General features: G+C 39.6%; 2 protein-coding genes and 2 pseudogenes across 8 annotated transcripts; 2 read left to right on the top strand and 2 right to left on the bottom strand.

The window, feature by feature from the left end:
* Positions 1 to 4,268: 4,268 nt before the first annotated feature.
* ISY1 (ISY1 splicing factor homolog) lies at positions 4,269 to 43,757 on the bottom strand. Of its 2 annotated transcripts, XM_081078801.1 has the most exons (12): positions 43,411 to 43,541; positions 41,314 to 41,336; positions 40,503 to 40,554; positions 39,704 to 39,769; positions 39,459 to 39,501; positions 30,673 to 30,785; positions 27,940 to 28,057; positions 20,874 to 20,996; positions 19,483 to 19,604; positions 8,748 to 8,834; positions 7,345 to 7,458; positions 4,269 to 5,016 (listed from the first exon to the last, which is right to left on the bottom strand). In XM_081078801.1, exons 1-11 carry the CDS (start codon positions 43,411 to 43,413, stop codon positions 7,351 to 7,353), a joined length of 858 nt encoding a protein of 285 aa, XP_080934927.1. In that variant the 5' UTR covers positions 43,414 to 43,541; the 3' UTR covers positions 4,269 to 5,016; positions 7,345 to 7,350. The 2 variants fall into 2 exon arrangements, with proteins under 2 accessions (XP_080934927.1, XP_080934926.1); XM_081078800.1 differs by having other exon boundaries at positions 4,269 to 7,458; positions 43,411 to 43,757.
* Positions 21,957 to 27,804, top strand: LOC308509739 (40S ribosomal protein S3a-like; annotated as a pseudogene). Its single transcript has 2 exons — positions 21,957 to 22,000; positions 27,188 to 27,804. The product of its transcript is annotated as a 40S ribosomal protein S3a-like (transcript).
* Positions 43,758 to 62,805: 19,048 nt separating the features above from the next.
* CNBP (CCHC-type zinc finger nucleic acid binding protein) lies at positions 62,806 to 72,942 on the bottom strand. Of its 4 annotated transcripts, none has more exons than XM_081078341.1 (5): positions 72,332 to 72,942; positions 65,222 to 65,359; positions 65,031 to 65,123; positions 64,661 to 64,859; positions 62,806 to 63,893 (listed from the first exon to the last, which is right to left on the bottom strand). In XM_081078341.1, exons 2-5 carry the CDS (start codon positions 65,343 to 65,345, stop codon positions 63,776 to 63,778), a joined length of 534 nt encoding a protein of 177 aa, XP_080934467.1. In that variant the 5' UTR covers positions 65,346 to 65,359; positions 72,332 to 72,942; the 3' UTR covers positions 62,806 to 63,775. The 4 variants fall into 4 exon arrangements, with proteins under 4 accessions (XP_080934467.1, XP_080934466.1, XP_080934469.1 ...); XM_081078340.1 differs by having other exon boundaries at positions 64,661 to 64,864; positions 65,033 to 65,123; positions 72,332 to 72,510; XM_081078343.1 differs by having other exon boundaries at positions 65,243 to 65,359; positions 72,332 to 72,510.
* Positions 72,943 to 80,621: 7,679 nt separating this feature from the next.
* Positions 80,622 to 84,627, top strand: LOC308509738 (proliferating cell nuclear antigen-like; annotated as a pseudogene). Its single transcript has 2 exons — positions 80,622 to 80,627; positions 83,892 to 84,627. The product of its transcript is annotated as a proliferating cell nuclear antigen-like (transcript).
* The last annotated feature ends 23,074 nt before the right edge of the window (positions 84,628 to 107,701 follow it).

Here is a 107,701-nt window from a genome sequence, read left to right as displayed (position 1 = left end):
GGTCTTGGAATACATCAGTGAGCAAAGCAGACAAAAACCCATACCATCCCCAGTTGAAAAGGAAGAGGGCCTTCTTGTAATGTAGGGAGACTACAGAGAGCAAGTCCACCAGGACTGTACCCTTGAGGACCCTTCACCAGCTTTACTGGCCAAGTGGGGAAGACATGGACAAGGAGGCAAAGGTAGACCCATGGAGAAGGTGGAAGAGTTATTTGTTCTGGAAGAGTTTGAACTCCCCTGCCATGGGAAATATCCAACAGTACCATAGTGCCATAAAAAAGGAATTCTGGGAGCACAGCTTTGGCATGTTAGATAGGAGCAGACAGGTGGAGCAGCAGGAAACAGCCTGCATTCCAAGGTAGAAGCAGATGGGATGGGATGGGGTTGGCTCTGGGAAGGTGAGGCATGTCAAAGCCCGGAACCCCAGGAAACAATGTCTGCCTCCAGTACAGAGGGGCTACCCACAGCACAAGGTGGAGGGGGGGGAGGAAAAAGTGAGTCCAAGAGCCAGGCTGAACCAAGGCTGTCAGCAATTGGAGGCATTAGGGAAAAAAGGAGTGTTGAGAGTTGTGGGGTGAGGTGGATAAGTGGCTGGATGGCCAAACTGGCTTTTATGTTGACCTTGACTGAAATGAGTTTGGAGGGGGGTGGGGCATATTGATCTGGGCGTGAATATTGCCAAAAAGCCCAGCTACTGCTTGCATTTGTGGCGTGATGGAAATGTTCTAAAACTGGACTGTTTGGGGTGGCCGGTTGGCTCAGTTGGTTTGAGCATGGTGCTGATTAACACCAAAGTTGCCGGTTCGATCCCCACATGAGCGACTGTGAGTTGCACCCTCCTTAAAAAAACAAACAAACAAACAAAAACTAGAGTGTCATGAGGACTGTATGACTAGGGAAATTTATTAAAACCCTTAAATTAATTGTATGTTTATTATATGTAAATGTGATGGTATGCAAATTATGTCTCAATAGACCTATAAAAAATAAAACTTGCATTTCCTTTCTTTTGGTGGTAAATTCCTGAATAACACAATAGTATTTTATCTGAAATTGAATTATGCTTTTTGAAAATAGAGCAATTCAAAAACATTTGTGAAGTTTTACTTGCTGCCCAAAATTTGAAATAATACACATCCCAATTTTTAAAAAATGTATCAAGAATTTAACATTCTTAATGCTAATGGCAGGTGGGCTGAGTGAATTTTAACTGTGTTTGTGCTATTGCCACCCAGTGACACCATCCTAACGGTAACATCTGTAGCATGTGCTGTAACCCCCGTGTTCTATGGATCAGAACTCCTCCAAGTGGTTAGAGATAAGTGCCTTCCTCCTTCTTCCTCCCTCCCTCCTCCTTTCCTTCCCTCTTTTTTTTTTGTCATCCTTTTCTTTTTTCTACAGTCACCATTATTAAAATGTATAGCCTCTAATAATATTATCCACATTTTTTTTATTTGGCAGTGCCCAGAATGGTACTGAAAATGTGCCCCCCAATTAGAAATAAAAGGTGAAAAACGCCATAAAGAAGATTAGACAGCAAACATGATACCCTGAGTTCTTAATATAAAAGTGTTTGATGTAAAATGTTAGAAAATTAGCAAGAAAGCAAACTATGCCACAGCAGTTGTAGACTTAAGTGCCCTGGGCTGGTACTGGCTGAGGTCTGAGAAGTCTCCCTCCCAGGCAGTCCTAAGCTCGCATAGTGGCCAAGGAAACTGCAGCTACTCCACTCTCCCCTCCCAGAACCCCAAAATATCATGAACACAGGACAAATGAGCCCCAGCCCTCCCTATTTCTGTTGATGGTACCCATCTCATACTTGAGGCTCTGACTGGAAATAAAGGGCCATCTGGCTCTCAGCACACCTACTTGAACTTCCACCAACTCCATGGTGCCCTCCTACATCCAACGTTACCCTCAGACCCGCAGCAGTACCCATCCACCCCCTGGCTTCCTCCCCTCTCAGCTTCTAGTTGACTCAGCAATCTCCCTACCCTCCCACCAAATGGGCCTGCTAAGAGTGCTCTTACCTTACTATCCCCCTGCTCAGATTTCAGACCCAGACCCTCCAGAATATCCACACATTCAAGGCCCACCTTACCTCACCAACATCATCTGCTCCCCTGCCATAAAGCCCCTCCCCCTATTCCCTAGCTGCAATGTGGGGGTTCTGCTCCAGCCATAAAGCCCCTCCCCCTATTCCCTAGCTGCAATGTGGGGGTTCAGAACAAGCCACCCTAAGATGTCCCTCTGGTAAACAGATTACTTTGAGCTAAAGACAATTTTAGCTTCAGGATCAAGAGAAACTTGTTCTCTTCCCTTTAACCACCTAGAACTTGAATCGGGCCTTGCCCATAATGAGATTATCAGAGAAAACTTCTTTTGACCTGTCTATAGAGCAGGGCAAACTTCTATTTACTAAATGTCTGTTCTTCTTATCATCCAGCCTTTGAAGACCCCATGGTACCTTACCTCATCCCTAGCTCAGGATTTTATATATACTATACCATGTTCCCTATCTATGTCTGACTCTCTCATGTATGTGGGGTTCCCATACATATGTGTGGATTAAATCTGTATTAAATATGTATTTTCGCTTGCTAATCTGTCTCATGTCTATTTGATTATTAGACCAGCCAGAAGAACCTTGAGGATAGAAGAAAGCTTGTTCCTCCCCCACACCAGTTTTCATAGAATCCTACACGGCCCAGCTAGAGAGACCTGGGAGCAGATCTTCCCACTCCACTCATCTGAGGCAGAAACTCAGACTTGGTGACTTGTAGGAAAGTACCCTGTGCAGAAACTCTGTAGTACTGGGTTAGCCCTACAGGAGACCTTCCCTCCACAGTATTTTGTTGTTGTTGTTTATTTGTTTGTTTGTTTTGTGGGGGTGAAAAAGGAGGGGAGATGTCAAAATGCCTGAAGAGCCAGGGTACTGTTGCTAGTGTCACAGTGGACCTGTCTGCTCATTAGCCAAGCAGTGCCTGCTAGGAGTTGGGGACCTGTCCTGGAGAAGAGGGCATCAGCAGCTCACTGCTTCCTCCTGTACTGTCTTGGGGCTTTGGGAGGCAGCAGTGAGATGCTGATGCTCTCTTCTCCAGGACAGTTGTAGAGGATGGTGTTGGGGTGAGACAGTCTGAGGCAACGAAACCAGCTCTTTGCTTCCCAGTGGGACGCATGTCCCTCTCATTGCAGCCCAGGGTATGGAGGCAGAGGAGAAAGGTTTTAATCTCTTCCTTGTTTATAAATTGCCCAAAGCAGGAGCAGGTGGAGTCAGGGGGCAGAGTGCAGAGGGTGAGGGTACAGGGGAAGGAGGGTAGTCTGAGATTTGGACGGGGCTGGTATGAAGTCCCATCCAGCAAAAGAGGAAAATTGTTTTAGACTTACAGGAGGACCGGTGGGATGAGGGAAGGGAAGGAAAGTCCATGGAAATGTATACATGGAAAGTTGCCATTTTGGAAACTATGAGCAGAGCCAAAACTAATACAAACCATGAAAGAAATTTTGTCAGGCTCCTGAGACTGGTTCTGTTGTAACTGCACATGAAATTCATTTTTTAGCATGCATTCTGCTTTAATCCAAGCTAGCTTTGTTGCCTGATAGAACTATAACTCATTTGCATTCTGTCCCCAGATCCTCCCACCTGTTCATATACTTATTGTATATTCACTCCTTTTAATAATTAAGTTCTTCAGACATCGGGTTCTGGTCAACACCAAATTATTTAAGAATAAAACTTCAGGTCTATCAACCATGACCAAGATATTATAACCAAACCTCAAAAACAGAATAAGGTTTTAGTCAAACAAAGATAACACCTTGGCCTATTATGTTCCCGCTCCAGACTCATGAAGGCAGAACCACCTCATGGACCGCATCCCTTGGACACCTGACTGAACAATGCCATGAATGTCACCAGGAACTGAATCCATGATGAGCTGCTCCCTGCCTTAACATCGACCAATCAGTAGAGCCGACAATCCCAACGCCCATAGTAACCGTGATTAACGATTTTCCCCTTAAATAACCGAGTTACTAGAGTCCATCTGGGAGACAGGTTTGTTGTTTTTTTTTTTGACTGTAACAATTTATTAAGCATCATATGTTCCTGGTCTCTATGACAAGAATTTTCAATATTATATTATTTAATCCATACAACTACACTACAAAGCAAATATTAGCTTCATGTTACAGATGATGAAATTGAACTCAAGTCAAATAACTTGCCCAAGACCACAGAACTAATAAGTGCAGACTTGTGTAGAATTTAAATATGGATCTAATTTTATTTTGAGAATTAGGGGGAAGAAATATGAGCTCTCTGTCTCTCAGTTGAGGAGAACCTAAAAGTACAGACTAGTTATTACCAAAGTCCCTAAACAAAGAATGTACAGGTAAATAATTAGATTGACACAAATAAGTAAATTAACACTCAATTCTCTTCCATCGTAAGTGAACAAATTTTCTATGTTACATATTTTCAGCTATTCAACATAAAAGGAGATGGAGGCTAGTTTGTCAAATTTACTTTGAATATAGCTATCTATAATACATGCTCACAATTGAAGAATTGCTTGAAGACTTGAAACATGATTTTGTGGGATAAACTGTTGTTCATGAAGTATATAACTGTTATTTTTCACTCAAGATGTAAATAACATTCCCAACTATTTTAATTGATTCCTTTCTTTTCTCTGTGGGGAGACAGGTTTTTGAGAGCACTAGCTCACCTGCATCTCTGCGTTTGGCTCCAACTCATTAAATAAACTTTTATTTTCTTTGCTGCAAACTCCTGCTACTGTCTATTTTTAGCTTGGATGTGCCCAGGCAAGCAAATCCTTTGAGGATAAGGTAACATTGTTACCTCTGAACAATGAGCTGGACCAAGGTGCCCACACCCCCACCAGAAGTCGTACCCACCAAGCCAATTCAGACTTCCCTGCTGCTCCTGGTTTGAGGTGGAAGACCTGCAGAGATCTCACTTCTGGGGTCACTGGCAGACAAAAAAGCCAAGACCTGTAAGGCAGGAAAAAAGCCTAGGTCTGGGTCTCATCTCTGTCAGGAATACCAGTAGATGTTGGGCCAGGTGCTTCTCTACTCAGGGCCTCAGTTTCCTCAGATGTGGGACACTAATTCCTATCCTGCCTGTACCTTGGGAAGCCACGATGAGATCCTGGGTGGGGAGGACCTTTGTAAACTAAAGGGATGGAGCAGAGGGCTCCTGTTTCTGTTTCTGTTTCTGTTTCTGTCCCAGGTGGTTTAGAAGCCTGCTGAATTCTGTTCACTGAATGAGGAAAGCCTGAAGCCCTGGACATTTCAGAGGGGCCAAACTCCAGGCGCTTGCCAACAACCCTTTCCAGGGAGAAGAAACGCCTGTGGTCTGAATTGCCTGCTCTCGTCGAATGCAAGACAGACCCAAGCCCACGTGTGCCCCTTGAAAGAAAAACCCGTAACTGGGCCCATCTTAAGGGCACCCCATACCCCTCCCAGAGCCTGCTTCGTGGGCTAGGCTGTACCAACGACCCTCCGTCCACACTAGGGACTGCCCAGACCCCAGGGCAAACTCATGGGTCCAGTCCTGGACTTTAAAGCAGGAAAACTGAGGCCAGGGACCCAGAGGGACTTGTTCAAATCCCCCACTGAGTTCTCTCCTGAAGCCCCGCTACCCAGGCCAGTCCTGGGCTGGGTGCCAGGTCCCAGAGCTGAGTCTGACCCTGCGTGATCTTCAGGGGCTCTGCTTCCAGAGTTCCAACCAAAACCCCTCCCTGCACCCTGCACGCATTTGCCCAGGGGCTCTGCTGGCGGCGAGGGGGACACCAGCACTTCTTTCAGAGAAGCCAGGACACGGTACCTGTGCCTAGTTATGTCCCATCTCCTCATCCTTACAGCTGTGAAGTCCCTCCTCTGTCACCTTCCCCACACGGCCACTCCCCACTCCACCCAGCCTCTGCCCAGCCTCTGCTTGACCTGGCTCCTGCCTCTGGTCTCCACACCTGGCTGCAGATTAGGTCACACACTGACCAGGTCACCCCTTCGCTCAGACCTCTGCACGGCTCCCTGCTGCCCTCAGTCTCCTTCAAAGGGCCCCCAGGACTATCCACGGCCTGGCCGCACTCTCCCCAACACTCGACAGCCACAACCACACATGGCTCTGCCATTTCCAGAATGTGTCGCTTCTAGGCAGGCAGAACATCTCCCACCCACCTGGAGAACCAAACCCCCAGTTGTGTAATGAGCTTCTCCAAGCAAGACTTCCTGTTCGCAAACAGGAACAGGAAGCTGGGGCCCTCACCCAAAGGAAAACTATCTGCTCCTGACACTGACTCCCAGACACTCCCAGGACCCCTCCGAGCTTGGGGTGCCCCCTAAACTGTCCCAGTTGCTGCAGCCTCTGCTGTCGGTTCTCCCCACCAGAAAGAAAAGACCCAGCTTGAATGGCAGGTTTGGATCCAACTCGTGCTTCCTGGGCGTCCACAGTGTGCCTTTATACGGGCCACCACGGGGGCACAGTGAGGATGGCTCTGCCCACCCATCTCAGCTCCCAGACGGAGCTGGGACTGGTCCGAGCCCTTTCACAGTTGGGCTGCGTGTTTTATGATTCTCTCCCCTGCAGTGATTCTGAACCTCTTGTTCTAATGCAACCATCGCCTCAGTACAGGAAGTCCAGGGAACAAGCTGCACACATGAAGGTTTCTCTTTCATACAAAAATCTAATAAAAATAGCTCTCTGCAGAACCATCTAAAACAGGAAGTAGCAAACTCAATTTCCTGTCAACTGAGCAGGAGGGAATGAAGCAGGCTGACTGGGCCATGAAGAACTGTGCCCAGCCCAACAAGGACAACTCTGGCGGGCTGTTGACATGTGGGATGTGGGCTTAAAGTTGACACATCTTGTTTCTCTAGAGGAATTACAACTATAACTTTTTAGGAAAAAAATGCATTTTTTTTTAATGGTAGTAACTAATTGATCATCCTCCTACCAAATGACAGTAGAAGGCTAAATAAAACACTTATAGGCAGCCAGTTAGCAGCCTGTGTTGCACACTGAAGATAAAAATAAGTGGGTTGAAACAGTAGCAAAACATTTGTACAAAGGTGATGGCTAAAGTATTTAGCATGTAGATAGCCTGTCAGGGAGGGATGGGGCAGACTCCTCTTCTGAGATCAGCAGATGAGGTAAGGAAAGGTAAGAGGAGAATAAACAGTAAGAAATAGCGGGAAGCCTCACAACACTAGCCTGCCAGTCTGAAGTCCCAAGACAACAGAGCTCTCTGGGTTAAGACGAGTGTGAGCTGGGGGTGAAGGACTCCCAGGAGATTTCCAGACCCTAAGGATAGTTCTCACTCGGCCCTAATATCCCAGGAGTCTTCTGGCCTCTTCACTCTGGGCCTGCAGGGTCTCACTTGCATACTTCTGGAGGAGTTCCATCTTCTTCCTTCGCACAAGTGCCTCCTCAATCTGTGGACAGCAAAAATAAAGGGCTCATGCTTCACTCCTCAGTAAGGCCCTCCACGCCTACCAGAAATCAGTCAGGAGGGAGTCCTTGTGACGGAGGCCATTGAGGAACCCAATGCCCAGCACGGTCACCAAGGTCCTGCTCTCTCCCCCAGGAAGCATGTGAACAATAGAGTGTGAGTTTCTTCTAAAGCAGATGAAATCCTGTTTTCTCTGGATTCCACTATTTTCCACTATTAGGAGGAGAAAAAATATGGTGAATGTTTAAATTTTAAAAAATTATTACAGTAAAAGACACATTGCCATTAATCCCCTTAAAATATTCCCCCTTGCTTTAAACATAGTAAAGTGGCCATCATTCTGGCCACTTTCTGAAACAGTTCTGGAAGAAGTCTTCTTTTGTGTCTTTAGTTGCGCTGTTGTGGCTGCCTGGATGTCCTGAATCATTCTGACTTTGGGGAAGAGCCAGAAGTCGCACAGTGCCGGATCCGGGGAATAAGGTGGATGAGGACACACCGTCATGTTTTTATTTGACAGTATGTACCATATACCAGAAGCGACATGTGACATGGAGCGTTGTCTTGATGGAGGATGATTTACAGCACACTTTAAAACACACCTTCTGACTGACTGCTCACACCTGACTGACTGCACCAAACAAGCTGAAACTTGTCACACACTGTCACTAAGGTTCAACGAGCCACTTTCCATATTAAAGATCCCTGCTTTTCTATTGGATGGCACTCAGCATCAGCATTAATCATATGTTTTTATCGCAATGGAAAGGCTCCATGTCACACATCACTTCTGGTACATCAATTTCTGTCAAATCAAAACATTACAGTGTGTCCTCATCTACTTTATTCACTGGATCTGGTACCATGTGACTTTTGGCTGCTCCCCAAAGTCAGAATGACCATGAAAGGTAAATGTTTTGAATCGATTCAGGACATCGAGGCAGCTACAACAGCGCAACTAAAGACACTCACGAAAGTGGCAAGAATGATGGGATAAGTGTGTTTGAAGCAAGGAAGTGTATTTTCAAGGGGATTAATGGCAATGTGTCTTTTACCATAATAATAATTTTTTTATTTAAACATTCACCGTATTGTTTGATCACACCTTATATGAGCCCCGTGACCAGTGCCATGTCGTCAGGAGTCAGAGATGCCCAAATGGATTGACAGGATGAAAAAAACCCACTAAATCACTCTGTGGAGTCTCCTCTGGAGGCGAGGCTCCTGGCATTTGGGAAGATCTACCTGCAATGGCAACTCTCAGCCTCTACCTACCTCTTGCTGTGACGGCACAGGAACATGAGCAATGAACTTCTGTTGCCCGTCTTCCCCTCCTTTTTCCTGGCTGCCTTCCTCATCAGACTACAAACAGAAAACAATCACAATTCCATGAGTAGGAGACCATAAAATAAATATTGGTATTGTTAAAAGTGCACTACCACTACTCTGCAGCTGTTTAAAAGGAATGAATAAGTTCTGTACTCATACAAAAACACAGCCAAGACACTGTTAAGTACAAAAAGCAACAGAACATTGTGTATATTATGCTACCTTTTGTGTTAAAAAAAAAAAAAGCTGGTGACAGCAGTGAGAACTAGGTAGATGGAGGGCAGAGCTGTGAGAGAGAATCTTTGTTCACTATCTTTGTATACTATTTGGTCTTTGAACTTTGTGAATTTATTATTATATTTTTTAAAAATTAAAATTATAGTCTAGTCAAGATGGGACAGTAGGTACATGCTGTCCTCGTTTCTTCCAATGATCACATCAAAATTACAACTAAATTATAGAACCATCATTGAGAACCACCTGAAGACTAGCTGAACAGAATTCCTGTAACTAAGGATGTAAAGAAGATGCCATGTGGAGATGGGTATGAGGTTTGCAGATGCAGAACGGGCAGGTCCCACACTAGTGGTGTGGTGACTAAGAATTGGGAAGGGTATCTTGGCTACAGAGCTCCCCCCTAAGGAATGAGGGGTCCCAGCCCCAACCAGGGCCCCCAAGCCTGAGGTACCAATGTCGGGAAGAGGAGTCCCCATTAGATCTGGCTGGGGAAACCAGAAGATACTGCAGTTGAGTGAGACAAAGGGCTGCTAGAGAGTGAGGCACTCCTCTTGAAGGGCCCGCACACAGACTCACTGGCTCACAAACTCACTTGCTCTGGGCTCCAGTAATGGGGCAGCAGCTCAAAAAGTGCCAGGGACATATGGCAATTAAACTGACAAGCTTCAGGACAAGGGATAGAAAGGCAGGGGTTGCGGCATCTCTATCCAGGACAGGAGTGCTGGTAGAAGCCATTATTCCCTTGTTGAGCCTTCCTCACATCCAGGTGACAGGCACAGATGGGCACCAAATTTGAGATCTCCACTAATCTGGCTGACATAGTTCTCTCTGCCCTGGAAATTCCCTGAGACCTTCCCCACCGAACTTGCTCACGGGGACTGAGCTTCTTCCAACATTTGCTCCAGACAAGCAGCCTACCTTAAATCGTACTGCATACTTATCAAAATCTCTCAAAGCAGCACAAACCCCAATCAAGCAACAGGTAGCCTCACTGTACCTTCAACATGTTGGTAAGATGCCCCAAGCCAAACTTATGGACCAACCAGTCTCAACTTGCATTGTAACTTCCATCAGGTGGCTCCAAGACAGATATAACCAGCAACTAGTCAAAACTAAGCTTCAAATAAGTGGCCTAAAGCCTGACACAAGTGGCAAATGGCTTCAGTTCACATCATGAGGCCCACAGAAGGTAACCTGACCCAACACTAGAGGCAGCTCGCTTTTGTCCACAGCATAGCCTTTCTGAAGCACTTTTTTTTTTTTTTTTAAACACAGCACAAGCAGCCACCAACCAAGGATCACTATGTAGCTCTTACCACAAGGCCCCAAACCAGGGAAAAAGCAGCGGCTGAACTGGACTTGCACTGGAATCCCTCCCAAGAGGCTACAAGTAAACACACCCAACAGCCAACTTGAGACCACACCAGAATACCACCCAACCAGCTCCACAAACAACACACCTGAAAGGTGCATTCAGCTGGCACCAGAGCTCTGCTAAAACAGCTCTGCTCTGTGAGGTCAGCCCCCACACAACATCTCATCTGCTGTAGTCACAGGCATCCTCACAGCCAGTAAACCCGATGGCCAGTCCAACCCACTGACATGCCAACAGGAACCAAGACTCAACTACAACAGGAGGAGGGCACACATAAGGGACAAGCTTGGACAACCCAGCTCAGGTAAACAGGGACACGAGGACACCTACTACTTCAGGTCACTCAGCCAAGACTAGGAGATGTAGCAGATTTACCTAATACATAGAAAAAAACACAGAGAGGCAGACAAAGAGAGAAAAAAAAAAAACATGTCCCAAATGAGAGAAAAGGACAAAACTCCAGAAAAAGACCTAAACAAAAGGGAGAGAAGTAACCTAACAGATACAGAGTTCAAAACAATGGTTATAAGGATGCTCAACAATCATAGGGGAAAATAGATGAATTCATGGAGAACTTCAACAAAGAGATAGGAAATACCAAAAAAAAAGATAGAAAACATGAAAAACAGAAAAGAGGAATACAATAACTGAAATAAAGAATACATTAGATGAAATCAACAGCATATGAGACAGTGAATCGAATCTGTGTTCTGGAGATGAAATAGCAGAAAACACCCAGTGGAACAGTGGGGGGAAAAAAAGAAAAAAAAATGAAGATAGTTTAAGGGGCTTCTGGGACAACATCAAGCGTACCAACATTCGCATTACAGGAGTACCAAAAGGACAAGAGAGTGTGCAAGGAATTGAAAAACAATTTGAAGAAATAATAAAATTGCCTTGTTAAAGACAAAAAGAGAATCCTAAAAACAGCAACAAAAAAGCAGTTAGTTATCTACAAGAGAGCTCCCATAAGACTATCAGCTGATTTCTCAACAGAAACTTTGCAAGCCAGAAGAGATTGGAACTTAATATTCAAAGTAATGAAAAGCAAGAACCTACAACCAAGGGTAGTAATGAAAAGCAAGAACCTACAACCCAGCAAGACTATCATTTAAAACCAAAGGTCAGATAAAGAGCTTCCCAGACAAAAAAAGTTAAAGGAGTTCATCACCACCAAACCCGTATAAACAAACGATAAAGAGACTTTTCTAAGATGGAAAAAAAAATTTTTAAAATATGAGTAATAAAATAGTATAAAGTAATTGCAGTTTAAAAGGTCAAAAGTAATCGCAAAAAACGCAATTACGTTTGCACCAACCTAATAAATATGCATCTATCAACAATTGCTTTCAATGTAAGTGGATTATATGCTCCAATCAAAAACATAGGCAGGCTGACTGGATAAAAAAACAAAACCCTTACAAATGCTGCCTACGATAGACTCATTTCACATTAAAAGACACACAGACTTGAAAGTAAAAAGACAGAAAAAGTTATTTCATAAAAATGGAAATGAAAAAAAAAACACAAAAACTCCAGGGTAGCAATACTTACACCAGACAAAATAGATTTTAAAACAATGGCTATAAGATGAGACAAAAAGGGACCCAGTAATCCCACTACCTGGTACTTATCCGAAAAATCCAAAACCCTACTTCAAGGGGACATGTGCATCCATATGTTCACCACAGCATTGTTTACAATGGCCAAGACGTGGAGGTTGCCTGGAGGTACATCAATAAAAGAATAGAGGAAGAGGAGGAGGTACATACATATACAGTGGAATATTGCTCATCCACGGAAGGGAAAGGGTTCTTGCTATCTGCAGCAGCATGGATAGACCTGGAGGGTATTGTGCTGAGGGGAGTGTGTCAGACAGTGAAAGACAGATGCAATGTAATTTTGCTTACATGTGAAATCTAAAGAACAAAATAAACAAACAAATCAGAAACAGACTCATAGATACAGAGAACATTTTGATGGTTGCCAGATGGGAGGCGGGTTGGAGTGGTGGGTGAACAAGGGGAAGTGGTTAACAAGTACAAATACGTAGCTACAAAGTAGTCAGGGGGATGTAGGGTATAACATAAGTATGAGTATGAGTATGAGTATGAGTATGAGTATAAGTTTGAGTATAACATAATAATACTGTAATAACTACATATGATGTCAGATGGGTACTGGATTTATCGGGATGATAGATGGCAGGGAGTTGGGGGGCAGGGTGACAAAGGTGAAAGGATTTAGAAGTACAAATTGGGGGCGGCTGGATGGCGCAGTTGGTTAGAGCGCGAGCTCTTAACAACAGGGTTGCCAGTTCAATTCCCACATGAGTCAGTGAGCTGCGCCCTCCACAACCAGATTGAAGGAAAACAACTTGATTAGGAGCGGATGAGTCCTGGAAAAACACACTGTTCCCCAATTTAAAAAAAAGTACAAATTGGTAGTTACACGATGGTCACGGGGGGTAGGGGGGTATCGTGTAAGTAAAGCACAGGGAATACAGCCAATGACATGGTACTAACTATATATAGTGCCAGGTGGGCACTAGACTAGTCAAGGATCACTTCTTAAATTATAGCAATGTCTAACCATATGATATACACTTGAAATTAATATAAAATATTGAATGTCAACTGTAACTGAAAAATTAAAAGGGGGGCAAACGTGAAGGGCAACAAGTCGTACAAATTTCCAGGTATAAAACAAATAAGTCATGGGGATATAAAGTACAGCACAGGGAATATAGTCAATAATATTTTGATAGGATGGTACTAAATTTATCATGGTTGTTGAATTTATCATGGTGATCACTTCTTCCGGTATATAAATGTTCAGTAACTATTATGTACACCTGAAACTAATATAATATTGTATGCTAACTACATTTGTAATAAAAATCTTAAAAAAGAACAAACAAGGTCCTGGACCAGATGGTTTCACAGGTGAACTTCACCAAACAGTCAAAGAAGGATTAATACCTATCCTTCTCAAACTATTCCAAAAAACTGAAGACAAGAGAAACTCATCTTATGAAGCCAGCATTACCCTGCTACCAAAACCAGACAAAGACACTACAAAAAAAGAAAATTATAGGCCAATATGCCTGATGAACATAGATGCAAACATATTCAACAAAATATTAGCAAACCAAATTCAGCAACACACTGAAAAGAATCATACACCACGATCAAGTGGAATTTATTCCTGGGATTCAAGGTTGGTTCCATACCCACAACTGAATTAATGTAATACATCACATAAACAAAAAGAAGGATAAAAATCATATGATCATTATCAATAGACGCCAAAATAGCATTGGACAAAATCCAGCATCCGTTTCTGATAAATACTCTCAGTAAAGTGCGGATAGAGGGCATATACCTCAGCTTAATAAAGGCTATATATGACCAACCCACAACTAACATCACTCAATGGTGAAAGACCAAAATCAGAAACAAGACAAGAATGTCCACTCTCACCACTTTTATTTGACATAGTACTGCAAGTCCTAGCCACAAAAATCAAAGGAGAAAAGAAAGAAAAGGCATCCAAATCAGAAAGGAAGAAGTAAAACTCATTATTTGCAGATGATACCATACTACATATAGAGAACCCTCAAGAGTCCACCAAAAAACTATTAGAACTGATAAATGAACTCAGTAAAGTAGCAGGATACAAAATTAATATTCAGAAATCGGCTGCATTTGCATACACCAATAACAAACTATCAGAAAGAGAAATCAGGAAAATAACCCCATTTACCATTACACCAAAATGAATAAAATACCTAGGAATAAGTTTAACCAAGAGGTAAAAGACCTATAGTTGGAAAACTATAAGACACTGAAGAAAGAAACTGAAAAAGATACAAATAAGTGGAAAGATATACTGTGCTCATGGATACGAAGAATTAACATCGTTAAAATGTCCATACTACCCAAAGCAATCTACAGATTCAAGGAAAGGTCTATCAAAATACCAATAGCATTTTTCACAGAACTAGAACAAATAATACTAAAATTTATATGGAACCACAAAACCCCCGGAATAGCCAAAGCAATCTTTAGAAAGAGTAACAAAGTTGGAGGTGTCACGCTACCTGATATCAAACAAGTCTACAGTAATCAAAACAGCATTGGTACTGGCATAAAAACACACACATAGATCAATGGAACAGGATACACAGCCCAGAAAGAAACCCACACCTTTATGGTCAATTAAGCTATTCAAAGGAGGCAGGAATATACAATGGGCTACAGACAGTCTCTTCAATAAATGCTGTTGGGAAAACTGGACAGATACATGCCAAAAAAAATGAAACTAGACCACTTTCTTACACCATGTGCAAGAATAAACAGAAAATGGATTAAATACTTAAATGTAAGACCCCCAGACTATAAAACACCTTAGAGGGAAAAAAGGCAGTAAACTCTGTGATAGCACTCTTAGCAATATTTTTTTGGATATGTCTCCTTGGGCAAGGAAAACAAAAGAAAAAATAAACAAATGGGACTACATCAAACTAAAAAGTTTCCGTGCAGCAAAGGAAACCATGAACAAAATGGAAAGACAACCCATTTGAATGGAGAAGACATTCGCAAATGATACAGGTCCAATAAGGGGTTAGTACTCATACAACTTAACTCCCCCCAAAACAAACAATCCTGTTAACAAACAATCCTCTCCCTTAGGGGATCCAAGCACCTGCTTGCCATCTACTTTGGCCCCTTGCTGAGGTCATGTGCCTCTGCCCTTAGCTAGTAGCAGAAAAGAGGAAAACTCCTGTTCTTCACTTTCCACCCACTTCTCCTACTACACTTTTCTGGTGCTGAGTCCTCTTGCTCAATTGTCTTCTCAAAACAGTTTCCACCGCCGTTCTTTCACAAGAGCCGGAGCCCAAACCAAGACCTACTACACATCCATGATATTCACAGGATTTCATGTGTGCTTTTGAACTTGACACATTAGTAGTTTCTGCTAGCTTTTTGAAATAATACTCTCACATTCCGGGCGGTTCAGTTCAGCCTTCCCAAAGTATGAGTAACCACACAAGGACCACCCTAATATTTCTTGTACTTTGATATTATCATACCTGTATTTTTAGAATAAAGAGAAATATGAAAAAAAAAAAATTGGGCAGAGAACCTGAATAGACATTTCTCCAAAGAGGACATACAGATGGCCAACAGACATATGAACAGATACTCAATGTCACTAATCATCAGGCAAACACAAATTAAAACAACAATGAGATACCACCTCACGCCTGTCAGCACAGCTATCATGAACAAATGAAAAAACAACCAGTGTTGACAAGGATGGGGAGAAAAGAGAACCTTCGTGCACTGTTGGTGGAACTGAAAATTGGTGCAGCCACCATGGAAAACATTATGAGGTGCCTCAAAGAATTCAACATAAGACCCACCAAATCCACTTTTGGGTACTTATCTGAAGAAATCCAAAACACTAATTCAAAAAGATAAATGCTCCTCTGTGTTCATTGCAGCATTATTTACAACAGCCAAGATATGGATTCAATCTAAGTGCCCATAGATAGAGGAAAGGATAAAGAAGATGTGGTACATACATACAATGGAACATCATTCAGACATGAGAAAAAGAAAACTTGCTATTTGGAAGAATATGGTTGGACCTCAAGGGTATTATGCTAAGTGACAAGTCAGACTGAGAAAGACCAATACCATATGATCTGACTCGTGTAGTCTAAAAAACAGAATAAACGAACAAATAAACCAGGAACTAATTCAAAGATACAGAGAACAAACTGATGACTGCCAGATGGGAAGGGTGCTTGGGGCGATAGATGAAAAAAGGGATTAAGAAGTAGAATTTGGGTGTTACAAAAACAGTCACAGCAATGTAGAGTACAGCAGAGGGAATATAATCAGTAATAGCGTACTAACTATGTATGGTGCCAGATGGGGTGGTAACTTTGGAAGTCACATAAATGTCTAATCACTATGTTGTACACCTGAAACTAATATAATATTGTATGTCAAGCGTAATTGAAAAATTAAAAACACGTACCACATACCTCCACTCAGAAGCTGCATGTCAGTTAACAGAGATTACTAATATCCTAAGGAAATCACATGGTTTTGGAAATATGGGAAGAGGAGACTCCCAAGACGTTGTGTGAGTCCACTGTTTGCCAGTCTCTGTCCGATGCCCTACGCCATCCTCTCCCCACACCAGCTGTCATGTGAAGCTGGCTGGAAACCCTTTAATGCAAACTCTCAGCTGCCGCAGACAGGTGTGAGAACTGGTCCAAGCACTTTGGGAAACTGTTAGGCTGTATCTCAAGATAAACACGTCTACCCTATGGCAACTGCACTCCTCAGAACATACGCAACAGAAGTGACTGCATGTGAAAAAGAATGATCAGAGTAGCCCTATTTGGTATAGTCCCAAACTGGACACTAAACAAATATCGATGACCACTAGACAGAAAAAAGTATGCACGATTCCACTGATGTATCAGGTTCAAAAGAGGTAAAACTAATGGGTTATTAAAGGTCTGGAGAGTGACATCTAGAGGGGCAGAAGCAGGATTCTGGGGTGCTGGTCTAGTTGTTTCTTCACCTGGTATTTGCTATATGGGAGTGTTCACCTTACGAAAATTCATTGACCTGCACACTTACCACTTGTGTCCTTTTCAGTATATGGACTACTATTTAACAATAAAAAAAATTGAACTCTTGAATTCAACAACTCAGATGAATCTCAAGTGCCTTGTGCTGAGTACAAAGATCATCTCAAAAGGCAACATACAGTACAGAACTGTACGTTGTAGTTTTATAAATTCCATTGATAAAACATTCTTGAAATGACAAAATTATATGGATGGAGAATAGATTAGTTTGCCAAGGGCGAGGGACTAGAGGGAAGGGAGAGTAGGATATGCGATTGTAAAGGGATAGCTCACAGGAGAGAATGGTTCTATACCTTGATCGCAGTGGTGGTTATGGGAATCTACATGTGATAAAAGACATAAAATGCTACACACTCATTATATCAAGTCAATATCCTGGTTTTGGTATTGTACTATAACTCGAGGTCTGACAGTTAAGTTTGAGAACTCAACCTAGAAAAAGTGCTGCATACACTGCTGAACATCACTACAGTCACCTTTGAAATATTCCCCCTGGGAAGCTCTGCACCGACGCCAGCGCCTAGTCCACCCTTCAAAGCAATTTCGGAACTCTTTTCCTGGAATGGCCATCAGAGCTGTCGTTGTATTACCCTTGCTGTCCTGAATGTCATCAAAATGTCTTCCTTTCAATATTTCCTTTATCTTCGGGTAAAGAAAGAAGTCATTGGGGGCCAGATCAGGTGAGTAGGGAGGGTGTTCCAATACAGTTATTTGTTTACTGGCTAAAAGCTCCCTCACAGAGCCATGTGAGCTGGTGCCTTGTCGTGATGCAAGAGCCACGAATTGTTGGTGAAAAGTTCAGGTCATTTTCGTCTAAGTTTCTCACACAGCCTTTTCAGCACTTCCAAATAGTGAATTTGGTTAACTGTTTGTCCATTTGGTACAAATTCATAATGAATAATCCCTCTGATATCAAACAAGGTTAGTAACATTGTTGCAACAAGTTTGCGAACTTGTATCATATGTAAGATGCAACCATGGGAGAAACTCAGTGAAGGATACACAGAACTGATCTGTACTCCCTTTGCAACTTCCTATAAATCTATACTTATATCAAAATAAAAAGGAAAAATACAAATCCTTTGGTGGTTTTCCACCAAAAGATTTTTCTTATGATAAAGGAAAATCCTCTTCACCGTGGAGCCAGGGTTCTTGCTTGTCCCATCTCGCCCCTCCGTCCAGGCTCCTCTCACACCCTGCAGTCTGCACTTTGCTATAGCCACACAGGTCTGGTCTCTGTCCCTCACGTTCCTAGAGGATCTTTCGACACACACTGTTCCCCCTGCCTGCAGCACTCTTTCCTCACCACCTCTTCTTCCAGATCTCAGCTGAAGGGTCACCACCCAGGAAAGCCTTCATGGACTCTCTCCGAGCATGTCACTAACTCAGAGCTTCGGTCACAGCTGCCGTTTTACACCCTCTCTACTTATTGGACTTTCTCCCCACTGGACTTTGAGTTACAAATGAAGGTTGTTCACTGTTGTGCCTCTGGCATGGGCCTGGCTCACAGTAGCCACTAATTAAACAAACATCGGCTGAACAGCAAACGCATATTTGCACCTAGAGAAAAACTTCCTAGGACACACTGCCATCCTGCAACAAATGCTTCACTATCCCCATTGCTTATCAGCTGGACCTGAGCATGAACCTCAGGTCTGCTATATCCTGGGTGATGTTGGCTAAGTCACTAACCTTCTCTGAGCCTGCTTCCTTGCAAGTAATAACACAGCAAGCTCCTCACATAGGACCAGATTCATCATCTATGCATGGATGATTCCCATCCCCTTTCTCAGTTCAGCAAATCGGTTCCATTCTGGACCTATCCAGGGGTCAAGGCCTAAACACACCAGGCCCTATAGAACACCTGGGAGACTTCAGAGGCAGGGATCACAGTTCCATCCCCAACCGCGACCCTCTGAGTAAGTCCCTTCTCTGCTCTAGGCTGGTTTCCATCTTTAAAATGGGAGTGTTTAAGACTACAGAAGATCTACTGCCACTGCCATTTTTAAAAATAATGATGAGGTCACAGGCTAAAACTCGTATGGCTTCAAATATGTTTATAAATCCAATTCCAGTATATTCAGGAGGGCCCATCTCTAAGACATAAGTAATCCTCGATGTAAAGCAGAGTTTACAAAGTGCTCTCATAGCCATTACTTTCTGGAATCCTCACTGTGATCCTAGGAGGTGATCTCTATATTCATCTTCCAGGTAAGGTGAGGAGACTGAGGCCTTGGCTAGAGCTAGGGGCAGAGCTGGGCTTTGACCCCGACTGCTCGTCTATGAGCTCAGCTTCCTTCTTACCACACCACCAATTCTACCGAGGCCCCAGCTTCACCACTCAAAGCAGACGGTAGTGAGGGCCGGGGGGACCCTCACTGCCCACCCAGTACCTCCTCCTCTGTGACAGCATAGATGTTGATCTCTTCCTCCTCTTCCTCCTCCTCTTCCTTTTCTCCTCTTGCCAGCCGGGCATCTCTCTCTGCTTTCCATTTCTCCACTAATTCAGCTCTGACTGAAGACAAGGAAGAGCAGGTATTATTTTGGTCTCTAAATAAGCTTTAAAAACTATGCAGGGCAAAGCGAAGACGTTCTCTCAGGAAAAGGACACCCTTCCTTATTCCCTGGTTGGGTGGGAATCCGATGTGAGTGGCAGTCTGGTTTTACAACAGCTCTGGATTTAAGTCTGTACAACACAGTTTTTTGGGGAACATCCTCAGTTCCTCCCCAGTTCACCAACCTGGGGGGCTTACTGACATGCTCACGTGAAAATAGAGATGCAGTTGTACAGCGTGCTGGCAAAGAGCTCCAACTCCTGACTAACTGCTTCCAAAGCCCTAACTCAAAGAATTACATGGGGAGTAGCACGAACTCATTCTTCACAATGTTGTTACAAGGCTTCAAAAGAATGTCCATAAAAGGCTCAGCATAACGTTCAGCATGAAGTACTCAGAAAGGGAGACCCATCTTGCTCTACACTGATAACCCATTAGCTGTCTAAAGCTAAATCTCCTTAAGTAGGCACCATTTCATGATTTCAAAAAAGACAAGTCTAGGGCCGGCTGGGTGGCTCAGGCGGTTAGAGCTCCATGCTCCTAATGCCAAAGGCTGCTGGTTCGATTCCCACATGGGCCAGTGGGCTCTCAACCACAAGGTTGCCGGTTCGATTCCTCAAGTCCCACAAGGGATGGTGGGCAGCACCCTCTGCAACTAAGATTGAACACGGCACCTTAAGCTGAGCTGCCGCTGAGCTCCCGGATGGCTCGGTTGGTTGGAGCGCGTCCTCTCAACCAGAAGGTTGATGGTTAGACTCCCGCAAGGGATGGTGGGCTATGCCCCCTGCAACTAGCAACGGCAACTGGACCTGGAGCTGAGCTGAGCCCTCCACAACTAATATTGAAAGGACAACAACTTGACTTGGAAAAAGCCCTGGAAATATACACTGTTACCCAATAAAGTCCTGATCTCCTTCCCCAATTAAAAAATCTTTAAAAAAAAAAAAAAAAGACAAGTCTAGGAAAGAATCTAGATGGTGAAACCTGGTGGACAGGGACCAGGTCCGATGCCACCCTGTAGTTTCCCCAACATTCTCCTTCTTAGCCCACGCTAAGTGCCTCATACTAGTTACTAGGGGTTAGGTCATTAGCAGACCATTTCCTCTGAAGACCATCAGCAACCAATAAAACTCCCTTCTGGTATAAAGCACTATTTTAAAACATGTTTTCAAAGGAGAGAACAGAAACTAGACACCATCTACAATGAAACGAAATGCCCATAGACCTACGTTTCTTTTCATATTCCTGTTCCAAAGGCACAATAACACCATCATCTTCGTCTAGGTAACCGTAGTATTCAAAATCGATCGCCTTCATGAGCTCAGCACGAGTCTTTCTTGGAGGAGGAAGAGCTAAAGGAAAGAGCACCAACATAGATGAATTTCCCATCACAATCATACTCAAGACTTCTCCTTCCACAATGTTATACAGGCATACAGTATGTGTGCTCATGAAAATAACATGAAATAGGAACTTCTCTACACTAGTAATAGGATTATATAAGTGGCACTATCCGTTTAAAAATCAGTGTTGAAATCTTTGACCCAATTAGTCCATTTAAAATTAATCTATCCTAATTTAAAAAACAAAACAAAAGCTGGTAAAGTCTTATGGACAGAAATGTGCGTCACAGCACTATTTATAACAGTGAAAACTTGGAATACCCTAGGATTATTAATTGCAGGATATGTGTGGGATGGAGTAGCCTGTAGTATTGACTATACTGTTTCACAGGGTGCTTTAATAACATAGGAAATGCCATAATGTTTAATGGAAAAAACATATGATGGGAAAACATAAGTATATAGATAACACAAAAGAAACTATAAACAAACAAAAAAGATAAACAAGAAAGGCCTGAAGAAAATATTTTCAGACTAAGGATTACTATTCAGAATATTTAAGTAATTCATGAAAATAAAAAGGGAAATGACAACCCAACAAATTGGTCAAAGAATAAAAGCTGATAATTTAAGAAGAAAAAAATTCACATATATGAACATTTCAATTAGTGATTGAACTAAATTATCAATTACATTAGTAATCAGGACAATAAAAGTTATTTATTTTTCATCCATCAGATCAGCAAAAGCATTATAATTATGAAAATCTGGAAATAACCACAAATCTACCAAAGCAGGAATGGTTTTATAAAGTACGGTTAATCCATACCATGATATTCTTGAATTCTTCTCATCCACTAATAAAGTTCTAAGTAAAACTGTGGGAAGATATCAGTGCATGTCCCATGTGAGAGATATGGGAGGTCACTCTGTTTTGGCAGGTCTCCATCTGTCTCCCTGAGGTAGATAATGGCAACTCTGTCCAGCCCTCTACAACTCTCAGTCCGTGTGTTGTGAGTGGTAGTCACCACGTTGGCTGCAACCAGCACAGAGGACAGGCTGAAACCTGGCTGGCTCAGAGCAATGGCACTCGGACACAGAGACTGGTTTAAGGATGGAACTACCATGTTTCCATGAAAATAAGACCGGGTCTTACATTAAGATTTGCTCCAAAAGACGCATTAGGGCTTATGCTCAGGGGATGTCATCCTGAGGAATGGGCTTATTTTCCAGGTAGGTCTTATTTTCGGGGAAAACATGGTCTGATCTAATCAAAACCAACCAGACTTAATTCTAGGAATTTTGCTTGAACTGCTTAGGGGGAAAAAAATCTGGTGCTGAGAGAAAACAAAATGTTAATTTGATGATATACAATTTGTCACTGCAAGCCTTGAGAGAGTTAGAGAAAAAAATCTCACACAATGGAGTCAAAATTACAACATGGAGAAATGTGATCTAGAATCAGCCATTCCTCATGGCAAACTACCCGTGGGCTTTTCAGTTATGAGAGCCAATAAATTTAGGCTTTTCTGCTTAAAGTGAATTGGGGTTGTGTCACCTGCCACTTTTACTGATGAAATTTAGCTGATGGAATAATTATGGAAGGGAACATACCAAACAGGTAATAATGGTTACCAGTTATCTCTAGAAGGGGCACTGAGATTAGGGGAGTTGGGTGGTCAAGAGGATTGTACTAGTATTTAAATTATACTCATTAAGACTAACTTAGGCATTTTTTTTATTAAAACAAAAAAATCTACGCCTGGAGTAAATAAAAATAAGTTTAGAAAAATGTAAATGCAAGAAAAGAAGAGAAACACACAACATAACTTCAATTTAGGAGCCCCAACACCACCACTGCAACCCTTAAAGAAATGGAAGGAAATATGCCCTTACATGTTAACAATCATTACCTACAAGCTGTGAAAACGCGGCTGACTTTTTCCTGATTTTCTGTATTTTACAACTTCTCTATAAAAAAATTATATCACTTTCATAATAAACAGCATGATATTTAAACTCTGAATTATTTTTAAGTGATGTTAATGTCACATACAAAAGCAGTTTTGGCATAATGAATTTTAAAATAAGCAGGGTTTAATAAAGGTAGAATTATATTTTTAAACAAATACAAAAAGCGACTGAAAGGAGAGTAGAATGCCAACAGTGGTGAGAATACCAGTATTACTCTTCTCTGCTTTTCATGCTTTTTCGAGAATACTTTTTTATATTCTAAAAATATTCTAATATTTTTATATTAGAATATTTATAAAATATTTATAAATATTTATATTTTATATTTTGTATTCTAAAAATATTCTAATACTTTTAAAATACTTTCCTAAAAAACAAAATTAAAATACAACCATATCTCATTTCATTGTGTTTTGCTTTATTACGCTTCGTAGATATTGCATTTTTTACAAATTGAGGTTTGTGGCAATCCTGCTTCAAGAAAGTCTATTGGCTCCATTTTTCCAATAGCATTTGCTCACTTTGTGTCTCTGTCACATTTTGGTAATTCTCCCAATATTTCAAATGTTTTCATGATTATTATATTTGTTATGGTGATCTGTGATCAGTCGTCTTTGATGTTACTATTGAAATTGTTTTGGGGAGCCACAAACCACACACATATAAGATGGCAAACTGAATCAATGTTGTGTGTTCTGATTGCTCCACCAACTGGCTGTTCCTCCATCTCTTTCCCTCTCCTTCGGCCTCCCTATTCCCTAAGACACAACAATGTTGAAATTAGGCTAATTAATAACCCTACAATGGCCTTTAAGTATTCAAGTAAAAGGAAGAGTCACATGTCTCTAACTCTAAATCAAAAGCTAGAAATGATTAAGTTTAGTGAGGAAGGCATGTTGAAAGACAAGATAGGGCCTCTTGTGCTAAAACAGTTAGCCAAGTTGTGAATGCCAAGGAAAAGTGCTTGAAGGAAATTAAAAGTGCTACTCCAGTGAACACATGAATGATAAAGAAAAACAGCCTTATTGCTGATGTGGAGAAAGTTTTAGTGGTCTAGACAGAAGATCAAACCAGCCACAACACTCCCTTAAGCCAAAGCCTAATCCAGAGCAAGACCCTAACTCGCTTCAATTCTATGGAGGCTGAGAGAGGTGAGGAAACTGCAAAAGAAAAGTCTGAAGCAAGCAGAGGTTGGTTGATGAAGTTCAAAGAAAGAAGTCATCTCTACAACATAAAAGTGGGAGGTGAAGCAGCCAGTGCTCACATAGAACCTGCAACAAGTTATCCAGATCTAGCTAAGATCATTAATGAAGGTGGCTACACTAAACAACAGGTTTTCAATGTAGAAGAAACAGCTTTAAACTAGAAGAAGATGCCATGTAGGACTTTAATAGCTAGAGAGAAGTCAGTGCCTGTTAGGGGCTAATGCAGCTGGTGACTTTAATTTGAAGCCAATGCTCATTTATAATTCTAAAAATCCTAGGGCCCTTAAGAATTATGCTAAGTCTACTCTGCCCATGCTCTACAAATAGAACGACAAAGTATGGATGACAGTACACTGTTCACAACACGGTTTACTGAATATATTAAGCCCACTGTTTAGACCTACTGCTCAGAACTCAAGATTCCTTTCAAAATTATACTGCTCATTGACAATGCACCTGGTCACCCAAGAGATCTGATGGAGATGTACAATGAATGTTGTTTTCATGCCTGCTAACACAATATCCATTCTGTTATACACGGATCAAGGAGTGATATCAACTTTCAAGTCTTATTATTTAAGAAATACATTTCATAAGGCTATTGCTGCCCTAGAAAGTGATTCCTCTGATGGATCTGGGCAAAGGAAACTGAAAACTTTCTGGAAAGGAATCATCATTTTAGATGCCATTAAGAACATACGTGATTCATGAGAACAGGTCAAAACCGCAACATTAACAGGAGTTTGGAAAAAGTTGATTCCAACCCTCATGGATACTTTGAGGGGGTTAAGACTTTAATGGAGGAAGTAGCTGCAGATGCAGTGGAAATAGCAAGAGAAATAGAATTGCAATTGGAGCCTGAAGATGTGACTGAATTGCTACAATCTCATGATAAAACTTAAACATATGAGGAGTTGCTTCTTATGATCAGCAAAGAAAGTGGTTTCTTGAGATGGAATATACTCCCAGTGAAGATGCTGTGAAGACTGTTGAAATGACAATGAAAGATTTGGAATATTACATAGTTGATAAAGCAGAGACAGGGTGTAAAAGAACTGACTCCAATTTTGAAAGAAGTTCTGTGGGTAAAATGCTATCGAATAGCATCACATGCTACAGAGAAATCATTCCTGTAAAGAGTGAATCCAATAGCCAAGATATGGAAACAACCGAAATGCCCATCGGTCGATGACTGGATTAAGAAGCTGTGGTACATTTATACAATGGAGTATTACGCAGCCATAAAGAAAAAAGAAATCTTATCATTTGCAACAACATGGATGGATCTAGAGAACATTATGTTAAGTGAAATAAGTCAGAAAGAGAAAGACAAGTACCATATGATCTCACTTATATGCGGAATCTAAAGAAAAGAATATGTGTATGAACTAATCAGAAACAGTTTTGGGGACACAAAAAACCGAGAGTTGTTAGATGGGCGGGGGGGAGGGGGTTGGGGATGGGGAGAAGGGTGAAGGGATTGGGGGGAGGCTGGTGACCACAGGATGGCCTCAGGGTTTTTTGAGAATTACTTTGGGGAACTTATTCAATAGTGTTTGGGGATTTTGTTGGGTATCCGATGAACATGTGTCCTGTTTGGGAGACCACCTCAGGGATGCTGTGGATGCCTGGTCATGGCATTGTACACCAGAGGCTGGACATTAATGAATGCCAACTATAATTTTATGTGTATAATGTGATGGCTCGGTGTGAGGTCGGGGTGGTGGTGGATGGGGGGAGGGGGGTTCACGGTGTGAGGGATGTAAAAATAAAATAAAATAAAATAAAACTAAAAAAAAAAAAAGAAGAGTGAATCGATGCAACTGAGTTCATTGTTGGCTTACTGTAAAAAATTGTCACAGCCACTCCATTCTTTAGCACCCACCACTCTGATCAGTCATCAGCCATCAACATCGAGGCAAGGCCCTCCACAGCAAAAAGATTACAACTCACCGAAGGTTCAGATGATGGTTAACATGTTTTAGCAATAAAGTATTTTTTAAATTAAGGTGTGTACATTTTTAGTATAATTCTATTATTGTACATACACTACACTATAGTGTAAACATAACTTTTATTCACATATATGGTGATGGAAGGAGAACTGGCTCTGGGTGGTAAACACACAATGGGATTTATAGATGATGTAATACAGAATTGTACACCTGAAATTATGTAATTTTATTAACAATTGTCACCCCCAATAAATTAAAAAAAAAAAACATAACTTTTATGTAACTGGGAAACCAAAAAATTCATGATTCACTTTGTTGAGATATTCGCTTTATTGCAGTGGTCTGGAACCAAACCTGCAATATCTCCGAAGTACGCCTTTACATAAAAACTCTGGTCCAGTGGTTTCCAATTGAATTTTGGAAGACCACAGTTTAGTTGAAGTTCCCCAGGGCCAAGGAAGGAAAGGACAGGAGAGGGGTGGGTGCCTGGCTTGGACTGACACAGAACAGCTCCACTTTTCCCTGTTTTTTACCTATTGTGGTTTGGCCCAAGGTTTTACTGTCCTTCAGTTGGAATTTTTTCAACTAGCAAGTGAAATATGAACCTAATTCAATGAATTTAAGAGTCTGCCCCAATAATTTTGGGAAATTTCAAATAGGCAAACTGCTCATTCAGACTGAGAGACTGGCAAGTGCAGAGTGTGGAATTTGGCACCAGTCAATTCTAGGTACTTTCCAGGCCCAACTGTGTGTATTGGGCTTGTGACTTCAACTCCTGGTGCTTTCAGTTTCTTATTTCAAATTTTGGGAACAATAATTCTGACACTACAGGGCTTCCGTGCAGCTAAGAAATGATATAGGAAAAGCACCCAGCACATAGCATGTCTACTGTTACGATGATAACGAAAAATTAGAGGCTAGCTTTTTTGGCTCTCTGAGAGCAGCATGGCAGTCAGCAAGAACAAGCACTTTGCAAAAGGCAGCCAAAAGGGAGCCGAGAAGAAAGTGGCTGATCCATTTTCTAAGATTGATATGATGTGAAAGTACCAGCTACATTCCATATAAGAAATATTGGAAAAACATTAGTCACAAGAACCCAAATTGCATCTGATGGTTTCAAGGGATGTGTTTTTGAAGTGAGCATGGCTGATCTGCAGAATGATGAAGCTGCATGTAGAAAATTCAAGCTAATTACTGAGGATGTTCAAGGCAAAAAGTGCCTAATTTTCATGGCATGGGTCTTAACCCAAGACAAAATGTGCTCCATCTTCAAAAAATGGTAGCCCATAATTGAAGCTCATGTTGATGCCAAGACTACCAATGGTTATTCACTTCATCTATTCTGTGTTGGTTTTACTAAACAATGCAGCAATTAGGTTTAGAAGACCCCATGTTCAGCATCAATAAGTCCACCAAATCTGGAAGAGGATGATGGAAATAATGACCCAAGAGGTACAGACAAATGACTTGAAAAGAAGTGGTCAATAAATTGATTCCAGATAGCATTAGAAAAGAGAGAGAAAAGGCTTGCCAATCTATTTATCTGCTCCACATGCCTTTGTTAGAAAAGTAAAAATGTTGAAGCAGCCCAGGTTTGAACTGGGAAAACTCCTGGAGCTTCATTGTGAAGGTAGCAGTTCTGGAAAAGCTACTGGGAATGAGAGAGGTGCTAAAGCTCACTGAGCTGATGGATATGGGCCCCCAGTCTAAGAATCTGCTTAAAATTCAGATCTTTAATGTGACAAATAAAAGCCTATTTGTGAAGTTTAAACAAAAAGAAAATTGAGGCTAAAACACGTCCAAATGTTAATTACTTACGTTCTTTTTCAAAAAGCTCTCTAACACCAGGCAAATCTTTTGCTGCTCCAAAGTATTTATAACCTCGATTTCCTGGGACTTCTTTCCCTTCATGATCCAGCATTTTAGGGCCAACTTTCTTATAGAGAAAGAAAAAGAGAAAATGGATCTGATCCTTAAATCCACTATTTCCATGTTCACAGATATATTTTAAGATAATAATGCTTAACATGGGAAATATTTATATACACAGAAAAATATTTAGATACTTTTTTTATCCCTTAAAAAAGAAAATCAACCTAAATACCTAAAAGAAGGAGAATGATTTAAATAAATGATAACATATTCATGGATGGAATATATTCTATACCTTAAAAATGATGGTTCTTATGAAACTCCTATATTGACTTTGAAAAATCTTACGATATGATGTGACAAAAAGCTTATAAAAAATTGCAAACCACCTAAATGACAAGCAGTAGAAGACAAATGAAATATCCAGAAGATTGAATTCCATTTATTAAAAATGACGAGATCATCAACTACATGCAGTATGTGACCCTAGACTAGGTCCCATACTAGAGGGGGAAATACTATAAAGGACATTATTGGGAAAATTGATGAATCAGCCAAGTAGATTAGATAAAATGGCTGAATCAGAGTTAAATGTCTTAAAACTTGATAAATGTATCATGGTTATATAAGATAACATTCTTATTCTTAGGAAATACACACAGAAGTATTAAGGGGTAAAGGAGCATCATGTATTTAAGCTTCAAATGGTTCAGAAAAATAAATCTCAAGGGACACAGAGAAAATGATAAAGTAAATACAGCAAAATGTTAAAAACTGATAAGTCTGTATAAAGAATATACAGAAACTCGCTGTATATTTTTGCAATTTTCTGTGAGTTCACAAATGCTTTTAAAAATGATTACATATGTGTAAATGATTTATTGACATGAAAATCTGCACCTGATACACTATTACACAAATGAAGCATATAGTTAGAATATGAACCAATTTTTATAAAAATAAACATGAATATGCATAGTCAAAATTCTAGATAATGTTAAATAGCAGTTATTTCTGGGTGGTAGGAAAATATGTGATATATTCTGTATCACATATAGAATATAACATATATAATTTTTTTATACTTTACAATTTTTATATTCTTTTCATTTTATTTTTTGCATAAAAGTATATATTGTTCTTATAATTAAAATTATCGTGTTGAAAAATACAAAACCTAGAACCAAAATTGTACATATAAGGCATATAATCTCAATTAATGGTGTTCATAGCAAAACAATAGAAGGAAATATTCAAGTAGTTGCACTTAGATAATGAGATTATAACTGAATGTTATTCTGCTTCTTTATATATACTCTTCTGAGTTTAATGATACTGTATTACCTTTCTTTTTTTTATTGTGGTAAAAATACACATATCATAAAATTTACTATCTTAACCATTTTTATGTGCACAGTTCAGTGGCATTAAATACATACAAAATGTCATGTAACCATCACTACCATCCATCACCATAACTCTTCTCATCTTATAAAACTGAAATTAAATGTATTACTGTTATACATATAAAATGAAAATATAATTCATAAGCATTAAAAATTCATTACTATTGACTTGGGGTTGTGGAACTTAAGAATATCTAACATTAATTCTGTAATGCTTCTGAGGTCACTTCTCTAGCACAGTTAATAAATTTCTGCATTACTTTAATGCAGTCTAACAGGAAACAAAAGCACCATCACAGAACTGCTGAAGAGGTTGAATGAGTAAGTTCCTAGTGCAGTACCTGGAATAGAACATGTGCTCAAGAAATGCGAGTGCCTTTCCTTCTGCAATGGGAAGAATAAATGCTTCATTTTTATGCTAGGTACTCAAGTGAGAATTATGGTTGTGATGCTAGATCTTCACAAAGGTGAAAAGACCACCATGCAGAAAAACTGCATGTATTTCTAATATAACATATTACAGCCCACTGATTAGATAGTAGTGGTTCAAATGAGGCATGTCTCCTCACAAATGGATGAACCATGCAGGGTCTGGGACAGTATTTTTTAAAGCTGAGACCCAGTACGGGTTGTGAAATCAATTAAGTAAGCCATAATCATAAGTTTTTTAAAAATCAAAATAGACCAGAATAGAAAATACCAAAGTTCATCAACACATACTAAGTATTTTTTTCAACACATTTTTGTCTTTACTCGGTTGTGGTATAAAGTGTGTATGTGGGGGTGTGTGTATATGTTTTACAATGGGTCATGGTCCTAAAAACTTGAAAGCCACTGTTTTAGAATATTGTATTTATAAGAGTCCAAAGAAAGAAAGACTGGAGTGTTCCAAGCCCTCTCAGGTAAAAATCCAATAATGGATGCCCCAATTCCCAAGGAGTTCAGAGAAGGATGTAAGAGGACCATGGTCATTTTAAACAAGAGGCCGAGAGAGATTAAGTGGCTTACTCAGGAACAACTGGTTGGTAAACACAGGTGCCCTGTCTGCTCTGAGACCTGTGCCGTGGAGTCTTTAAGCATTATCTGATCCATGCTTTTCATAGGTTTCCTGTCCACATGCAACAGGCACTTTTTAAGCCTTCTTTATTTCTCGAGTGCCTACTCTCTGGCAGGCATGGACTGGGAGCTGTAGGCTCCTAGACAGGAGCTACCCAGCCTGCCCAAAAGTTCACAAGCTCAATCCCAAGAGCCACTGAGGCTACTGCTTACTTACTCCATAATCAGGACCACCCAGCTCCTTTATCCGGATCTCCCAGTGTCCTTTCTCTCTTAGAAGTTTGTTAATTTCATCATTCAGGTCACGAATTCGGAATTCACCTAAACCAGCTAGAAAACAAAAACATTCATATCATTTCTTCAAAATACCACTCAATGTTATATGCATAAAAATGAAAGTCAACACCTATAAGGGCATACAGTATAAAAATACTCATTTAATTTTATAAGAAAAACCAATAACACTCAAATAAATGAAAGGGCAAGGACTATATATACATAGAGTTCCAACCAGCATAAGGAAAAAAAAAATCCTTGAAAAAAAAAGTTCATCCTTATTAGCAATCAAAGAAATGAACTGAAGCAATCCTGCAGTTCCATTTAGGCAAATATTAAAATCGCAAAATCTTAGAGGTGGGGGGACTTAGCATCCAATTCCAGCAAAGATGCAGTGAGGTTGACATAAGACTCGTGGCTGACAGCATTCTGTATTGATTTAGTCCTTTCAAGAAAGCAATGTGTTGTTAAATGGGAACATCATTTGTATAGCCTGAGAATTAAGCTTAAGGAACTAATTTAAAGAGATGGGCACAAAGGAGTTTTCTGAGGTGTTGTCTATGGCAGCCAAGAGCTGGAGCATCCCACCACAGTGAAAGACAGAAAACAGTTAATGAACCCTGATATGTTGAAATGACATGTCTGTTTCCCCTCCCTTTCTCCACTGAATCACTTTGTACCTTTGTCAAGTCAGTTAATCACATATATGTGGCTATACTTCTGGACTTCTTATTCTGTTCCATTGGTCTATATGTCTATCATTCACCAATACATTATCTTGAATACTGTAGCTTTATCTTAAACCTTGAAATTAGGTGGTATGAATACTCCAATTTTGCTCTTTTTCAAAATTGTTTTGGCTATTCTACTTCTCTTGCTTTTCCATTTAAATTTTAGAATAACTTTATCAACATATAAAAAATATCCTGCTGGGATTTTGATTGTGATAGTATTTGAAAAGAAAAAGAATTGATATCTTTCCTATACTGAGTATTCCCATTAATGGATACTGTATATCTCTCCGTTTATTTGGGTCTTTTTTATTTTCTTCATCAGTATTTCACAGTTTTCAGCATATAGATCACACATATATTTTGTTTGATTTATATTTAAGTATTTTTTGTGTTATACTTTTGTAAATAGCACTTTAAAAAATGTTCTAGTTCCAAATGTTCATTGCTAGTATATAAAAACAAAATTTATTTTTTGTGTATTGACATTTTATTCTGTGACCTCACTAAATTTAGCTATTCATTTTAGAAACGTTTCTGTAGATTCCGTGAGATTTTCTACATAGAAAATTATGTTATCTGAAAATAAGCATTTTATTTTTTCCTTTTCAATCTGTGTGCCTTTTATTTCCTTTCCTTGCTTTACTGCACTAGCTAGGAATTCCTGTATGATACCGAAAGAAGAAAGCACTCAGTCTTTCACCATTAAGTATGTGGCTGGCTACAGGTATTTTTTGTAGAAGTGCTTTATTGAGGTAAAAAGTTCCCTTTCATTCCCAGTTAGCCAGGAGTTTTTATCATGAATGAATATTAAATGTGGTCAAATACTTTTTCTGTATCTACTGAAGATGATCACATGGTTTTTCTTCTTTATAATAGTGATGTAATGAATTATATTAATTTTTGAATGCTGAATCAGCCATGCATTCCCAGAATAAATCCCACTTGGTTGTGATGTAATATCCTCTTTATAAATTCTGTATTTGATATGCTAATATCAAATTAGTTGAGGATTTTTATGTTTATATTCATAGGGAATACTCGTCTGTAGTTGTCATGAGGGATTGTCTCAGCTCCCACTCCCCACACAAGAACGCAGGATATGGTGAAGCAAAAAAGGAACACCCACAGAGCCATAAATAGGGGAGTCATACCACTATATTTTCGCTGGTGACTGGGCAAGACACACAAAGTAGGATCCACTTGATGCACAATCCACTGTCCGCTTTTCTGCCTGCCAACCAGCCACCCACCCAAGGCCGTCACGGCCCCCAGCCAATTGCCAACTGGCTACAGCCAATGGCCAACCACCACCCGAGCCAGCACTCCCCACGCAAGGCCGAGAGCCTGGAAACTGCTCTCTGGGACTCTGTCCCCACACTCCACCCCTCCAGAGTCTCACCTCACAATATACGCAACAAGCGTCTTCCCCGAGGGGCTCTGTGCCATATTAGCCTATAGGCACCTACAGGCGGAAAGAAACAGCAGTCTTAGGAACCAACAATAGCAAATCCCTTCTATTTGGGAGGATACATCCTAGCTTCTTGTCCTGGGGAAGGAGGGTCGCTGCCACTGGCACCTTTCCCAGTTTGTGGTACCAGACCTTTATGGCAGTGCTTGGGGTCCCTTGCATAGTTTCAACATGTAACAGAACAGAGGACCCCATAATAGGCCATAGCGACAGCACATAGGTTCCCCGCAAAATCATCCCGGGGGGTGTCCCTCGATGTCCACCTACTTTCTGGGCAAAGCCAAAGCTCCCAGCGCATCGCCAGTCCTTCTGGGCACAACCAGGGCTCTCAAGGTACCACCAGTCTTTCTGGGCACAGCCAGACTTCCTAGGCACAGCCAGGATTTCTCATAAACAAGACTGTAGTCTGTACCAGTGTCAACTAGGGCCAAACCCTCTGCATATTAGAAGTTGACCAATGTATGGACAGTTCCACAGGGGGCCTCCGGTTCCTGCTTATTCCCTCTGACCAGATACCTTGACCCCTACCCCCATCAAGCTGAAAGGAGTTGGCCTAAAGTGGCCGCATGAAGTCCTGGAGGGACACAGGTCGTGCTTTCCTGGACTTCTCCTTTAGGCTTCGCTGGAATTGCTGTTCTGGACGCAACTATTTCCAAAGTTCTAACAAGAGACCATTGGGTTGTCTGTCTATTTCTTCTTGATCAACCCCTGCTGCCACGAGATCATGCCACATCAGCATGCGTGTTACTCTGAGACATGTGACCTCACTCCCTTACTTTTGATTTGAGTTTCCAGACTTGAACTTCTCAAACCTCCTGTCTTAACTTCCTTTGCCACTGGCTTTCAACATCCCCTAGGGTGGCCATGGAAATGGTAACTTCATGGATCCGCCATCCCACAGAGGGCGTAAGAATGGCAACCGGATCCCAAAGCACTTGCAGGGGCAGTATCCAAAATCAGATCTCTCATGCTAGTTGTAAAATGCTCGTCATCCGGCCTTGAATATTAAGGTTGAACATAGCATGTCTCATATCCATTTCATGGATGATTTGAGTAACTTCAGTATATGATTGCATTATAGGGTACCAAAAGGACAAGAGAGTGTGCAAGGAATTGAAAAACAATTTGAAGAAATAATGAAAATAGCTTCGTTAAAGACAAAAAGAGAATCCTAAAAACAGCAACAAAAAAGCAGTTAGTTATCTACAAGAGAGCTCCCATAAGACTGGCAGCTAATTTCTCAACAGAAACTTTGCAAGCCAGAAGGGGTTGGAACGAAATATTGAAAGTAATGAAAAGCAAGAAACTACAACCAAGGGTACTGTACCCAGCAAGACTATTATTTAAAACCAAAGGACAGAAAAAGAGCTTCCCAGACAAGAAAAAGTTAAAGGAGTTCCTCGCCACCAAACCCGTATTACAAAGAACGATAGAGACTTCTTTAAGATGAAAAAAAAGATAAAACATACGAATAATAAAATGGTAAAAAGTAATTGCAGTTTAAAAGGTCAAAAATAATTGCAAAAAACGCAATTACGTTTGCACCAACCTAATAAATATGTATCTATCAACAATTGCTTATAATGTAAGTGAATTAAATCAAAAACATAGGAGCGCTGAATGGATAAGAAAACAAAACCCTTACAAATGCTGCCTACGATAGACTCATTTCACATTAAAAGACACACACAGACTTGAAAGTAAAAAGACAGGAAAAGTTATTTCATAAAAATGGAAATGAAAAAAAAAAAAACCTCCAGGGTAGCAATACTTATACCAGACAAAATAGACTTTAAAACAATGGCTATAAGATGAGACAAAAAGGGACCCAGTAATCCCACTACCTGGTACTTATCCGAAAAATCCAAAACCCTACTTCAAGGGGACATGTGCATCCATATGTTCACCACAGCATTGTTTACAATGGACAAGACGTGGAGGTTGCCTGGAGGTAGATCAATAAAAGAATAGAGGAAGAGGAGGAGGTACATACATATACAGTGGAATATTGCTCATCCACGGAAGGGAAAGGGTTCTTGCTATCTGTAGCAGCATGGATAGACCTGGAGGGTATTGTGCTGAGGGGAGTGTGTCAGACAGTGAAAGACAGATGCAATGTAATTTTGCTTACATGTGGAATCTAAAGAACAAAATAAACAAACAAATCAGAAACAGACTCATAGATACAGAGAACATTTTGATGGTTGCCAGATGGGAGGCGGGTTGGAGTGGTGGGTGAACAAGGGGAAGTGGTTAACAAGTACAAATACGTAGCTACAAAGTAGTCAGGGGGATGTAGGGTATAACATAAGTATGAGTATGAGTATGAGTATGAGTATGAGTATGAGTATAAGTTTGAGTATAACATAATAATACTGTAATAACTACATATGATGTCAGATGGGTACTGGATTTATCGGGATGATAGATGGCAGGGAGTTGGGGGGCAGGGTGACAAAGGTGAAAGGATTTAGAAGTACAAATTGGGGGCGGCTGGATGGCGCAGTTGGTTAGAGCGCGAGCTCTTAACAACAGGGTTGCCAGTTCAATTCCCACATGAGTCAGTGAGCTGCGCCCTCCACAACCAGATTGAAGGAAAACAACTTGATTAGGAGCGGATGAGTCCTGGAAAAACACACTGTTCCCCAATTTAAAAAAAAGTACAAATTGGTAGTTACACGATGGTCACGGGGGATGGGGGGAAGTCGTGTAAGTAAAGCACAGGGAATATAGCCAATGATATGGTACTAACTATATATAGTGCCAGGTGGGCACTAGACTAGTCAAGGATCACTTCTTAAATTATAGCAATGTCTAACCATATGATATACACTTGAAATTAATATAAAATATTGAATGTCAAATGTAACTGAAAAATTAAAAGGGGGGGCAAACGTGAAGGGCAACAAGTCGTACAAATTTCCAGGTATAAAACAAATAAGTCATGGGGATATAAAGTACAGCACAGGGAATATAGTCAATAATATTTTGATAGGATGGTACTAAATTTATCATGGTTGTTGAATTTATCATGGTGATCACTTCTTCCGGTATATAAATGTTCAGTAACTATTATGTACACCTGAAACTAATATAATATTGTATGCTAACTACATTTGTAATAAAAATCTTAAAAAAGAACAAACAAGGTCCTGGACCAGATGGTTTCACAGGTGAACTTCACCAAACAGTCAAAGAAGGATTAATACCTATCCTTCTCAAACTATTCCAAAAAACTGAAGACAAGAGAAACTCATCTTATGAAGCCAGCATTACCCTGCTACCAAAACCAGACAAAGACACTACAAAAAAAGAAAATTATAGGCCAATATGCCTGATGAACATAGATGCAAACATATTCAACAAAATATTAGCAAACCAAATTCAGCAACACACTGAAAAGAATCATACACCACGATCAAGTGGAATTTATTCCTGGGATTCAAGGTTGGTTCCATACCCACAACTGAATTAATGTAATACATCACATAAACAAAAAGAAGGATAAAAATCATATGATCATTATCAATAGACGCCAAAATAGCATTGGACAAAATCCAGCATCCGTTTCTGATAAATACTCTCAGTAAAGTGCGGATAGAGGGCATATACCTCAGCTTAATAAAGGCTATATATGACCAACCCACAACTAACATCACTCAATGGTGAAAGACCAAAATCAGAAACAAGACAAGAATGTCCACTCTCACCACTTTTATTTGACATAGTACTGCAAGTCCTAGCCACAAAAATCAAAGGAGAAAAGAAAGAAAAGGCATCCAAATCAGAAAGGAAGAAGTAAAACTCATTATTTGCAGATGATACCATACTACATATAGAGAACCCTCAAGAGTCCACCAAAAAACTATTAGAACTGATAAATGAACTCAGTAAAGTAGCAGGATACAAAATTAATATTCAGAAATCGGCTGCATTTGCATACACCAATAACAAACTATCAGAAAGAGAAATCAGGAAAATAACCCCATTTACCACTACACCAAAATGAATAAAATACCTAGGAATAAGTTTAACCAAGAGGTAAAAGACCTATAGTTGGAAAACTATAAGACACTGAAGAAAGAAACTGAAAAAGATACAAATAAGTGGAAAGATATACTGTGCTCATGGATACGAAGAATTAACATCGTTAAAATGTCCATACTACCCAAAGCAATCTACAGATTCAAGGAAAGGTCTATCAAAATACCAATAGCATTTTTCACAGAACTAGAACAAATAATACTAAAATTTATATGGAACCACAAAACCCCCGGAATAGCCAAAGCAATCTTTAGAAAGAGTAACAAAGTTGGAGGTGTCACGCTACCTGATATCAAACAAGTCTACAGTAATCAAAACAGCATTGGTACTGGCATAAAAACACACACATAGATCAATGGAACAGGATACACAGCCCAGAAAGAAACCCACACCTTTATGGTCAATTAAGCTATTCAAAGGAGGCAGGAATATACAATGGGCTACAGACAGTCTCTTCAATAAATGCTGTTGGGAAAACTGGACAGATACATGCCAAAAAAAATGAAACTAAACCACTTTCTTACACCATGTGCAAGAATAAACAGAAAATGGATTAAATACTTAAATGTAAGACCCCCAGACTATAAAACACCTTAGAGGGAAAAAAGGCAGTAAACTCTGTGATAGCACTCTTAGCAATATTTTTTTGGATATGTCTCCTTGGGCAAGGAAAACAAAAGAAAAAATAAACAAATGGGACTACATCAAACTAAAAAGTTTCCGTGCAGCAAAGGAAACCATGAACAAAATGGAAAGACAACCCATTTGAATGGAGAAGACATTCGCAAATGATACAGGTCCAATAAGGGGTTAGTACTCATACAACTTAACTCCCCCCAAAACAAACAATCCTGTTAACAAACATTCCTCTCCCTTAGGGGATCCAAGCACCTGCTTGCCATCTACTTTGGCCCCTTGCTGAGGTCATGTGCCTCTGCCCTTAGCTAGTAGCAGAAAAGAGGAAAACTCCTGTTCTTCACTTTCCACCCACTTCTCCTACTACACTTTTCTGGTGCTGAGTCCTCTTGCTCAATTGTCTTCTCAAAACAGTTTCCGCCGCCGTTCTTTCACAAGAGCCGGAGCCCAAACCAAGACCTACTACACATCCATGATATTCACAGGATTTCATGTGTGCTTTTGAACTTGACACATTAGTAGTTTCTGCTAGCTTTTTGAAATAATACTCTCACATTCCGGGCGGTTCAGTTCAGCCTTCCCAAAGTATGAGTAACCACACAAGGACCACCCTAATATTTCTTGTACTTTGATATTATCATACCTGTATTTTTAGAATAAAGAGAAATATGAAAAAAAAAAAATTGGGCAGAGAACCTGAATAGACATTTCTCCAAAGAGGACATACAGATGGCCAACAGACATATGAACAGATACTCAATGTCACTAATCATCAGGGAAATACAAATTAAAACAACGAGAAATGCGAAGAGGACACTCTCAAGACGTGGTGTGAGTCCACTGTTTGCCAGTCTCTTTGCCCAATGCCCTACACCATCCTCTCCCCACACCAGCTGTCATGTGGAGTTGGCTGGAAACCCTTTAATGCAACCTCTCAGCTGCTGCAGGTAGGTGTGAGAACTGGTCCAAGCACTTTGGGAAACTGTTTGGCTGTATCTACTCAAGATAAACACTTGTACCCCCTGATCTGGTAACTACACTCCTCACAATATATACAATAGAAGTGACTGCATGTGAAGAAGAATGATCAGAGTAGCCCTATTTGTTATAGTTCCAAACTGGACACTAAACAAATATCTATGACCACTGGCCAGAAAAGAGTATGCATGATTCCACTGATATATCACGTTCAAAAGAGTTTTTATGGGTGTTTAGAGGTCAATAATATTGTAATAACTACATATGCTGTCAGGAGAGTAATAGACTTATTGGGTTGATCATTTTGTAATTGTATGTCTAATCATTATGTTATATACCTGAAACTAATATAATATTGTACATCAACTGTAATTGAAATTTTTTTAATTATTTAAAAAATAAAAATAAATAACCTTGCACCACCCCCAAAATATATTTCTAATCTTTTTTGGGTTTCCTCCTTGACAGATGGGTTGTTACAACTATGTCGTTTAATTTCCAAATATTTAGGAATTTTCCAGATATTTTTCTGTTCCTGGTTTTTACATTAATTCTATTATAATTAGAGAACATACTTTGTATGATTTTAATTACTTTAAAATTTGCTAACATTTGTTTTATTGCCCAGAATATATTCTATTTTGGTGAATGTTCTATGTGTTCTTAGAAAAAGAAAACGTATACTTTTATGTTAGGTGAAGTATTCCATAAATGTCAATTAGGTCAAATCATTTATAGTTATTCAGCTCTTCTATGTCCTTACTGATTTTCTACTAGGTCTATTGATTTTGAGAAAGGAGTGTTGAAGTCCCCAAGTCTAATTGTGGATTTGAAAATCAAGCATTTTAAGAAGACAGATCAGCTTACCATTCTGAATTTGAGCCACTTTTTTAGAGATCTCTCCAATGATCTGTGAAAAAAATAAAAAGTAATAAATTTTTATGACTTTAGAATATGTCTAAAAGCACTAGAAAAATATAATTCAAAATTAGTTATTAAACATAGAAAATGAAAACAAAAAACATAGAATTCTGGTATAACAGCCATTTAAACAATAAGAAACAATCAGAGACTTGTTATTTCTACTAATATCAGATTCACCCAAAATTTACCTGTCGTCTCCACTTCTCAGCTTTGGGCAACTCAGTACATTCCGAGGCAAGGAAGGGTCTTCGTTCCTAAGGAGAAGCAAAATATACACATTGCCACCATGCTATATGAAATTACAAGTTTCATGCAAACATTGAACTGATTCAGGCCTGAAGTCTAAAATGTCTAATGGTCTAAAAAAGCCTCAAAACTCACTCAACAATATCTCCTTAGGAAACAACTATATAGGCAAAAACATTCACTGTATTGTATCTAGTACAGTGAACCACTGGAAAAAACTTAGAAGTCCACCAATAGGGAGATGGCTAAGTAAACTAATTATATCCATTTCATGGCATATTTATAGTACTACCTTAAGAAATGATGGCTGTTATTTGGAACAAACATCCATATATATGTGTTTTTATAATTTAAAAAAACAAAAATACCCAAAAATTTGTACATTTTATCTTTAACCTGGCTGAGTCTGCCTGACTCCTGAGTTGAGATCATTTACTGATTTCAACTTAGAGCTGATCCCCACAGCACTTCAATTTCCTCTTGTTCAATATTAGACAGAGATGGGATAATATGGGAACCCAATTATCACGTTACAAAGAATATGGAAGAACAAGCAGCCAGATTATCACACTGCCCCAGCTATAGAAAGATACACCTGGAATTCAAATGTGTAGATGCAAAAGTGTATCAGCAAGTATAGACAAGAAATAGGAAGATGTGGAGTTTGAAGTTTGCTCAGCAAGGAGTTCTAACACATTTGTTCTTGATATTTTACAATTCATGAGGAAGATTTACACCAACCTTCATTTTTCCCTCTTCCAGTTGAGCTTGGCGAAATCTTGCTAAGGCCGTCCTACCAGAAAAAGAGAAGACTTCATTAGATCTTGCTCACAGATTTCTTATCACCCAAGTTCCTGGATGCGGTAAATCTGCTCATGATCATATTTAATGTCATTCCTGTGTGTGTGTGTGTGTGTGTGTGTTTTCATAGAGTAGTTCATAGCTTTCTATGTTCCGAAGAGTAAGGCTTATAAGGCCATTTGTGTTCCTGAAGACCCAATGATCTATTTTACTTACACTACGTGTAAGCACTGTAGGAAACTCAACTAATCAGACCACTGAGGTAAGCAACACAACCAGATGTTAAAAGACTAATATTGGGGGTGGGGGGTGGGTGATGAGGGTAAAGGGGATCAAATATATGGTGATGGAAGAAGAACTGACTCTGGGTGGTGAACACACAATGGGATTTATAGACGATGTAATACAGAATTGTACACCTGAAATCTATGTAAATTTACTAACAATTGTCACCCCAATAAAATTAATTAAAAAAAAAAAAGACTAATATTATGGGGTGACCTAGCTGTCACTCCAACATTCCCTGCACCATCCTCAGGTGAAAAAGTGTTCATCCAGTAAAACTCTGGGAGCTGTCAAAAAACACTAATGGGGAACACAAATGAGAAAATATGGGAATGCTATTTTAACACATGTAGAGAAAGGGACATATATCAAAAGGCTCATATACCAAAAGGACCAAACACAAAAAGAGATCCATGGCAGTACTAAGTTATATAAAATTTACAGACAAAATCGAGTTGATACTTACATGGCCTTTTCTGCATTTCGGGCCTAAAAGGAGACAGATGGGAAGAAAAATGTCCATGTTTAAAATACCTTTTTTTCCATTTACTTTTTAGAGAAAAGTTTCACAAGGACATAGTCACAAGCAGAATGTTTGAACTAGCATATTAACACAGTAACAACAACAACAAAATTAAAAGATGTCCAAGTCCTGTGACTTCACTTATGCTGCTCCCTCAAACTAAAATCTTTACTCCTCCACTGTCCCCACTCTATTGGATCTGGTTAATTCCTATTCATCCTTCAAAATTTACCTGTATCATCCCATCCCAGAAAGTTCTTCTGTGACTCCCTTCTTTCCACGTAGAATGCTACCCTTTGTCTGGGTTTATACCCAACACGGCACTTTCCACCCAGAATCACAATTTGTCTGTTCCCTGGCAATGGAATTTGAGGAAGAAAGGACGGCTTTAACTGAATTTTATGTAAGTACTGTCACACTAGTGTCAAGTCAACTATCCCTGAAACACAGTGTCAGGCAGGTAACGTTTTCTGGTATAAGTAGAAAGAGAACTTGCTGAGCCACAATCTGAATTTTACTCCTGATTCTTCCACTTACCATCCCTGAGAAGTAGGCTCAATTTTCCAAATTTACAATAGAGATCACACCTCTTATCTCATAGAGATGTCATGATGATTTAATAAGAATAAGATAAATACATGAAGACATCAAGTATGTAGTTTATAGATGCTCAGCCAAATTGAGCTCAATTTAAATCTTTCTAACTCTCCTTTTCAATGGACAGAAACAAACTTGGGAAATGTCTGGTGGATAAATTAACACAGTATCTACCAAGGAATAAAACAAAGAGGCTCTCCCAGGGGAAGCCATCACCTTGAAGGCTGAGGCTGTGTCCTAGCTATTTGATTAAAACCTACAGATACTAAATATTTAATTCAGTGTTTCTCCATGCTTAAAATATCTTGCTAGGTGCTAGGAATTCAGCCATGGTTTTTTCCATGGAACTCATAGGAACTTCCCCCAAAACAATGAATCCAGGATAAGTGATCAGTGATAAAGACATGTACCCAGAGTGATGGAAGCGCACAAATATGAATGTGTGATGGTAACAGTTATACAAAATACCCAACAACTTCTATAGCCAGAAATACCCAGGCCCACGGATCCTTCTGTGCTAGAGAATGGAGAGAAGGGATTCCTTATGCTTGAAAGAGTTCAGAAATGAAGAGCCTCAAGGCTGACCAGGGCAGTATGAAACAGTAAATTTGGGGCATATCCTCCTACAGAAAGGGCTGCTTCTAGCCCACCGGTTTCTCTTGTTCTTAGGTAATTGTGCTTGTTGATCTACAATAGCTTCCATTATAACTTTATATTGGAATTATTCTATAACCTTACTACCGCGTAAGTCCTTCTTGTGGGGGCTTCACTTAATGAAAATATTATAGTAACCAACATATATGAGCATCTACTTTGTACCAGCACTATGTGCATTCTCATATATTCCCGTTGTAAGCGCTTCTTGAACAAATTAAGACGCCTACAAACCACGCCAGACCACAGAGATCACACCCTCATGCAATAACACTATGACATTCATTCATTCGTTACTGAACACCTACAACGTCCCAGGTACAATGTTAGACATTAAGGAAGCAATGGCGAAAAGACTCTACCCTCGTGAAATTTATATCTTGTGGGGCAGACCGAGAACAGATATAAGTCAAATAATCCAGAAACATATAGTCACAGCCGTTGTTTATCTCCCGTGTGAGACTTGGGGGCAAACAATCCAACCCACGGCAGGCACCGAGACTCGGAGCCGGTCCTTGTGCCTCTCTGTTCCTTAGTTTCCCCTAAGCGCGAAAGCGCTTCATCGAGGTTTAATCCAGTCGGGAGATGGTAATGCGCGCGGCTCCAGATTCCAGTTTCCTCCTCCAACTTCTGACAGCGAGGCAGAAAGAGAATCCCCAAGTCACAGCCAAGGAGCCTGAAGCCTGCAGTGATGCCCGGCGGAGCCCCTACCACGAGGGCCCCGGATGGGACTGGGGGCCCTCACAGTCCGCCCGCTCGCCTCCTCCCTCAGTCGCCCACCGAACTCACCATGGTGCAAGTGAGGGCGCCGCCCGCGGGCCGCGGAGCTACAGCTCAGGGAGCTTCCCGACCTCAGGGAAGGCAAACCCCGAGGGGAACTGAAGGTTCTAACCGATCGCACCGCCGATTTTTTTTTTCCCGGGGAAGGTAAAATAGGAAGGACCGGAAATGAGGGACCGGAAATGATCCTGAGAATTGGCCAGGGGAGGGGAAGGAAACGCAGGCGCGCTCCTGTAGGCGGTCTTCCTTTGGCGTCTGGACGTCTCACCACAGCGCTCGGCGGAAGGCTGGGGGTGTTGGCAAAATTGCACTTGCGCAGTGGAACTGACAGGCCTGTCTCCGACTCAGCCCTGGGCAGCTGGTTGACTCTCGCGATAACAACTGAGAAATTTCTCGCGTTAGCTACTGGTCCTACTGGAGCAGGCGACGCTGACTGGGGGCGTGGTTGCTGCTCTAAGTACGTAAGCCACTGGCCCCCTTTTGGGTTTTTCTGTGAGCGCAGGCATGCCCTTTCGGAAGTTACTCGTCCTCATCCCTCTGAATGGACTGAATTCTCACAAACACTAGAGCCGCTGGACAGGATCATTACCCCGCCTGCTTGGACGAGGCAGCTTCAGAAGTGAAAGCTGCAGTCTCCAGCTAGCGAGCGCTGAAACGCCTTTTTGGGCAGATCACAGCGAGAGTCTTTGTTCTCCAGGAGTTGGAGCTGGCCGGGCTTCGGGAATTCCTTCACGGTTCCTTGTCATTTTCTTGGGGGCCTGTGTTTTTTCTGAGATTTTCTTTTCCTGGAATCGCGGAGCCTATCAGAGCTGGACCAGTGCTCGAGGTCACCCTCTTGTAAAATAAGAAATTTAAGGTCCAGGAAAGAAAAGACCACTTACTTGGAGGTGAGGAGGACGTTGGTTACAGAGGTGATATGTGAGTCACTGGCCAGAGAGATGCAACCAATCATTGTGTGATGGGAACATTGCTGGGATCAGAAGAGCCTTAGACAAGGACCAGGAAAACGGGTGAGGCCACAGATAGTAGGAATGGTTCTGATGGCTACTCCCACATGGTGTCAGCAATAGCGTGAGCTGTGGTGTGGAATTCAGGTGAGGGCCGGTAGCAAATTCAGTTACAGCAGCTCTCCATTCTCAAACATGGTGCTTCAGCCACGGCGAGTTCCTCTACCAGAGGACCTAACATGGAGGGCATTCTAGCTGCCGCCAAGAGTCACAAGCCAGTGGGGGAGGGAGAGCAGCTGACATGTGGTTCGGATCAGACAATTACTTAGATAGAGACACCAGGATCTCATGCCTGAACCATGACAAGGACAAGTTTTCTCCTTAAAATTTTTATGTGGGCATATGGCCATCCCACTAGCCTCCCGTCTTCTCACCCTCTGGCAGCTAGGTATGCGTTTGTGATTAATGGCTAATGGGATTGAATGAAAGGAATGTGTGCCACTTCTGTGGTGCCATGAAAAGTATGAACATGTCTTACCCTTGCCTTTTTCCCTTCTCTGCTGACTGGGAGGTTACTATGAAGACAGCCACCTTGAATTCAGAAATGGAAGTATTGAGGATGCCAGAGTCTCCTTGGAGCTCTGGAACACCTAGTTCTAAAGTCAAAAATAAATGTAGTCTTGTTTAAGCTGCTGCATCTGGGGGTCTTTTATTAGAGTTGCTTAACCTTTACCTTAAATAATATCTGGTCCCAAACAAGCAGTCATTCCTCACTCAAATGATATTTCTCACACTATTATATTTATCCATTAAATCCCTGACTCTAGGATGCTGATATCACTTACAACAGGATTCAAGAGGCACTACCTATGTTGATTGTCCTTCCAGCATCCAGTCCCCCTATCCACTCACCTGAATTCCATCTGGGAACCTTCTGATTCTGGGAAAAGGAACTGCATGCCCAGCTTTAAGAGTGGATAAAGAGAGCTAGGTTAAGCTGTCCCATCTCCCTACACATATTGATTGGTGGGCTTAAGTCCCAAGCTAACCCAGTCAGAGTGAGTCTAAGGACTTGCTTGCAATGATGGACATAATACATCCTGCTGGATGTCAGAACAGATGTAATTTTAGAAGCTGCTGTCAGACACTTTTGGATTCCAAGGGAAGATGAGACAATCCTTAGTATTTGGTGACATCATTGAATTGCTGAATGACAGGATGAATGTGAACAGAGAAAGAAAGGACATTTAGCCGACTGGCAAGATAAATGGTAAAATCAGGATGTTCTTGGTTTCAAGTACAGTAAGTCTTACTCTTACTAGTTTCAACACTAAAGGGAATTTATTGGTTCATGTAACTGAAGATTGAGTAGTGGGCTTGAGGCAAGGCCTCATTTAGCATACTGCTCTTTTTGCCTACAGTACCCTTTCTCCATCCTACCACCTAACTAATCTTCCTGTTTATGCCTACTTATCATTTGAGACAGTTTAGGTAGCCTGGATTCATAACCAGATTCTACCACTTATTGGTTCTGTGGCCTTAGATGAATGACTTACTCAACCTCTCTTTAATTTTTACTCTGCTGTGAAATTGGCATAATAGTATTTACCTTTCCATTCTTTTTTCCTCATCCAGGAAATTGGGACATTTACCTTAAAAAGCTGTTGTTTTAAAGGAGACACTACATATAAAGTGCTCAAAAAGATCTATATACAGTTCTTAGTAATTATTTTAAAAACAAAAATCCCCACGCTCTACAGTCAGATCTATTATGTGGCCTTATCTAACTCCCATGTACAATCAGCTGGGCCAGGCTCAAGGGATTGCAGCATTTTGTAAAAGCTATAATAGCCTTTAAATCACCAGATTTAAGATTTACAGGCCTTCTTACTGGAATACTACCTTGGTCGTTTTTGTGTTTTTTTAATTTTATTATATATATATATATATATATATATATTTAATTTTATTGTGGAACAATGTATTTCTCCAGGGCCCATCAGCTCCTTCAATCTAGTTGTGGAGGGCGCAGCTCGGCTCCAAGTCCAGTCACCACCTTCAATCCTCAGTTGCAGGGGGCACAGCCCACCATCCCAGACAGGAATTCAACCAGCAATCTTATTAAGAGTTTGCGCTCTAACCAACTGAGCCATCAGGCTGCCCATCAGCTCATTGTCTTCAATCCAGTTGTGGAGGATGCAGCTCATTGGGCCATGTGGGAATTGAACTGGGAACCCTGCTGTTCAGAGCTTGCGCTCCAACCAACTGAGCCATCCGGCCACCCCCAAATACTGCTTTGGTTTTTATCTCCACCTCCACACCCACCCGACATAGATCTGGCATATAAGATTTGATGGCTGAATGAGTAAAGGAGCAGAGACAGTAGCCCTGCATTGCCTTCTTTTTGTGCTATCAGCCTCAACTTATATTGTTTCCTAGCCACCTGTAAGTTTGAACAGCATTTTTATAGTATTAAGACTCTCTGGGGCCGTCCCAGTGGCTCAGGTGGTTGGAGCTCCTAACACCTAGGTTGCCTGTTCGATTCCCACATGGGCCAGTGAGCTGCACCCTCTACAGCTAAGATTGTGAACAACAGCTCTCCCTGGACCTGGGCTGCTGTGAGCAGCCAGAGGTTGGTGTGGGCTGCCGTGGGCTACTGTGTGCTGCCAGGAGCTGCCAGTGGCCAGCGTGAGTGGCCGGCAGCCAGCAAGAGCTGCCGTGAGCACTGGCGACCGACTGCCTCAGCCTGGGGGGAGTGCAAGGCTCATAATACCAGCATGAGCCAGGGAGCTGTGTCCTACACAAGTAGACTGAGAAACAACAGTTTGAACCCAAGTGGGGGGCAGGAGCGGGGAGGCAGAAAAAGGGGAAAGAAAAAAAGACTCTGTACTCATATCCCAATATCAATCACATATCTTATCTAAACACAATACCTTATCTATCCACAATTCTGATCTGTCATTAGATCACATCATTAATCCATAAGAGAGCAGTTGTAAACTTCTGGTCGTGAGGTTTGAATTTGGCCTACAGGGCTGCTTTGACATACATCATGTCTAAAAAGCAAAACAAAACAAACAAACAGAAAACTCCAGAAAATCTCACGTAAAAATCTTACATCCTAATATGGGGAACACTGAACCCACACACCTGCACAGTAACTGTCAACACAGGTGAAAAATACTAGTGTTAGATCAGTTCATGTTATAAGCAGAGTAGAATAATGTAATACACTTAATTGGGTGGAAAACAACTAATATTAAAAAGATATTTTCCAGCTCTGTCTGCCCCAATAAGCAGAGGCAGTACTTTTGCCTAACAACACTCATATATATGTCCCCTACCACCCATCTAAGGGCCTCAAATACTGTTCACTAAATGAACAAGGATTCATTGGAGGGCAGGTTTGGCAGACAAAATGGGCCCCCAAAGATGTCCACATCCCAAATCCTGAAACCTGTGAATACGTGACCTTACATGGCAAAAGGGATTTTGCAGGTGTAATTCAAGATACTGTGATGGGAAGGTTATCATGGACTACGTGATGGCCCCAATGTAATCACAAGGATCCTTATAAGAAGGATGTCAAGAGTCAGAGTCAGAGAAGATGTGACTAGGGAAGCAGAGGTTGGAGTGATGCAGCCATGAGCCAAGGAATGTGGACAGCTCTAGAAGCTGGAAAAGGCAAAGAAAGGATTTTCCCCTAAAGCTTCAAGAAGGAAAGAAGCCCTGTTTTTGTTTTTGTTTTCATTTTAGACACATAAGACCCATTTCAAACTTCTGACCTCCAGAACTTTAATAAATTTGTATTAAGTCACTAAGTTTGTGGTAATTTGTTACAGCAGCAATATGAAACTAATACAGATTTTTGGTACCTGGGAGTGGAGTGCTGCTGTGAAAATACGTAAAAATGTAGAAGTCGTTTTGGAATTGGGCAATGGACAGAGGCTAGAATAACTGTGAGTATGATGATAGGAAAAAACCTAGAATACTTTGTACAGATTAGCAGAAATATAGATGTTAACAACTCAGCTGAGGGGTTCAGAAAGAAGAGCATGATAGAGAAAATCTATACTCTCAGAACATACATAATTATAAATAGACTGTTAATAGAAATATGGACACTAAAAGCACTGCTGGTGAGGGCTCAGAAGGAATTGAGAAATGTTTTTGGAATTTGAAGAATGGGAATCCTTATATAGTAGAAACTAAGCTGAATTGTGTTCTAGTTATGTGGAAAGCAAAACTTACATATAACAAACTGGGATATTTAGCTGACAGTATTTTCTTGTTTCTTTTTGATTCTTCTAATAAAATGCAAAAAGAGATAAATCTAGGGAAGAATTGTTAAAAAGGAACCTGGACTTGGTAATTTATACAATTCTCAGCCTATCCACACTGCAAAAGATACTGAAATTAGGAGATTCACTCAAGGGAAGTGTGCTCTAGAGAAAAAGCATGTGGGGGTAGAGCAATCTTTTTCTAGTGCCTCAGACAAATTAAAAGATCAAAATATTAATCCACACAAGATCAGAATATTCATCCACACAGATGGTTTTTCGAAGAGATGAGGTGTGTGACTATGGATCCCCATCAACCAACTCAGCAGAAGCCAGGAATGAAGATGGCATTACCCAGGAAAGATCTGTAGAGGAACCTCTTGTCTAATGGTATGAAATCCCGTGACATACACAGGAGACCCACAAGGTTGAGAATTTTACACCAGCATAAACACTGCAAAGCAACAAAGGACAAAATAAAAGGCTGTTGAACTCCCAAAATTCTACATGCAGGATATAGGCTGATAAAACTACTCAACTATGAACAAGTGCTACTCTTCATGAAAAAGAATGGAGAACTCCTAAGGAGGCAGCCCAAGCCCAGAGATACTCTCAGGCCTTAAAACCTAATACTGTTTGCCCAGCTGGATTTTTAAGTTGGTTGAGACCAGTGACCCGTTTTTCCCTTCCATTTTCTCCCATTTTGAAGGGCAGTGTGTCCTATGCCCATCCTACCATTGAATTTTGGGAACAGATAACAGAAAAACAAGTCATAAAACTACAGATTGAGAGGAACTTTTTCCCAATGTCATACTTAGATCTTAGCCATACCTGATTTAGACAATGAGATTTTGGGTTTTGGAGCTGATGAGATTTTACTTTGATGGGTGGTAATGGGTTGACACTTTTGAAGTTGGGTGAGGTGAATGTATTTTACACATGAGATGGCTGTGAATCTTTTGGGTCCAGAGGCCAGACGAGGTAGAAAAAAATGATACCCTCCCAAAGATGTATATGTGCTAATCCCTCAAACCTATGAATGTTACCTTACATGGCAAAAGGACTTTGTAGATTCAATCAAATTACAGCATCAGTAGGAAACTAGTACGGGTGTCTTGGGGCAAGAAACAAAATCAGAATGGTGATCTTGGAGCACTCTGTTCTTAGCAGAAAATAAGGATGTGACAATATGAGCATAAAATAATAAAAAGTAATTTGTAAAAGACTATATGAGTTCATAATTTTGCTAAATTAAAAGTGTAAACAAATAGTTGTAAAGGTATGAATATGAAGGAGTTCTTCTGTCCAACACTTCTAATTATATAGATGTGTGCCTGTTTTACCTCTGAAGTGAAACAAACAAACAAACAACAAAAAAAACCACATCCAAATCAGCCAAACAATCCAGAATATTTATAAACCATACAAAGATCAAAGATGCCTGATCAACACCTGTGGCCTGATATCAAAGTTTAAATTGTAAACAAATTTGGAATCAAATCTAAACGTCCAAGAAAAAATGATTTTCAAAATGTTGCTCAAGTATGCATTAAACAAAGTTTAAAATAGACTGCTCCCTCCCATGCACCAAAGTGTTAGAGAATCTCTCCTGAATTAAGTGGCACCAAGTAGTTGTTGTAGTCCCTGGAGGGACATGGGCTCTTCTTCAATTCCATACAGTACCACCTCCTCCATTTTCCAGTTGATCAGTTTTGCTCATATCACCGTCTGCTGTCTTCCAAAGGCTCTGGAGTTAGAGGCCACACATAAAAGTTTTTCCTGAACTGGTTCAACCAGGCCTATTTCAGACTTGCCAAATATACAGAGATATTCCTTCCAGGTGGCACACAAACAATCTGGTGGCACTGTAAGAAGTTTGAATAAAAATAGCTACCATTTAATATTCTACTAAGTTCTAGGCCATTTATCAACAATGTTTCATGTAATCCATAATGATCCTACAAGATAAAGTGTTTTGATTGTTTTTTTTTTTCATTTAACAGGTGAGAACACTGGAGCTTAAAGCTATTTGCTCAGTTCCAATTCTAAGCCAATAACTTGGTTTGGAGCTGAGATTCCAATGAGGTCTTACACCACAGCCCATATTGTTTGCATGATGCTACAGAGCCTTAAAGCTGAGCAAGGCCCTGATGCTAAAACCAGAAGGGTTTTTGAGGTTCCAGTACAATATCAATAGACCTTGGGGGAAAAAACGAAAAATTACTTTCAGAAGTTACACAACGTAATTCTAGGCATCTTCTACCCTGGGCTTGCCTTTTTAAGGATTTAGGGTCCTTTCACTAATTGTTCTCTGTGACCGAAATATATTTGTGTAGATCTAGATATTTATCATCCACAGCTGCTAAAACCATTTGGTGCAAGTTTGATGGGGGACTTTATAATGCATGGAAAAGTATGAAATCACTTAAACCTACTGATCAAGCTTAGTATCACCAAAAGTAAGGCAGTCTGACATTATGTACATCCTGATATGCAACAGGAAAGTATACAGCACCCCATATAAGGTATCTTGCTTTAAAAAAAGAAAAAAAGGATGAAAATACAATCAAGCTTTTAGATCTACCACTTTACAGAAACTGGGGGATAAAATCATGTGAAACAATACTACAACGATGCAGTCAGCCAAATATAGGTAGTTGGGAATTCAGTATTTTTTTCCAATAAAGAAAGGGAACTGTTACAGATTTAAGAGACATTATCAAATGCAATGTATACAGAGCATTTGGATTCTGAGTGAAGTAAACCGATTAAAATATTCTTGCATCAATTGAAGAAAACTAAACACAAGGCTGAGTTTTTCATGCTACTACATAATTATTAATCTTGTCAAACATTAATATTGTGGTTGTTCTAAAAACATTTTTGGGTAACATTATATGATGGCTAAGATTTGCTTTAAAATACGAAAAAGAATGGTATGGGAGATCACAAAATTGATGGTTATTTAAGTTGGGTAATAGATACAATGAAATTCATTGTACCATTATTGCCTGTATTTCTATAAGATTTTCCATAATAAAAAAATGTTTTAAAAGTTAAAATGACGTCAAATGGAAAAATCATGTTTCCTCCATACATCATCACTGATCATTTTGCAAATATTCCAATTCCAAGGCATTTTTTGGTTGACCATCTGATTCAGAAACCTTGTTAATGAAGCAATTTTGTAAAAACGTCAGTAGCAACTTGGCAACTAGGATAATTGTGATATAATTCTGAAAACTGGCATGAAAACCACTAGAGTGAGTAGTCTCTTCCAACCACAACAGAGAATCAGCAAAAGTTTCAAAGTTAGTGCCAAGTTCTAGCTTCTGCTCTCAGGTGTACTATTTAATAGATTGGTGCGTTTTTTGTAATTATTAACCTTTTAAACCGCAATTACTTTTGCACCAACCTAATACAAACGAGAAAAACAAAAATCTTGCCTCTGAATTTATGTCTTCAAAAAAAGGGTCTGTGACAACAAGCTCTGACCTCTGCCATATCTGTTCAGGTTCGCTATGTGAAAACTATCACCCAAAATATTGGTGGACAAACAAATGGTCACAGCTTGGAGATAAGTGTCACGTCATCTGTCAGACCCTATCATTTACACAAATATAGTTTCTGACTTTTCCAAATTAGAAATACCACCTGGATTAAATGCCCATCCCTCTAAGAGGGTTTATGCCTAACTCAGCCAGAAATCTTTTCCTGACCTCAAACCATTCACCCAGGTCTAATCAATGCTTGATTAAAGGTTCCTAAAGGCTCCAGCGATCATTTAAGGCTGTCAGCCAAGCATCAAGTACTCAGAAACATCCTTAGTTATTGTGCCTAATGCATGAATCTCTTGTGGCTTGATCCACAAAGTATAAATGTAGACAGAATGGAGTCCCTCATTCTCCATTTGGGTAACGGCCTCCTGTTCTACCCTACATGCATCCACTTTAAATGGAGGCCTCTTAAAGGGAAAGTTAACTGCAACTAAGAATATTAAACCAAAACTAAGGGAAGAGGATTGTTACCCTGTGAAGTCAAGCCATGATGTGGGACTATTAGAAGGGCAGGTAGCCATGCATGCTTCCATCTCAAAGGAGTGGAAGAATTCTTCCTGAGAAGTCACTGAATTAATTACCTCTTTATCATGCGGGGTCTCTGCTCCCACTCCCTGCACAAAGCCAAAAAGGAACACCCACGGAGCCATAGATAGGGGAGTCATACCACTATAGTCTCTGTGGTGGCTGGGTTGGAGACACAGAAAGCAGAACCCACACGGTCCGCAATCTGCCATCCACTTCTCTGCCAACCAACCATGGGGACAGTTCTCTACCAACCAACCGTGGGGACAGAGCCCCAGAGAGCAGTTTCCAGGCTCTCAGCCTTACATAGAAAGGTGCTGGCTCAGGTAGTAGATGGTCATCAGGTGTGACTAGTTGGCCATCGGCTGTTACCGGTTAGCCATTAGCCACTGATATAACTGCCGTGGCTAAGCTAGCAAGGTGGTGTAGTGGTGTGGCATAGTGGAGTGTGAATTATGGATTGCAGAGAGGCAGATTGCAGCTAGCAAGTGAGGTTGGTTGGCAGAGACAAGTGGATGGCGGGTTGCGGATCATGTGGCTCCTGCTTCCTGTGTCTCCAACCCAGCTGCCACAGAGACTATAGTGGTATGACTCCCTTATCTATGGCTCCGTGGGTGTTCCTTTTTGACCTCACCATGTCCTGCGTTCTTACGTGGAAAGTGGGACCAGAGGCCCCGCATGACACCCTGTATGACACCTGCGTTCTTATGTGGGGAGCGGGACTAGAGACCCTACCTGACACCCCGCATGACACTAACCAACCAACATAGCCACAGCACTTATATCAGTAGCAAATGGCTAACTGGTAACAGCTGATGGCCAACTAGTCACAGCTGATGGCCATCTACTACCCAAGCCAGCACCTTTCCATGTGAGGCTGAGAGCCTGGAAACTGCTCTCTGGGACTCTGTCCCCACACTCTTTGTCTGCCACCAAATTATTTTTGCCTAAGCTTGATCACTTAGCAATGTTCTGTGAGGGAGACAAGAATAGTCAGCTTCTAGGCCCTGGTTAGTGGGTTATACTGCAAAATGCATTTTAATGAAAAATGCCCTGCTAAAAACTGAGAACAATAGCAGGAAGAAAACTGACTGGGAAGTACGAGGTTGGACAATTATGTTCGCGAACTCATCTTAGAAAAAATGCTACATACTTCGTTGCTGAATATCACTAGTCACCTTCGAAGTACTCCCCTTGGGAACCTGTGCACGGATGCCAGTGCCTAGTCCACCCTTCAAAGCAATTTTGTAACTCTTTCTATAATGGCCATCACAGCTGTCGTTGTATTCCCGTTGATGTCCTGAATGTCATCAAAATGTCTTTCGCTATTTCCTTTTTCTTTGGGTAAAGAAAGAAGTCATTGGGGGCCAGATCAGATGAACAGGGAGTGTGTTCCAACACAGTTATTTGTTTAACGGCTAAAAACTCCCTCACAGACAGTGCCCTGTGAGCTGGTGCGTTGTCGTGACGCAAGAGCCACGAATTGTTGGGTTAAAGTTCAGGTCATCTAACTTTTTCACGCAGCCTTTTCAGCACTTCCAAATAGTAAACTTGATTAACTGTTTGTCCAGTTGGTGCAAATTCATAATGAATAATCCCTCTGATACCAAAAAAGATTAATAACATTGTTGCAACAAGTTCACGAACTTAATAGTCACACCTCAGATCAGGATTGTTCAGTAGATTGCCCTGGTTTTCCCAGGCCCATTTAGGTAAGTATATTTTTTTACAAGTGAGAGGAGAAACAAGTGTAAAAAATTCTTTTTATTTTTAAGAAACCACTACTACCATCCTTACTATCAGGTATGTATCAGCTATCTTAGAAAACAGGTTTAATACCATAGCTTGCTATCAAAACATTTACTAAAAGATTACAAATGGCAGTTAAATTCTTTGTCAATGTTTGTAGTGGGGCTGAAAATGTATACATGTGAAGCAGTTATATTTAATGAATGCTCTTTCAATTCTAAGGGAAGCAAAAGATAATTATATGTAAACGACTGTAACTACGTGTATAAACTGTGGACTGAGTTGTCAAATTCCAACTGCACCACTAAGGCTTATGACCTTTGAAAACTAGTAGTTTTCAATCCAGTGGCACCCTAGAATCAACGGGAACCACAAAATACTGATGCTCAGGACCCACCCTGACAAATGCAAGCCAAATGTCTGCATCACTAATTCTAGCAAAGAGGTTACTAATATTTACTCCATAGACTGTTAGGATTTATGCTTTTAAACTGCTTAAGCAGTTACATGCTTTACATAGCAAGCACTTAAGGGTCACTACAGTAGTCCCTAATACTTTAGGTTACAATGAGCAAATGGAATGCCTAATGCTTACCTAGGTCCACTGCAACACAACGTGCTCAAAATCTTTTAGAGAACCTATGATTCCCACCAGTTTTAATATCAAAGGTTTATTGTAGAATGTCACAACAAACACTAATACTATATTATTAAGGCAAACACATAAAAAACACGGAGCAAGAAACAAACAGTAAAAGACAATGTGCTTGTTTGTGCTCGCTTCGGCAGCACATATACTAAAAAGACAATGTGCTCTAAAAACTATTCACACCCCCAAAATATCAAGGTTTTACTTCTGTCACTTTAAGCGGACAAGGTTACAAATATACCTATACCACATGGCATAATCTAAATGTTGTCTGGAAGTCAACCACCCCAAAGCCCTATTCATTGATTCAAGGCAAATGCACGTTTTGCACATTGCATGTGATTGTAATGCTGCAATGGACTCCTGAAAATTCAAAACAACGTGCACAGGTGCCTCAGATGTAACCTATGTGTCCCTAAATTAATCCCATCTTTGTAACCTTTCATTGAAATAGAGCATATTGATTCTTTGGGGAGGAATGGAATCCTTAACTACTGTAGGGAAAGAGGTGGCTCTTTTCAGTTATTTTTCAAGTGTCAATGCACAGACCAGTCAAACATTTTAAAAAATTGCTTTGCTAGATAAAACAAAAAGATGCAGGCTTTGTGGTATGTCACACCTAAAAGATATTTAATGGTGTAGCTTTGCTATGCGTATCAAAGTTAGATGGAATTCAGGAGCATTTGATATCTTGCTCCCCAGTATTATAGTCAGTTTGGCTCAAATAAACTTGCATAAAAATCCTCTCCAGGTTTGTAAATTCTTACATGGATATTTACTTGGCATAGTACAGCAGGATTCTGAAGCCCACCCAGAATCACCCTGAGGACCTGGACCCAGTGCTAGGTACAAGCAAGGATCATTGTGTCGACCAACTTCCTTTGCATTGAGTGAACTTGGTGAATTTCTCTTGAAATCCCTGGACATTTTAAGTAGCAGACCATGACTTTGAACTATTCTTAGAAAATTCTAAACTCAGGGAGAGGAAAAAAATGGGTTGATGCTTTTAAGTTTGGCTTATTTGGATTGCTTATTTTGAGTCTGAACAAAATCTGCTGGTTAAATAAGACTGAACTCTAGCTCTGAAAGATAAAAGACACTTGCTTCCCCAACCCAAATAGCCAATAGGGTGACAATATTCTTTCACATCCCCGAATCCAGAGTAGCAGAGATATGGACCAGGAATCATCCAGGAGGTAGTGCAGTCACCAGGATTTCAAAGCCTGCAAAAGCCCTGGGGACAAGGGCAGGAAACCCTGAAATGGGTGCACCTTGAGGGACCCGTACCTTGGAAAGCATTGATTTTGGCAATTTCCAGTGAGCTCTTGCTTTCCCTTTTTTGGGTATTCTTAGGTGACTAAGAATCTTTGTGGAATTGCCTGAGAAAAATTTCCTGTAGGGTGTAAAGCATTCCTATAGGAATATCCACTGCCTCTGGAGACATGCACTTAACAGCTGATTTTTCCTAGAAACTTGTTCAGACTCTACAGATCTCAAAATTAACAAGGGAAATTGTGCCTCCGAGGCCAGCAAGCCATGTGACAGCCTTCTATTAATACTAAGATGGCTGAAATGAGAATTCTGATACTTCTGTGTGCAGTTAGAAAAAGCCAACTATTAAAAAAAGCAATCAGTGGAAAACATGTTTCTTGAAGCTTCAAAAAAAGGATTTAGACATCAGAGAAATGCAAATAAAAACCACAATGAGATATCACCTCACCCCAGTCAGAATGGCTATCATCAACAAGACAAATAATAACAAGTGTTGGAGAGGCTGTGGAGAAAAAGGAACCCTCATACACTGTTGGTGGGAATGCAGACTGGTGCAGCCGCTATGGAAGGCAGTGTGGAGGTTCCTCAAAAAATTACAAATAGAATTACCATATGACCCAGCAATCCCTCTCCTGGGTATCTACCCAAAGAATTTGAAATCATTTATACATAAAGACACGTGTGCTCCAATGTTCATGGCAGCTTTGTTTACAGTGGCCAAGACATGGAAACAACCAAAATGTCCTTCGATAGATGAATGGATAAAGAAGTTGTGGTATATGTACACAATGGAATACTATTCAGCGTTAAGGAAAGATGATATAGGAACATTTGTGGCAACATGGATGGATCTTGAGAGTATAATGCTAAGCGAAATAAGTCAGACAGAAAAAGCAGAGAACCCTATTTCACTGATATGTGGTATATAAACCAAAAACAAGACAAACAAATGAGAAACAAAAACTCATAGACACAGACAATAGCTTAGTGGTTACCAGAGGGTAAGGGTGTGGGGGGTGGGAGATGAGGGTAAAGGGGATCAAATATATGGTGATGGAAGAACTGACCCTGGGTGGTGAACACACAATGGGATTTATAGATGATGTAATACAGAATTGTACACCTGAAATCTATGTAATTTCATTAACAATTGTCACCCCTATAAATAAATTTTAAAAAAAGGATTTAGATAAATAGATCAACCCATGATGTCATTTAGGTGTCAACCCAATTCTTTTGAGTTATTAAAAATGGCTAGCTTAATAAAAGGGGTAAGGTCATTTGGAACCTGACTTGTAAGAACAAATGTAAATACCTCCCTGGCAAAATTTGGATCCAATTGTTCTTTTATAAACTAGTTCAGTTTTTCATGGCTGAAAGATCTCTGTATCCGTGTGGCTGTATTTGCATGTTGTATATGTGAGATAATTTTCTACCTGTGGACAGTATTGTAAAAATTAAAGGCAAGAGCTTGTAAGAATTAGGTATTCTAAAATTCTTATACAGAAACTACCTCAAATGCTTTTCAAGTCCACATTACCTAAAATTAATCCTTAAATAAAATCTAGCTTGTGCTTCTGAACTGGCATACACATCTATGTGCTGGGAGGATGGTGCGCCCTAACTCCATGGGAACAGAAGCTTCTGTACTCTGGACCCTTCTGGATCTCACTCTGTATCTCTTCATCTGACTGTTTATTAGTATCCTTTGTAATAAAGCAGTAAATGTACCCCAAAAAATTTTAAAAAGCTAGTTTAAGTTTGTTGGTTTAAATAAAATGAACATGTCTATTTTGCCTAGGTTTTACAAAAATAAGTCCATGTTAATAATCAACTTTTCATGTATGTGAAAAATATTTCTAGATGTTGTAAAATGTCCAAGCTAAAGAATGCTGATTACTTCTTAGTTTTCACTAGACATGGAGGTTTTAAGGGTTTAAAAAAAAAAATCTCAAAATATGTAGAAATAACTTTGCAGCGTTTCAGAAGATCCCCTGGAGCACCTCAAAAGATTTGAAATTCCATGGGATGCATTGTAAAATAAAATGATGAAAAACTTTTAGAGTCTGTTGTATGGATAAACAATGGTTGTAAACTAAACAAAGAACTATGGGAAACCCAAGATGGCCACCTGGTTTTTCCCTGCTCCCTGGCTCCCCATTTTCTTGGATTTCTTCAGGCATCACAGTGCATTTAAGCTAAGGACCTTATGAGCTGACATTGAAAGGAGACATCTTAAACACTATTGCCAAGTTTTGATAGTTCAAGAAAATGACAAGTTGGTAACTGCTTCCTTTCACAGTGAGCTCCCGAGGGGGGGGGGACTTTAAAGATCAATAACTGCCATCTGGAGATTTTACTGAAAAGGACAAGACACTCTCCAACCTCATTGGAAGGGACTTTATCAAGTGCCCAACCACAAATGAACATCTGCTCCCATCTACAGACATCAAAGACTCCTTGAGGATAAGAAGCTGCCAACACCAGAGGTAGACAACTATCCCAAGAAATCAACAAGGCCTGTATACCGATGTATTGACACTAACTCAGAATCCATTTTGTATGATTGTCTTTACCTGTCTGCTAATGACATCAATCATAAGTTATACTTGTTCCTTGGGTTTTTCTATATAGTGCAACTGTTTATGATTACTGAACATTATAACTGTTAATACTTTCATGGCTTACGTAAATGTTATACTAGATGCCAAATACAGAAAGATGAGACAGAAGGCAAAACTCTGATCATAGTTCATAGATTAAGTGATGAAATCCTTCTAGGGTCTATTGTATGGATAAACAATGGTTGTAAATTAAACAAAGAACTATGGGAAACCCAAGATGGCCACCTGGTTTTTCCCTGCTCTCTGGCTCCCCATAGAAATGATCAATTGTTTTTTCACAATGAAGGCCGTAAGACTTGACTGCCTTCCACTCACTTGGTCTTCCTAGTTTAGGAAAATTCAGTCTCAGATCCCATGGCTCCAGTACTGCCCCATCCCCAGTGATCAACACAACATCAAAACCAAGATTTCCTAGGAATGAACCTTCCTAGAGCTGTGAGACCACACTATACGACCAAAAGGTTGGTCATCAATGCATCCTTCAGAATGATTTCTGACCAAAACAGGAACTGTGGATGAAGAATAGGATTCTACAGCAAGTAACCTCACAGGGTTCTGCAGAGCATTTGAGATCTTGCTCCCCGGCATAAGGTGTCAGTTTGGCTCAAATAAACCCCTAAAAATAAAAAAATTAGATGGAATTCTCAATTAAAATATTGGTATCAAGTAAGGTTCCTGCCTCCCATTAAGGAGACTTCACTTCCCAGAGAAAATATCTCACGCTCTGCCATGATTAGAAAACCAGGTATCTAACTTCCTAGCCCTAGAATTGCTACATGCTAAGGACAGCATGTGTCATGACTTTAACACTTAAAAAATCAAAATAAGTCAAGTGCAATAGCTGCAATCTTCCTAGGCAAATCTTTCAAGGAACTATATATAAATGTTCATTTTGGAAGACACCCCCCCTACCTTGCCTGTATCTTCAACAGAAATGTGACTATTTCTAACAAGAAAACCAACTTTTCTTCCTTATATGGTTTTTTTAGTGATATTCAAGATTTATAAAGAACTTCAAAACCATGGAAGTGCATTATATCACTCAATATAACATAGTTTTGCTGAACCAGTGGAATTATGTTCTACATTCCCTTCATGTAACAAGTTTATGAACACAAAACGATGGATAATAAATGCTAAACGCATTGAGTGAAAGGACACCAAGAGAGTACATTTTCAAGGGAAATGTGTATCACTACAATGAAAAAAAATGAGATTACCTTAAATGATCAAGTTCTGTATCAAAGTAGAACTGATATAATGCAATATTACACTTTTAAAACATTCTTGCCCAAACAAATTTAAGCTGAACCCAACAATCAAGCCCCTAGACCAGTAAATACAGGGGATAGAAACAAATTAGGTATCATGAAGGAAAAAAAAAAAAGACACATGGAAAAAAAACAAGGTCAGTAAATATATGACATTCAAGAAAATTGCTGGGCATCCCAGTTTCGGGTACTCCTCGCATACGAGTTGTACTTTCACTTTAATAAAAATCTTCGCTCCTCTAAAAGGCAGTCATGTTGCGGGCTGCGCTGCCCTCGCTCCTGCTGCTGCTCCTGGGCTTTGTCCCCGCCACTGCCACAGACTGTCCTTCCTCCACCTGGGTTCAGCTCCAAGACAGTTATCTTTTTCTTCAAGAAACCATCAAAGTAGAAAGCATAGAGGATGTGAGAAGTCAGAGTACTGACCATGACAGGAGGTGATAGCAGCTGGAGCTATCAGTTTTTAAAAATGGAGATATGACTCAGAGAACCCTGACTTTGGATTAAAGTATTATTACATATTTTAAAGGAACAGACATAAGCATACATAATGAAGAAAATTCTTTTATACTGGATACTTTGAAAAAGCAATGGAAAGGTCCAGATGATATCCTACTATGTACGTTTTTTGACACAGGATGAGTTTCAAGTCGTTTGGTAAGTCAAATATGACATTTGATAAGTGGGCAGACCAAGATGGTGAGGAAGATCTAGTTGACACCTGTGCCTTTCTGCACACCACAACTAGCGAATAGGAAAAATGAAATTGTGAAGTTCCCTCTGTGCAAGAAACCCTTTGTAAAGCGGCTATCCCATATGAAAAGAAGTATTTATCAGAATATTGGAAGCTAATACAACATTGTAATACTAAGTGGTGCTAAGGAACTACAAGAATTCTATAAAGGACAAGCCACCATCTCTGTCATTTAGCATTTAATATAAAAAAAACTATTAAAAATTAAACATACACCAAAAAAACAAAAAACTGTTTTCTTAAAAAAAAAAATGAAGATTATGATATGGGAAAAGTGGGGAACTGTTGGGAGATTAATAGAGACTAAAGAAAGTTAATCAAATGCAATTTATAAACCCTAACAGGACCTGGTTTAGAAAGACTTTCTGATCCACTCATTTAAGTCATTGATAAAGATGCTTCAAGAGGCTAAGGAGAAATAACTATTCTAGAAGTACGCGAAAATGCAGCAAAACTTAACAGAAATGCAAGAGCAAGATACAGTTTTGTTCTTTAGACAATGCAAAATACATTTTACTACCTCCACCGGTCTTTCCTTCACCCTCTCAACCCACGTAAGTGAAATCTTTGACCTTTTATCTAGCTTATAGGGATGGGAAACTCAGCAGATATTAGAGAAACACAGGGAGTGGTTTTTTCCTAGTCCATATCTCCTGGAGGAAGATAACCTATTGGCTCCTAGCAATGATTTCCCTGCAAAACACATTTTCACATTGCACTTGCTCAGTCACCAAGGTCAATGGAAATAAAAGCTATCTTATGAAAGAACACTTTGTGGTCAGCTGAGCAGGTCCTTAATTATGTGTGTCAAAGGGTCTCGAAACAAAAGGCTACAAGGTACTACAAACACAGCCTAAAGAATAGTATGAAGCAAAGGAGTTCTAAATATCTCATTTGCTATGTTTTATGCTTTTATATGATTGATGCCAGAGACCTTGGGGGGAAACCCAACGTTCATGCACCACCACCCCCAACTCTGAATTTAATTGCATTTAACAGTGATGCTTTTGAAAATAGGCCTTATTATGCTGTTTCATACTGTGGTAGAAACTAAAATTATCAACATATTTAACATGCTTAATTAACATCTGAGATAGTTTGCTCAGTAAAAAGGTAAAATGAAAAAGAAACATGTAAGCCTGTATTCATAAATAAATAAACCTGCCATGACTTCACTTTCTTGCCTGCTTTAGACTATTAATTTGACAAAGTTGGAATTGACACAGCACAGATGATATATACCATCACAAATTGCCCTACATGGAGGATGAAAAATCCACAAACATCCAAGGTGAAGAATCAAATGGAATTGTTAAGAGAAAAATACAAGTCTGGAAAACACATGCCACTAACTGTATTTAGAACAAAAAAGAATAGAAGGCATAGGGTGAAAAGACATTTGAAGCTCTAGGTTTTCATTTACTCCATCAAGCAAATTAAACTTCTAGTAACTCATCTATCAAGTGAATTCATTAAATGAGAAGATTTCTAAGGTTGATCTCAACTCTAGATCAGATACTAGGAAAAAAAGGAAGCCAACATTTCAGATTCTTGTGAAGCCCAGGAAAAATGTAAATACTAAAATATAGCAATAGTTTTAAAACTGTTCAGAATGAACATAGAACAAAAGGGCATCATTATAATGGATTAGGAAGAGAAATTTCTACATCCCTGCAAAACAACTGATTCTGAAGTAGCTAAAGCCTATGCTTCCTGATAACCCCTAATTTTCATTACTGAAGACATGACTGAGTTAATACAAAAAGCCCGAACGGTCAGTACTGCACATCCCCCTCTTTAATATGGCATTTTGCATTATGCACATCAATGAAAATTTGAAACAAACAAAAAGAACTTTAGTCAAACTCCCCTTCCTCCTCCAGCTTTATTTGATAGTTTAAAATTACATTTCTATTTTCTAGGACTTCAGTTGCTTTTTCCATCTGACTTTTAAAAACTGATTACAGCAAATGAAACAGTTGTCTAAGTGATATAGTATACAAAAATAACATCTTGATTTCTGTGAAAATGCATTTCTCTGCAGTTCCTGAATAGCTCCAAATTATGCTAACTCTGAGCATACATATTTACTCTGGGTTTTAGATTTAGTCTTTGAAAAAAAATGTGTTCTAAACCTTTGCCATTACCACCACCTGCATATCCAACATCAATGCTGTGAAGTTGTTCTTGTTTAGGCTTTTATTCCAATTTTTCTTGCACAGATATTAATGTACGCATGTTTGTCTTTTTATTTTGTTTACTCCCACTCAACTGCATGTTCTATGTAGGGCCTGATACAAATGTTACTTGATGTTATTTAATAGCTACTGAGGTCAGACAATCCAAGGCCATCATTATGCTAAAATTAAAGTTATTTATGGAAGCTCACAGATACTTCCAGAATTGGTTCTTACCTCCTACATGGGAACATATTTAAGAAACCCAGAATGGGCTTACTGTTCTGACTCAACTCTTCCCATTCATCAATCCCTATTCACCAGTGGCATGGAAAGGGGGTTCTTTAACAAAGCATTATACATAACACCTCTACCAAACTAAACATAAACTTTTTTTTGTAGTTAAATGCAGAAAGTCGATATTTTTCCACCCCTTTCCTCCTTTTACACAGCAAGTAAAGCTCACTGGCCTGGGAGTAGCCTCTATCTGCCAACCTTTGGCCAGTGAAGAGGATTCAGAGAAAATAATACAACCATCAATCAGAAAAAGGAGGGGCGACAAAGGAAAATAATTAAGCTGTGGCCTCAATTGTGCATTCCCGTGCAAGGTGCCCTGACTCGCCACAGCGGTAACAGTTGACTTCACTTGTCTTGCTGCAGTTGATGGCTACATGACCAGTTTCACCACACCTAAAAAAAAAAAAAATTAAAATTGTTTTCACAATGGTGCTCAGAAAATGTAAAACTGTACGATAGCAATAGTCATTGCGGGGGGGGGGGGGTGGAGATAGCAATGACAAGTGAAATCAATACATTTTTGTTTTCAAGACAGTAAGTCTTATAACCCCTAACCTAAGAGCAAGAAGGAGGAATCAGGTAACAAAGTAACTAAATTGTGCAGCAAAGCCACAAAATTAAAATTTTCACCATACAGTATCAACCAACATCAAAACCAAAATACAGGGGCAGCCAGATGGCTCAGTTGGTTAGAGCGGAGCTCTGAACAAGGTTGCCAGTTCAATTCCCACATGGGCCAGTGAGCTGCGCCCTCCACAACTAGATTAAAGACAACGAGCTGCCGGTTCAATTCCCGCATGCGATGGTGGGTTGTGCCCCCTGCAACTAAAGATTGAAAATGGCAACTGGACTTGGAGCCGAGTTGCGCCGTCTACAACTAGATTGAAGAACAATGACTTGGAGCTGATCGGCCCTGGAGAAACACTGTTCCCCAATATTTCGCAATAAAATTTAAAAAAAATATATGGACCAAGATGTTATATCTTTATGCAAAGTAATCCCTAAGATTTCACAAGTACACACATATCAAAACTTATAATCTGGTCACAGCCAGGTTTCACTGAATGTACTAATCCACAAGGTCCTTCCATTTATAAATAATTCATCTCTAAAAGAATCTCTGCAATGAACATTCCTCCAGCAACATTCTAACAACTTACCTATAGCACTTCACCTTGGTGCAGTCTTTTTGAATGTGCCCAAATTCTCCACAAGAATAGCACTTCTGCTCGTCCGCATGGTCACAGTCACGAGCCAGATGGCCTGGTTTGCCACAGTTGTAGCAGCATTGCTCTCGCTCTCTCTTGGGTTCCTTGCAGTCCTTGGCAATGTGTCCACCTCTACCGCAGTTATAGCAGGCTTCAACAATAAGAAAAAGAAGCAGACCAAGACTATAAAATCTTTACAAAATGTTGCTATGTTTTAAACCATGTAATACAAAACCTCAAAGGTGGAAAATCTTTACCAATGTTATATGCATGCTCACCTCCTCCAAGTTGTAGAACCACATGAAAAGTGTTAAATACTTACCATCCTCCTGAAGATCACAATCCTTGGCAAGATGACCAGACTCACCACAGCGGTAACAGATGTCTGGAAGAGATGAGGTAACAAACTGGAAACCTATTTTTGGCAGAAACAAAAATAATTTGGCTAATTAGACCAGTCTTGATACTAATGAATACTCAACTACTTCAAAATTTTTAATTCGATAAAAATACCTCTATCCGAGGTAAAACCACCTCTGCCACGGCTTCTCATTCCACGACCACGACCTCCACCAGTAGGGCATTCCCGGGCCCAGTGGCCAGATCGTCCACACTTGAAGCACTCATTGCTGCTCATGGCTGCAGTTAGAGCTTTGAAATATTAAAAAGACAACATTTAACCACTTGAAATTACTTCTAGTTTTTATTCCCTTTAATGTAGTCTTAGACAATTAGACAATTAAAAATGAAAAAATTGTAAAACGTTTTTTTCATACAATTTTTTAAATCATTACAATTGTTAAGATTATGCATATATAAATACACAAATGTTGATTCAGTTATTGATGGGGGTTACAAAATTTACAGGGTGTCAATGAACACAATTAGTAATACCTCATTCCAGGTCCAACTTCATGGACACATTTCCATGTTTATAAATCAGTAAACTTTATTTTGGGCAACCAGAAGTCATTTACTGGTCAGAAAATTGGAATAACCCTAATCAGTGTTATAGTACAGTACGGATTCTGTGAGGGGTAGGTGAAGAAAGTAATTTCTCTTTGTAACCTTAGCACCTAACACAGTGCCTACTTATACTGTAGCACTTGCTTGCTGAATGAGTCTTCAGTGCACATATGGCAATAAAAATGCAGAATATAAATTTTATCTTTAGAGGACGCCGTGTTAAAAATACAGAAAAATGACAGATATATCAATGTGCTAATACCACCTAAAACACTGGGATCATTTATATTTTTTCTTCTATTCTCTTTTCAAAATTTTCTGTAATTTTACATTTAAAACAAGGCTATTGGAATTTCATAATAGAATCCTTTATTGGGTATTTTTTCCAAAAAAAAGCAAAACTCCTAAAGCAAATGGATTTTATACTTTTTACGTAACAATCAAAAAATAAAAGGACTATTCCTGGAATGTTATGTTATATGTTATGCTGCAGAACAAACTCCTACTGAAGTAGTTTTTTTAAAAAAAGCACGGGCTAAAAACATTGTAACCTTTATACTGCTGAACTTCCATATCCAAACATTTTTGCCCTCAATTCCAGTGTCAAGCAATGGTACACAAAGTTTTTTAAATACCTTCTCAGAGCCAAGCATAAGCACCATGGTCTAGCAAAACATACTGTTCCAAGATAGTGGAATCACTTAAACCAACCACAGCACCAAAACTCAGACCATGGTGCAGTCCATGGTTCATCAAGTTTAAAGAAATCTAGTGACCAAAGATTAAGCTAAAGTTTAGTTTCAAAAGCTTCCATTGCCAAATATTCAAAAAAAATTCAATACTTATCCTAACTGTTCTGCAATTGGATTCAGGATACATTTTCAGTGGAATCTTTCTACCAACTCAAGCCACTTGCCATATAAATATAATACAAAGGGGGGGGGTCACCTGTATTGGATGCTTGTAGTTAGTGGTTTCAGATATATAATGCACATTTCTAGACTGCAGAACCTGCCAGTAAAGATTAAAAATGTATTTTTGAAAAATTTGAGCTTATGTTTGCTTTCTTACACTGGTGTTAGCATTCTAAACCATATGAAGTGCTGGTTTCCACCAGAAAGAACAGTCAGGATGAAAAAAATGAATGCCACATAAAATGATCACAGAAAAAAGCTGATTATGGTACCTCATCCTCCCCTCATTCCCATTTTCTTCATTTGCATCTTCTCCAATTTATAGTCAGACCAATTGAGCACATTTAACTATTGCTCTCGATGAGTTCTTTACACAGAAACGATCACTTCCTTATTCAAGGTAACCTAGGCAATTTGAAAAGTCCTGAGTATTTTAAAATTTAATATTTAAACAAGATAGTATCTTTTAGAAAATGACAGTCCAATATTCAACATACATTTCTAAAGCGAAAGAAACAAGTCCAATCTTCCCTTTAGATTGCTGCTTTAAATTAAAGACCTCTTGTTTATTTCATAATAGTAAAGTACGAAGGAAATGTTATAATGAATCATCAGATGTTTATCAGCAGAATAAAGTCAGCAGTTAAAATTTTAGGTTTACTTTCAGCACAGAAATACTAGTTTAAGAAATTCAGCTACTCAAGAACTGATTTAACCTATGTGTAGATTTTTCACGAATTGTTTCTTTCTCCATTGTCTTATCTCTATTCATGGGACCCAGATCTAAAGTGAATAAGGGAAAAAGAAATGACAGGAAAAGTGCTATTCCTGTAAAGAAGTCAATTAGCTAAAATAACATTTTTAGATTAAACATTACGCTCAACTTCCTCCTACCCTAATTCCTAACTGACAGTTGGTTAAAATGTGATTACTTCTGTAGGAATTACAAATTCAGGGAAAGCAGTATTTCTCCACTTAAACCGCAATTAAACTATTCTGCAAAACAGACATGCAGTTTAGTGGCAAAGGCAGAACTGTATAAATTGAAACTAGCTTTAGATGTTTGTTTTGCCATGTACAAATTTTAGTCTCACCACATAATTTTGCTTACTGAAGTAAATTAAGGTTTTAGAAAAACACCACTAAATCTAAAAGGGACAGGAAACATTAATTTCATTAACATCCCAAAGACCCATCATCAGTGGGGCACCTATGTTTTAAAGGTCATCCCCAGTGAGCTCAGGTAGTGTGTAGATTGCATAATATGCTCTCCCTGCCTCTTTGGTCAAGCCAATCAATCTCAGCTGATCTATATTTTCACTGAGTCCCTTATGATAGATTTGTCTTTTTAGTAAAATGAACCAACTGATTCCCACTATTTTTTAGAGGCATTCTACTTATCCTAGGAGGAAGGTCCCATCATAACAGTCATATACAAATGTATGAGTATTTAGCTAAAAGGTCTTTTAAGAATTTCATTCTACTGTACAGGCAGTAAGGTAAGATAGAACTGAGACTTAAGCTCCATGATTCTCACCGCCTATGACTAATCTTGCCTGGAATTTTGCTGTACTCTCCTGCCTCCGCCCTCTCCACCTGTTACAACCTTTTCCAACCTTGAAGGGCCAACTCAAATGCCAATTCTATAAAAGAATCTGACCACATCTCCCAGCCTGGAACTGTTCATCCTATTAAGACACAAAACACTTTGTTTACATTCTGATGGCACTACCATATTTGCCTTTTACCATATTCCTTGAGGGCAGAGACCAAGGAATACACCTTTGAATCATCCCAACACCCCATATGATTCTTTTAGTGGTAGTTATATAACTCAGTATTTGAACTGCTTGGGGGGGGTACCTAATAGTCATTTGCTGAATGAAACTGTTTCTTGTACATACCCAAGCCAATCTAATCAAGTACTGACAATAAAACACCTAAATTATTACCATTACAAGAGTTACTCCACCATTAAAGTAACAATCTATTTTAATTATATACTCGTTAAGGACCCACTACAATCACTAAATTCAATAAAATTTCAGAATATCTAATAAAATCTCCCCATGTAACCAAGAAATTTTCCACTCCAAGTCATCAAAAAAGTCAGCAGCCAAACCAGGACCCCTAACTTGCCACCTAGGCACTTCCTATTGCTCCAAGAATTCATGATCAACTAGACCTTAGTAATATTTTATGGAATGCTACAAAACATACATACATGCTAACTTAAAAAACAAAATACTGTATTTTCAATATTGCCAGGCAGTAGGAAAGCATATATTTTCTTCCTTTTGCTGCTATAAACCATTTCATCCATATATAGGAAAAAATTTTTGGAACCATAGATAACCCTGGGTTAACCATTTCCCCAGCTTAACTATTTGTTGTGTTACCTCAGATACTTGACCATTCTCCTGTCCTTATTTGGAAAGGGAAGACGGTCTGTGATGAGAATTACTGCCAGGTGCCTGGTGCTTAATAGATGCTCAATTTTAAAAACCGCCAAGTTTATGTACTCTGCTTAGCTTCCCCAATTAAGTTAGACTGCTTAAAGGTAGAGATAGAACTCAGTTCAATGTCTACATACCGTGTTTCCCCAAAAATAAGACCTAGCCAGACCATCAGCTCTCTAATGCGTCTTTTGGAGAAAAAATTAATATAAGACTCAGTCTTATTTTAATATAAGACCCAGTCTAGATATATAAGACCCGGCTAGGTCTTATTTTAGGGCAAACAGGGTAGGAAGTTTTAAAGTCAGGATTTCAACAGTCTAGGTCTAAGTCCTCTGCAAAGACTTTTGTTAGGGTTAAGTGGTAATAAAGTACATTAAAATGCTATTATCAGAAGAGTACACAAATTCACTCCCTACTTCAATATTATGCAGGGTATTACTACAATATACTAGCACATGACTGTATAAATTTGAATTTTAATGCAAAAAATATCTGTTCTATATTTCTCTTTAGATAAATCAAAATAAAACTAGGACTCATAACTTTTTAAAAATCCATAGCCATAAATGAATTTATTCACAGTATGCCATCAGTTTTCCTGAATTTTAAGCCACGACAAATTTTCTTAACCTTCTTCAAGGCATAAGAGTATCACCACAGATCCCAAAGTCTGGCAATCTGATTTAACAAGTTGATACCCTCATTTGTAATTATGGAGCCACTCCAGGTGATTATTGCACTTTTCTCATACTCCCGATTAATAGAATCCATTGACTTACAACTTGAATTTTGGTGGCCACAAGCTCTCATTTTATTATTCCATCAGTTTTACAACATGAAAATGGTAGTTTACTGGAATCTCTCAATAGCATGCCCTTACTGCAGTAGCATCTAACACTGCCAGGAGTTCTATTAAATCAGACAGTAAGTAAAGAGTGTTCTTCACATAGCAGGCTAGGATGCCTTGGCATCATTCTTCTGGCTCTCCATTTACCATTTACTGTCAGGAGGCTGGCAAGAGGAAAGAAGCCAACTTTAAAAAAAAAAAAAAAAAACAGGAGGGAAAAAAAAAAAAAAAACTCCTGCAGGAAAAAAGCAAAAATCTCTTGTGGTCGTGGTCAGCCAACAGACCAATCTTTCCAATTACAGGCATACCTCAGAAATACTGAGGGTTCAGTTCTAGACCACCACAATGAAGCAAGTTATAATCTTTTTGCTGGTGGGCCTTCCCTTCAATTTGCAAAAAAACACATCTATGAAGCATGATAAAGCAAAGCACAATAAAATGAGGTATGCCTGGTGTCAAATTGTGGTGGCAGTGCTTTTAAGCATGGATCTGGTACCTTACCATGTTATGCACAACATTTTTACTAGATTTTAAAAGAATCCAAATAGTTATAAAACCATACTACAAAACCATTCATAATACCTTAAAAAGGTATCACTCTGCCTGTGCCAGATGTTCAAATGCTGGTGTAATAATTGACTCTTGGTCTTCCACCAATTTGCCTCAAAATATTTTAGAGACTGCATATTTGTTTGAAATACATTACCTCTCTGGTCATCAATATGAAAAGGAATGTGGACCTTTGGTTGCTAAGAAAAAGTTACCCAGGTTTTCTAATGTGACATATGTAGAAAAGTATACAAACATATACTGTTAGCTATTTAAAAAATACTGTTGCCAAAAGTTGCAGTTTGGAAAGAAAATTAAACCTTTAATCCAGCCCTTGGGAATCTAATAAATTATTCCTTTTATATTCCAGTACGTGGAGAGAGTTCCTTGCACACAAGAATCCGGGTCACAAGCTAAAAAGAGCATGCACCTATGCATGTGGCAGTTTGTAGGTATTTGATTAAGACATGATCAGTGATTTCTTTTTTTTGAAGCATTTGAAAATGGCTGCTTTGCAGGGTGGAATAAAGCCTAAGAGGTAGGAACTTCATTTCATACACTTCTTTAAAACCTCAAAATCTTATACACAATTTATGGTGCTTGAGCAAGAGTAACAAAGTTGCTAATTTAATTAATTTAAGTTTCTCACCGATGCAGAAATTAATTGGTTATGTTTCTCTCTAAAACTAGGTCAAACAATAGCAAAAAGGGAAAATCTGTTTTTAAAAACTTGAAATTTGGCGGCAAGATGAGGATGTAAATTAATCCTTCTTTACATTAAAAGGAACAAAAAATGAATCTAGACCCTTATCTGAAGTCACAATGAGCAATGTTTTTTTCTAAGACCCCCCGCCCCACACCAGATGCGACTTCCTTGGACGTGCCCTGTGGCTAAGACCATGTGGTTAACATGTGGCAACAAGCAAAAGCCTTACCAATAATAAAACCAACACGGCAAACCCAAATGTGGGTGATGATGCCTTTCTAAAATAGGTTTTCACGTTTGAAAAATCTATATGGAAACTGGGTAAGTAAATAACCTTCATGCCTCATTTTTAGATTAAACTATCTGTTTAATTAATCCAAGAAATGATGGAAAGGCTACTGCTGCTATGATTTTGGAGGTATGACAAATTCGTGTTTTTTCTGTTAATGGGATTTTTAAAAGGCCTCTCTAACTTAGTGTTGATTCATGGAAAGAGAGCCCTATCTGCCCCTCTCCGAATTGCAATGTAAGACAAGTAATTTAACACTTGAATGACGATAAAAATTCAAGAATCGGGAAGCTATCAAGTATGGAGAGTATGAATTCCAAAGACTCTCAGACCTTCCTGCGGGGTGTCCCACCACCCTAAACACAAGAGCGTCTGGAAGGACCCTTTTCTCAGCTCCTGAGAGCCCTTGGCATATGGCCCGCCAGTCCCACTGCCCCAGCACATGGCCTGCACCAGTACCCAAACCCATGCCCCTCCATCCGCACCAAGGGCCTTTTCCCACCACATGGCCTCCTTCCAATAGGTTACCGCCAAATCGACTCTCCGTCCCGCATTTCGCGACCCTCTAAGTCTCAGGGCCTCGGTCCCAAGGGCGCACGGGCCTCATCTGCTGTAAGGCTGTGGCCTGTAGTGCGGCCTTGGCCCTAGGAGAGGCTCCGACTCGAGGCACCAGCTTCCCAGGACAGAAGGCAGGGCGGGAGGATCGCCTGACTGCAGGAGGCCGGAAACCCGGGCTTGAGGCGGCAGTGGCAGCAGAGCACACCGCCTGACGCAGCAGCGGAGAAGGCCAAAGTGCGGCCGCCATCAGTCCCTCACCGCTCCCTACCATCTCCGTCCGCCTCGGCCCAGGGCCTGCAGCACAGCTCCCCCCGGCCTCCACTCCCGGTCCTCACCTTCAGTGTCTGAGCAGGCCCGAAGCGGTAGACTCGAACCGAGGCCGGCGGGAAGCGGCTCGAAGGTAGGGGCTGTTTATTTTCAGGGTCCTTGCCTGCGCCACACGCGGGTCTGCACACGGCCCTACACACGCCGCTGCACACGGCTCTCCTCCGCCTCGCCCACGCGGCCAATCAGCGCGCGGGGCGCGGACGTTCAGTCGGAGCGGCCAGCAGGGAGCGCCGCCCAGCCCGAGCGCGGCGCGGGGCGGGGCCGGAAGGCGGGGCGGGGCGGGGAGTGGCTCTCTTAAGCGCGCCGAGGCCTTTCCCGCCGTGCCCCGCGCGCATCCTTTCGTGCCTGGTGTTCCAGGCCTCGGCCTGGCACCACTTGGGCCTTTCTGGCTTATTCCGCGCTTCTCCTGACCGCGGGGAAATCTGTTTGTCCCCGACTCGGTGATCTCTCCTGGCAGCAGGCGATGAGGGTTGCCAGGGACGGGTCTCGGTGAAGTTACTGTGGTAAACGTGGGGCCGGGAAAAATTCCTGCCCCTTCTTGGGCTCTGAAAAGAGTATCTGCACTTAAATCCTTGGTTTGGTAACGCTTTTAGAGCCAGGCCCCATTTACTAATAAATCAGTTTGACCGTGAAGTCACGGAAGTGGCTGGGGCTGTAGACTACGTTTGTTTTTTCCAAGATTTGTTTTAGTTTTTGTGTGAACCAGGGCAGAGTCCAGAAGGCCTTGCTGCTTTCACGTCAGGTGAAAGAAAGGGGCCAGCCCCGAGGAGGGTGTGAAGATGGTGACAGGGTGGCTTGCATTTACACTTCACCGCCTCACAACAAACCTTGGGATACTTTTAGCACATTTATGAGTGACGTTCCCTGCAGCCTAACGTGTAATAAATAGCAAGTGCCAGAAGGGAGAGCTATTTGGCCTGGGCTATCACACTCAGGATTGGTCTTTAGGTTTGGTACTTTCCTCAAAGGAGATTATAAATGCAGTGACAGGTACTGTTAAATCAATTTCTAAAATCACATTTTCAATGTGAACTAAGAAATTACAGAATTTCATGTTCCATGTTGGAATGGCTTTTATTAAAAACATGGGGGGGAAAAAGAAGAGTTCCACTTTCTTAAGCTTTAAGAGGCCCTGAAATTACTATAGTTTCCTACAAACTTAATGTGCAGCTTGAAGTTAGTATGCAACCCATGTTCTTGGTTGGTATGTCCCAGCAATGTACTTTTCATTCCTTTAATGACTATCATATTCTTTGAAATAAAGTGCACAGATCTATTAAGATGTTAAAACTGGGATCACAGTCCTTGTTTATGACATTAGTTTTATCCAAGGCTGTGTAGACTTGAACTATTCTTTTGCCCTTAGTCTCATCTCCTTGAATCCTCTTTTGAAATCTTGTTTCTGAGGAGGCAGTATAGCAGAGTGGTTAACAGCACAGGTATGGAGTCAGGCATTAAATCTTGGTTTAAATCACTAGTGCTTACTTCCTAGTCATTGCAAAACATTTAGCAGATTGTGCTCAACGAGGGTAGTAGTTATCAAAGAGTGAATGTACTATACTAAGGACTAGTGATTTTTAAAAAACTTGTTAACTAAGACAATTTAAAGTAAAAATATTTTTAAATTCAGTATGAATAGGTCCCATTTCCAATAAAATTTAATTGCCTAGCACTTTATTGTTAATATTTATTGGAGTTAACAATAATAACACAGTATTTTGTTTTGATATAGTTTTGTTACCAAGAAGCTTACACAGCTTTATAGATTTCCCCTGACTGATTAATCTTTATAATATCTTGAGGTAAGGAGAAGTGTGTTAATCACAGACACTTTTGTAATGATTTCTGAAGCCCTAACAGTGAGTCAGTATAATGTGTCAAAAGTTCAGAAATAGGGGCGGCCAGTTAGCTTAGTTGGTTAGAGCACGGTGCTCATAACACCAAGGCTGCTGGTTCGATCCCTGCGCGGGCCACTGTGAGCTGCCTCCTCCACAACTAGATTGAAACAACTTGGAGCTGATAGGTCCTGAAAAGAAAAAAAGTTCGGAAATAGCCAAAGTAAAACCAATGAATCACTAAAGTAGTAACTGGTAAAATTTTATTGTGCATACACCAAAAAGTCTGCAAACTGGGAGCATTCAAACCAAAACACAGAATGAGGCTCAGGGGTATACCATTACAAAGCAGCTTATCCAGTGAGAAAGTAGTGTCTTTGCAGTGATAGGTAATTAGGCTAAATTAATGGCAAAACTGGTTTTGTCTACTCAAGGAAACCTCACGGCTGGTCTCTGCTTTCGATTTTAACAAATGCAAGAGGCTAGGTAGGAAGTATAGCTTGGGTGCATGCACATGGTGCCAGGAGGACAAGTTAAAATTGTCATAGGAACCATAAATTAATATTTTCTGACTTGATTTTTGTTTACCTTTCCAACCACAGTACATAAAATGTTTATGTACAAATGTTTGTTATTCAGACCCAGGGAAGGAATGTTCCTAATATTTAAAAAAAATATTGGGGTGGGTGTGAAATAGAGATACTGGACATACTGTTCTTCTATAGATTTTAAAAGACAAGTAGAAGGAATGGAAACATAATGTGTTTTTTGTTGCTTGGCTTTGGGAATAGTAACAGCTAATGGCTCTTCTCTACCTGGTATCCAGCTTTTTGTAATGACTATTATTAATAGAGGCAGACTGATCATGAGACATTCGACAGTCTCCAGAGAAGGTCTGTAAAGAAATTTAACTACAGTGACTTGTGTTGCCTGGATATGACCTTGGGTACACTTATTCACTAGAGATGTTTGAAAATTAGAAATAAAAAAGCCAACCTACTCAAAAGATAAACTGCCAACTGTATTTGAAGACAGAGGTTCCTATTTTATTTCCTTACCCTGGAAATGTGTTTTACCCCCCTTTTCCCTTCCAGTGTTCCGTCTTACCCAGGTATTGTGCTCAGCATTGCAGGGATTACAAAGATGACCAGTTAAGAAACAGACCTTGCCCTTGATCTTGTAGGATGACAAGGGCCATAAGAAAGTATTAAGTGTCCCAAGAGAGGACCAGCTAAAATGCTGCTTCAGCATGATTCAGTATTCCTTAAAATGAGTACTAGTTGAGTAGCAATACTTGCCAACTCTTAAATTCCACTAAAGAGCCCAACTGCATAGTAGACGCCTTAGCTTCCGCTATTAAAAGAAGATGGTATGGTATATATCCTTCTAAACCCTTCCATGTCTTCTTTCCTCTGCTAGCAGGAAAATAGTCTCTGTGACTACTTGGAAAGTATGCAACTAATGCTTAAGGAGAATAAATTGTTTCCAACTCTCCTGTCTGCTTCTGAAGCAGAAACATAGTTTACTAAGTTAAATCCTGAAATAGCCAATAGTTAATATGTATAAAGTTTTTATAACAGTGCCTGGCATAGAGTAATTTCTATTAAAGTGGTATCCATTATGGATATTATCACTTATTATCACTTTATTATCACTTGTTATTATCACTTATTGAGTGTTTACTATATGCCAGGCATTGCTTCTAACCTCTTTATACGTTTTCACAAAACCCCTATGGGTACTTTTATTATCCCCATGAGGAAACAGGTCCAGGGAATTTAAGTAGTCTGTCAAAGGTCATACAGTGAATAAATAACAGCGCAGGCTTCAAACAGAGGTAGACCACAAAGCTTCCAGCCTCCAAGGAGTTATTGAGACCTAATCCTACATTTTCCTATCAACTCCTTAAAGGGACAGTGTAGGGAATGCTAACCAAGATAAGAAAAATATGAAACACTAATAACTTAGTGAGCATTTCATCAGTTGGCTTTGTCCTCTTTGACTTCAAATTGAAACTGTCTCTACTTCTGCAAACGAACTAGTAAGAGAAAACATTATTTGCAAATAGTTTTTAAAAAGAGTAAAACCACCCATTCTTTTTTTTCTTAAGATGCATTCATTTAAAAAAAAAATTTCTCATCAAGCATCTACATTATTTAAACTTTGAAAAAGATAGGAATAGAAAAACAATGTTGTGTTTAAACTGTTTCCAAATAGTATTTTACAAGATGTTTTAAACTATTCTTTGAGAGAGCATTATAAAGCATAAAATTTGATCACATAGCTCTCATGATCTACAAAATAATGTAATTGATTTTTAAAGATTAAATTGACAAATAACTGTTAAATTCATGGGTAAATTACAGTCTAAGAAAGAGAAGGGTATTTAGTCTAATCTCAGAGTATGTAGTACAATCCTTCGTTTTAATTGAGAATAGGAGATCTATAGAGTTGCACAAATTTCCTACAAGTCCCCAAAAGAACTGATATTTTTAACTAAACCAGGGGCCGCTCACATATCATAAGGTGCTTTTAGCTATGCTTATAATCTGATTAATCCAATTAATTGCAGTGGTGGTAAGAAAAGGAGAGCCCAAATCTAATACTATATATTTATTCCATGTGTTTCTAGCCCTTTCCTTTGGAAATTAACACAAATGGCCATTTTAATTTATAAATTAGTCATTTGAGTGTTTGGCAAGGATGAACCAATAATTAATTTCTGAATCTTGAGAAATGTACTCAGACTTCAATTTAAGAAACATTAACTTTAGACTAAATTTTTATACTAGGAAAATGTCTTTCAATTACACATTGTAACTACAAAAGAGAACATTTGAACTTATACCTGGTAATAGAATGGCCTTTATGCAATTCAAAAATTACAGATACAGCTAATATTCCCTATAGCCCTCCTCTCCCCAAGTCTCATGTCTTTCCTTTCCTCCTGATATTAAAAAAATGGTGTATATACTTCTGGTCTATCTTTTATAATATGTACATTATAAAATTACATATCAAACCATATATAAACAATTAAAAATGTTACATAAATTGTGCCATATCTTATTAATTTGATTGTAATACAAGAACATAATATCTTACAAGAACATAATATCCACAATGCAAGGACTGTGCGGGTTTGTCTATTTTCTACTGTATTTTCGGGTTCCAGAACAGCTCCTTCTACAGAGTAGGCATTCAAATATTTTCTGAATAAATAAACATCTATCTGTATCTTGCTTTTAAAATTTGATATTATGTTTCTGTTGATATATATCTTATCTAGTTTATTATTTTCATGCTGTATATTATATTTTATTTATCCATTCCCATATTGGAGGATATTTATGATATACTATTATAGACAATGTTGTAATAAGCACTCTTGTTTACAGGTCTCTTGTTTACAGGACATGTGGGAGTGTCTGTCTAGAGTATACAAACCCAGAAGGAAAATGGGGCAATGAAAGGTGTGTATTTTAAATTTCACTGGTTGTCTGAAATATTACACTCAAAATTGGCCATATTGAATTATGCCATCAGCAGTGGATGAAGGCACCATGTTTATGAAATCTTACCCAACACTTGATATTGTGAAATTATTTAAATTTTTGCCAATCTCATGAATGAAATGTGGTGTCTCTTTTTTGTTTGTGTGTTTTTATTAAGATAATAGTATATTTCACATGTAGTAAAAAGAAATAATACCAAGAGATCCCAGTTTCTCCCAATGGTAGCATCTTGCAAAAGTATATTATAGGGCAAAATAGGTAAATACTGTGCTCCCCTCTTCCCATAACCACATTAAAATTATAACTAAATTATAGAAAAATCAATCTGGAGAACCATCTGAAGACTAGCTGAACAGAAGTCCTATAACTAGGGATAAATAGAAGACTTGACCAAAACGGATAGGAGGGGTGGAGACTCAAAAGAGGCTGATCCCAAACCCATTTGTGGTGGTTGAGAATCTGGAGGGATATTGCAGCTGTAGAGGTCCCCATGGAGAGTGAGGTATCCCAGCCCACCACCACGCTCACCAACCTAGGGATCCAGTGCTGGGAAGAGGCATCTCATGGCAGCTGGCTGTGGAAAGTGGCAGGGACTCTGTCCCAGTGAGAAAAAGGGCTGCTGGAAACTCAGGCGTCCTGCTAAAAGGCTTGCACACAGACATTCTTATTCTCAGACACTGGACCTAAGCTCCAGCAAAGGGACAGCAGCTTGAAAGGTGCCAGACACATAGCGAGAGAAACTGAACTGAGTGGCTTCAGAGCAAGAGCTAGTGGGACAGCTGCCAAAGTGCCTGTGTTGAGCCCAGCCCACACACAGCTGGTAGGCACAGGCAGCTGCCAAATCTGAATCTGCATCAACCTGGTGATGGCCCCACCCTGGTGACTCCCTAAGTCCCCACCCAATCCAACTTATGTGCCATCATTGGCCCTTTCAGAGGCTGTGCCTCTGGGGCAACTGGCCTCAGCCCAAGCTGCAAACTTTCTTAAAAACTTGCCAAGGTTTCCAGGCCTCAAGCAAGTGACAGCTGCCTTGGTGTTCCCTGTGGCTTAGGCCCCGGCTGGCAGTAGTGAGCCTTGGGTCATAGTGTACCATCTCCCAGGTGCCACTGAAATTAACAGAAGTACCTGCCAACCATGGTCACTTTGTCGTTCCTACCAGGTGGCCCCAGGCCAGGCACAGGCAGCAGCTGACCTTGGCCTGCACCAGAACCTCTCCCAAAAGGCCCCAGAACCAAACCTGGTGGTGGCCTTCTGACCACTACCTGTTTAGCACCACAAACAGAACACCCAAAGACTGGTCTCAGCAGGCACCAGAGTCTTACGGGGCAAATCAAGCTCCATAGAGTCAGCCCCCACTGTGGTAATGGACAGTTCTAATAGCCAGTCAGCCTGAGGGTCAATCCCACCCACCAACATACCAACAGAAATCAAGGCTCAACAACAACAACAGGGCACATGCAACACACATAAGAGAAACTCCTGGAGCACTGGGCTCAGGTGACCAGCGAGACTGTGCCACTGTGGTCCACAGGAAACCTACTACATAAGGCCACCCTGTCAAGACTGGGAAACATAGTAGATCTGCCTAACACATATAAACAAACACAAGGAGAAGACAAAATAAGGAGACAGAGAAACATATCTCAAATAAAAGGACAGGATAAAATACTAGAAAAAGAACTAAATGAAGTGGAAGAAAGCAACCTATCAGATACAGAGTTCAAAAAACTGGATATGAGGATGCTCAACAAACATAGTGGAAGAATAGATCAACTCAGTGAGGATTTCAACAAACAGATAGTAAACATAAAAAAAGGACATAGAGCCCATAAAAAAAACCCAGTCAGAAGTGAGGAATATAATATTAGTTTGGTGCAAAAGTAATTGTAGTTTGAAAGGTTAAAAATAATTGCAAAAACTGTAATTACTTTTGCATCACCCTAATAAATGAAATGAAGAATACTCTATAAGGAATCAATAGCAGATTAGATGAAGCAGAGGATTGAATCAGCAATTTGCAAGACAAGGTAGCAGAAAACATCCAATCAAAACAGCAAAAAGAAAAAAAAATTTAATGGGGATAACTTAGGGGACCTCATGGGCAACATCAAGTTAACAAACTTCACATCATAGGGGTACCAGGAGGAGAGAGGGAGCAAGGGATGGAAAACACATTTGAAGAAATAATGACAGAAAACTTCCCTAACCTGGTGAAGGAAATAGACATACAAGCCCAGGAAGCACAAAGAGTCTCAAACTAGATGAAACTAAACACGCCTACACCAAGACACATCATAATGAAAATGCCAAAGGTTAAAGACAAAGAAAGAATCTTAAAAGCAGCAAGAGAAAAGCAGTTAGTTACATACAAAGGAGCTCCCATAAGATTGTCAGCTGATTTCTCAACAGAAACTTTACAGGCCAGAAGGGATTGGCACAGAATAAAGGAATGAAAAGCAAGGACCTACAATCAAGACTACTCTCCCCAGCAAGGCTATCATTTAAAACCAAAGAAGAGTTTTCCAGACAAGAAAAAACTAAAGAAGTTCATAACCACCAAAACAGTCTTACAAGAAATGTTAAATCTTCAAGAAGGAGAAGGAGAAGGAGAAAGAGAAGGAGAGGAATGACATCATAGAAATGGCAGCATGAGGTGGGCTTCTTGACTTCTCCCCCGGAAGTTACCACAAATTGAACGTCTATAACTCATCAAAGGATTCTCTGCTCATCATACAGAACAGCTAAGAGACACACATGAGGATTACCTGAAGGTGGGGAAACCAGGTGAGTGGGGGAAGAGGGGAGGAAGAAGCGTGGAGACATAGCCCGTAGCCGCAGCGGTGGAGATGCGGAGCCCCAGGATACAGACAGGAGATCGCAATAGCCAGGCTATGTGCTCTCTCCCTGCACCCCTCTCTCCCTGCCCAGCCTAGAGATCAGCGTACAGGATGGCGGTGCCCACCTTTCGAGGCACAGACTTCAGCTGAGAACTGTGACTGGGCTCTCTTGGTCAGACAGAAAGCAGAAAAAACTCCATACCCGGACCGCTCCCCCCACTCTCCCACAGCTTTCCAAACCCCACCCTTCTGGAGTCTTAAGCTGGTCCCTGAAAGGAAAATAATAGTATCAGGTTACAAACGAGCTGCAGCCCTTAAGAACTGGAAAAAGCCCATCTGCAGCTGTGACTGAGGGAAAAGGCTGGGAAGAGTGTGACACTGGTGGGCAGGCCAGGGAGACAAAGGCACCTGTCTCCCCAGCACACACCATTTCTGGGCAGCTCCCAGCAGAGCAATTAGAGCTGCTGAGACAAACGCAGGTGTCAGCAGCAGGTGGCAGAGGCATCCCTGGGTTTTCAAAAGCTCAGAAATCTCATGCCCTCCACGCCCCAAAATGGAAGAAGTACCCTAAGACCCAGGGAAGAAGCCCACCTCCCGGTGGCAGGCTATGGTGCTCTTAGCACACATTTGTGCAGGTGAGAGCAGGAACTGCATTGACTTTGAAAACCTACCAACCACACCGCATAGCCCCACCCATCTAGAACTACATTGCCAGGGTCACTCTGGGTGCCAGTGTATGGCTCTGCCTCCACAAGATGCACAGGAGTTTTTGTACAGCAGAGGACAACCTAGAGATAGCTTGGTGGACTTAAGCAAAGATTGGGGCTGTTTTTTTTTTTTTAAATATTTTATTGGGGAAGGGGAACAGGACTTTATTGGGGAACAGTGTGAACTTCCAGGACTTTTTCCAAGTCAAGTTGTTGTCCTTTCAATCTTAGATGTGGAGGGCGCAGCTCAGCTCCAGGTCCAGTTGTTATTGTTAGTTGCAGGGGGCACAGCCCACCATCCCTTGGAGGGAGTTGAACCGGCAACCTTGTGGTTGAGAGCCCACTGGCCCATGTGGGAATCGAACCGGCAGCTTTCGGTGTTAGGAGCACAGAGCTCCAACCGCCTGAGCCACCGGGCCGGCCCAAGGGCTGTTTTTATTTTATTTTATTTTATTATTTATTATCATTTATTATTATTATCATATATGATAAGAGAAAGAAGAAATATATATATATATATTTCTTCTATATATATCTATATATATAGATAGATATATACATATCTATCTATATATATAGATATATATATAGATATATATAGATATAGATATAGATATAGATATATAGATATATATATAGATATATATAGATATATATAGATATAGATATATAGATATAGATATAGATAGATATATATAGATATAGATATATAGATATATAGATATAGATATATATCTATATATATAGATAGATATAGATATATATCTATATCTATATATATCTATATCTATATATATCTATATCTATATCTATATCTATAGATATATATCTATATATCTATCTATCTATCTATCTATCTATCTATCTATCTATCTATATATATATATATATTTCTTCTTTCTCTCTCTCTTTTCATCTTTCTTTTCCTTGCTCTACTTTTTCTCCTTCTTTACATTTTTCTGTATTGATTCTTTTGGGGTGGGGGGGTGTTGCTATTTTTTGTTTTGTTTAGTTTGGGTTTTTGGTTTTTATATTTTTGATATTTTTGTTTGTGTTGAACATTGGTTGTCAGTTGTTTTTACATGTGAGTGTATTTGTTTGTTGTTGTTATGCTTGTAGATTTGTTTTTGTCCTGAAATCGCCTGCACAAGGGCCCAGCCCAGGTGGCACAAGAATGAACACACCCAGAAGCCAACTCCACACCAAACAAGAGCATTGCTGGGTTTGACCTACAAGTGACACACCCAAAGGGAATTCCCTACAGGCACAAGAGCCCAAAGCAGCCAAGCCTCATCTGAGGGGGTCAACCCTCACACAGCAGCTCATATACTGTGGGCATAGCCTATTCTCACAGCTAGTCAGCCTGGGAGTCAATCCCTCCCACTGACAAGTCAAAAGCAAAGCTCAACTTCAGCAGGAGAACACATACAACACAAGGAACACCTCTGGAACACATGCACAAGAGAATAGGGAGACTATGCAATTCAAATATAAAGGACACGAATTACATACGTCCACCCAGCAAAGACTGAGAGACCTAGGGATCTACCTAATACATCGAAGCAAACACAGAGAGTCAGCCAGAATGAGGAAACAAAGAAACATGTCCCAAATAAAAGAACAGAAGAAACCTCCAAAATTGGAAATAAATGCAATAGAGGTAACCAACCTATCAGAGACAGAGTTTAGAACACTGATAAGAATGTTTAAGGAACTTAGTGAGAACATAAAGAAGGATAGAGAAATCATTTTTAAAAAACCACCTGATAGAACTAAAGAATACAATAACTGAAATAAAGAACACATTTGAAGGAGTTACCAGCAGATTAGATGAAGGAGAGGATCAAACCAGCAATTTAGAAGACAAAATAGCAGAGATCACCCAATTGGAACAACAAAAAGAAAAAAGAATAAAAAATAATGAAAATAGTTTAAGAGACCTGTGGGATAACATCAAACACAACAACACGTGCATCATAGGAACACCAGGAGAAGAGAGGGAGCAAGGGATCAAGAACATATTTGAAGAAATAATAACCAAAAACTTCCCTAACCCGGTGAAGGAAATCAAAACACAAGCTCAGGAAGTACAGAGAATTCCAACCAATATGAACCCAAACAGGCCCACACATTACAGTTAAAACGACAAAGGTTAAAGGCAAAGAAACAATCTTAAAAGCAGCAAGTGACAGACAGCAAGTTACTTACAAGTGTGCTCCCATAAGACGATCAGCTGACTTTTCTACAGAAACTTTGCAGGCCAGGAGGGAATGGCAGGACATATTCAAAGTGATGAAAAACAAAGGCCTACAACCTAGATTGCTTTATCCAGCAAGGCTATCATTTAAAATTGAAGGAGAGATAAAAGAGCTTCTCAGAAAAGAAGAAGCTAAAGGAATTCATTACCACGAAGCCATCGATGCAGGAAATGTTAAAAGGGCTTCTGTAAGCAGAAGAAAGATGAAAACAATCTAATGATTGAAGACTAGAAATACAAATAAGAGGGCATTAAACGGTTGCTGGCGCAGCAAGCTTGCTGTGAACTTCCTCGGTCTCTGGCTCTTACTCCTGTGTTCGCCCACTTGCTTTCATCCCGTGAAACCTAAACCCACTAGACCTTGCTCTTTCCCTTAGCCTGTAGCTGCATCATTGAAACACCGCCACCATTCTCCAGGCACGCCTGGTCCAGGGCTCCATCCTAGAGGCGCTTAAGGACCTCATCAATGAGGCCTGCTGGGACATCAGCTCCAGCAGTGTGAACTTGCAGAGCATGGACTCATCTCATGTCTCCTTAGGGCAGCTCACCCTGTGCTCCAAGGGCTTCCACACGTACCGCTGAAATCACAATCTGGCCATGGGTGTGAACGTCACTAGCAGGTCCAAAATCCTAAAGTGTGGCGGCAACGAAGATATCATTACACTAAGGGCAGAAGATAATGCGAACATGTTGACACTAGTTTTTGAAGCTCCAAATCAAGAAAAGATTTCAGACTATGAAATGAAGTTAATGGATTTAGATGCTGAACAACTTGGGATTCCAGAACAAGAATATAGCTGTGTAGCGTCTAGTGAATTTGCACGTGTATGCCGAGATCTCTGTCATATTGGAGATGCTATTGTAATTTCCTGTGAAAAGGACGGAGTGAAATTTTCTGCAAGTGGGGAACTTGGAAATGGAAATATTAAGCTGTCACAAACAAGTAATGTTGATAAAGAAGAGATGAATGAGCCAGTTCAGTTAACTTTTGCACTGAGATACCTGAACTTCTTTACAAAAGCCACTCCACTCTCTCTTACAGTAACACTCAGTATGTCTGCAGATGTACCTTGTTGTAGAATATAAAATTGCTGATATGGGACATTTAAAGTACTATCTGGCTCCCAAGATCGAGGATGAAGAAGGATCTTAGGTGGTCTTAAAATCCAAGAAAATAAAACTATGCTCTATGAGAACTGCTTCAGAGATTTCAACATGTCCTTAAGACTCCTGTCACCAAATTTGTACTTCTTTGAGTACATATGTAGATAATGTTTTCTGTAAATAACCTATTTTTGGGGGGTCCATTCTTGACAGTTTGTTAAAAGGTTAAAGTCCTAAGTCAAATCTGGTATAGTTAACCTAGAATTACTTCTGACTTATATAGAAATACTCCTTAGGATTTTTATATAACAAAGAGTTTTGACTATTAATACAGTTTTAAGAATTGTTTTCAATTTAAATAAAAGTTATTTGACTTTTAAACATCATAGGACAGTGCCTTCATTTGGGTCATGACTGTTGCAAGTATTACGGGAATTCACAGCTAGTGCTACCTTTGCGTGTAAATGTTTACTTTTTTAGTCTAGAGCAGTCAGATATAAATACATTAGATACAGCCATAAAAAGTAACTACAGATACAGGGTATAAGATATTTTGGGGGATTCATTTGCCAAACTTAATTTGGTATTCTAACTTGAGCTCAATAAATGAACAGGGGAGAACAAATCCTACGTATTTCATTCTTTTCTCATTTTTGTTAGCAAAAACTAACATTTTTTGAGAAGCTTTTAATGTGCTCAAAGTTTTGTGGGTTTTATAAGACTAGCATTGTTAAAGGGCAGTGTTTCTTTAGTCTAGAGAACCTTGTACAATTGAGAACACCGAGTCAAACTCTGGTACTAACTTCCTTTTCAAAAAACTCTATGGTGTTAACTTCTGTTTCCCTGTTGTAAATACCCTCCATCTTAGCCAGAATGTGCACATACTGGGTCTGCATGTGCTGGTACTGAGTTGTGCCTTTTCTCCTTTTCCCGAATAAATCTTTTCGGTGATGGGAAAAAAAAGAAATACAAATAACAAAATGGCAATAACTAAGTACCTATCAATAATCGCTTTAAATGTAAATGGATTAAAGGCTCCAATCAAAAGACATAGGGTGGCTGATTGGATAAGAAAATCTGACCCTTGCATATGCTGTATACAAGAGATTCACCTCAGATCAAAGGACACACAGCCTGAAAGTAAAGGGATGGAGTAAGATATTTAATGCAAATGGAATGAGAAAAAAGCTGAAGTAGCAATACTTATATCTGACAAAATAGCCTTTAAAATGAAGACTATAATAAAAGACAAAGAAGGGCACTATAATAATAAAGAGATCAATCCAACAATAGGATATAACCCTAGGAAACACCTATGCACCCAACATAGGAGCACCTAAATATATAAAACAGATATTGACCAACATAAAGACAGAGATCAACAGTAACACTACCATAGTGGGGGACTTCAACACACCACTGACAACAAGGGACAGATCCTCCAGACAGAACATCAATGTGGAAATAGTGGCCTTAAATGACACATTAGACCAGTTGGATTTAATCGATATTTTTAGAGCTTTAACCCCAAAGCTGCAGAATATATATTCTTCTCGAGTACACACAGAACATTTTCCAAGATAGAACACATGTTAGGCCACAAAACAAGTCTCAATAAATTGAAGAAAACTGAAATCATATTAAGTGTCTTCTCTAACCACAGTGGTATGAAATTAGAAATCAATTACAAGAAAAAACTGGAAGACACACAAATACATGGAGGCTGAATAACATGTTACTAAATAATGAATGGCTTAATATTGAGATCAAGGAAGAAATCAAAAGATACCTCGAGACAAATGAAACTGAAAATACAACAACCCCAAATCTATGGGATGCAGTGAAAGCACTCCTAAGAGGGAAATTCATAGCAATGCAGGCCTACCTAAAGAAACAAGAAAAATCTCAAATCAACCGTTTATCCTTACACCTAAGGGAACTGGGCAAAGAACAGCAAAATAAGCCCAAAGGGAATACAAGGAAGGAGATAATAAAGATCAGAGCGGAAATAAATGAAATAGTGACACACACACACAAAATACAAAAGATCAATGAAACCAAGAACTGTGTTTTTTTTTGAGAAGATAAACAAAATCGACAAACCTCTAGCCAGACTCATCAAATTAATAAAAAATAAAATCAGAAATGAAAGAGGAGAAGTGACAACAGACACCACAGAAATATGAAAAAATTATACCAACAAATTAGACAATCTGGAAAAAACAGATAATTTTCTAGAAGCATACAACCTTTCAAGGCTAACTCAAGAAGAAACAGAAAATCTGAATAGACTGATTACTACCCATGAAATTGAATCAGTAATGAACAAGCTCCCAACAAACAAAAGCCCTGGACCAGATGGTTTTACAGGTGAATTGTACCAAACATTCAAAAAAGAATTATCACCTATTCTCCTCAAGCTATTCCAAAACATCCAGAAGGATGGAAGGCTCCCAAACGCTTTTGGGATCACCCTGATCCCAAAATCAGACAAAGACATTATAAAGAAAGAAAACTACAGGCCAATATCCCTAATGAACACACATGCAAAAATCCTCAACAAAATATTAACAAACAGAATTCAGCAACACATTAAAAAGATTATACACCACGACCAAGTGGGATTCATTCCTGGTATGCAAGGTTGGCTCAATATCCACAAATCAATTAATCAAGTGCTGGCTAGGATGTGGAGAAAAGGAAACCTTCATGCACTATTCGTGGATTGCAGATTGGTGCAGCCAGTATGGAAATCAACATGGAGGTATCTCAAAAAACTGGAATGGAACTACCTTATGACCCAGCAATTCCACTCCTATGTACTTATCCAGAGAAGTCCAAAACATTAATTTGAAAAATTTATGAACCCCCATGTTTATTGCAGTGCTATTCACAATAGCCAAGACATGGAAACAACTGAAATGCTCATGGTAGATGACTGGATTAAGAAATTGTGGTACATTTATACAATGGAGTATTACTCAGCCATAAAGAAGAATGAAATCTTACCATTTGCAACGATATGGATGGACCTAGAGAATATCCTGCTAAATGAAATAAGTCAGATGTAGAAAAACACATACCATATGATCTCACCTATATGTGGAATCTAAAGAAAAGAATAAATGAACAAACTAATCAGAAACAATCTCAGAGACTGTTATAGAAAAAAACTGATGGTTGCTAAATGGGAGGGGGTGGGGATGAGGGAGAACGTCAGGAAACTAGAAAGCACAAATTGGTAACCACAAGGATATGAAAAACAGTTTGGAAAATATAATCTATAATGTTGTGAAAATTTTGTAGGGTATCCAAATGGACACTTGTCTTACTAGGGAGACCACTTCATGGACAGTGTAGATGCCTGACCACTGCAGTGTACACCTGAAGCTGAAGATGAATAATACTGAATGTCAACGATGATTAAACGATAATTTAATCCTGTGTATAGTCACAGCATGTGGATTACAGCATAGGCAATAGAGTCAGTGGAATTGTAACAGCTATATACAATGTCAGAGAGGTAGCAGATTGGGGGATGGGGTTATCATTTTGTGAGGGGTATAAATGTCTAACTATTACATTGTTTTGTACACCTGAAACTAACCAAAAAAAAGAAGAAGAGGAGAAGGAGGAGTAGGCAGAGGAGGAGGAAGGGGAAAAAAAGAACATAAATATGAGTAATAAAATGACAATAACTATATACCTATCAATAATCACATTAATTATAAATGGATTAAATGCTCTAATGAAAAAACATAGGGTGGATGAATACATAAGAAAATAAAACCCATACATATGCTTTATCCAAGAGACTCATTTCAGATAGAAAGACACACACAGGATGAAAATAAAGGAATGGAAAAAGACATTTTATGCAAATGGAAATGAAAAATTAGCTGGGGTATCTATATTTATATCAGAAAAAGTAGACTTTATAACAAAGGTTATAACAAGTGAAAAAGAACACTACAAAATGATAAAGAGCTTATCAAACAAGAGGATATAACCCTTGCAAACATTTATGCATCCAACCTAGGAGCACCTAAAATTATAAAGCAAATATTGATGGATATAAAAGGAAAGATTGACAAAATAAAGTAATTGTAGAGGACTGTAACACCCCATTGACATATGGATAGACCTTCCAGACAGAAAATCAACACAGAAACAGTGGCCTTAGATAACACATTAGACCAGATGGGCTTAGTTGATATTTTTCAGGACATTTCACCCAAAAGCAGCAGAATATACATCCTTTTCAAGTGCATATGGAATATTTTCCATGATAGACCACATGTTAGGTCACAAAATAAGTCTGAATAAATTAAAGTAGATTGAAATCATACCAACCACAATAGTATAAAACTAGAAATCAATTACAAGAAGAAAACTGAAAAACCCACAAACACCTGGAGGCTAAAAAACATGCTAGTAAACAATGAATGGGTTAACAATGAGATCAAGGAAGAAATCAAAAGATACCTTAAGAGAAATGAAAATAAAAATACAATGACCCCCAAACCTATGGGACACAGCAAAAGCAATCCTAAGAGGGAAGTTCGTAGCAATAGAGACCTACCTCAAGAAACAAGAAAAATTTCAAGTAAACAATCTAACCCTACAACTAAAGGAACGAGCAAAAGAACAGCTGCAAACCCAAAGTGAGTAGAAGGAAGGAAATAATAAAGATTAGATCAGAAATAAATGAAGTAGGTCCAACAAAAACATACAAAATATCAATGAAACCAATAACTGTTTATTTGGAAAGATAAACAAAATTGATAAACCTTTAACGAGACTCAACAAGAAGAAAGAGCGAAGACCCAAATAAATAAAATCAGAAATGAAAGAGAAGTGATAACTGGCACTACAGAAATACAAAGGATTATAATAAAATATTACAAAGAATGTATGCCAACAAATTGGACAATCTGGATGAAATTGATAAATTCCTAGAAACAAACAATCTTCTAAGATTGAGTCAAGAAGAAACAGAAAATCTAAACAGACCAACAACTACTAATGAAATCAAATCAGTAACCAAAAAACAAAAGTCCTGGATCAGATGGCTTCCGAGGTAAATTTTGCCAAACATTCAAAGAAGAATTAACATCTATCCTTCTCAAACTATTCCAAAAAATTCAAGAGGCAGTAAGGCTCTTAAATTTATTATGCAAAAGCCAGTATTACCCTGATTCAAAACCAAACACATTGCGAAAAAAAATTATAGGCCAATATCCATGCAGAACATAGATGCAAAAATCCTTAACAAAATATTAGCAAACATAATTCCAGCAATATATTAAAAAGATTATTCACCATAATCAAGTGGGATTTATTCCTGCGATGCAAGGTTGATTCCATATGCACAAATCAATTAATGTGATACACCCAGAAATGAAATAAAGGATAAAAATCGTATAATTATATCAATAGATGCAGAAAAAGCATTTGACAAAATCCAGCATCCATTTATGATTAAGTGGGAATAGAGGGACCATACCTCAACATAATAAATGATATATATTACAAAACCTTAGCTAACATCACTCTCAATGGGCAAAAGATAAAAGTGTTTTCCTTAAGATCAGGAACAAGACAAGGATGTCCCCTGTCACCACTTTATTCAACATAGTATTGGAAGTCCTAGTCACAGCAATCAGTCAAGAAAAAGAAATGAAAGTCATCCACATTGCAAAGGAAGAAGTAAAACTGTCATTATTTGCAGAGAGAAACCTGCAATCTCCACAAAAGTACAATTAGAACTGACAAATGAATTCAGAAAAGTACAACTGATATTCAGAAATCAGTTGCATTTCATACAGGAATAATGAGCTATTAGAAACAGAAATTAGGAAAACAACCCCATTTACAATGGCATAAAGAAGATACCTAGGAATAAATTTAACCAGAGTTAGAAGACCTGTATTCAGATAATTATAAGACATTGAAGAAAGAAACTGCAGAAGATACAAATCAGTGGATGAATATACCCTGCCATGGGTAGGAAGAATTAAAATTGTTAAAATGTCCATACTTTCCAAGGTACATAGATTTGATGAAATCACTATCAAAATACCAATGGCTTTTTTCACAGAACTAGGACAAATAAACCTAAAATGTATAAGGAATCACAAAAGATCCTCAATAGCCATATCATTCTTGAGAAAGAAAAACAAAGCTGGAGGTATCATGCTAACTGATATCAAACTATATTACAAGGCTATAGTAATCAAAACAGCATAGTACTGGCACAAAAATATACACATACATCAATGGAATAGAACAGAGAGCCCAGAAATAATGGTCATTCAATCTATGACAAAAGAGGCAAGAATATCCAATGGAATAAAGATAGTCTCCTCAATAAATGGTGCTGGGAAAACTGGACAAATACATGTAAAACTGGAAAACTGGACAAATGCCTCCTTCCTACACTACACTACGTACAAGAATAAACTCAAAATGGATTAAAGGCTTAAATCTAAGTCCCCAAACCACAAAACTCCTAGAAGAAAACATAAGCAGTAAAGTCTCTGACATTGCTCTTAGTAATGTCTTTGCTGGATGTGTTTCCTCAGGCAAGAGAACCAAAAGAAAAAATATACAAATGGGACTGCATCAACCTAAAAAGTTTTTGCATAGCAAAGGAAACCATCAACAAAATGAAAAGACAACCTATCAGTTGGGAGACGATATTTGCCAATGATACATCTGAAAAGGGTTTAATATCCAAAATTTATAAAAAACTCATACAACTTAACCCCCAAAAGACAAACAAGCCATTTAAAACATGGGTGAGGATCTGAACAGACATTTCTCCAAAGAGACATACAGGTAACCAAGAGTCATATGAAAAGATGCTCAACATCACTAATCATCAGAGAAATGCAAATTAAAACCACAATGAGATATCATCTCACACTGTCAGAATGGCTATCATCAATAAATCAACAAACAAAAAGTGCTAACAAGGATGTAGAGAAAGGGAACCCTTGTGCACTGTTGGTGGGATTGCAAATTGATGCAGCCAGTACGGAAAACATTATGGAGGCTCCTCTAAAAGTTAAAAATAGAACTACCTTGTGAGCCAGCAATTTCTCGTCTGAGTATTTACCAAAGAAATCCAAAATACTAATTTGAAAAGATGTATACACTCCCATGTTCATTTAAGCATTATTTACAATAGCCAAATATGTAAGCAATTTAAATGCACATCAGTAGATGATTGGATAAAAAAGATGTGGTACATATATACAATGGAATATTACTGTCATAAAAAGAATGAAATCTTGCCATCTGCAACAACTGGATGGACCTAAAGGATATTAAACTAAGTGAAATAAGTCAGAGTAAGACAAATACCACATGATTGCACTTATATGTGGAATCTAAAGAACAGAATAAACAACCAAACAAAACAGAAATAGACTCAGATATACAGAGAAAAAAACTGATAGTTGCTAGATGGGAGGGGTGCAAAAGGTGAAGGTTTTAAGAAGTACAAATTGACAGTAACAAAATGGTCATGGGGATGTAAATGATAGCATAGGGAATATAGTCAATAATATTGTAATGACTATGTATGGTGCTAAACTTGTCAGCGGGATCTCTTTGTAAATTATGTGTCTAACCACTATGCTGTGCTTCTGAAACGAATATAAAATAATATTGAATGTCAACTGCAATTGAAATTAAAATAAATTCATGTAAGGTAAAACAAAGAAAGAGACATGTAGAAACCTGTTCCCATTTTGGCATAGTAGAAACAATTGTATAGACAAAGACTAAGATGGACTAAGTTCTGACAATGAAGTTCGTAAACTCATCCTAGAAAAAGTGCTACATACCTCATTGCTGAATAGCACTATGGTCACCTTCAAAGTAGTCCCTTTTGGAAGCTAGGCATTGATGCCAGTGCCTACCCTGTTCCCCGAAAATAAGACCTAGCTGGACCATCAGCTCTAATGTGTCTTTTGGAAAAATTATAGTAAAATAAGACCGGGTCTTATAACATAATAATATAATATAATACCGGGTCTTATATTAATTTTTGCTGCAAAAGACGTAATAGAGCTGATTGTCTGGCTAGGTCTTATTTTCAGGGAAACATGGTAATCCACCCTTCAAAGCAATTTTGTAACTCTTTTTCTGGAATGGTCATTAGAGCTGTCGCCATATTACCCTTGATGTCCTGAATGTCATCAAAATGTCTTCCTTTCAATATTTCCTTTACCTTCGGGTAAAGAAAGAAATCATTGGGGGCCAGATCAGGGGAGTAGGGAGGGTGTTCCAATACAGTTATTTGTTTAATGGCTAAAAACTCCCTCACAGACAGTGCCGTGTGAGCTGGTGCATTGTTGTGATGCAAGAGCCATGAATTGTTGGGGAAAAGTTCAGGTCATCTAACTTTTTCATGCAGCCTTTTCAGCACTTCCAAATAGTAAATTTGCCTAACTGTTTGTGCAGTTGGTACAAATTCATAATGAATAATCCCCCTGACATCAAAAAAAGTTAGCAACATCGTTGCAACAAGTTCGTGAATTTGTCAGCCCTTGTATGTCTAAAAATGAGTATTATTTTTTTTTATTGTGGAATATTGGAGAACAGTGTGTTTCTCCAGGGCCTATCAGCTCTAAGTTGTTGTCCTTCAATCTAGTTGTGGAGGGTGCAGCTCAGCTTCAAGTCCAGTTACCGTTTTCAATCTTAGTTGCAGGGGGCACAGCCCACCATCCCATGTGGGAATCGAACCCGCGACCTTGGTGTTATGAGCACAGCGCTCTAATCTGGTCGCCCTTCCGGAAGCTCAGCAGCAGCTCGTTGTCTTCAATGTAGTTGTAGAGGGTACAGCTTACTGGCTCATGTTGGGAATTGAACTGGCAACCCTGTTGTTCAGAGCTCAGGCTCTAATCAACTTAGCCATTTGGCCCCCCTAAAAATTATTTTTAAGTGACTTGATTTCAAAGTCACTATTAAGGATTCTTTTTACTATCCCTATTTATCCACATACAAGATGACCACAATAGCAACATTTTTAAATGGATTTGGAAACAAAGCCATTGACAGTAAACTTGTTTGAATTTTATAATATTTTTTAAAAAGCATAGTACAATATTACAATCTGGATATTGAAATTAATAAAGCCCACCAATTTTGTTCAGATTTCCCAGTTTTACTTGCATTCTGTGTGTGTGTGTGTGTGTGTGTGTGTATGTGTGTGTGTTTTACTTAGTTTTATACAATTGTATCTTACATGTCGGTCTGTATGTCCACCTCTACACTCAAGATACAGAACAGTTACACCACAACATTCACTCCTGTTGCCCCCTCCTGTTCTCCAGTTCCAGTGTGTCGTCCTTCCAAAAATGTTATATAGGGGCCGGCCCAGTGGTTCAGGCGGTTAGAGCTCCATGCTCTTCACTCCGAAGGCTGCCGGTTGGATTCCCACATGGGCCAGTGGGCTCTCATCCACAAGATTGTCAGTTCAACTCCTCGAATCCCACAAGGGATGGTGGGCAGCGCCCCCTGCAGCTAAGATTGAAAGCGGCACCTTGAGTAAGCTGCCTCTGAGCTCCCGGGTGGTTCAGGTGGTTGGAGCGCTGTGCCCCCTGCAACTAGTAATGGCAACTGGACCTGGAGCTGAGCTGTGCCCGCCACAACTAAGACTGAAAGGACAACAACTTGAAGCTGAACGACACCCTCCACAACTAAGATTGAAAGGACAACAACTTGACTTGGAAAAAAAGTCCTGGAAGTACACACTGTTCCCCAATAAAGTCCTGTTCCCCTCCCCCAATAAAAAAATCTTTTAAAAGATGTTATATAAACAGAATCATACAGTATGTAACCTTTTGGGATTGGCTTTTTTTCACTCAGCATAATTCCCTGGAGAGTCATTGAGTTGTGTGTATCAACAGTCCATTCCTTTTCTTGTTGAGTAGTGTTCAGTGGTATGAATCGACCAGTTTGTTTAACCATCATCCATGGAAGTACTCCTATGCTGTTTCCAGTTTTTGGATATTACAAATACAACTGTACAAGATTCATGTACAGTTTTTTGTTTTGAATATGAATTTTTATTTGGTATCTCATTTTTTCATTTATTTCCAATTACCAGTGAGGTTGAACATCTCTTCATATATTTGTAGGCTATTCAAGTTTCCTCTTTTGAGAAGGGCCAATTTTGCTCATTTTTTTCATTGGGTTATTGCCTCTTTCTTACTGCATTGAATGAGCTCCTTATATATTTTCGATACCAATCCTTTGTCAGTTATACAAGATTGTATGTATTGCCATTTTGGTAAGCATTTTTCCTCAAAGTGATGTGAAGTTTACGAATTGACAGAGAATTTCTGAAACTTGGATTTGGATCACTGATGATGGGGTAGAGAAGTTCCACTTAGTGAATGTCATTCAGGGTTTCCCACATTGAGTTTGGGGAGACTGCTGCACCCCTACACTTTGTAGCATTGCCTTCGCATCTGTTAAATGCCAGCAACGTGCTTAAATGGTGGCATGTTGGATGCCAGGCAAAACTTATAAAAAATTCTGCCTGCTTGAGGAAAAATGCCATGAGACCTTAGGTTTGTTTTTAGCAAATCCTTTACATAATTTTTGAAGGACATTCATATGTATTTACTGCATTACATAACCATATTTTTCAGCATTTTGACCAGCCCTCAGAAACTGCTGACATCGTGATTTACTATTTCACTGGTGTTTCCATTTTCCCAGCACTGCAGCCAGAATTTAGAATTCTGACTCACCCCTCAGAGAGCCACAGAGAATGCTGATTATTCTGGTATGGTCAATGCTCACAAAGCGACTTTGAAAGGGGAAATAACTCTTGGACATGCCAAAGTCAGTGCAATTTCAGGTAATAGTGAAGCTTTTTCTTTTCTTTCTCATCTGCTCAGCTGCTTATTCTTTCTCCCTTGACAGAAGCAGAAGCCACATTTCTGTAATCCTGGCCACAAAGCTGTGGATTATACAAGCTGGCTTGGCCAGTACTGTCCTGAGCTCAGTGAGTTGTCTTTTCCATTTAAACCAAGAGCACACTGAGTGCCTGCTGTGGCGTGATGCCTACAGTAAAATGGTCTGCATAGCTGAGTTAACAGTTCCAAATTTAGCTCTCATTTTGATAAATTATTTATAAAACTTTCCCTGATAAAATTATCTTGACTAGTTTATTTACATGAACATTGCAATTCCCCAAATTACTGACAGAGAAAACTGATATACAAAGTTTCTTGTAATTTCCCCTCAAACCAAAGCAAAAACTATAGCAAGTACTAGGATTTCTAGGAGTGTAAGGTTTATACCTATGTTATACAAATAAATGTTAAGGAAAACAGGCTTTGGACAATTTCAGTAGATTGTGGTGAGGAATAAATAAGGTATAATACATGAGAATCCTTTGCAAATTCCAAAGTGTTTTATGAAGGTAAAATAATATTAAGATCAGTTTCTGTCAGCCTGCTACATCTGAGTCACAAAATTCCTTTTCTCCACTGATTTATTATATATAAAGAAAATATTTTGGACACATGAACAGTCAATCATAGTATTTCTCTTGCATATAAAGAATCATTAGAAGTAATTTTCCCCTTTATTTAGATGTTCCTTTCCCATTTTATGCAATAAAAGTTCTCAGGAGACTAAAACTGACTCTAACAGCCAAAGATTTATCCAAAATGAAGTTTTCTTTGGGTGATACAGAATTCAAAGACAGTCCTGGAGTAAACTGGATAGTTAATTTGATCTTTTCTGTGCTTACTCTTTTCTCCCATTTAGCCACTTCAAATACATGTCTTGTTTTCTAGGGATTCCCGGAGTTGATCAGGGCCACTTCTTTCTCTCTTCAAGGTTGACCTGCCCTGTTCCATCACAGACAGAATCACACCGATTCAAGCACAACCTCTCTAGGAAAGAGCTATATATTTAAGTAGGAGGCATTAGTATCCTAACCTACTGTTTTTCCCAGGGTAGGATGCATGCATTCCTTTAGGTGGTATATGGCAGAGCATCAATTAAAGTTGCATTATATAGTAACATTTCAAGTCTCTTGCAATCCTCTGATCCATCTCAGGGAGAAAGTCTGAGTTTGCTGCTTACCAACCTTTAACTCCTTCATAACTTTTCATAGGGAGGACAGCATAGGTTGAGTAGCCATTTAGAACATTCATTTTATTACGATAACATAATATACAAGTTATACTGTTTTCTCACTTGTGCAGTAAAGTTTCCTCTTTTTTGCCCATACACACATACGTATTTCATTGTATTGCTAAACAGCTGAAAAGTTGCAGACTTTGCACATTTTTAACAGACTTTGTACATTTACTGATATATAACATTATATTAGCTTCAGGTGTAGTACATAATGGTTCAATATTTGTACGAGGAGTAATCAAGAAATACAGTGAATGTTTAAATTTTAAAAATTTATTACAGTAAAAGACACATTGCCATTAATCCCCCTCAAAATACTCCCCCATCACTTCAAACATATTCATCCCATCATCCTTGCCACTTTCTGAAGCAGTTCTGGAAGTCCTCTTTCTGAGTGTCTTTAGTTGCGCTGTCATGGCTGCCTCAGTGTCCTGAATCGATTCAAAATGTTTACCTTTCATGGTCATTTTGACTTTGGGGAAGAGCCAGAAGTCGCATGGTGACAGATCCGGTGAACAAGGTGGATAAGGCCACACCATAATGTGTCTTATTTGACAGAAATTGCTGTACCAGAAGCGACACATGATACACAGCCTTTCCTTGTGATCAAAAACTACAGTGAATGCTGCTGCCGAGTGCCATCCAATGGAAAGGCAGGGATCTTCAATACAGGAAATGGCACATTGAACCTTAGTAGTAGTGTGTGACAAGTTTCAACTTGTTCAGTGCAGTCGGCCGGGAGTGAGCTATGGTTTAGAGAAGGTGTGTTTTAAAGTGTGCGGTAGGTGATGTCATAGGAATGGTGGCAGCAAGGTGGTCTGCCTGAGTTCTCCTCTGGAACTTACCACAAATTGAACATCTATAACACACCAAAGGACTCTCTGCTCATCACACAGAACAGCTAAGAGAATCATACAGGATTATTTGAAGGTGGGCAAATTGGGCGAGCAGGGGAACAGGGAAGGGAACACAGTGGAAACGCTGCCCACACCCGCGGGTACGGAGACACAGGGATTCCCAGGACAGAATAGAGACCATAAGAGCTAGGAGGTGGGCTCTTTCCCTGCATCCCACAGCTGATCTCTCCTGCTGAGTGAGCAGCACATCCAGCATTTGAGGCTGAAACCTCCCCCTGGGCCCTAGATCAGAAAAAAGACGTAAACACCATACCTGGGCCCCTTTTCCCACTCTCCTAATCCTAGCCCTGCCCTTCCAGAGACTCAAACTAGCCCCTGAACTGAGGAGTCGTGTCAGATTACAGAGGAGCCTTAGTGCTCAGGCTCTGGGAAGACTGGCAGGCAGCTCTGATCCAGAGAAGAGGCTGGGAAGAGTTGACACGGCTGGGCTGGGAGAAAGAAGACTCCTCCATCTCCAGCCCCCACCTTTTCTGGCCTGCCAAGGGCAGGGCAATTACAACTGCGGAGACACACCTAGTCATCATCAGGCGGCAGATGGAGCGCTGGGCTTTCAGCAGCTCAGAAATCTCCCATCCTACACACACACACACACACACAAACACACACACACACACGGAAGAAGTGCCCTAAGACTCAGGAGACCTGGGCATAGGTCTGGCACAGGTCTCCTGGATTGTGTTACTCTCAGTGCACGTATGTGCAGGCAAGAGCAGAAACTGCACTGATTTTGTAGAAACTACCATCCAGACCCCATAGCCCTACTCATCTAGAACAGCAGTCCCAGGGTCACTTTGGAGACCAGGTGACTGGCTCTGCCTGCACAAGATGCAGAGGACTCTTTGGTAGAGCAAAGGACAATCTGGAGATTACTTGGTGGGCTTAAGCCAAGACTGGTGCTGCTTTGTTTATTTTGTTTTTGTATTTTTGATATTTTTGCCTGTGCTGAGTGTGGGTTATTGATTGTTTTTACATGTGAGTGTATTTGGTTTTTACTTTGTTGTTGTTGTGCTTAGTGATTTGCTTTGTTCTGAAATCGCCTACACCAGGGCCCAGCTCAAGAGGCACAAGATTCAACACACCCAGAGGCCAACTCCAGACCAAGCCAGAGTACTACTGGGTTTGACCTACAAGTGACACACCCAGAGGGAATTCTCTACAGGCACAAGAGGCCATAGGGGCCAAGCCTCATTTGAGCGGTAAACCCTCACAACGCAGAACATCCACTGTGGGCAGAGCCAAGTCTCACAAGTAGTCAGCCTAGGAGTCAATCCCACCTATTTACAAGCCAAAAGCAATTAAAGATAAACTTTAACAGGACAATATACACAACACAAGAGTCACCTTTGGAGCACACGCACAGGAGAACAAGCAAGTGGTGCAAGTAAAATATAAAGGTCACATACTACACAAGATAACCCAGCAAAAACCAAGAACCTTAAGGGACCTACCTAGTACATCGAAGCAAACACAGAGAGTCAGCAAGAATGGGGAAACAAAGAAACATGTCCCAAATAAAAGAACAGAAGAAACCTCCAGAAATGGAACCAAATGAAATAGAGGTAACCAACCTATGAGAGACAGAGTTCAGAACACTGATGATAAGAATGTTCAAGGAACTTAGTGACGACATAAAGAAGGGCAGAGAAATCATAATGAACAATCAGTTAGAACTAAAGAATATAATAACTGAAATTAAAGAACACACTTGAAGGAATTACCAGCAGGTTAGATGAAGCAGAGGATCAAATCAGCGACATAGAAGACAAGTTAGCAGAGATCACCCAAACAGAACAACAGAAAGAAAAAAGAATAAAAACCAATGAAAATGGTTTAAGAGACCTCTGGAATAACATCAAGCACAACAACATGTGCATCACAGGAATACCAGAAGGTGAAGAGAGGAAGCAAGAGATTGAGAATATATTTGAAGTAATAATGTCCAAAAACTTCCCTAACCTGGTGAAGGAAACAGACATACAAACCCAGGAAGTGCAGAGAGTTCCAACCAGGATAAATCCAAACAGGTCCACACCAAGACACATTATAGTTAAAATGGCAAAGTTTAAAGACAAAAAGAGAATCCTAAAAGCAGCAAGAAAAAGACAGCACATTACATACAAGGGTACTCCTATAAGACTATTAAATGACTTTTCTACAGAAACATTGCAGGCCAGGAGGAAGTGGCAGGAGGTACTCAAAGTGATGGAAAACAAAGGCGTAGAACCTAGGTTGCTTTATCCAGCAAGGCTATCATTTAAAATTGAAGGAGAGATAAAGACCTTCTCAGAAAAGAATAAGTTAAAGGAATTCATTACCACCAAACAAGCATTGCAGGAAATATTAAAAGGGCATCTGTAAACAGAAGAAAGATGAAAACAATCTAACCACAAATTTTTAAGAATGGCCATAACTATGTAACTATCACTAATCACTTTAAATGTAAATGGATTAAATGCTCCAATCAAAAGATATAGGGTGGGCAGGCCCAGTGGCTTAGGCGGAACTCCATGCTCCTGGCTCTAAAGGCTGCCGGTTTGATTCCCACATAAGCCAGTGGGCTCTCAACCACAAGGTTGCCAGTTTGGTTCCTCGAGTCCTGCAAGGGATGGTAAGCAGTGCCCCCTGCAACAAAGATTGAACATAGCACCTTGAGCTGAGCTGCCCCTGAACTCCCAGATGGCTCAGTTGGTTGGAGCACCACCTCTCAACCACAAGGTTGCCGGTTCGACTCCTGCAAGGGATGGTGGGCTGCGCCCCCTGCAACTAGCAATGGCAACTGGACCTGGAGCTGAGCTGCGCCCTCCATAACTAAGATTGACAGGACAAGAACTTACCTGGGGAAAAAAAAAGTCCTGGAAGTGCACACTGTTCCCCAATAAAGTCCTGTTCCCCTTTAAAAAAAAGATATAGGGTGGCTGAGTGAATAAGAAAACAAGACGCTTTTATATGCTGTATACAAGAGACTTACCTGAGATCAAAAGACTCACACAGGCTGAAAGTGAAGGATTGGAGTAAGATATTTCATGCAAATGGAAATGAGAAAAAAGCTGGAGTTGCAATTACTTTAAAATGAAGACTATATTAAAAGACAAATATGGGCACTATACAATAATAAAGGGATCGATCTGACAAGAGGACATAACCCTAGTAAACACGTATGCACCCAACATAGAAGCACCTAAATATATAAAACAGATATTGACTGACATAAAGACAGAGATCAACAGTAACACTATCATAGTAGGGGACTTCAACAAACCTCTGACAACAAGGGACAGGTCTTCCAGACAGAAAATTGTCACGTCCCACGCAACAAGGGCAGAGAGGATGCGAGAAGGGGCGGTTTGGGTTAAGTTTTTAAGAAAGAAACAAACGGAGACTTAATGCAGTCAAATCTCTCTCCGAATGCCAGGGGTCTCTCAGTCTCAGAGGACTGGAGCCCAGAATAAAGCTGGCTGGAGGCTTTTATTGAGAGGTATACATACAAGAAAGTAACATTGTTTCTTACACGGTCTGTGAGGCTCATTTTTCATAACAGAAAAATGTTTCTTCCAATTACCCTTTGTCTGTAAACAGAGGAGCACAAGGTCCCAGGATGTTTTTACTTAAAGTATGTACCTTTTCAGGATCAAGTCTTTCACATTGTAACAACTCCGTTGAGAGAAGTGGAAACAGGTGCAAGGGAAAAGCCAGAGCCGGCAACAGACTTTCCCAAATAGGGAGAAGGGGAGGCAAGGCCCTTTCCCATACCTGTCTAAGGCAGCTCATTGGGGGTACCCACTCGGTTCCACCTGGCTTATGTTGTATCTCCCGTGAGATATCTTACCTGTCTTTGGCTGCAAACAATCTTTTGGGGACCAGACAGAGAGACATAAGGTGGATGGAACAGAGTCCCAGAAAGGCACAATCTCACAAACTCTTCTTTCCTTAAGGAAAGACATGGAGGGACAGTTGGCTAGACTGTTGTGCGACTACAAAAAATCAATATGGAAACAATGGCCTTACATGACACATTGGACCAGTTCGATTTAATCGATATTTTCAGAGCATTTCACCCCAAAGCTACAGAATACACGTTTTTCTCAAGCGCACATGGAACATTTTCCAAGTTAGACCACATGTTAGGTCACAAAACAAGTCTTGATAAATTTAAGAAAATTGAAATCATACCAATTGTCTTCTCTGACCACAGTACTATGAAATTAGAATTCAACTCCAAGAAAAAAACTGGAAGACACACCAATTCATGGAGGCTGAATAACATGTTACTAAATAATGAATGGGTCAAGCAGGAGATCAAGAAAGAAATCAAAAGATATCTCCAGACAAACAAAAATGAAAACTCGACGACCCAAAATCTATGGGATGCCGTGAAAGCAGTCCTTAGAGGAAAATTCATAGCATTGCAGGCCTACCTAAAGAAACAAGAAACATCACTTATCAACAGTTTATCTTCACACTTAAGGGATCTGGAAAAAGAACAGCAAGATAAGCCCAAAAGGAGCACAAGGAAGGAGATAATAAAGATGAGAGCGGAAATAAATGAAATAGAAACCAGAAAAACAACACAAAAGATCAATGAATCCAAGAGGTGGTTCTTAGAAAAGATAAACAAAATCGACAAACTTTTAGCCAGACTCATTAAAAAAAAAAGAGGACCCAAAACAATAAAATCAGAAACGAAAGAGAAGTGACAAAAGACACCACAGAAATACAAAAAATTATAAGAAATTACTGTGAGCAACTATATGCCAACAAATTAGACAATCTGGAAGAAATGGACAATTTTCTACAAGCATACAACCTTCCAAGGCTAACTCAGGAAGAAACGGAAAACCTGAATAGACTGATTACCACCAGAGAAATTGAATCAGTAATCAACAATCTCCCAACAAACAAAAGCCCTGGACCAGATGGCTTACAGGTGAATTTTACAAAACATTCAAAAAAGAATTATCACCTATTCTCCTCAAGCTATTCCAAAAAATCCAGAAGGAGGGAAGGCTCCCAAACACTTTTTACACGGCCACTATCACCCTGATCACAAAATCAGACAAAGACACTACGAAAAAAGAAAACTGCAGGCCAATATCGCTAATGAACATAGATGCAAAAATCCTCAACAAAGTATTAGCAAACAGAATTCAGCAATACATCAAAAAGATCATATATCATGATCAAGTGGGATTCACTCCTGGTATGCAATGTTGGTTCAACATCCGCAAATCAATTAATGAGATACACCACATTAACAAAAGGAAAAATAAGAATCATATGATCATATCAATAGATGCAGAAAAAGCATTTAACAAAATTCAGCAGCTATTTATGATAAAAACTCTTAAGAAAGTGGGGATAGAGGGATCACATTTCAACATAATAAAGGCCATATACGATAAACCCACAGCTAACATCATACTCAATGGGGAAAAGCTAAAACCATTACCCCTAAGATCAGGAACAAGGCAAGGTTGCCCACTATCTCCATTTCTATTCAACATAGTGCTGGAAGTTCTAACCACAACAATCAGACAAGAAAAAGAAATAAAAGGCATCCAAATTGGTAAGGAGGAAGTAAACTTGTCATTATATACAGATGACATGATACTCTATATAAAGAACCCTAAAGACTCCACCAAAAACCTATTAGAACTGATAAATGAATTTAGTAAAGTAGCAGGATACAAAATTAATATTCAGAAATTAGTTGCATTTGTATATACCAATAATAAAATATCAGAAGGAGAAATTAAGAAAACAATCCCATTTACAATTGCTTCAAAGGCTACAAAATACCTGGGAATAAATTTAACCAAAGAATTAAAAGATTTGTACTCAGAAAATTATAACACACTGAAGAGAGACATTAAAGAAGATACAAATAAACGGAAACACATACCATGCTCATGGATAGGAAGAATTAATATCGTTAAAATGTCCATACTGCCTAAGGCAATATACAGATTCAATGCAATTCCTATCAAAGGACATTTTTCACAGAAACAGAACATATAATCCTAAAATTTATATGAAACTATAAAAGAACCTGGATAGCCTCAGCAATTTTGAGAAATAAAAACAAAGTGGGAGGTACAATGATACCTGACTTCAAATTATACTACAAGACTACAGTAATCAAAACAGCATGGTATTGGCATAAAAACAGACACATAGGTCAATGGAACAGAATAGAGAGCCCAGAAATAAATCCAGACCTATATGGTCATTTAATCTACGATAATGCAAGCAAGAATTTACAGTGGGGTAAAGACAGTCTATTCAATAAATGGTGCTGGGAAACTTGGGCAGACACATGAAAAAAATGAAGCTGGACCACCTCCTTACACCATATACAAGAATAAATTCAAAATGGATTAAAGACTTAAATGTAAGATCTGAAACCATAAAATTCCTAGAAATATATATAGGAAGAAACTTTACAGACATTACCCGGAGTAAGATTTTTACTGATATATCCCCTCAGGCAAGGGAAGTAAGAGAAAAAATAAACATGTGTGATTACATCAAACTAAAATTTTTTTCACAGCAAAGGAAACCATCAATAAAACAAAACAGAATCCTACTGAATGGGAGAAGATATTTGCCAACGATACATCTGATAAGGGGTTAATATCCCAAATTTATAAAAAAACTCACTCAACTCAACTCCAAAAAAACAAACAACCCAATTAAAAAATGGGCGGAGGACAAGAAGAGACATTTTTCTAAAAAGGACATACAGATGGCAAACAGACATATGAAGAAATGCTCAACCTCACTAACCATCAGAGAAATGCAAATAAAAACCACAATGAGATACCACCTCATCCCAGTCAAAATGGCTATCCTCAATAAATCAACAAACAAGTGCTGGCGCCAATGTGGAGAAAAGGGAACGCTTGTGCGCTGTTGGTGGGGTTGCAGATTGGTGCAGCCACTATGGAAAACAGTATGGAGGTATCTCAAAAATCTGAAAATACCTTATGACCCAGCAATTCCACTCCTAGGTATCTATCTGGAGAAATCCAAAACTCTAATTTAAAAAAATTTGTGCACTCCGATGTTTATTACAGTGTATACACAATAGCCAAGACATGGAAACAACTGAAATGCCCATCGGTAGACGACTGGATTAAGAAACTGTGGTACATTTATACAATGAAGTATTACGTAGCCATAAAGAAGAAAGAAATCTTACTGTTTCCAACAACATGGATGGACCTAGAGAACATTATGTTAAGTCAGACAGAGAAAGACAAATACTATATGATCTCACTTACATGTGGAATCTAAAGAAAAGAATAAATGAATGAACTAATCAGAAACAGTCTCAGAGACACAGGAAAAACTGAAGGTTGCTAGATGGGAAGTGAGGGTGGGGAATGTAATCAATAATCTTGTAAAGATTTTGTAGGGTATCCGATGGACACTTGTCTCTAAGGAGACCACCCCAGGGATGATGTAGATGCCTGACCACTGTGCTATATACCCAAAGCTGAATACTATTGAATGTCAACTGTAGTTAAATATATATACCGTGTTTCCCCCAAAATAAGACCTAGCCGGACAATCAGCGCTAATGCATCTTTTGGAGCAAACATTAATAGAAGACCCGGTCTTATTTTACAGTAAGACTAGGTCTTATATAACACCAGGTTGTATTAATGTTTGCTCCAAAAGACGCATTAGAGCCGGCTCTCCAGCTAGGTCTTATTTTCGGGGAAACAGGGTATATACGGTCATGGGAGGTGAAGTACAACACTGGGAATATAGTCAGTGGAATTGTAACAGCTATATTCGATGTCAGAGGGGTAGTAGATTGGGGGGTGTTATCACTGTGAGGGGTGTAAATGTCTAACTATTAAATATTTTTGTAACAAAAAAGACACTTAAAAATGTATATCCATTAAATGTAATATTACCCAGCAATTAAAAAGACTGAAGTACTGATTCATACTACGGCATGGATGCACCGTGAAAACATTGTGTAAGTGAAAGAAGCTAGATACAGAAAAGGCCTCATATTGTATGATTCAATTTATATGAAATATCTAGAATAGGCAAATTACCATAGAGACACAAAGTAGATTAATTAATTAAAAGTAGACACAAAGTAGGTTGGAGGCGGGAACTAGGGAGGGGTATGAGGAATGGAGCACGAATGCTAATGGATATGGATTTCTTATGATGAAAATATTCTGGAATTAGTGGTAATGAGAACACAATCTTTTGAATATATTGAAAACCACTGAATTGTACACTTTAAAAGGGTGAATTTTAAAGTATGTAGATTTTGTCTCAATTTTTAAAATGCAGTAAAATTAGTAAAAATAATATCACAGCCAGGATGTTGATATTGGTATAATTTACCAATGTTATTCAGATTTCTCTAGTTTCTCTTGTGCTTTCAGTATTCTGTGTTTCTACAAAGGGTTTAGCAATTATGAAGAATTATATTACTTTTAAAAATAATAAAAATCCTATGATTATATGTAAGCCCATACTTAGAGCTGGAGTTACAACCCACAATTGTCATTGTAATTTTATTACAAAAATTCCCCTTCATATATAGTTTTATAGAATTAATATCATAACATAAAAGGCTATTTTAACTCAACACAATTTATCTGTATATCACGTTCTTAACACACCAATATAAATTTCCAGGGTTTTTTTCTGGTTTTTAACCATGAGGCACACTTATTTCATCTTAATTATTAACACTTTTACACCCTGCTTTTCTTTTTTAATGTCTCTTTTATTATAAGAAGTTTGCATATTGCCTCCCAAGACATTAGAAATATCCCTTTGTCTATTCACTACGTGTACACTTAAAACTAACATGTTGAATGCCAACTATAATTTAAAAAATAAAAACCAAATAAACAGAAAAGAAATACTCCTTTATAAAGGGGACAGAATATTTCATCCGATGGCTGTAGCATAATTCCCATAAATTATCCCCTTATTGCTGGATATTTTGGGTGTTTCCAATTTTCTTGCTGCAAACTGCTGCAGTAGGCAACTTTATTTTCTTCTTTTGTATGATTTCCTCCGGGTAAGGGGTGGGGTTACTGATTCAAGATTCTGAACATCTTTCTGGCTCTTGGCCATTTCACGTTGGCTCAACATCTGCTCTCCGCCTCCCCAGCTTCCTGCTAGGCCCCAGCCTCTCGCAGCAAAGCATGACCCTAAAGGCTGGCCCCTCCCCCCACATACCCCTTTCTCCTGCTCTGCTGTCACCCTTACCTTCGTCACCAGCGGGCCTCTGCTCCAGATGCTCAGCAGGGCTCCTTCTCCTCCCCGCAGGTCTTGGGGCTGCCCCCTCCCGAGGCAAGTTGGTGCTACACGTCGCAGCGCACAGCTATCCTGACTCAGCTTTGCCATAACCAGTGCAATTTGGCATGTCGGTTCTCACCGTCCTTACCTTGGCCTCAAGGTGTCCTGCCCAATTTCCCAGGAAGACAAACCCTGAGTGGTGTTTCATTTTCCCCTTCCCAGGCTTTCCCGCCCCCAGCGCTCGGTATCTAGTAGGCCCTCTATAAATACCCAAAGTATTTTAAAAGCACATTGAACTTTCCATGCTGATCTTTTACTTTAGTTAGATCCCTTAAAGTACAGAACAATCTGCACCAGGAGCAGACGTGAATTATAAGAGGAAGTTCATGCATTAACTCATTCAACAAGAATTTACTGAGCACCTACTACATGCCAACATTATCCAGGCCAGCGAATAAAAGACAATAAAAGCAATATAGTGAAAATAGTGTGTTAGATGGTGATTCGAACTAGGGAGAAACATCAGGCCAGGGAAGAGTGAGGAGTGGCTAGTGAGGCCTCCCTGATAAGGTGACAATAGTAAGAACTGGTAACATTAATTGGGGTCTATTGCGGGACAGTGTACTAGGGCCCTCACTTCCAAAAGCCGTTTAAACTCACGCCACAACGCAATCAGGCAAAGACGACTACTACTCCCACTGCACAGATAACTCCGGAGGGAGTAAGGCGCAAAGCTGGGGTGCCGGTCAGTCC

This window comes from Rhinolophus hipposideros (assembly GCF_964194185.1).
Source record: "Rhinolophus hipposideros genome assembly, chromosome: 17".
NCBI classification, from domain to species: domain Eukaryota; kingdom Metazoa; phylum Chordata; class Mammalia; order Chiroptera; family Rhinolophidae; genus Rhinolophus; species Rhinolophus hipposideros.
This window is presented reverse-complemented; position numbering and strand designations above follow the sequence as displayed.

Bases quoted from the DNA above. Each gene is read 5' to 3' on its own strand.
- ISY1 (XM_081078800.1), bottom strand. The intron at 39,502-39,703 runs GTAAATTTTGGG...TTTTTTTCACAG, and splicing joins CTGAGAAGTGGAGACGACAG to ATCATTGGAGAGATCTCTAA. The intron at 19,605-20,873 runs GTAGGTCTATGG...CCTTGTCTTCAG, and splicing joins ACAGGAATATGAAAAGAAAC to TCAGAGCTGAATTAGTGGAG.
- CNBP (XM_081078340.1), bottom strand. From the start codon at position 65,345: ATGAGCAGCAATGAGTGCTTCAAGTGTGGACGATCTGGCCACTGGGCC. The intron at 65,124-65,221 runs GTATTTTTATCG...TGCCAAAAATAG, and splicing joins TGGTTTTACCTCGGATAGAG to GTTTCCAGTTTGTTACCTCA. The intron at 64,865-65,032 runs TGGTAAGTATTT...TTTTCTTATTGT, and splicing joins GATTGTGATCTTCAGGAGGA to TGAAGCCTGCTATAACTGCG.